This window comes from Gigantopelta aegis, chromosome 11 (assembly GCF_016097555.1).
Source record: "Gigantopelta aegis isolate Gae_Host chromosome 11, Gae_host_genome, whole genome shotgun sequence".
Classification (NCBI taxonomy): Eukaryota; Metazoa; Mollusca; class Gastropoda; order Neomphalida; family Peltospiridae; genus Gigantopelta; species Gigantopelta aegis.
In genome coordinates, this window is record NC_054709.1 from 27,178,369 (window position 1) to 27,292,749 (window position 114,381).

The 114,381-nt window shown below is 37.4% G+C and overlaps 4 protein-coding genes across 5 annotated transcripts; 1 reads left to right on the forward strand and 3 right to left on the reverse strand.

The window, feature by feature from the left end:
- Window positions 1-9,169: 9,169 nt before the first annotated feature.
- LOC121385588 (carboxypeptidase inhibitor SmCI-like) lies at window positions 9,170-22,480 on the reverse strand. Its single transcript, XM_041516327.1, has 5 exons — window positions 22,348-22,480; window positions 19,456-19,575; window positions 18,749-18,836; window positions 10,803-10,985; window positions 9,170-9,370 (listed from the first exon to the last, which is right to left on the reverse strand). The coding sequence occupies exons 1-5, from the start codon at window positions 22,420-22,422 to the stop codon at window positions 9,195-9,197; spliced, it is 642 nt and encodes a 213-aa protein (XP_041372261.1). The 5' UTR covers window positions 22,423-22,480; the 3' UTR covers window positions 9,170-9,194.
- A 16,429-nt stretch (window positions 22,481-38,909) lies between these two features.
- LOC121384988 (juxtaposed with another zinc finger protein 1-like) lies at window positions 38,910-58,662 on the reverse strand. Its single transcript, XM_041515500.1, has 6 exons — window positions 58,542-58,662; window positions 49,847-49,919; window positions 46,365-46,462; window positions 42,513-42,609; window positions 41,094-41,282; window positions 38,910-39,533 (listed from the first exon to the last, which is right to left on the reverse strand). The coding sequence occupies exons 1-6, from the start codon at window positions 58,639-58,641 to the stop codon at window positions 39,113-39,115; spliced, it is 978 nt and encodes a 325-aa protein (XP_041371434.1). The 5' UTR covers window positions 58,642-58,662; the 3' UTR covers window positions 38,910-39,112.
- A 166-nt stretch (window positions 58,663-58,828) lies between these two features.
- On the forward strand, window positions 58,829-68,822 carry LOC121385264 (ATP synthase lipid-binding protein, mitochondrial-like). The gene is made up of 6 exons (XM_041515870.1): window positions 58,829-58,869; window positions 59,066-59,139; window positions 63,791-63,850; window positions 66,327-66,419; window positions 67,690-67,786; window positions 68,395-68,822. The coding sequence occupies exons 2-6, from the start codon at window positions 59,095-59,097 to the stop codon at window positions 68,556-68,558; spliced, it is 459 nt and encodes a 152-aa protein (XP_041371804.1). The 5' UTR covers window positions 58,829-58,869; window positions 59,066-59,094; the 3' UTR covers window positions 68,559-68,822.
- Window positions 68,823-76,236: 7,414 nt separating this feature from the next.
- LOC121385296 (lymphocyte-specific helicase-like) lies at window positions 76,237-112,630 on the reverse strand. Of its 2 annotated transcripts, none has more exons than XM_041515917.1 (21): window positions 112,559-112,630; window positions 111,979-112,112; window positions 108,957-109,000; window positions 106,901-107,032; window positions 105,540-105,722; window positions 103,543-103,579; window positions 102,933-102,997; window positions 101,181-101,315; window positions 99,644-99,781; window positions 97,606-97,788; window positions 95,998-96,221; window positions 94,404-94,529; window positions 93,099-93,201; window positions 91,798-91,959; window positions 89,263-89,450; window positions 86,010-86,229; window positions 82,764-82,883; window positions 81,617-81,733; window positions 80,272-80,431; window positions 78,773-78,961; window positions 76,237-76,855 (listed from the first exon to the last, which is right to left on the reverse strand). In XM_041515917.1, the coding sequence occupies exons 2-21, from the start codon at window positions 112,109-112,111 to the stop codon at window positions 76,752-76,754; spliced, it is 2,763 nt and encodes a 920-aa protein (XP_041371851.1). In that variant the 5' UTR covers window position 112,112; window positions 112,559-112,630; the 3' UTR covers window positions 76,237-76,751. The 2 variants fall into 2 exon arrangements, with proteins under 2 accessions (XP_041371851.1, XP_041371850.1); XM_041515916.1 differs by having other exon boundaries at window positions 112,481-112,618.
- Between the last annotated feature and the right edge of the window lie 1,751 nt (window positions 112,631-114,381).

Below are 114,381 nucleotides of genomic sequence, written 5' to 3' on the forward strand. Positions count from 1 at the left end.
GGATTTTTTAATCCATATACCGACTCCAAACCCTGAGTGAATGCTACCAAAGGCTGAACGGGTAGGTGTAAACCACTTGCACCGATCAGTGATCCATAACTGGTTCAACAAAGGTCATGGTTTGTGCTATCTTGCCTGTGGGAAGCGCAAATAAGAGATCCCTTGCTGCTAATCAGAGGGAGTAGCCCATGAAGTGGCGACAGCGGGTTTCCTCTCAAAATATGTGTGGTCCTTAACCATGTCTGACGCCATATAACCGTAAATAAAATGTGTTGAGTACGTCGTTAAATAAAACATTTCTTTCTTTCTATGTTTACTTCGGCTCCGCAAATAGTGTTTTGTTTGTGTTTTTACATCTGCCCTTGGGCACTTTTGTGCATTAGCCAGCCTGGCATGGAAGAAGAGAGGGAAAAGATGGAAGAAAAGAAGGTAATTATTGTAAAATCTTTCAATAAAGAGTGTACCGTGGAGGTTACGTTGGAAAACGAAATGAAAGCAGGTGAATTGATTGACTATATTAATGGAGTTCACAGTGAAGGAGAAATTTTAGTGTGTGTCCCAAGGGGAAGAGAGATGTACGAGATTATGTTTGCGGACGTGAGACAGGCAAGAGTGTTTGCTGAAGAAGGAGAGATGGTATGTAATGGTTTTAATATGATAATATGAAACTCTGGTGTATTCAGATAGCGTGGTGGTATCATTTATTCATTTGCCGGCTTATGTCAGTGATTATGAAATCATTTCTAAACTGGAGAAAATTAATATTGAAATGTTATCACCTGTGAAAAGACTGATGCATGAAAAAAACTAACATTGCTGATGGGACCAGGTATGTGAGGGTTAGATTTCCACATAATGTGAACAGCTTACCCTACTCTATGGAATTTCAAACCGTTGAAGGAATGCAGTTCTTTCGAGTTCTACATAACAATCAATTAAAAGTTTGTTATCAGTGTTTGGAAGACAATCATGTCATTAAAAACTGCCCCTATACCATGTGTTACAAATGCAACAAATTTGGGCACATTGCTCGTGCGTGTACATTGTCATCGTTGTGTGAGAAATGTGGTGGTTCGGGCGTGGATTGTTCATGTGATGGTAATGAAGATTCGGAAGAAGAAGAAGAACTTTATTACACCCAGGCCGTTAGGCAACGGCATATGGGGAACCATGAATAATTACATAACAATAATTACATAATATAATATGTGACAAGACAGGACAGGGTTTACAGGAGAACATTAAATAGTAAATAATATAGTATATGAATAGTTAAATTATATAAATGCATTAATACTGAAATACAACGAGTGGATATAACAAAAATACATATATGCAATAAGCCAATAATATTCGGCATAGAGTAATTGAAGTTCATTATATAATTTGTTATACAATGCCATGTACTAGTATATTTCGATTTATTAAAATAGGGATATCTGTTATATAATAATAAAGCATATTTAACTCGAATGATGTGGTGTATGTTGATACAAATAGCTATGGTCTTTTAAATTTATCATTAATTTCTTTAATTAATTTGCTGACTTTTCTTAGGACACCTATTTTATTACTAGTCATTAACTCTAAATTTTAGGGTACTGAGGTTCACATAATAATATTGTTTTAGGAGTGTTTTTCGAGACTTAGTAAAGAAGGCACAAGTGAACAGATAATGATGTGAACGCGAGAGTGACCGAGAATGTGAAATGGATGAAACTGTCAAGGAGGACATTGAACAACCCAGGCCGAGCACTGACAACTGTGATCAGCCGTCCGTGACGAAGGGCAAGACATCGTCAAGCGTGGGTGATCAAGACAAGCGCGTATCTAAGCAACAGAAAGAAAGAAATGTTTTATTTAACGACGCACTCAACACATTTTATTTACGGTTATATGGTGTCAGACATATGGTTAAGGACCACACAGATTTTGAGAGGAAACCCGCTGTCGCCACTACGTGGGCTACTCTTTCCGATTAGCAGCAAGGGATCTTTTATTTGCGCTTCCCACAGGCAGGATAGAACAAATCATGGCCTTTATTGAACCAGTTATGGATCACTGGTCGGTGCAAGTGGTTTACACCTACCCATTGAGCCTTGCGGAGCACTCACTCAGGGTTTGGAGTCAGTATCTGGATTAAAAATCCCATGCCTCGACTGGGATCCGAACCCAGTACCTACCAGCCTGTAGACCGATGGCCTGCCACGACGCCACTGAGGCCGGTCCTAAGCAAGAGAGCCAAGCTGAAATAGATGGCGAGGTTTTATATACAGATGAGTATGATTCGTAGTGAATAACTGTAAAGACGGTGAAAATGAACTCGGTGAAACAAAGAGAGTGAGGCGGAGATCAAGACTTGTGAAAAGACCAGCTGATGAGACGGTGTGGAGCATTGTTGAGGGGAGAAAGGAAAAGCGAGAGAGGAGAGTGTCGGATGAAAGAAAGAAGAATGAGTGCATTGTGAATGACAGAAGGGTGAATGATGGAAAGAAGAATGAGGTGAAAAGTAAAAATAAAAAATAAAGATGGATATGTACTTTAAAATATGTTTCATCTTAATGCTGTTATTAGTATATTTAAATGTGAATGGACTGAGGGATATTGACAAAATGGATGCATTTTTTTGCAGCTATCAAACGTAAGCATAGTTATATTACTTTCCTACAAGAAACCTTTTTGGATGATAATTTTATTAAGAGTTATAAACATTTATGGGATGGTAAAATAATTTATAATATTTGTCACAATAATAATAGAAAGGGTGTGGCAATATTAATATCAAAAGATTGTCCATATACATTTACTTTTGATAGCTGTGATAATGAAGGTAGGGTTTTGAATATGAATGCTAATATTGAAGACGTTGATTACACTTTTATTAATGTGTATGCACCAAACAAAACGGATGAAAGAATTGTTTTCTTTGAACAATTGGCTACTGTTATAAATGGTGAAAATTATATTCTTGCGGGTGACGTTAATGAAATTTTGGATATGGGTGTACATAATTTAAAATGTTGTTTGAAATCTAGCAATGCTTTACATTCTGTTATCAACAATTATGATCTTGTTGATATTTGGCCTTACAGAAACCCAGGCAAGAGAGAATTTAGTCGTCAACAAATTGTAGAAAATATAATGAAACAGTCTAGAATTGATTTCTTTTTAATTTCTAGAAGCTTATTGCAGTTTGTAACAAATACATATATGTCTTACACTGCATTTAGCGATCATAATTTTATATGTTTTAAACTTGATTTTTCTCATATTGAAAGAGGTCAAGGCATTTTGATTTTTAATAATGATTTATTATATGATGAACGGTTTTGTGTAACAGTTCTTAATGTTATTAACGATGTATACCAGTGTCCGTTATTGCAATCTGAGCCATTAGTTTGGTGGGATAATTTAAAATATAAATGTAAAAGATGAGCTATATATTTTGCAATCAATAAACGTAAAGCTGAAAATGAAAAATACTGTTTTATTCAAAATGCATTAAAACGTGAATATGCTAGATTATCTGTCAATAAAGATTATGATATAACAAAATTAAAATTCTGGAAGAATTACAAAATATTGAAATATTAAGTGTAAAGGAGCTATTTTAAGATCAAAAGTACAATGGAATTTTGAATCAGACAGAAATACTTCTTTTTTCTTAATTTGGAGAAATCAAAATAAGAATCTAATGCAATTAAAGAAATTAAAACAGACAATGGGTTATCTAGAAAAACTGAATATATATTAAACTTTGTGCAACATTTTTATTCCAAAGTGTATACTCAAGAAAATGAAGATATAGAAAAAGAAGCTGAGTTATTAAATTTAATAAATAATAAATTAAATGATATACAAATTCAAAATTGTGATAAAGATATTTCGATAGAAAAACTGACTGACGCTTTAAAGGGAATTAATAAAAATAAATCTCCTGGGATGGATGGTCTTACAGTGGAATTTTATATTAAATTTTGGGACGTTTTAAAACCTTTATTTCATAAAGTTGTGATGTCAATTGAAAATGAAGAGTAGTTATTAAGAAGTATGAAAAAGGGAGTAATTAGTCCTTTTTATAAGAAAAAAGAAGATAAAACAGATTTTAAATTTTTTATACCAATAAGTCTTTTGAATGTTGATTATAAAATTATTTCAAGAGTCTTAGTTAATCGGCTTAAACAAGTTATGTCATCGATTATTTCCCCTGAACAAACTTGTTGTGTTCTAGGAAGGGATATTGCAGATAATATTATGTCAGTGCGGGATGTTATAGATTTAGTTGAGTTAAATAAGGATGTAGGTTTTATTGTTTAAAATGACCAAGAAAAAGCTTTTGATAGAGTTTCACACAGCTTTATATTAAACGTTTTAAAGCAATTCAAGTATGGAAATAAATTTATATCATGGATTAAAGTACTTTATAATGATATTAAAAGTTGTGTTAAAATTAATGGACATTTAGCACCTTTCTTTTCTATAACTAGAGGCGTTAGGCAAGGGTGTCCAATTTCTATGATGCTTTATGTTATTGTAGCAGAACCTTTAAATAATTTAATTAAGAATAGACATAGTAATGATGGAATTAGAATAACAAATGAATTTAATTCTTTATAATTTCAGTATGCTGATGATACTACTATTACAGTTAGGGATACTCAGTCTGTTGAGGCTATTTTTAACACTGTTAATATTTTTTGTCTTGCTACTGGTGCAAAGGTCAATAAGTCAGAAGTACTCTATATTAGCAAGAATAAATCTAATGATTTATCTTTTAATATTCCTGTGTCTATCAGTACAGATTGTGTTAAAATTCTTGGTTTATATTTAGGCCCAAATACGAAATTATGTGAAAGATTGAATTGGAAAATTTAAATAGATAAATTAAATGCTTTAATTAGTCTTTGGGGTAAAAGGAAGCTTACTTTAAATGGAAAAGCTAAGGTGTCGAATACTATTTTATCTTCTAGATTGAGGTATATGATAAGTACTATTCATGTTCCTAAATGGGTAGAAAAAGAAATTCAAATGTTTTGTAAATTCATGTGGGACGGTAAAATTCCATTAATAAAATATTCTACAATTATCGGGAATAAAATTTTAGGAGGATTAAGTATACAAAATGTTTCTTTTAAAAAGGTTGCTTTTCGTGTTAAGATGCTAAAGAAATATTTTGATCATGATTTTAAAGCTGTTTGGATTGGAAACATACAATGTCTGCATTTCTTGCAAAATATATGAATATGAATTTATCTTATAACATTTTCAATATAGTTTTTAATGAATATTCTCTAGTAGACATTAATCCTTTTTATGCTGAGGTGTTGTCAGCATGGGACTCCGTCACTAAAGGTAAACGTCATTTTGCCATGGATTTAGGTGAAATGTTATCTCAGCCACTTTTTGACCATCCTTATATTAAGTATAAAGATAAAATATTATTATTTAGTTCTTTTATTGAAAGTGGTATAGTCACTGTGGCTGATATTGTTTATGAAGTTATACCAGATTTTTTCCTGTTTCTGCTGTTGTAGAAATTATTCAGGAAAAATGTCCTGATGTAACTAAAGCAAATATTGCTTCTGCTTATAATGTTATTTTAAACTCGCTTCCATGTGAATGGAAAACAGTTATTATTAGTGAGAATAAAAATGTATCTTTAGTTAAAGATTTATTTTTGGTTTATAATAATGAAATAATAAATTCAAGTAAATTCACTGTTAAATTAATATATTCTTTTTTAATTGCTCAAAATTTCAAATTACGTACATGTTTAGAAAAATGGAAGGATTTAAGTTTTAATATGTATCATTAATGAATTCATTGATATGGATTTTAAAATAGCGCATAATATTATTTGTACATATTGTAAATTGTATAAATATGGTAAAGTTGTATCCAGTCAGTGTCTAGTTTGCATGAAAGATGATGAAGATTTGTGTCATTTTTTTTTTTATATTGTGATGAATTGCATGACTTAATATCAATCTTTCATGAAATTTGTATTGTAATGTTTCAAAAAACGGGGTTTTCTTTACAGTAGCTAAAATATTATTACTATTTGGTTGTTATGTTCGAATATAAAATTGTCCATATGATTTCTTAAACATTATATTGTCTATTTATAGAATATCAGTTTTTAAAAGACGTGTAATAACTGAATCAAGAGTGCCAAATATTAGTCGTGTTAGGTTTTTTAAGCACTACGTGCGTCAGTTCTTTGCATTACTTCTTTATCAATATTGTTTTCAAAATAAACTCTGTTTTTACTAATAAATATATATTAAGGATAATAGGTTCCTTGACTTGAATAATGATGTATTAATCTTTAAATATCCTCTTAATAATTTGTATTAGCAGTCAATATTTTTCAAGATTTTATAAGAAATGTATAAATTTTTAAATAATGATACAAGTTTGCTTGGTGTGAGTCAGTGAGTGGTTGTTTGTGTGTGTGTTTTTATTTATTTTTTTATATATATATATATATATATATATATATATATATATATATATATATATATATATATATATATATTGTATTTATTTATGTATTATGTTGATACTGTAAATAAAAAGATTAAAAAAACAAAAAACAGTTCTCGTCCGATCATCGAAGTTAAGCAACGTCGGGCCCGGTTAGTATTTGGATGGGTGACCGCTTGGGAATACCAGTTGATATAGATAATAATTAAGAATTGAACGTTATATTTTTGACATTCATGTGACGATAAACATCAAAACCGTTTTACACACTGTATGAATGGCGTAGCGCGTTAGCACACTATCAAGACATTGAACGTTTTAGGGGCGGAGCGTGGACTGGACCTGGGGGGGAACCAAGTAAGATCCCAGGGGCGGATCTAAGGGGGGCAGGGGCCCGCCCCCCCCTAAATTTTGCGACAGTTATAATTTTATTATATATTTATTTTCATTTTTTACAATCCCCTCATGTCATTGCCGCCCCCCCCCCCCCAATGGATTTTCTGGATCCGCCACTGGATCCTAGTGGACCATTTTGTCTACATTGACCCTGGACACGTAATATGAATAGCTTAATATTGTACCGGGGTTCCGTCCGTCCTGCACCCCCCCCCCCCCCCCCCCCAATCCGCCGATTATGCTAATTCTCAGTGGGTATCACTATTCTAGTGGTGAGTTAAATTTGTTCTGATATATATCATGTGTTTCCTTATTTCTTTCCATAAGATCTCACCGTGGTGCATGGGTGTAACATTCTCTTTGAGAATGGCCAATACAGCACAAATCCCCTTGTTTTCTTTGAGATACAAATGAAATTTTGCGTAAAAGTCAGTATCTATCTGTGATATTTGTATTTTTGCACAGTTCTTTACACTGTTTTTATTTAAATCTTGAATTTTTATATTGATGTTGATCATCACTTCCATTTGATGGAATTAGAATAACAAATTAATTTAAATAGCCGATGTATTTTTCGTGCTGGGGTGTCCTTAAACATTCATTAAAGGCATACTGTCACGAATTTAAGGACCTTATTTCTCTAAAAATGGATAATAAATAAAAATTACATTAATTGTTGGAAACCAAATCTAGCTATTGCATCACCTTAACTGTACCATGATGGAGTGAAATCCATGTCAACCCTTTTCGGCAATTTTAGTTTTTGAATTATGGACTATTGCCATAATTCAATTAGTTTTACAAAATATCATTAATAAATGGAGTATGGTGGTTATGAAGATGGTTGAATAAAGTACATTTAGGGACAAATCAAATTATTTTTGTTCAGGTAATACTTTGTTGACCATTAAATAGGTCAGTGGTCTGCCTTTCATTCATTCATTATTTCTTTCCATAAGTATATCTGTATGTCAAGATTTGTCTTATTATTATTTATTTATTTATTTATTTATTTATTTTACTGATCGATTGATTGATTGATTGATTGATTTATCGATGTTGGCTTTGTGGAAGCCAAATGACGTAAAAATTGCCTTAGCCTCACTGGGGTTAAGTCCTACCCCCAACCCCCCTCCCTCCTCCTCCATGCCGTTCGCTAAACTTTAAAGTTCCTGAAAACGTAAAATTATTTTACTCGGGGCATAAATTTAATAAAAACAGACCGGCTTCGGTGGTGTCGTGGTTTAGCCATGGGTTCGCAGCCCGGTACCGGCTCCCACCCAGAGCGAGTTTTAGCGACTCAATGGGTAGGTGTAAGGCCACTACACCGTCTCTTCTCTCAGTAACCACTAACAACCATTCACTAACTCTCTGTCCTGAACAGACAGCCCATATAGATGAGATGTGTGCGTGCCCGGGACAGCGTGCTTTAACATTAACTGGGTATAAGCACGAAAATAAGTTGAAATTGAAACGGATAATAAGTGGTAACTCTTTATAATCCTCTATTCAATACAAAACTCTAGTCATTAATACCTGTTCTGGGCAGATAGCTAGCTGGGGTGCTTGTCCTTTTAACTGGCAGGCGCGGATTTTGTGGGGGGCCCAAGGGGCCCGGCCCCCCCCCCCTATTTTTGGGGTCAAGTTATTTTTTTTTCTTAACTATAGCATACACTAGAGTGGAATTACTCAACACATTTTATTTACGTTTATATAGCGTCAGAAATATGGTTAAGGACCACAAAACAATGAGAAAGGAAACTCGCTGCCGCGACTCCAGGGGCTACTCTTTCAGATTAGCAGCAAGATATTACATACCATGGCTGTTGATACACATTGGCCCAGTTGTTCAAAGCAATGTATATTACTGAAACAACTGTTTCGATATTTCTTCCCATTTACTGGCAGCCGCAGTCAACGGAAAATCAGCCTAGCCTAATATGGGAAGGAGAGATGACCACTTTAACTTTTAAAAAAAAGGAAGAGACCAGAGTTTATGAAATTTGGAAGATAACAAAAACAGTATGACAATACCAAAAACATACGTTAATATAGCTATTTTGTTACTCAGATGCGAGGAAATCGCGTTTCAGGCCACATAAATTGCAAAATTTCGCGGGGGAACATGCCCCCGGAACCCTCTAGGGATGTCGGGCGCTTCGCGCCCTCGCCCCCCCCCCCCCTCCCCATTTAAAAATCCTGGATCCGCGCCTGACTGGATACAGTTACTAAAATCAAGTGAAAATAATAAATAGCAATGTTGTATAGATGAACTAGAAGGCGTTAGTTTGTGTGGAAAGTTTATTGTTTAATTATTTTGTTTTACAGACATCAATGCATTTAGCATAAGACTCAAAATTATTGGCGTTTCCACGACATCCGCCGTATGTGAACTCGCGACAATTTTCACTTGTGACGTCATAAAACCATTGCGTCATCGAAGCTTTGCATGGTCCAGTGTCTGCAGTCAGTCGACAGATCTTGTTACCTGGGAAATGAAGAAAAAACAACAATAACTAAATAAAAAGGACTAGCTGCTCAAACGCCTTCTTTTGGATTCCCTGCAAACATTTCAGTAGAATAACGCATCTACAGTTGAACCTAAACAGTAGACTATTTCTAACTTATTAATATACAAAGAATAGATAAGGTCTCACTACAAAGTTAAATTTTGTTTTATTTAACCACAGTATTAAAACACATTGATATTTGAATTATCGGCTGTGGATGTCAAACATTTGGTAATTTTTGACATATAGTCTTAGAGAAGAAACCCGCTACATTTTTTCCATCAGTAGCAAGGGATCTTTTATATGCACCATTCCACAGACAGGATAACATATACCACAGCCTTTGATGTACCAGTCGTGGTGCACTGGCTGGAACGAGAAATAGTCCATTGGGCCCACTGATGGGGATCGATCCTAAACCGACCGCTCATCACTTTCCCACTGGCCTACGTCCTGCCAGTCTCATTGTACACTGAAATCTATGTTACATTGCCCAACTTCAAATCGAGATTACTAGAACGGGTTATTGTTGCAATAACGACATATACCATCCCAGAGATATATTATATATTTCTTTATTTCTACTCCAGAATTGAGAACATTTAAGTCTGTTGGGGGGGGGGGGGTCTCCTCCCCCCCCCCCCTTTTTTTTGTTTTGTTTGTTTGGTGCTATATGACCCCATCTGCCTGTAGCAGCTATCTTAACAGGTAGTGTAGGAAGTGATTCATACCGACCACCTGTTCCGCTGTTCACCAATGTTCCAAACGAGCAATACATAATAGTACAAAATAACATAGAAACAATCCAGCCATCGGACTTGCCACTGAAAACATGCATATCGTTTTAACAACCACTCCATCCCTATTACTAGAAAACGTTATGTGAATCATAAATGTTGACACAATTGGGACCTAGTATTAATGAATTTCTTACGTGGAAATGCATTGCGTAGTGAGCTAGCAGGGGGGCAGTTGCCCCCCCCCCCCCCCCTCGAAAAAAATCCGGAAAGCATTATAGAAACTTAAAGAAAATTCTCTTCTTAACTGTTTAAGGAGTTTTAGACTATTAACTACTCGGTTGCCCCCCCCCCCCCCCCCCCCCCTCAAACAAAAAATCCTAGCTACGGCCCTGCTAAGCCTATATTTGATTGTATAAAATTATAAATAAAAACAAAACAAAAAACGTGTTTCCAATTTAGTTCTTCGTGGTTCGTAATCGTCATCGTTAATGTTAATTCCAGTGAATGATTCACTTTGATATTTATGTCACCACCATGGAACATCTGATTAAATTTCTTTAATTTTATATCCAACATATGTGGGGTATTGTCGTATGATACAAGAAATATCACATCTCGTTTTCATTAATGGATGTGCTAGAAAATGAATGCCGAAAGACGTTTTACTTACTTCGATGGCATACATCTTGACATAGACCTTCTGTTGAAAACATGTTGTCGTTGTCAGGACAACCGCTGTACACAAACTCTTCACAGAGCTGTGACGTAGAGTTGAAGAACCACATGACGTAACTGAACTGGCAGTGACCTCGTTCTGGCGGCTGTTTACACATATCTTCCTCCTCACGCAGGTCTAGGATAAAATAATGATTATAGGTAGTACTAAACCAAATAACTTCCGGCTGGGTCAAAGTTCGAGCTGCACCCAATATTTTGATAGAGCAGTTAATACCATATGTCCTGTCATTGATGATAAATGTGAGCGTGTTTGTTGTACAAAAACAAAATTAGTTTCATCAGGGCAATTGTATTTCATCTAACTAGTGCCACTGTGTCAAGTAGCCTTGTGCTTGAAACATGCATTTAAAAAGCACTGTGCGGTACCAAGGTAGTCATAGACGCTACGCGTTATCTGTGAAATGAGTAGCTTCACCGCCAATTTTTTTCTGATTCACTTTAAAGCCGCACACCCTAGTTCCATCCAGCGAAAATAAATTATAATTTGGTTACTCTACAAACCTGTAACACACTTAGATCATGTTTTTATAAAATGGAGTGAAAAAGCAGGTTTTATATCGATAAATACCATGGGAATCTCCATGTCCCAATTGCTTGAAATAATTTTGAAAGTTAGTATTAATGCCTACGTCACGACAAATTTCACAGAATTGGGGTGCGTTTCTTTCACCTCTCCTGGACATGTTCCAACTGTTCTGTCCTGGTTGTATCCCCTCTCCAGATATCGGAAGACTTAGCAAAATTATTGGTTTTAAGGGTTTGTAACGTTTTGTATTGAGACACTTACTTGTCTGAACTTTATTGTTACTGAAAATGTTCACGAACTGTGAAGAAAAATCTCACAAATGAACAACAACAAATCGGATTTTGATTGCGCGAACCGTGCACGAGAAAACAAACCGAACCAAAATGATAACGGTCACGTGATATGCCAACGTCTGTGACATTGAAATGGAAATATCCCCTCCAAAAATAGATTAGACCTTGTCTGCTCAACGTTTTTTTCTCAGACGTGCGTGCGATTTATGAAATACGAAAAATGCATTTTGTGGTATTACAAAAACCAGGATTACCAAAAAACACTTCAGGTGAATGGAAATATATATTCTAAATAATAAACGGTAAGTAAAGTGCAATTTTATTTGTGAAAAAAAATGGGTTTAATAGCGAAAAACAACGCCGTAATGGTTAACAACTAGCCGTAACTAGGGTGTGTCCCTTTAAGGGTGAGGGGTGATAGTATTTATATCCGTGGTGCATATGTCGATTGATACGCTGCAGGTATGGTTTGTAGCCACATATATTACAATTGTCGTCTATGGGGTTTGATTTGGTGGTACACACCCTTTAGGGCCGAAATCTCTAGTATAGTTTCATTTATATTTCAAAAACGTTTGTTTTACTTTTTTAGCGCGCAAAATACAGAAGTGAAAAAAGGGGGACTACTCCCAATGATTCGATAGCAAATAATATCATCTAGACATTACTCTCAACTAACAAAGCCCTAGTTGGACTTAATTAAATTGGATTATCTTATATACGATTTCAATAACCTGTATTATATCAACATTTACATAGATCATCCGCATTAACTGTAACATTCTCTGTGACTGTCACGGGGATTCTATAATTCCCGTAACTGAATAAAACACGATTATCAAAATATCTCCCCTAACTGTATATCTATTAGATCTCTCTGTAACAGGCTGTTAAACCCTAGTACGGCTCGTCTCTAGGTATGATCAGAGATACGATCTTATATAAAGTATATATACTCTTCAAAAGAAGAAACGCAAAACCACATTGTCGTAACATTTGGAGAATTGATTTAATTATTGAATGGTGAGTCCGATAATTACCAAATGTTGCAGGATTGTTCACAATTCACTCTAGTCCATTGTGAGTAAGTGATAGGACACACCACCAAGGTCAAGGTCATCTGGAGTCAATACCGGGTGTGGCCTCCGCGTGTGTTGACAACTGCCTGGCACCGCCTGCCCATTGAAGCAACCAGAGTACGGATGACGTCCCGGGGGATGGTGGCCCACTCGGCCTGCAAGGCTGCTGCCAGCTCGGGCAGGGTCTGGGGCTGTGGTTGTCGCTGTAGGAGGCGTCGGTCCAACTCGTCCCATAGATGCTCAAGTGGGTTCAAATCCGGTGATGTCGATGGCCAAGGAAGGACATTAATGTTGTTGTTCTGTAGGAAAGCCGTTGTGAGACGTGCTGTGTGAGGCCTGGCGTTGTCATGTTGGAACACTGCGTTGGCGTTGGCCATAACTGGAACGATGTGTGGCCGGAGGATCTGGTCAATGTAGCCCTGTGCATTCAGGTTGCCCTGCACGTGGACCAGGTCAGTTCTGCCAGTGTGTGAGATGGCTGCCCACACCATGACACTACCCCCGCCGAATCTGTCCACTTCCTGCACGCAGTTTGCCGCATAACGTTCACCACGACGCCTATACACGCGACATCTTCCATCATGACGTCGGAGCAGAAATCGGGACTCGTCACTGAACCACACCTGTCTCCATCGCAGTTGAGACCATTGTCGATGAATCTGGCACCACTGCAGTCGGAGTCGACGGTGTTGTGGTGTTAAGATGACACCTCGAACTGGACGTCTGGCACGAATTCCTACCTCACGTAGGCGGTTCCGTACGGTCTGGTCGGATATCCTGCGCAAACCTGGTATTGCTGCGGCTGTGGAGGTGGCAGTAGTCAATCGTTCCCGAAGGTGGCGTACCCGGATGTAGCGGTCCTGCCCGCGGGTAGTGACCCGTGGTCGACCGGATCTAGGGAGGTCACGTGTTGATCCATGTTGCTGGTAACGGTCCCACAGTCTGGAGATGGTGCTTGGGGACACATGGAATGCCCTGGCAACGGCCGTTCTGGATTCGCCTGCGTCTAGTCGGCCGATGGCATTGTTTCTCTGCGGTTCACTGAGACGTGGCATGTCCTGGATTGTCAACTGTCGGCCAGATACAGAGGCCAGGCAAGCGAACACCCTGCACTTTTATACTGTCGGTGTTCATGTTGCACGTGCAGACAACGCACGTGCAGTGGTGACATGGTTTGCACGTGGCTGCGTTTTTGCGAATATTCACATTTTGGAACTTTATTGTACAGTAGCTGCGTTTTATCGAATGTAACCGTGGGAATGTGTTTGGGACATGCAATGACCTTATATTCACAAAGCATGAACCGGTAGGAAACATAAAATCGGAGTTATAACCCATTTGTACCCTTTTGCGTTTCTTTTTTTGAAGAGTATATATTTATAGCACGTTTAGCTCACTAGAAACACAACAAAAACAAAATACACTTTGGAATCTGTATTAATCTACGCTGACAAATGTACAGCCGTAGTAGTAAATTAATAACAGCAATAATAACAACCCAGAACTGATCACTTAATTAGTTAATCTCTAGGTGTCTAGTTACACAATATGCGAATCACTTCACCGTTACACCACACCCACACGTGTGATAATTGAGAAACGCTTCCAGGAGAAGTTAATTAATAAAGGAATTACAACACCATTCCTAACTGGTTAATTTTTAATTAACCCTAACTACTCATTCAGTAACCTTGTGACACAGAATTAATATTGGTACCTATCACAATAAAGACAATAACCTACAGTGTACCTAGGTCCGCTAGGATGACTGGCTAAGCTTTATATTACCAAATACTCATATATTGTTAGAACAAAATGTCTACGATTTACTTCGTCAGATGACCGAAGACACTGTCTAAAGAATATTGGTATAATACAGTATCAAAATATTTAAAGTCACATCAATCACATCAAGGTTATACACAGAGCAGAAATAATATATTTACCAAAGTCCAAACGGACTAACGTTCCCTCGGGGCCTTCCTATTCGTTCCCCCCACGATATCTCTAAAACACTAGCTATTTATTATAAATCAGGATTTTGCCTGGGGGTACAAGGCGGTACCTCACGTATCATCTCATATTCTACATCTACTAGTATCGGTATATTTCTCTCTGATCGTCAGTCTGGCTGTCGCCAACCGCGAGCAATCTCCTGGCCATAAACAGCACTACCGGAGATATTACGTAACTACTCGCCACATGGCCTCCACAGCTGGACTAAGTGCATATTGGAATGCCCGATCGCGCGAAGTATTACGTAACAAGTTGCCCAGCTAGCTAAGTGCAATTAAACTGCACACGGCCCTCTAACACTATTAAAATCGCCACAGGCGAACAAATTTAAGCGTATGTACCGTCACAGTGACATATAGGGAATTAAATATGTCCTGCTAGAAATAACACGGCAAGGAGTGACGGGGGGTGGGGGGTGGGGGGGGGGGGGTGTATTTGGGATAGTTTGTAAAACAATTAAGACCTCCGAGATGTATTATAGAGCATTATGGCATATGACAGAATTTTTAGCTAACTGGCAGATTAGATAATTGTACTTACATCGGTCATCTAAACAATTACCTTTCATCTAATAGGTCACTATTTCGAGCCCTGCATGATATTAATTATGTAGTCTATATAACTATACTATTACAAGTCGCGTAATTATGTTGAGCCAATCATAATAAAGAACGTTATAGCCTATTAGACTATCTATATTTGCTGCCGGGTTACCAGGGCCGTAGCTAGGATTTTTTGTTGGGGGGGGGGGGGGGGGGGACTGAGTTGTTAATAGTCTAAAACTCCTTAAACGGTTAAGAAGATTAATTTTCGTTAAGTTTCATTTTTTTCGGATCCCCCATCCCCCGCTAGCTATGGCCCTGGTTACCAAATGTGTACTCAGACGTTTTGTTGTGTCCAATGCTCTACTTCTTGATTTTGAAAAGACCAAGACTAAGACCAGAGTGTTTAACGTGCACATTCAGAGCTAGCTGTTGTAGTGCACGCCTGTCCAGGACAGGAAAGATTGGGTGGGTTGGAGAAGGACCCACTTGCACTGGTGCACAGGTGCAAGGGGGGCACCAGCAGTCAGACCGTGGCCGGTAACAGGCGGAGGGTACAATGGTGCTATGGAATTTGGAATGTCCCTTAGGATTAAGCCAAAGAGAAGGGGTGCGCATTTTAATGAATGATTTGAAAAGTAACTTTCTGGACCTTTTGTACATAAGGCGAACCTGTCAGGTAACAGGGAAGTAAATTGACCTATCAGCGTTCCGTAAAACACGAATGTAGTACATTGTAAATACAGACAGTTTTAAAACAAATCAGTGGTTTGTAAGTAAGTATGAAATTTAATATTCGACAGGATGGCACTTGTGTATGTTGTCCACAGGTTTGTTAAATGATATATTATTTTTCATCACCTATTTCTGTGTACCGAGTATGAATACAAGCCTGGGGTGTAGTTACTTCCTGGCAGTCGTGAAAAGGCAAATTAGGAGTTGCCTTCAAAAGTGAAAAAAAAAATATTTAAGATTTAGGTTGATAACACCTAGTTCAGATACATTTGAAGCACAAAATAGTTTAACGACTCAGTGTGTAGGTGTAAGACCACTACACCGACTTGTCTCTCACTAACCACTAACCCAGAGCGAGTTTAACGACTCAGTGTGTAGGTGTAAGACCACTACACCGACTTGTCTCTCACTAACCACTAACTCAGAGCGAGTTTAACGATTCAGTGTATAGGATTACGGTCACTACACCGACTTGTCTCTCACTAACCACTAACTCAGAGTGAGTTTAACGACTCAGTGTGTAGGTGTAAGACCACTACACCGACTTGTCTCTCACTAACCACTAACTCAGAGCGAGTTTAACGACTCAGTGTGTAGGATTACGGTCACTACACCGACTTGTCTCTCTAACCACTAACTCAGAGGGAGTTTAACGACTCAGTGTGTAGGATTATGGTCACTACACCGACTTGTCTCTCACTAACCACTAACTCAGAGCGAGTTTAACGACTCAGTGTATAGGATTACGGTCACTACACCGACTTGTCTCTCACTAACCACTAACTCAGAGCGAGTTTAACGATTCAGTGTATAGGATTACGGTCACTACACCGACTTGTCTCTCACTAACCACTAACTCAGAGCGAGTTTAACGATTCAGTGTATAGGATTACGGTCACTACACCGACTTGTCTCTCACTAACCACTAACTCAGAGCGAGTTTAACGATTCAGTGTATAGGATTACGGTCACTACACCGACTTGTCTCTCACTAACCACTAACCCAGAGGGAGTTTAACGACTCAGTGTGTAGGTGTAAGACCACTACACCGACTTGTCTCTCACTAACCACTAACTCAGAGCGAGTTTAACGACTCAGTGTGTAGGATTAAGGTCACTACACCGACTTGTCTCTCACTAACCACTAACCCAGAGGGAGTTTAACGACTCAGTGTGTAGGATTATGACCACTACACCGACTTGTCTCTCACTAACCACTAACTCAGAGCGAGTTTAACGACTCAGTGTGTAGGATTACGGTCACTACACCGACTTGTCTCTCACTAACCACTAACTCAGAGCGAGTTTAACGACTCAGTGTGTAGGATTACGGTCACTACACCGACTTGTCTCTCACTAACCACTAACTCAGAGCGAGTTTAACGATTCAGTGTATAGGATTACGGTCACTACACCGACTTGTCTCTCACTAACCACTAACTCAGAGCGAGTTTAACGATTCAGTGTATAGGATTACGGTCACTACACCGTCTTGTCTTTCACTAACCACTAACTCAGAGCGAGTTTAATGACTCAGTTTGTAGGATTACGGTCACTACACCGACTTGTCTCTCACTAACCACTAAGTCAGAGCGAGTTTAACGACTCAGTTTGTAGGATTAAGGTCACTACACCGACTTGTCTCTCACTAACCACTAACCCAGAGGGAGTTTAACGACTCAGTGTGTAGGTGTAAGACCACTACACCGACTTGTCTCTCACTAACCACTAACTCAGAGCGAGTTTAACGACTCACTTTGTAGGTGTAAGACCACTACACCGACTTCTCTCTCACTAACCACTAACTCAGAGCGAGTTTAACGACTCAGTGTGTAGGATTACGGTCACTACACCGACTTCTCTCTCACTAACCACTAACTCAGAGGGAGTTTAACGACTCAGTATGTAGGATTACGGTCACTACACCGATTTCTCTCTCACTAACCACTAACTCAGAGCGAGTCCTGGACAGACGCCCTAGCTGAGTTGTGTGGGGAGGTATGTGTGTCTCTGTGCGCACGCGCAGGTCACTACTGGACCCTTAATTGGATGTAAGCAAAGTTCTTTTTCACTACACCACTAACCCTTGATTGGGAGTTTAACGACTTGTGTGTAGGTGATAAGTCACTACACCCGACTTGTCTAATGCTCACTATACCACTTTTCCACAGAAGAAAAGAGTTTACCACTTTGACCAGTGTGATCACTGGTTGTAAGACCAATCAGTTTACATCCCATTTCTCTCCTCACTAACCACTCAACTACCTCAACCGACTGAGCTAAATTAGTATACGAAAATAAGTATACATAATTTAATGAATGAAAGAAAGAAGGAACGAAATGTTTTATTTAACGACACACTCAACACATTTTATTTACGGTTATATAGCGTCGGACATATGGCTAAAGATCACACAGATATTGAGAGAGGAAACCCGCTGTCACCACTTCATGGGTTACTCTTTTCGATTAGCAGCAAGGGATCTTTTATATGCACCATCCCACAGATAGGATAACACATACTAAGGCCTTTCATATACCAGTCGTGGTGCACTGGCTGGAGCGAGAAATAGCCCAATGGGCCCAACGACGGGGATCGATCCCAGCCCGACTGCGCATCAAGCGAACGCTTAACCACTGGGCTACGCCCCGACCCTGAATGAATGTATGGAATAATAGCTACTTACTTTTGCAGATTGCAAACACTGGGCACTGGTTTTCTTGACACTGGCTTTCGGCGGTTTCACAACGGCTACCAGTTGGACAAATGACGAACTAAGGGAAAGAAATCGTAGGGACTATTCCAACAGTATGTTCACAAATAGAGGCTATACATTTTTTCACCATATAACAGCAAAATATATTTAAATGGAGAAAAAAAGAAAGAAATGTTTTATTTAATGCTCTCAGCTCATTCTAATTACAGTTATTTGGCGTTGGACAAACTGTTAGGCACGACACATGGCAGATAAGATTAGAGTAGAAACTCGCTGCCCCCACGTCATTGACGTCATGACTAGCAACAAAAATTTGTTTTTTGTTTTTTGTTTAACAACACCACTAGTGCACATTGATTAGTTAATCATCAGCTAATGGATGTCAAAAATTGGGTAATTCTTACACGTAGTCATCAGAGGAAACTCGTTACATTTTTCCTAATGCATCGAGGGATCTTTTATATGCACTTTCCCACAGACAGGAAAGCACGTACCACGGCTTTAGACCAGTTGTGGTGCACTGGTTGGAACGAGAAAAAAATAAGTTGAATGGATCCACCGAGGTGGTTTGATCCTGCGACGCAAGCACCTCAATCGATCCACCAAAGTGGTTTAAAACTGAAATAAAATAAGTTTTTTTAAAATCGTCAAAATGTTACAAGGCTTAGCATACCCACCTGGCAGACGTCACTGGCAGGTTGATCTTGTTGCATGGGATGAAGGTCTGGTGAATCTGCTGCTTCTGGCTGTGTTTTGACTGCGATTATCAGTTGATAATTCAGTGGTGCATGCTGTTTCTGTTTTAGAAAAAACCCCACAAATAACTGTTGAAAACGTAAAATCTCATTATTTGCTCAAAGAACAAACAACCATAAATAAAATAAAACATTAAATAATTTATCAAGAAAAGAAACATTTATTACCAGCATATTTAAATTAAGATTGTTTCGTGCAGCGCTAGGCAGGGCAGGGCTAGCATGGGCTGGGCTGGGTTGGGCTGGGCTAGCATGGGCTGGGCTGGGCTGGGCTGGGCTGGGCTAGCATGGGCTGGGCATGGGCTGGGCTGGGCTGGGCTGGGCTGGGCTAGCATGGGCTGGGCTGGGCTGGGCTGGGCTGGGCAGGGCAGGGCATGGCAGGGTTAGCATGGGCTGGGCTGGATTGAGTACAGCAGGGCAGGCTTGTGGTGAGCAGGATAGAGAAGGGAATGACAGGATTTATGCTAGCCTATTTGTAGAAAAGCATTTTGATTATTTAAATTAGGCTAGTCTCATAACGCTTAACGTACCATCCATAATATAATACGTATGGCTTTTTGTAACAGTTTCTGATCGTTCTGACCTCTTCCCCTCTTTTGATATGCACTTCCGACATCCTTCTTTGTACTTACCCGATGCCGCACTTTGCAGGTACCTTTCTGCGCTCAGATCCAGTCGACTACCATACACACACTGTGCTAAATATTGCTTACAAGGATTAATTCCATCAATGCACGCCGCCATCTATGTCACGGCGGTCGTGTATGTAGCCTCGACAAATGAGAGCTGACTAACTACATGGCGGGGGTATGTTTTGGGGGGAGCCCAATGTAAGACCACCACACCTCATTCTAAACGTTCATATGCGAAGCACGGGTTACATCTTGGCTGAGTTCAGCCAGACCAAGCAGATTAAATAGTTCGCGAACGTTATATTAGCTAAGTACCCGCCTCGGTGGTGTCGTGGTTAAGCCATCGGACATAAGGCTGGTAGGTACTGGGTTTGCAGCCCAATACCGGCTCCTACCCAGAGCGAGTTTTAACAACTCAATGGGTAGGTGTAAAACCACTACACCCTCTTCTCTCTCACTAACCACTAACAACTAATCCACTGTCGTCGGACATAAGGCTGGCAGGTACTGGGTTCGCAGCCCGGTATCGGCTCCCACCCAGAGCGAGTTTTAACGACTCAATGGGTAGGTGTAAGACCACTACACCCTCTTCTCTCTCACTAATCCACTGTCCAGGACAGACAGCCCAGATAGCTGAGGTGTGTGCCCAGGACAGCGTGTTTGAACCTTAATTGGATATAAGCACGAAAATAAGTTGAAATGAAATGAATATTAGCTAAACGTTTCCTGGCTGAACTTGGGGCTAGTAATATGTATAGTATCATATTGTATCTTACGTTATACAATATCAATATATATCGCGTCCGTTCAAAACGTTTGGAAAACAAATTTGAAATTAAGAAATATATTTATTTCAAAAACTGTAAGTATGAAAAGTTTAATAAAGAATGGGCACAATGGCTCAACCCTTTTATATAGTGAAAGAAAGAGGAAAAAAACCATTACACTTACATAACGATCTACTCAAAGGAAAAACTGTTTGTAATTGAATATTCATGTAACATTCTAACACAGGCCCGACTGCTGTGCCTGTTATTATCATCAGTTTAATTCTGCTTCGTTACTCACCATCAACTTTAGTTTTTTCTTCCTCAATCTAAATAAAATTAGCTCCACTATTACATGTGGATCTAACACCAGCCAGTTGGAGTTCATGTCCACCAATCAAAATCTTACTTGCAGAATCCTGCCAGTGATTTAAAAGTAATTTGAAAACATTCCGAATTATCCTGAGGGTATACGATATGTTTCATGTGAATTACGAATGCCTTATTTAGACCAGTAGAACTAATTTTAATCGGATTGCTAACAACACTGCGTAGTCCCCAATGTCCAGGTAACATTTCGTCTGTAAATAATAATTTAAATATTGACCAATCACACTTCGCCTTTTATAACGTTATTTGGGAGCATACAAATTCTAAAAATATCGGGCGAGTTTATTTTAGTGGCCGCAGTACAGCGAACCATACCAATACGTACGGGGTGGGTTATCAGTCTTCAATTTTACATTAAAAATTATTTATTTATTTATAAAAAAAACCCTAACTAAATCAGTCTTCAGTTTTACATTACAAATTATTTATTTTATAAAATAAAACATATTTTAAGGCATTCGTAATTCACACGAAACATGTCGTATACCCTCAGGATAATTCGGAATGTTTTCAAATTACTTTTAAATCACTGGCAGGATTCTGCAAGTAAGGTTTTGATTGGTGGACATGAGCTCCAACTGGCTGGTGTTAGATCCACATGTAATAGTGGAGATAATTTTAAATAGATTGTTTCTTCCTCTTCTTTTTTTTTTAATTCTTCTTGTTCTTCTTGTTTTCTTTCTTTTTCTTCTTCTTCTTCTCTCGTTGTTACCCTTTTTTCTTTTTCTTTTTTTAAAAGTCCTGGACCATAAGCGTGCATAAAAGGAAGAACTGTTTTATTTTGATTTGTACCTGCATATAACAGAATAGAATGTAATGTGCGTGCGTGTATGCGTATGTATGTGTGTATGTTTGTATATATGTATGTGTGTTTACACATGTATGAATATTAATTTTAAGATAAATTGTAAGGCGGTGTATCAGAGCTCCCCAACCCTGGCACTGTCTAATGGTCTGGGGACAATAAAAAAAAAAAAATAATAATAAAAATATATTAATATATGTGATGTCTTACTAATACGTACCTGTTGTATGATGGCCAATGAACCAGATGACATCAGAAGACACAGCGTCATCAACCAGTTCATTATGTCAGTCATATCAAAAAGGATTCTATACGATTCCAAAGTGACAGAAACAGTAAACGTCCGTCGCGTAGTGTAGACAATCGTCAATTAAAACACGTGACCGTTATAGTCTACATAATAAAGCTGTCACGAGTATCACACTGGGTAATTTTGTTTGATAATGTCACATATTAGTGTCATGCTGGTAGTTACATGGCGGATAGCTGGGGGAGGGGGAGCTGAAGTCGTGAAATTAGGATTTCTAAATAAAAAACAAGATAAAGTTAGTTTTATTTAACGACACCACTAGAGCACATTGATTTATTTAATTTATCATCGGCTATTGGATGTCAATTTTTTTTGTAATTCTGACATATAGTCTTAGAGAGGAAACATTTTTCCATTAGTAGCAAGGGATCTTTTATATGCATCATTCCACAGACAGGATAACGCATACCACGGCATTTGATGTACCCGTCGTGGCGCAGTGGCCGGAACGAGAAATAGCTCAAAGAGCCCACCGACGGGGATCGATCCTAGGCCGACCGCGCATCAAGCGAGTGGTTTACCACTGGGTGCAATCCCGCCCAGGTCTACTTCAATGACTTTTATTGCTAATAATTGTTTTAAAGCAAAGCAAAGAACAAAAAAGAAGAAAACATCGCCGAACAAGGGTTCGTTTGTACTTGTAAAGGGGTGGTACGTAGCCCTGTGGTAACTTGTGTTCTTTTTTATGGTTTTCTTTTTTGTTTTGGGTGACAGGACGTAGCCAAGTGATAAAGCGTTGGATTGATGCGCGGTCGGTCTAGAATCGATTCCCGTGGGTGGGCCCATTTGGGCTATTTCTCGTTCCAGCCAGTGAACCACGACTGGTATATCGAAGGCCGTGGTACTAATGGAAAAATGTAGCGGATTTCCTCTCTAAGACTATATGTAAAAATTAAACAATGTTTGACATTCAATAGCCAATGTGCTCTTGTGGTGTCGTTAAACAAAACAAACTTTAACTTTTTGTTTTGTTGTTGTTGTTGTAGTTATTGTTTTTGTTGTTGTTTCGTGTGGCGTTGGGGCTGTTTTATTTTGTTTGTTTGTTCGTTTTATGTTGGGGGGGGGGGGGGGTATTTAGTTTTTTGTGGTGTTTTGTCTTCGTTTTTATTGTTTTTGTGTTTGGGTTGTGTGTGGGTTGTTTGGTTTGTTTGGGGTGGGTTGGGGGGGGGGAGGTTTTGTTGCTGCTTGATGTTTGTTTGTTTATAGTTGTTGTTTTAAGACAAAACTTCGAACTTTCTGGTGACCTCCACACATCACCACACCACCCCCAACAAAACGTTTGCCACGGCCCTTGATATAGCATCTACCCATCACGGTATCCCGTTGCACTGTCTGTGACATGTCCTGTACTAATTGCAGGAAATACCCAGCGTTCAAACCAGAGATAAACTATGCTGCGAAGATAAACCGGCCTCGGTGGTGTCGTGGTTAAGCCATCGGACATAAGGCTGGTAGGTACAGGGTTCGCAGCCTGGTACTGGCTCCCACCCAGAGCGAGTTTTAACGTCTCAATGGGTAGGTGTAAGACCGCTACACCCTCTTCTCTCTCACTAACTACTAACAACTAACCCACTGTCCTGGACAGATAGCTGAGGTGTGTACACAGGACAGCGTGCTTGAACCTTAATGGGATATAAGCACGAAAATAAGTTGAAATGAAATAAACTATGCTGCTAAACCATCAGAAATAAATTTACAACTGATTTTATATGGTCGAAATACCTTAAGTGATCTCTATAATAATTTTTTATTTATTTGTGTTCAAAATTTTATTAAACAAACGCATCGATTTGATTAAAATAGTCTAATGGTTTGCAGGCACATGTACTTCTTTGCTTCTTTTCTAGTTTCTTTCAAAATCCTGTTGTACACAACACCCTCTTTTTCTCAGTTTGATTGTTATTAAAATACATTTGTATACAAATTTTATATGTATACATTACTATTATATTATAATTAAGTAATTGTCGCCGTGATATTTTATGTATATAGGAAATGGACCAGTAAGTTGGCAAACTTGTGTCCAACCATTTTGTAGTTTATGCAATAAAATATGTTTTCAATAAAAAAAACTTTGCTGCTGAGGTAAACCGGCCTCGGCGGTGTCGTGGTTAAGCCATCGGACATAAGGCTGGTAGGTACAGGGTTCGCAGCCCGGTACCGGCTCCCACCCAGAGCGAGTTTTAACGACTCAACGCGTAGGTGTAAGACCACTACACCCTCTTCTCTCTCACTAACAACTAAACACTACCTACTGTCATAAGGCTGGTAGGTGTACAGGGTTCGCAGCCCGGTACCGGCTCCCACACAGAGTGAGTTTTAACGACTCGGTGCGTAGGTGTAAGACCACTACACCCTCTTTTCTCTCACTAACTACTAACAACTAATCCTCTGTCCTAAGAATCGTTGGGTACTGGTTGGAACGAGAAAACAAACCCTAAGCTGAATATTGCCATTATTTTACAATGACGTCACACAATTGTTAGAAGCTTCGAAACGATGTTTCACTCCCATAACATAAACAACGATCTAAGAATGGTTGGGCACTGGTTGGTACGAGAGAAAAAAAAAACCTCTACTTCAAATCCTACACGACATTGCGCCCTACCCACTAAGCTAAATATCGCCATTATGTTACTCAGGGAAAAAAACTAAATGTTTCGAAATTGTGTTATAGGTTTACCAGCCACTAAAAATTGCATCTACATATATCTAGGATCACAGCCTTGGTGGACAACCTTGCCAACAAGCTACTGGAAAAGTGTAGGTCGCTGTTAAATACAGTAAGCTGAATATTGTCAATATATTACAATGATTAACGACGTCAGAAACTTAGAAGCGAACTTTCGCTACCACAGCATAAACATTGATTTAACAATCGTTGGCCACTGATTGGAACGAGAGAAAAAAAGTCTGTACATCATATCCTCGCGCCTTATCCCCTAAGGTGAATACTGCCATTATATTATGATGACAAATGACGTCACATAATTGTTAGACGCTTAGAAGTGAGGTTTGGTTGCAACGGCATAAATATTGATCTAAGAAACGTTGGGCTCTGGATGGAACGAGGAAAAAACCTACACTGCATATCCTACACGACATTGCGCTCTACACCCTAAATTAAATATTGTCATTATTTTTCAAAGACAAATGACGTCACACAATTGTTAGACTATTTGAAGCGAAGTTAGCCTTCCACTGCATAAACATTGATCTAACAATCGTTAAGCACGGGTTGGAACGAGAGAAAAAAAGACTATCTACATCATATCCTACACGACATTGCTCTCCACCTCCTAACCTGAATATTGCCATTATAGTACAATGACAAATGACGTCACACAATTGTTAGAATTTTGGAAGCAAAGTTTCGCTCCTACAGCATAAACGATCTATAACTCGTTGGAAACTGGTTAGGAGGCGATAAGAAAGATCTTCGACTACATATTCTGCACAAGATCGCTAGCTATCAAAACGCGCTCGCACGCACACACGCGCTTGGACGTATATACGCTTTAGTTATTGTAGCAAGTTTTGTGTTGTATAAATCAAACAGGGAAAGAAAAGGGGGTATTGGGGGGGTTTTGACGACACCTCACATTTTTAAAACATATGCGCACAGACGGACACACCCTTTCCTAGATTGTTTTTATTCTGGATGCCAAACTTCGTTTTAAAGTGTCCAACAATTGCGTGGAGTCCTAATGTATCCTAATGGCAATATTCATTGTTCAGCTTAGTGGGTAGAGTGCTCGCCTGGTGCGCGATATCTGTTTCCATACGAACTGAAGAGTTTTTGTGTTTCGGTCCCCACCATTGCACCACAAATCTTAGATATTGCATTTGTTGTGGACGCCAAACTTCGCTTTCAGGCGTCTTACAACTGGGTCACATCATTGGTCATTGGGGCGGGATGTGGACCAGTGGTAAAGCGAGGTCGGTGTGGGATCGATCCCCGTCGGTGAGTCCACTGCACTACGACTGGTATATCGGAGGCCATGGTATGTGCTATCCTGTCTATGGGCTAGTGCATATAAAGGATTTGTTGTTACTACTGAAAAAATATAGCAGGTTTTCTGTCTAAGACTATGTTAAAATTACCACAAACAGGACAGTGCATACCACAGCATTTGATATGCCAGTCGTGGTGCACCGGTTGGGACGGGAAAAACCCAGTAAAAGAAAGACAAAGTAAACCTTGATTTTGAGGGCAAAGTGCCTTTAAAACATAAGTCGTAATACTGTATGTATACGGTAGTTTTTATTCTCATAATACATAAAAATATGTCTTGCAGATTGCACAATACTGTCATTGTAATATAATACTTTTAACAACATGAACATGACCTTTGACACGATGTCAAGGACGAGTGAGCCAAATATAAAACATAGGAAATCAACGAGTATGAAAGAGGTATTATATAACAATACCAGAAGTTACTTGAAGAAAAATGGCACAGAACATTTTGGTGAACGGTTCAACACATCAAATTTTCATCCAACATGATTTCTGCGTCAACACGATCAAACCTGTATTAAGCAGCCACCATGGGGAGTGTCAAAAATGGCTTGTTAATGCAAGTGGCTGTTTAATACAGGTCAGCTTATACTACATTAGATGGTTTGGGAGAATAAAAATGTGACCTTTTATATTCGAGTGTAGTCTATGTGCCATTGTAACAGGGGACACAACCTCCCAATTAGTTTTCATGATTTGTCACTCTAGATGCAATAACAAATTTACACGATTTTTATATTGTTTTTGTACAAAAATACCAATGTTAATAAGTATAAACATGTAATAAAAATATACAACTTTACACCGATAAAACCGACCTGTACAAATGATCCGAATGCAAGGCAAACACCATACTTAGTAGCTCGAAGTATAAAAAAATGGAAATGACAATTATTTATTGAAAGGAAAATTGATGTTGAAACCGATGTGTCATCTATTGTTGCAAATATTCAACTCTGACACCTTTCTAACTAAAACATACACTGAACACCGAATGAAATGCTGTTTGGCTTTTTGGCAAATTAATAACGAAATATATTCACAAAATCGCCACGCCAAATTCACCTTGGATTCGCATTTGGCAGTTCACCAAACGACAGCTTATGTCCTGAATATAACACGACTAGAACAAAATAATATGTTAGTAGATGTGTGTATAACTCGAACAAAATAAATTCAAACTTCATAATCGGGTCGGAGTTTTCAAACACAAACTTTCAACAAAATGATAACGAACCAATCAAAAATAATAAACAACAAAATGATCTATAAAACTAAATGCATCGGCGTGTACAGTTTAAAGTCGTACACGCTAACTTCTTCGTCCTTTTGAGACGCGCACATCCAAACAGCCAATTACGTTTCAAGCGCATTTCTTGGGCTCACATCTCAACTGTGTGGCATGTTTGCTTTGGTACCTACCAGATTTTAAACATCGCTATTTTACGACTGTGTTGCCGTGTGTATTGTAATGTACAGTAGACTCTCTCTGAACTGGATTCGAGGACACTGACAAAATGTGCAGTTGGACCAGACGAGACACTTTTTCACCAGACCTGTTGTTTCTGAACACGACTCTGTGATCGAGTCTCTTTAAACAAAAATCTCGATTGTACATATGCCAGTTTGAACACTACACGGTCTATGAAAAATCCCCAGTCACAGCTTGTACAACTTCAAGAGAGAATTTCTACAGAAAATGGATTTCATTATTGACAACAATAAAAGAAGAAAAATAAATTAAATAGCACTATCTACAGGCACAAACGAACGTAAAACATGAAGATGAAAAATAAATAAATAATAAACAATAGTTGAGACAAATCATATATAATCTTTGCCATGTGATTGCAATCTGTATTAAAAGCGAATTTTTTTTTTTTTTTAAATGTGCCGGTACTGCCTCCAACCCAGAGCGAGTTTTAACGACTCAATGGGTAGTCGTAAGGCCACTACACCCTCTTCTCTCTCACTAATCACTAACTCACTGTCCTGGACAGACAGCCCATATAGCTGAAGTGTGTGTGTGTGTGCCTAGGACAGCATGCTTGAACCTTTATTAGATATAAGCACGAAAATAAGTTCAAATGAATGAATCATCCAGTTACTTTGGTTTCCATTTCCTGTTATATGTAATCCATCTAAATTACGTGCAACTGTGGTTTTCACCATATCAACACATTATGAAAAAAACTGCTGATTTTAAAAAGCAAAACTACTATACTCAACAAAATTAATTAAGAACAATTAATTTTTTTGCAGATTGTTGTTAACTTTCATGTAAGTCAATTGTGTCCTATCCTTTTCCCCTGTTGAATTCATGTTTTGTTTCAACTTTCACGATGGCTGACGAGTTTGGCAACAGGAAAACAAATACTCCAAAGACTGTTGCACAGTGGAATGATTTTTTTGGAGGAAAATATCTAATGGCCCTTAATACATTTTGTTGAGTATAAATTAGGCACTTAAGATCACTGTAGTGCTAAAGGTGTTTCATTCATGGAATGGCGATGGTGACATCATCATTTAACAAGGACTGTTCCAGAATTTGATTGGGGGGGGGGGGGTCTGCCAGAGGGTAAAACGGGTAACATGTCATCCCCCCAAAATATTATTTGGTTATGGTTCTATACCCAAAATGTTTCGCAGATTTTATTATTTTTATCAGGGCTTCTAGATTATGGTAGTCCCACTCCCATGGCTAGTGATATTCAATGTTGGGCTAGTAAATAACTACTATTGCCATGCCCGTCGGCTAGTGAATTTTTTTTGGTCAAATGTTGCAGTTAAGTCTATTTTGTAATTATGAATATCCTGCCCCCCAACCCACCCTATTGTTAGTGTTTTTAAGCTATATCTGTCTCTTTAGGTGACATATCCAATTATAACTATTATTTAATAAAATAAAAATTGAAGTAGGGCTAGTGAATTTTTAATTATGGCTAGTAAATTTTTTAAATCACTGATCCCCTAGCTAGTGGAATTTATAAAAATTCTAGTTCCAAGCCCTGTTTTTATTTTACCTTTTGACGAAATTGATTACTGTACGATTAATTTTGGCTTTAAATGATTATAAAACTACTATTTTCATATCTGCAGCAGGATGAGCCTTTAAGGAAAGAAAATACACAAAGCAAAGTAAACAGAGAGTATCTATATAAACACAGGGCTTCTGTAATTGTTTTTATATCCACTAGCCATAGGATCAGTGATTTAAAACATTTACTAGCCACGATTAAAAATTCACCAGCCCTACTTTACTTAAGTTAATACAATTTTACTAAATAATAGTAATAATTAGATATGTCACTTACAGAGGGAGATAGAGCTTTAAAACACTAGCATTGTGGGTTGGGGTGGAGGCAGGACATTCATATTTACAAAACAGACGTAACTGCAATATTTTACCCAAAAAACATTCACTAAATATCGGGCATGGCAATAGTAGTTATTTACTAGCCCAACATTGAATATCACTAGCCATGGGAGTGGTGCTACCATAATCTAGAAGCCCTTTCTGACATGACAATAGAAGTTATTTACTAGCCCAACATTAAATATCACTAGCCATGGGAGTGGGGCTACCATAATCTAGAAGTCCTGTCTGACATGACAATAGTAGTTATTTACTAGCCCAACATTGAATATCACTAGCCATGGGAGTGGGGCTACCATAAACAAGAAGCCCTGTCTGACATGACAATAGTAGTTATTTACTAGCCCAACATCGAATATCACTAGCCATGGGAGTGGGGCTACCATAATCTAGAAGTCCCGTCTGGCATGGTAATATTAGTTATTTACTAGCCCAACATTGAATATCACTAGCCATGGGAGTGGTGCTACCATAATCTAGAAGTCCTATCGGGCATGGCAATAGTAGTTATTTACTAGCCCAACACTGAATATCACTAGCCATGGGAGTGGGGCTACCATAATCTAGAAGCCCTGATAGATATATCACTATTTCATTGGATTCATCGTTTTGTTTTCCTGGCAGAAACCCTGGGAGGGATCAGGCACTACTGTTATTACTTTCAGTCCACTGGGTCTAAACATTGAATATCACTAGCCATGGGAATGGGGCTACCATAATCTAGAAGCCTTGATAGATATATCACTATTTCATTGGATTCATCGTTTTGTCTTCCTGGCAGAAACCCTGGGAGGGATCAGGCACTACTGTTATTACTTTCAGTCCACTGGGTCTAAACCCTGGGAGGGATCAGGCACTACTGTTATTACTTTCAGTCCACTGGGTCTAAACATTGAATATCACTAGCCATGGGAGTGGGGCTACCATAATCTAGAAGCCTTGATAGATATATCACTATTTCATTGGATTCATCGTTTTGTCTTCCTGGCAGAAACCCTGGGAGGGATCAGGCACTACTGTTATTACTTTCAGTCCACTGGGTCTAAACCCTGGGAGGGATCAGGCACTACTGTTATTACTTTCAGTCCATTGGGTCTAAACAATTAATCCTCTACAGTTTGTTTTTTGTTTAACGACACCACTAGAGCACATTGATTAATTAATCATCGGCTATTGGATGTTAAATATTTGGTAATTCTGATTCATAGTCATTACAGGAAACCTGCTAAATCTTTCCTAATGCAGGAAGGGATCTTTTAAATATGCACTTTCCCACAGACAGGATAGCACATACCACGGCCTTTGATATACCAGTCGTAGTGCACTGGCTGGAACAAGAAACAGTCCAATGGGTCCACTGACAGGGATCGATCCCACATCGACCGCACATCAAGCGAGCACTTTACCACCAGACCACATCCCACCCCATATCCTTTACACAGACAAATTTTAAATAAAATTTTACTTTGTGGATTGTGGATATACCAAGGGTCAACCCAAAGAGGTTTTTTTAGGGAGGGTCCAACAGTAAAAGGGCACATGACACAACTCCCTGATAACGAGCACTTAAATGAAAATCATAAATATATTTTACCGAAATGGGGAAATTAAATTTTTAGGGGGTTAGGGGCATTGGTTTGCCCATGTATGATAAATAAGTGTCTCCCTCACCAAACAATCAATTCTGGAATAGACCAGGGGACTAATTTACAAAGGTCTCTTAAGCTCTGCTAGACAACAAAGCATCCTCTTTGTAAGTCTTTTAGCATTGCAAAGTTGCAAGAATTTAGTGAATTAGGCCCCTGAACATTTCTACATCTTTGGAATCAGAATAGATAAATTCACATGCATTCTAAGACAAAAAAGTTTAGCAATTTGGTACGAAGTCCTGCACTGTACTTTAACCTCAAAGCTACATTCATTAATATGACAGTTACGCATTTCATTTTGCTTTGAAAATCTCCTGTTATTTATACTACCGAATGATGCATCGATTAAACCCAATGTTTGATTTCAATAATGTGACAGTTGCGCATTTTATTCTGTATTGAAAATCTCCCGTTATTTATACTGACGAATGATGCATCGATTAAATCCGATTTAATTTAAGGGTTTTCTTTTCTTCAAGCACTTTTACCAAATTGCTAAACTTTTTGTCTTAGACCCGCTTTCCATTAACGCAATTTTTGCATGCGATTTATCATGTGCGTTTCATCACATGAAAATGCAATTTTCCATAACCGCATTTTCACAAGCGGATTACAATACAAAATTTGACATCATTGTACTTTTAAGCCTCTTATAAATACTTCGCGTTGCAATATCACCACGCTGAAAAACATGCACACGGATAAAATCGTTCATTATCGACATTATTTTCTCAGCGTACTGATTCTTATATGCAGAATTGTTTTATGCTGTATATATGTACTGCATTGATGAACTTGTGCACGAAATTGTGTCAAAGTAAAGCGAGCCTTAGTATATAATACACAAACATGAATACAAAACACTGGGTTGTCATGCCACGACCAGAAGCAGTCAGGCCCTATGGGCAACCTAGGGAGACACCCCAGCATTAAATAGGTCTAATTAACGAGCTACTCTCGACTCACTAAAACCAAAACCTATGTTAGCTCTTGATCTTTCTTTTTTGACCGACCGCTAAAAACTGCGCCAAATTTCCTTAATCAAAATTGCACACCTTTTCTCTTTGGCATTTTTTTGCTCCTTCAAAATTCCATAGCACCACTACCCACTCCCCCGCCTGTTACCGACCACGGTCAGGCTGCTGGTGCTCCCTTGCACCTGCCAGTGCAGGTGGTCCCTCCTCCTTCCCATCCCCACCTTTCCTGTCCTGAACAGAAAAGCCGGCCAGGGTTGGCTCTTGTGCCCCTATGACCTGACCTGACCTGACCTGATCAGTAAACAACTGTACATTTATGATTTAAGTAAAAAGCGTTTTGGGCAACAAAGATCAATCAAAAGGCTACTCAATCAATAAATATCGCAATGGAACCATTGCTACGGTAACATTAAAATAAATGATATGTATATCACAAAGACATGGCAACCAAGGTCCCATACAAACTAAAAACGGACATGTTATTTTCATTACAAAATATACCTCAGTATTTTCAAGTACAACAAAAAATTGTTTCGTGATGAGAAGAACCGTGCACGTGATTTAAATTGGAAGGTCTGAAAAACAAAACTTTGTGCTACTGAAAAGTCTGTGGTAAAGAAACAATGAAGTATAATTAAAAGAATATATCAGCTTTTTAAAGAAATAAACGGTAACAAAATATCACAAAATGTTAACATTCATGAAAGTGAATGAAATACTTGGTATCAAATGAAAACACTATTTGATGGCTAAGGATATACATACATATAAATTTAAAATAGTTTTGTTTCTCAATGAACTTGGGTTTACCTATGTAAGTTGTTATATCATTATTATTTTCTTTTTAATCAATAATTTTTTTTTTTATTATTATTATTTACTTCCGTATTTATTTATTTCATTCTTTTCCTACTTTGATGTGATTTTTTTTTTTTTTTTTTTTTATATTAATTACAATAAAATAGATCAATAAATTACAAAGGAAAGAATTACATACACATGTGTGCGTGCACACACATGCACACGCACACAGATTTTTATTTCATTATTTTTGTTTTTAAAAATGCCAATGAGAAACAAACTATTTTTATGTGGCCTGATTACAGACATCAATGTTCTGTGTATGAATACACCTTCCATATCTTTCAAAACAATGACAACAAAAATATATATATATACCATGATAAACAAGGAAAAGACTAGATATCACAACCTTTGTGTTTCAGAATTCTATGAGCAATATGAATGATAAATAAATATACAAAAACCATAAACTTAAAACAATCTGCAACTTCCTGCTTGATCAGTCACTCTATACTTGATTTGTTGTCATGAAAACAGTAAATTAGAATGAAGTGATTGGATATGTAGTAGTATCACCTTGTAAAATGTAGGTAATTGGCACTAAATGTGTAATATGTGTAATGTAAGTAGCAACAGAGGAAAAACTTACAATGGTCCAAAATTAACATTCACCTAATGGGAAAAAATCAGTGATCGGCTAGACTGAGTGGAAAAATGTCCGCTAGACTGGTTTACACGCTTCTTGTTAAACCAAATGGCAACGTCGGGAACCAATCAAATAGTTCACGAACATTAGCAAAACGTTTGCTGGCTGAACATGGGGCTGACATCCTTTATAATTTTAAATTACGGTTGTGAATGAGTTATTTCCCTTATCAAAAAGAATTAAATGTACCATATAATGTATGAGGTTATGTTCATTTCAAATAGTTTTCTGTCCAATTTTATTCTATTTTACACCTCGTCTTTACAGTAATATAATTATGATACTAATATAATTCAAAAAATTACAGAAAGAAAAATTAAGAAACATTCTTTCGAAGAACTGTAAAAAAATATACCCTGACATTGCAATGTTTTCAAACATTAAAGCCATAACTCTTTAGTTAAACATACAATTCTAAACAACTACAAACACCAGACCCATGCTCATAAACATTTAGAATCTAGACTCATAAACTTTAACAACAGGGCTGCAGAAAGTACTCGCCCACTTGCCAAATGAGTAAAAATTCTGACAACTACCAGTCCAGCGGGCAATCTGTCTTTTTCTGATGGACTGGTTTTTGTGGGGTTTGGGGTTGTTGTTTTTTAAGGGGTTTTCTACAGAATGTGCGATTCTGCATCAGCCATGCCAGAATTCCAAACCATTCAAACAAATGGTTCAGAATGATGTTGAAATACACAATACATGTATCGCACTGACAATAGGTGACTTCAGAGTTCCAAATGCGACATTCTGGACAGAGCTAGTCAAAGGTCAATACTTCCAAGAAATGGCTTCTTTATGTTCAAATTATGTTGCCGGTGTGTTTTGATCAGATTGCTCTGTTAAATACTTACAGGATGTCACTTGAATTTTGTAATTTCATATAAAAAAAATCTGAAAAACGTTGTCATTACCAGAATATTTCAAAATTTATTGATTTCTCAATAAAGATCTGGCAGTAGACCAGTAGAAATTTTGGCGGGCTAGTAAATTTGAGTTGGTTCTGGTTGTGGTGGCTAGTGAAATATTTAGCATTTTTGCATCCCTATTTAACAACAATATCTTCAGACTTTTAATGTAAGGGCAACACTTACAAATTGTACGCACATGATATCTATCATTACTAATCTGAGTCTAGACCCTAAACTTTTATAAGCAAGGACCCAGGATTATCAGAAACTCATCGATTTGCAAGAAACGAAAATTTAAAAACCATTGCACTTAATGTGTAAAATAATGGCCCAAATACCCTGTAAAAGCCAACATATTTTACACAGTCTAATTACTAGCAATACTGGCTCCAACCACTTGTAAATGTATTAATTTTAATTTATCCTGCTACCACCGTTTCTGTTGACAGATGGTTGCAGGATAAAATGTATTAAAAATTATTTTTTGCAAGGCGATCTATTTGCCGATCTTGCCAAGTGTAGAGTGGAGCGTGAATAATCACCTGCCTTTCCTGGCGAAGACTGATACACCTCACTCAGGAATATGGTCTGCTTCGGTTAGAACTGTAAACTGTAAACCTAAGCTGAACAAAAAAACAAATCTAAAAATATAACAAGTGCAAGTAACGTAACACAAAAAGGTATTAAGTGGGAATAAACAGTAAACACAAATTAACACATTTTAATTCTATCATTCAAATGGAACAATGATCATCTGAGTATTATATCCTCACTGACTAAGTAACGCGTAGGAGCTGTTCCAGAACCATCACATGGTAGGGAGGGGGTGCATTGTAAATTAATATTTCATGCTAGATGGGCATGCTACAGATTCCAGCCAGTTATGAATTAATTCACTTTTTCGACTGGATGGGCTGATGTACAATAATATAAAAAATTGGGGGTTGGGGCCAAGTGACCACTCTACCCCTTGTGTTTGACACTTAAATATATATCTTTTTTTAATTTGTTGGGGTTATTTGAGGGAAAAATATAAAATAGTGAGTGTACAATAATTTTCAGAATTGGGGGTGGGAGCCAAGTGACCACTCTGCCCCTTTGCATTTGACACTTAAATTATTTATTTTTTAATTTGTTGGGGTTTTGTTTTGTTTTGTTGTTTTGGGTTTTCTTGGGGGGGGGGGGGGGGGGGGGGAGGGGGGAGGTTAAATTTAAAAAAAATACTGACTGGTAAATATAATTAAAATAATTCCTTTCCCAAATCCCTTTTTTTGTCCCTCTATCCTAATTCTTCATGAGTTTGTTTTTTTCATGAACTTTGACCTTAACTTTTTTCAGTGGTAGCCCACCTGGTTAGCAAGGTTGTAAAATCTGGTAGCCCTCCGTGAAAATTGGTAGCCCCACAATTTTAATAAATAAACAAAAACAAAAAGAGAGAAAAAAGCAAAAACATTTAGGTTTTTTTTTTTTAGGTGTTTAAGCATCTTATTGACTGCGGAGTAACTGGATGTGAAAAAAAATTCTAGTAGCCCAGTGGACTACTGGGTTTAGATATCTGGTAGCCCGAGCAACAAATGAGTAGCCAAAACACCTTGGGCTATACTGCTACGGTGAAGCCCTGCAAGTATACTTAAACTGTCTTGCTGGTGTATATTATGTGTAGACATAAAATATACATATATGTATGCACATATTTTTGTTTTTATATTTATTATTATATTTTAATGTAAATATTATCCCACTGTATCTAGACATCACATGGATATATAAATGATCTGTAAATGTCGCAATTCATCAAAAAGAAACATTTAATTAAAATATATATATTTAAATAAATAAAAATGAATAATAATAAACAATGCCTTCCAACCTTTCCACCCCGCCATGTGATCAGTTCCAGAACATCCCCCATGTTGTTTTCATAGGCACCAAAAGATTTAAGAGAACCTGACTGAGCTGTGACTTAACACAAGTATATATCAGCTGCACACATCACCATATATAACGAAATAAAATATAACAAATGGCTGATATCACTTCTAAAACAATAATACATGTTCGACCAATAATACAATAATAAAAAAATTAACAAATAATTTCACATGACATTGTATGAGAAGCATACTGACTTGTAATCTATGCCTGTTTGTTAACTCAGTAAAAAAATACTTCTTTTATCTTTAAGACAGATTATTCTATGATTGCTAATTAAAAAAAAAAAATTATCTTAGATGTGAGAAAGAAAAAAACTACTAAAAATTACCTAAATCTACTCTCCCCCTTTTACAATTCTTTGATCCGTCTTAAATTGTATTCACTTTAGCTGAAATTTGATATTCTGCTCATGATTTTATATAAAAAAAAATTATAATAATAAAAATAAACCTGTCATGATTAAATGCTATAATTCTTACAAAGTTTACACTTAAATATTTGATTTCATGCTCATTTTAAAATTAAACATTATTTTTAAACTTCATAATTCTTTGTTGACTTGTGGTATCACAATACCACAATCATCCAAACAATATACACAACTTTATGGAAGAAAATTAAATACATCAATTTATACACAATGTCAGAAAAATCACAAACTTAAATTCGATATACAATAATATTCATCTCAAATATAGAAATAAAAATTTGATATCTTGCTCATTTGGAAAAACGAACAAAAAACATCCAGGCATTATTACGATATATTCTTCTGTTTGTTGAAAGAGTATTATATATTTTTATCACCATGAGGAATTTTGATTTCTTGCGGCAAGATATCATCAAGGAATAACTAGTTTTGGCAAGTACACATAAAACTCTATTGCCCACCAATCTCAATCATGCATAAGATTAAAGGGACACACCCAGGTTTTTAAACACTACAGCATATTTTTCACTATTAGAGCCATTTACGATCACTGAAATCAAACATTACTTATATTTTATTGTTTAGATTATCCATTTACATACAACCGAAGTGTTGCTGGTCATCCTGGTGTTTCTAATACCACAAAATGCATTTTTCATATTATTTTTTTTAAACATGTGCGTCTAAAAAAATAACAGTTATCGAGTCGCGTTTAGTCTATTTTAAAGGGTATTTCAACGTCACCGACTCTTGTTTCACTCTGTTGGATGCAAATTTGTTACAGGTCTGTAAATTAACCAAACTTAGTGTCCAGTTTTACGGGTTGAAATTAAAGTCTAGGTGAAAAATATGCCTTAGTGTTTAAAAACTAGGGTCTGTCCCTTTAAAATATATCAAAAATCTGGAAACCCAAATAATTTGATTAACAAGAAAAATGTTTTTTAATTTTTAAAATTCAGGAACTAATCCAGAGATAGCTCACCATCCTGTCAAATACAGGAAGTCAATTCTGACAAAACTACTTTCCAAAAATATATCATACATTTTTAATTAAAATGGGAAGCACAACACCCCTCAGCTATCTATGGATCAGTCCAAGAAATTTAATATTTCATGACAAGCAAATGAGGCATCAGATCAGATCTTTATGAAAAAACATTTATCTGAGAAAATAATTTCAGTAATAAAACAATTAAAACAAAAAAATTCTCAAATTAGTATGTATAATCAACAGATTAGTGTTTTTTAAGTACTCTTTTAAACCTATCACCTCTAAATATTAAATGGACTACCCCACTGCAACCAAAATTGACAGCCCAGTTTAAAAATTAGAAGTGAAGTGTTTTATCATCTTAGAAATAATTGAAAAAAATCCAATGAAAAGAAAATAAATAAAAAAAACATTTCTCAAATATAAAGTCCATATAGTCAGTGAATCACTTCTAAATATTAAGATGGACTAGTCCATTACAACAAAAATAGACAGTCCAGATCAAAGATTAGAAATGAAATGTTTCATCACAAAGCCATGAGATTATCTCCCCTTACTTTAAATAAGGTCAACATCAACTGTTTCGTTTGCTCTTTCTTAGGAATGCACCAAGGAAAAAAAAAAAAAAAAAAAAAGAAAAAAAAGGCAAATGGCCTAACCTCACTCAGTTGTAAAACACAACATAAAATATTGCAATAAATAACCCATTCACCCGTTATCATAATTTAGACTTGCCCAGATAAACGGATTCGTCTACTACTGATGAATGAAAAGTATAGGTGGGAACAATCTTCCAACTCATTGTTGTAAACCTATGGAATACAAATGAGATCAAAACTCTTCATCGTCATCGTCGAAATCATCCCGACCACCTATTCGACTTTTACCGCATTCGTTGTCATGGCGACTGAAATGGCCGACCCAGCTTGACTGATGACCTGCACCGAGCCGGTCAGTTTGGCAGTCAGGGCCGTGCCATTCAGTTTGTCCGTCGTCACGGTAACCGTCTTCAAGCTGCCGTCTGCCGCCGAGTTGTGTTTCATCGATGCTGCGTTGATGCTGACGGCTGTGGCGGCAGTCGTTGTCAAGACGAATGCCTCCACCGTCGGCTTGTGTGCGACCGTCTTGATGGCCCCAGGGGGAAGAACTCCGGTGTGGAATTGGACGGGTTGCGCGGGGACCGTTATCTGATTGAGGGCCAGTTCTGTCGGGTGGTGGGCCGCGGTGTGATTGCGTAGCCCATTCAGCGTCTTGTAGCTTTTGTTACAGAAACATTTGTACGACTTTTTAGCTCTAGAAAAAAAAAATGTGTATCACATTGCTACCATGTTAATGCACTGTGCCACACTTATGGCACAAATGACACATTTCGAAACATAACTATAGGTATGCAAAATTTTATAACAACTATGCAATTAACACTGGTGGATTTGTGGAATTCAGTGTTTTGGTGACAAGACTTTAATAGTAACTATATTTGCATCTACATACTCGGATGGATTTGTAGAATACAATATTTTGGTGACAAGACTTTAATAATAACTATATTTGTATCTACATACTTGTGTGGATTTGTGGAATACAGTGTATTGGTGATGAGACTTTAATAATAACTATATTTGTATCTACATACTTGGGTGGATTTGTGGAATACAGTGTTTTGGTTACAAAGACTTTAATATTAATAATAACAACTATATTTGTATCTACATACTTGGGTGGATTTGTGGAGTACAGTGTTTTGTTGAGGAGACTTTAATAATAACTATATTTGTATCTACATACTTGGGTGGATTTGTGGAATACAGTGTTTTGGTGACGAGACTTTAATAATAACTACATTTGTATCTACATACTTGGGTGGATTTGTGGAATATAGTGTTTTGGTTACAAAGACTTTAATAATAACTATATTTGTATCTACATACTCGGGTGGATTTGTGGAGTAGTGTTCTGGTTACAAAGACTTTAATAATAACTATATTTGTATCTACATTCTCAAGTGGATTTGTGGAATACAGTGTTTTGGTTACAAAGACTTTAATAATAACTATATTTGTATCTACATACTTGGGTGGATTTGTGGAATACAGTGTTTTGGTGATGAGACTTTAATAATAACTATATTTGTATCTACATACTTGGGTGGATTTGTGGAATACAGTGTTTTGGTTACAAAGACTTTAATAACAACTATATTTGTATCTACATACTCGGGTGGATTTGTGGAGTACAGTGTTTTGTTGAGAAGACTTTAATAATAACTATATTTGTATCTACATACTTGGGTGGATTTGTGGAATACAGTGTTTTGGTTACAAAGACTTTAATAATGACTATATTTGTATCTACATTCTCAAGTGGATTTGTGGAATACAGTGCTTTGGTTACAAAGACTTTAATAATAACTATATTTGTATCTACATACTTGGGTGGATTTGTGGAATACAGTGTTTTGGTGACGAGACTTTAATAATATCTATATTTGTATCTACATACTTTGGTGGATTTGTGGAATACAGTGTTTTGGTTACAAAGACTTTAATAATAACTATATTTGTATCTACATACTTGGGTGGATTTGTGGAATAGTGTTTTGGTTACAGAGACTTTAATAATAACTATATTTGTATCTACATACTCGGGTGGATTTGTGGAGTAGTGTTCTGGTTACAAAGACTTTAATAATAATTATATTTGTATCTACATTCTCAAGTGGATTTGTGGAATACAGTGTTCTGGTGACAAAGACTTTAATAATAACTATATTTGTATCTACATACTTGGGTGGATTTGTGGAATAGTGTTTTGGTTACAAAGACTTTAATAAGACCTATATTTGTCTCTACATACTCAGGTGGATTTGTGGCGTACAGTGTTTTGGTGACGAGACTTGCATCGATGCGTCCCTTGTTGAGTCCACAGTGACCATGACGCGCGTGGTACTTGATTCCGTTGACATTCTTGTAGCGTTTTTTACAGCCTGGTACAGGACACAAGTACGGCTTGTCGCCATCACGGTCATGTTGATTACTCATCATACTGCAATGAACACAAAATTATCATCATCTTTAATTAAGTGCAATTCTACAGTGTTCTGGTGACAAGACTTTAATAATAACTATATTTGTATCTACATACTTCGGTGGATTTGTGGAATTCTACAACTGATCAAAATGGAAATGGTGGTAGGCCTTTTTTGTATTGTATATCCTCCCAACAAGAAAATACAAGAAATTTTCATGGAATTAAATGTCTTACCTACCATAAACTTATTCAATATTGTTTCCAGTTACATCCACAGATATTCACCGTAATGCATGTTAAAACAATTTTTAATTTTTTTTTAAATCCTTAAAATTTAAATCCAATTCAATACAAATATTAATTTAATTGACTTTTATATTTTTTCACATGCATCGTGATGAACATCCACAGGTGTAATTATAAATCAAATTTTAATTATGTACGACTAAATGCAAAACTTTATTGTTGAGCTAAATGCCTCCATCAGAAAAGTAAAACCTACATCGTCTTTTTACTTTGGACAGGTGAGACAAAATGTTATTCAAATCAAACATGCATAGAAAAAAAAGCATTCTCAGAGTACTGTTAAAGCAATATAAGTTCCCTACTGGGGCCCAAAACTAATCATATCTTCTAAGCAATGTAAGTTCCCTACTGGGACCCAAAACTATTCACATCTTCTAAGCAATGTAAGTTCCCTACTGGGACCCAAAACTATTCATATCTTCTAAACTCAAGGGCTAACTGTCAAAAACAAATAAATTCCATTTTTGACAGTTATGGCCTTTGAATAAATTCCCAAGAAAGTAAAACTTGCTATGGCCATACATTTTTCAAAAATGGGTAAACTCTAAAACTTTATGATTTGTCGGTCTGGGATCAATCCTCGTCGGTGGGCCCTATTTGGCTATTTCTCGATCCAGCCAGTGCACCATGACTGGTATATCAAAGGGCATGGTATGTGGGATGGTGCATATAAAAGATCCCTTACTACTAATGGAAAAAGGTAGCGGGTTTCCTCTCTAAGACCAGATGTCAAAGTGACCAAACGTTTGACATCCAATAGCCGATGATTAATAAATTAATGTTCTCTAGTGGTGTTATTAAACAAATCAAACATTAAACAAACTTTGATCTGTAACTCTAGCTATGGACAAAATTTCAGCTCCAAAAAAAACTCAATGTGGGACAGACAGAAAGATGGACAGACAGACAGAACAGAGTTTATGTGTTATCTGTGCAAACCTGAGAATAAATTCGGGTGAGATTTCGTCGCTCCCGGCCCATGAATCAACACTGTCCTCATCATCCGTTGGAATGTCTTCATCATCTACCTCACTCTCTGAAAATAAAACCAGAATGAATAGAGATTATTATATACAAACTTGTGTGTTGTACTGATTTTACGAAACAAGTGTCACGATTCCTGTATTGCTCGAGCGAGAGTGAGGGTAATACATAAATCCTGACACGAGTTTCGTAAACTCAGTATGATTTCATACGCAAGTGTAATAATTTCTGTTTAATCCATATTATCCATAATATTATGTTTTTATGAATTGCATAGGCGTGGGAATTGGTGAACTGTAAAAAAGAGGAAATCTAGAGAGGTCTGGGGTGGTAAACTGTATAAAAAGAGGAAATCTAGAGGGGTCCGGGGGCAAGGACTATTGAAATGCGAGGAACGCAGTGTTCCATGAGAGGAAAACCACGAATCTGAGGAGAATTCCCACCCCTGACTGCAAAGTCCATGTCAAAGTGTTTCAAATGTAAACAGAAGGAGACGACGATATGACGTCATTTTGGTAAACAATTACACAGAGCTAAGACTGGGGAAGCCACATTATGTTATGACGTTGCTTCTCAAAATTACATCATTCATCACGTGAAATCATTTTGCGTCAAACCGGCCTTGGTGGCGTCATGGTTAGGCCATCGGTCTACAGGCTGGTAGGTACTGGGTTCGGATCCCAGGCGAGGCATGGGATTTTTAATCCAGATACCGACTCCAAACCTTGAGTGAGTGCTCAGCAAGGCTCAATGGGTAGGTGTAAACCACTTGCACTGAACAGTGATCCATAACTGGTTCAACAAAGGCCATGGTTTGTGCTATCCTGCCTGTGGGAAGCGCAAATAAAAGATCCCTTGCTGCTAATCAGAAAGAGTAGCCCATGTAGTGGCAACAGCGGATTTCCTCTCAGAATCTGTGTGGTCTTTAACCATATGTCTGACGCCATATAACCGTAAAGAAAATGTGTTGAGTGCGTCGTTAAATAAAACATTTCTTTCTTTCATTTTGCGTCAAGATCATTGTATTGCCCGAGCGAGAGTAAGGATAATACATGAATCCTGACACAAGTTTTGTAAAATCAGTATGACTCACATTCATTATCCATATTATCCATAATATTATGCTTTTATGAAGGTCCATGTCAAAACGTTTGAAACGTAACTCAAAGAAGACGATGAAATGACGTCATTTTGGTAAGCGATTACAGACAGCCAAGACTGGAGAAGCCACATTATTTTATGACGTTGCTTCCCAAAATTATTTCATTCATTGTTCACATGAAACTGTTTTGACACGTGTGTTGTACTAGTTATATTTCTATGTATATCTTAAACTATGTGGATAATAAATTTTTACATATATTTATCATAAATAACTACAATTTTTAACATATATATATATTGATGTGATAAATAACCACAATGTTTAACATATATCTGTGATAAATAAAATTTTTTTACATATCTGTGATAAATAAATACAGCTTTTACTTATATTTGTGATAAATAAGTACAATATTACATATACAGTTGAATCCTGTTGGCTCGAACCCCGTCAGTGCTCGAGAAAGTGTTCAACCCATCGAGTAGTTTGACCGAACCATTCGGTCCACATCGGATATTTCCGTAACATCAGTTAAGACAGCTGAATTGGATACATATTATTTTGGTAACTGCAAACTTTAAAATTTCATCAAGGTATTATATATCAAAATATCAGAGTGAAAGGATTTATTACAAGTTACTCCGATTGTGTGATGCAGAAGCCCTTATCGGTATTAAGTAAATGTGTGGTTGCTGAAGTGATGACAGCTGAGTTACTCGCCTACTGTTTCATTTAAGACTTGTAGACGTGTTCAAAGTAACGCTTCACGCCGAGGTCATTTTGTGCACTAATTGTTTTATTGGTATCACGGTTCATCGAACAGGTACCGTAACACTAGCTGTACTTGAAAGATCATTACCGATAGCTGCTTAACACACATTTCATTTCATTTCAACTTATTATCGTGCTTATATCCAATTAAGGTTCAAACACATCTATCACTCAGCTATCTGGGTTGTCTGTCCAGGACAGTGGATTAGTTGTTAGTTGGTTAGTGGTTAGTGAGAGAGAAGAGGGTGTAGTGGCCTTACACCTACCCATTGAGCCCTTAAGAACTCGCTCTGGGTTGGAGCCGGTACCGGGCTGCGAACCCTGTACCTACCAGCCTGTAGTCCGATGGCTTAACCACTGCGCCACCGAGGCCGGTTAACACACAACATGACAGGTATGACAAAGAAAGGATTACATGGCTATTGTTGCAATTCTCTGATTCATCTATAGCCTGTACCGCCTAAATAATTTTAATCCGAAGGTTGTAGTAACAAACTGCGCAAGCGCGGCATTTGTTGGTCCTTTTCAGTGGTTTTCCATTTGATATTTGATGGATCACCAGTTCGAGGGAGCTATAGCTAATAATACAGACGGGGCCGATAATTTAGTTTGAGCGAAGGCTTATAGTCGACCCTGGACGTGTTCAACCCATCATCAGTTAATATACGGGTTTACTGAACAAAAAGACTCAGGACTTCATTTTTGGTTCGAACGTTGCGGTGTGGTCGACCCTTCCGAGGTCAAGCCAATGAGATTCTACTGTATATATATATAATATGATAAATACATGTAATTACAATCTGTAAAATAAAAAAATTTCATATCTGTTATATATTTCCAGTGCAATTAAAGTATGTAATATTTTTCAGATCACATACTTTAACTATTTGATAACTTTGCAAATTTTATATAAAGTAATCGAGGTCACGGCACTAAGTTTATTGACATTTAAGTAAATGTACTAGGGTGACACTCCATAAATGATGTATGCATTCATAGTCATCAAGCCAAATCATTTCAATAGCAACTTTACATTGAAAGCTACCCAGCGTTCAGAAAACAAAAAATGTTAAGCACCAATTTATTTTTATGTAAGGATATCCAAATGACGTCATTCAAGTTCGATGTCATTTCTCAGGGCTTCTAGATTATGGTAGCCCCACTTCCATGGGTAGTGATATTCAATGTTGGGCTAGTAAATAACTACTATTGCCATGCCCGATGGCTAGTGAAAAAACCCCAGTTCAAATGTTGCAGTTAAGTCTATTTTGTAAATATGAATATCATACTCCCACTCCAAATCCCAATGCTCTATCTCCCTCTTTATCCGACTATTACTATTATTCAGTAAAATTGTATTAACTTAAAGTAAAGTAGGGCTAGTGAAATTTAAATTGTGGCTAGTAAATTTTAAAAATCACTGATCCCATGGCTAGTGGATTTTATAAAAATTCCAGAAGCCCTGCATTTCCATTCAAAAAGATACGTCACATATTCTTACCTCATTTGAAAATCTAGTAATGGTGGACTGGAATTAAAGTTGCGTGTACAGTTTACAAAAACACGTTGTATTAATCTTGAGATAATATATGATAAAGAGATTATTACCCTCGTGTATTTCGGTATCGTCAATATCATATATTAGGAATAAAAATAATGTATTATGCTCGCCAGAAGCTCGCATAATGCAATTTTTATTCCTAATATATGATACTGACAATACTGAAAAACACTAACCTCTAACCTCTATTTATTTATCGAAAATATAAGTAAAAATAGTGAAATATAGCATTTGCAGCTCTGACAATGGACCTTTAAAATGAGGTTGAGACTGTCTGGTTTAAAGACTACCAACTCACCTGGTTTAAAGACTACCAACTCACCTGGTTTAAAGACTACCAACTCACCTGGTTTAAAGGCTACTAACTCACCTGTTGGAGTACTGCAAGGCAACGACAAGGCTGGGGATTGTGGCTCTATGTGCTTCTTAACCATGCCGCCATCTTTCTTTGCTGCTTCCGTGAAAAATCTGTAAAACACCATACAGTAAGAATTAACAACAAGGACGTTATTAATTACGAGATAGGCCTATGAAAATTGCGAGACTGATTGTTTTGTTTGTGCACTTTCGCGCAAATATAATTTTGCATAACCTATTTTTTGTTCGCACGAAATTTGGATCACCATTTACTTGGATATATAACAGGTTACACAAAAAAGAAATGGGTCACCTGGATTTATTTCTGCGTAACCGATAAATGGGTCACACAGTTTTTCAATTCCCAGAGGCCTGTGAGATAATTACATTAATTTATTTCAATTACAATTATGTTAATTAATTTTTTTCAATTTTATAATTGCACCCTTTTTGTATCTCTCCTTTGAATTTCTTCTTATTTTTTTTCAAATTTGGTAGATTACGATCAAGTAGATTTCAACTTCTTTTGCTATTCACCTACACATCCCAGTCCTTGTCTCTCCAACTGAAACAGGTGCTTGTCTCTTGTACCCACATGTCAAAACACTACCATATTCCATCAGCTTTAGCAGCAGACTTAGTCTCAATCTTTTTAACTTTTGAAATAATTTCCAGTACATCAAAGAGTACATTGGTTTATTAATCATCGGCTACTGGATGTTAAATATTTGGTAATTTTGACACATAATCTTAGAGAGGAAACCTGCTACATTTTTCCTTCAGTAGCAAGGGATCTTTTATATGCACCATCTCACAGACGGGATAGCACATACCATGGATTTTGATATACCAGTCGTGGTGCACTGGCTGGAACGAGAAGTAGCCCAATGGGCTGACAAATCAAGCGAACAGTTTACCGCTGGGCTACATCTCGCCATGTCCCACGTATAGTGACTGGCTGGAACGAGAAGTAGACCAATGGGTCCACTGACAGGGATCGATCCCAGACCGACACAATGACATGAGGCAGAAGGCCACAAACGTTCCCAAAGGGATTCCTGGGATTCTCTAACAGGGCCTCCACGAGTCCAGAATACTGGACTCGAGAACTCTAGGGTCAAAGTTGACCCGGACCCAAGTACCCGGCACTTACACGAAATAGCAGAAAGCATCTTCATTCCAGCGCTGACCCACAATGGCAAATTATGCCACTGTATTGCACTTAGGAAGCATCTTCATTCCAGCGCTGACCCACAATGGCAAATTATGCCACTGTCTTGCATTTAGGAAGCATCTTCATTCCAGCGCTGACCCACAATGGCAAATTATGCCACTGTCTTGCATTTAGGAAGCATCTTCATTCCAGCGCTGACCCACAATGCCAAATTATGCCACTGTCTTGCATTTAGGAAGCATCTTCATTCCAGCGCTGACCCACAATGCCAAATTATGCCACTGTATTGCATTTAGGAAGCATCTTCATTCCAGCGCTGACCCACAATGCCAAATTATGCCACTGTATTGCATTTAGGAAGCATCTTCATTCCAGCGCTGACCCCAATGCCAAATTATGCCACTGTATTGCATTTAGGAAGCATCTTCATTCCAGCGCTGACCCACAATGCCAAATTATGCCACTGTATTTTAGGAAGCATCTTCATTCCAGCTCTGACCCACAATGCCAAATTATGCCACTGTATTGCACTTAGGAAGCATCTTCATTCCAGCGCTGACCCACAATGCCAAATTATGCCACTGTATTGCACTTAGGAAGCATCTTCATTCCAGCGCTGACCCACAATGCCAAATTATGCCACTGTATTGCACTTAGGAAGCATCTTCATTCCAGCGCTGACCCACAATGCCAAATTATGCCACTGTATTGCACTTAGGAAGCATCTTCATTCCAGCGCTGACCCACAATGCCAAATTATGCCACTGTATTGCATTTAGGAAGCATCTTCATTCCAGCGCTGACCCACAATGCCAAATTATGCCACTGTATTGCATTTAGGAAGCATCTTCATTCCAGCGCTGACCCACAATGGCAAATTATGCCACTGTATTGCAGTTAGGAAGCATCTTCATTCCAGCTCTGCGCAAATTATGCCACCCTTAGGAACATCTTCATTCCAGCGCTGACCCACAATGCCAAATTATGCCACTGTATTGCATTTAGGAAGCATCTTCATTCCAGCGCTGACCCACATGGCATTATGCCACTGTATTGCACTTAGGAAGCATCTTCATTCCAGCGCTGCCACAATGCAAATTATGCCACTGTCTTGCTTAGGAAGCATCTTCATTCCAGCGCTGACCCACAATGCCAAATTATGCCACTGTCTTGCATTTAGGAAGCATCTTCATTCCAGCGCTGACCCACAATGCCAAATTATGCCACTGTATTGCACTTAGGAAGCATCTTCATTCCAGCGCTGACCCACAATGGCAAATTATGCCACTGTATTGCAGTTAGGAAGCATCTTCATTCCAGCGCTGACCCACAATGGCAAATTATGCCACTGTATTGCATTTAGGAAGCATCTTCATTCCAGCGCTGACCCACAATGCCAAATTATGCCACTGTATTGCATTTAGGAAGCATCTTCATTCCAGCGCTGACCCACAATGCCAAATTATGCCACTGTATTGCATTTAGGAAGCAGTTGATACGTTCAGTATTGTGACGTACGGCCAGATTAAGAGAGAAACTAGCACATGATCATATAGGTCTAATTACTGTGTAACTTGTACATGTATTGCTGATTAGTTACTGCTGAAGTTAATGTCCTACATTATCTCACTTGTACGGATACTCGAGTCATGTGAACGGACTCGAGTCTTGCTAGACTCGGATCGTGCCCAAGTACTCGTGGAAAATTTATTCTCCAATGTAAAAAATTATAAATAGAGAATAATACATGAGTTTCCATTTGATACCATTTATCTTACGAGTTGTTTAAAAACGTATCCAACAAGTTGTAAGATAAAACGGACACGAATGTAGTATTCTATTTCTTACATATCTCGAAATAATGAAAATGTAAACAATATAATGAACTAAATTATGTTGTTACAGAACATAGCCTAACTGGGTCATAGCATATGGATACTTGGCTTTAAGCATACATACCACGTCATAACCAAATCACTACTGTACTAACAGATCTGTTTTCCTTGAAAAATAGAGCACTCTATTTGCCAACCACTTGGAAAATGAAATTGATGAAAAGCAAAGCATTGTAATAATACAGCTTATTTTGAATTTGAATGACGTCAGTATTCCAATGACGTCACTTTACATATCCTTACAATAACACTAAACTGGGTCATGACCTCTCAGAAACGATCTCCAACATACGTTGTATACGATTTTGATACACTACATGGACAAGTGCAAGAAAATATAATAAAAATATAACTGTCGCAAAATTTAATGGGGGCCGATTCCCTGGCACCTCCTTAGATCCACCACTGAGTACAAATACTACTTACTTTAAGACATAGCTTAACGCAACTGCTGCAGGCTGCTGCACTTCCCGTTTCTCATTCAACCGTGGGTCACTGTCTGTCAAAGAAGAAAAAACACCCACTTTAGTAGACATTTCATTCTTCTTTCCATCATAACTTATATGTGTAAAACAATTTCTTCGTGATACTGACTTTTATTCTAAATTTTTATCTTACCTATCTGTGATATTTGTATATTTGTAACTTTGCACAGTTCTTTACTACAATGTGTTTTAATTTAACAGACTTGTGCATTTTTATACTGATGTTGATCATCACTTAATGTTTACATATCATAGTTTGACACCGAATAGCCAATACATATATATATTCTATTCTATTCTATATATCGTCGCGTGAGAGCTAAAAGGTCATAAGTGGCAGATACAACCTAAAACGTCTTTTTTGCATATTCGGAATCGCCATCCCCGATTACATATAGACACAAAAAATCATAGCTGTGTCCCTAATAGCATCACTTATACAGAAGGATTTAAATAGTCGTAAGTGAATCACAGATACCAATTTGCACGAAAATAGACGTAACCGACATATACGACTTTCCTCCGATTTGCTTGCTGTCCGTTATGTGAACACGACTGGTCGTATGTGGTAGATACACCCTTTTTAAATACAGTTCGTTATATAATTATGTCTAACATAGGTCGTATGTTCCAAATACGACCCATATGTATTCTTTGTTATCGGTCTGTGATAGAAATTACAAATGTGAAGTACAATAGAGCATACATTATATCAATATTTTTATCTGCTTGAATCCTAAAAATAATATGACTTTTGTCGCTGTGAGAGCCCGGTCTATTATGGCAAAAAAAACTGATACTGCATGCAACGAACCTGTTGGCAACAGACAAGAATTGTGTCTGTATATATAAATAGCAATTACAGTAACATTAATGTTTGTATGGTTTGCTATTTTATGTGCACCATAATTATAATAATAAACATGTTTTAGTGAATTTTCTTGAAAAACAAATATCTATTTTGGAGTGTTTTTAATCGAAGTAAAGTTTCCAACACGTAATTTGTATCTGTAGATACAATTTTAATTCATAATAATGTTGTATGTGGCATATACGACTAAAGTGCAAGCATAATTACACTGATTTTGGATGTATTTAATTATATTTTACGGTAATCAAGTTCCGTCTTTCAGCTGCCTTTGGAGATCTACAGGATTGCCCTAATGTAGGCATTATGGATTAACAATATTGCACATACAAACGTCATTGTAAGTTATCCAGGACAAAGTCCAGTAACAAAAAACAGTGTAATTAGACGTAAGGTTAAAAGGCGAATAAAGTGAATGTGGCCTCAACATAAACGATAGCAAGATCTATGAATTTTGATTAACTTTACAGTTAACGAATATTTGCAACATAATGTTGAACGTGAACATGACACAACACACACACCAAAACATTAGCACAACATAGCACGCACAACGTAAGCTGAACATGACATAGCACACACAACATAAGATGGTCATGACATAGCACACACAACATAAGATGGTCATGACATAGCACACACAACCGGACATGAACATGACATAGCTCACACAACAGGCCCTGAACATGATATATAGCATACACAACAGAACTTGGCACATCAATGACAACAAGACCTGAACATAACATAGCAAAAAGCTGAACATGAGAAAATAATCATCATAGAAAATGAATATGACATACACATAGCACTTGCGACAGTTTATTTGTTTGTTTTGTTTACCAACACCACTAGAGCACATTAATGAATTAATCATCGTCCATTGGATGTCAAACATTTGGTAATTATGACTCGTAGTCATCAGAGGAAACTGGCTACATTTTTCCTAATGCAGCAAGGGATCTTTTATATGCACTTCTCCACAGACAGGACAGCACATACCATGGCCTTTATCCAGTCACTTGCGACAGAACCTGAACATGACATAGCACTGACAACAGAACCTGAACATAATAGAGAACTCATAACATAACCTGAACATGATGTGGCACACATAACAGAACCTGAACATGACATAGTACACACAAGAAAACTTGAACATGACATAGCACTCACAAGAAAACCTGCATATGACGTGGCACACACAAAAGAACCTGAACGTGGCATAGTACACACAACAGAACCTGAAGAACATGACAGAACACACATATAACATACCATGATCATGACGTAGCACACACAAGAGAACTTGAACATGACATATCACTCACAACAGACACAGAAAATAATTTAGCACACACAACAGAAACCTGAGGATTGATCACTTAACACTCAATAAAACATGGAGAGAACACTGTACATAACATAGTCTGGAGATACAACTGAACACACATCATACATAACCTGGAGAGATCTCTGAACACAGTAGAAGCTGAAGAGATCACTGAACACACAACATAACCTGGAGAGATCACTGAACACACAACATAACCTGGAGAGATCACTGAACACACAACATAACCTGAAGAGATCATTGAACACACAACATAACCTGGAGAGATCACTGAACATACATCATAACCTGGAGATATCACTGGACGCACAACAGAACTTGGAGAGATCACTGGACACACAACGGAACCTGGAGCGATCACTGGACACACAATAGAACCTGGAGAGATCACTGGACACACAATAGAACCTGGAGAGATCACTGGACACACAACAGAACCTGGAGAGATCACTGGACACAATAGAACCTGGAGAGATCACTGGACACACAATAGAATTTGGAGAGATCACTGGACACAATAGAACCTGGAGAGATCACTGGACACACAATAGAACCTGGAGAGATCACTGGACACACAATAGAATTTGGAGAGATCACTGGACACACAAGAGAACCTGGAGAGATCACTGGACACACAAGAGAACCTGGAGAGATCACTGGACACACAAGAGAACCTGGAGAGATCACTGGACATACAACAGAACCTGGAGAGATCACTGGACACACAACAGAATTTGGAGAGATCACTGGACACACAACAGAACCTGGAGAGATCACTGAACACACAATACAACCTGGAGAGATCACAGGACACACAACAGAACCTGGAGAGATCACTGGACACACAATAGAACCTGGAGAGATCACTGGACACACAATAGAATTTGGAGAGATCACTGGACACACAATAGAACCTGTAGAGATCACTGGACACACAACAGAACCTAGAAAGATCACTGGACACACAACAGAACCTGGAGAGAACACTGGACACACAATAGAACCTGGAGAGATCATTGGACACACAACAGAACCTGGAGAGATCACTGGACACACATAGAACCTGGAGAGATCACTGGACACACAACAGAATTTGGAGAGATCACTGGACACACAATAGAACCTGCAGACATCACTGGACACACAACAGAACCTAGAAAGATCACTGGACACACAACAGAACCTGGAGAGAACACTGGACACACAATAGAACCTGGAGAGATCACTGGACACACAACAGAACCTAGAAATATCACTGGACACACATCATAACCTGGAGAGATCACTGGACACACACCAGAACCTAGAAAGATCACTGAACACACAATAGAACTTGGAGAGATCACCAGACACACAACAGAACCTGTAAAGATCACTGAACACACTATATAACCTGGAGAGATCACTGGACACAGAACAGAACCCGGAGGGTACACCTAACACACAACAGAACCTGGAAATATAACTGGACGCACAACAGATCCTGGAGAGATCACTGAACACATTATAACCTGGAAAGATCACTGGACACACAACAGAACCCAGAGAGATCACCAAATACACAACAAAACCAGGAGTGTGCACTGAATACACAACAGAACCCGGAGAGTACACCCAATGCACAGCAGAAGCTGTAGGGGTTACTGTTCACTCAATATAACCTGGAGAGAATCCTGCATACTCAACAGGTGGACATAGTATAGTGTTCGCTACTTCTGGATTTGATATTCAGTACACACCCTCATTGGAAATGTAAACCCTACATCCTTTGAATGAGCTTCACTTGAACCCGGTGTATCCCAAACCAATAAGCAGCTAAACATAGCTCCTTCATTAAAGGATACCAGTTTCAGTTTGCTTAAAGTCGCACACCCTAGTTTCAGCCCGCAAAAATTAATTCTAATTTTGGTTAATCTACAAAACTGTAACACACTTAGATCACGTTTTTATAAACTAGAGTAAAAAAGCAGGTTTTATATAATATCGATAAATACCATGGGAATCCCCGTGACCCAATTACTTGAAATAATTTTGAAAGTTAGTATTCTGATGTCACCGGTAGATGTCGCTCGAAGCACAGAAATGCCTATGTCACGACAAATTTCCCAGAGTGCACACAGACTTGGGGTGCGTTCCTTTCATCTCTCCTGGGCATGTTCCAACTGTTCTGTCCTGGACAGCAAAAGGAATGAGTTTGGAACAGGAAGTTACTTTACCAACATGGGTGCTTCTGTTGAGGAAGTGGCTGCTGCAGCAATCATGATACTTGAATCGGAATAAGATGACAATGATAGTCCGTCACTGACCATGTTGACTACACTACAGTGTTTGAAATAATAAATTTTATATATAAACTGCAATTAGCCTACATTTGCTATTCGGCACCGGGTATTAGTGGCTAACCTATTGTTATTAGCAATTAGACGCACCGTTTATTATTGTTGGTAGTAGTGGTAGTGGTAGTAGTTTTACAGTCTGTAGGAACCAGAGGTGGGGAGGCATTTCCCCTCCCCAGGACGAAAATGTAAGGGTTTTTTAAATTTAAATAAAGGTAATAATATAGCTTGTGCCCCCCACCCCCACCCCCCAAGGTTGTATCCCCTCTCCAGATATCGTAAGACTTAGCAAAATTATTGGTTTTAAGGGTTTGTAATGTTTTGTATTGAGATACTTGTCTGAACTTTATTGTTAATGAAAATGTTCATGAACTGTGAAGAAAAACCTCACAAATGAACGACAAGCAAACGACAACAAATCGGATGTTGATTGCACGAATCATGCACGAGAAAACAAACCAAACCAAAATGATAATGGTCACATGGTATACCAACGTCTGTGACGTTGAAACGGGAAGATCCCCTCTAAAAATAGATTAGACCTTGTCTGCTCAATGGTTTTTTCTCAGACGCGCATGCGTTCTTAAGAAATACGAAAAATGCATTTTGTGGTATTACAAACACCAGGATTACCAGGATTACCAAAAAACACTTCAGGTGAATGGAAATGTATATTTTAAATAATAAAATCTAAGTAAAGTGCAATTTTATTTGTGAGAAAATGGGTTTAATAGCAAAAAACAATGGCATAATGGTTAACAACTAGGGCATTTCCCTTTAACTATTCTGGTTTGTCTGTTGCATTAGCTGATAAACCAAGTAAAAAAAATGGGTTAAGTTTAGGGTTAGGATTAAGAAAATCATACAGTAATGATAAGAGTAATTAATTTTGTCAAAAAGTTAACTTAAAAAACAAATTTTGCTAAAATATTTGGGTATGGCACCATACCCATTTTAACCTCTGGCAGAAAGCCTGCACCAGATAAGGTCACACAAAATCAGAGGCGAGTAAAAAAAACCCAAGGATTTCACGAGTCAGAGTAGTTTTTTTCACATTATTATTTTCTTCAATGGGTAATTTTATTTATCATATTATTATTAACAAAAGTAAAATAACTTTTTTCACGTAATATTTTGTTTAAGCTGTGATTTTATTAATACGTACTTCTACTTGTATTCCTTTTTGAATGTTTGCTTCTAAATATTTTCTATTTACAAGTTTTCTCCTTTTTAAAACTAAATATGTGATTTGCAAAACTGAAATGTTTTAGAAGTGATGGTTCTTTCAGAATAAATATTCAAATTTACTTGATATACTGTTGGTCGTAAATGATGCATTTAATTTAATCATGAATAATTGTCATAACTACAACTATTTAAGCAAATAACTAAAACACCTAATATGCTATAAATACTGCAAATATACAAAGAAATCATAAATATGTTCAGCTTTCATTGTCATTAAAACAAATTCGACATCTTAAATACTGATCAAGAAAAACAGTTTTCCTTCATTATCTCGGCTTTTTAAAAATGAATTACATTGCATTATAAAGTGTAAATTTTGCTGTAATAACAGTTAAATATATAGTTTAACCTAAAAACATCTACCTACAGTAACAGTACTTGTTTTGTTTACATCAAAATATCTGTGTGAACATATTTATGTTAGTCTTGCATGACAAATCTGCCCCCAAATAATAGCCTACAAAACAAGCCCACACACCAGTATGTACATATGCACAACCAAAAACATAACCCAAACCTAACACGCACATTTGAAGAAAAAAAGTTTTATCTATGTACATATACCAGTGGCGTATGAAGGTGGCAAGGTGGGGGGATGTATACACAGAATTACTTACAGTAATAAAGTGATAATGTCCATTACAATTTGAGGGGCGTCCGCACGGCTATCAAACAATACCTGGTGATCTTAATAAAAGAGGCACGTCTTTTTAGTGTGTCTAAACACATTGTCTGGGGACAATCTAAATATACACCTGCCAATCAGAAACCACAGGTACAGGCCACGGAAAGAAAAAGACTAATTAACCAAGAACACACTCCAATTATTATTTCAGTACCGTATATCGCTGTGTATTAGCCGACTCCATGCATTAGCCGACCCCCTAGTTTCACCCTCCAAATCGGCTTTAAAATTATAGACCGTGTATATAAGCCGACCCCCCTATATAAAACTAACCAAGTCAGATGTCTGTGTGGTCTACAAAATGACGGTATGTGGGTTAATTTATGTACAAAACATAATACAGTTATTTCAACACTTTGACAATGGTGGCTTATTTTGTATTGAAAAATAATATATACTTGTTGCCGGCTTACTGGGATGGATATTATTACAGAACATTGTGATGCTTCCGTAAAAATCAGGTATGTTTTGTTTCTTCAGTTCGAAGACTAATTCCTGATGCAACACGTTAGGTATTACATAACCACCAGCTCAGTACTTGAAAAATATTAGCATGCACCGCGTGCACCCAGTTTTAAAAGTTACATGCACACACAAAAATCAGCATGCACTGGTGCATGTACTAATACTGTATTTCGAGCCCTGCAATTATACTTGTTGATATTAAACAATAATATGCATTAATATTGTTGAATATGCATATCAAGCCAAATGCCTTAATTGTCCCTTCCTTTAAACTATTGTTATATTTAATTAATAAAACGTTAATGATATGAATTGACTAAACAGTTGGGGCGAGTTGACCAATGGCTGGGGCGAGTTTGTTTAGGAGCGAGTTGACCAGCTCCCTCTCTGCCGTCATCAGAAAATACCTATATCTCTCACTTTTACTGCTAAAGACGAGACAAAAAATTGGCTTGTGACCATCTCCCCCACTTTAGATATTCTTCTTACAGACCTGAATATTACAGCAATGGGCAAAATATCCCTCCCCCTCCTTTCATTCATTCCATATATAAGGGTATCAGGTCGTTTCGTAACCATACCGTTTCGTAACCATACCGTTTCGTATCACACCGGTTTGTACCCAAAAGCATACCAGTTCGTACCCAAAGACATACCAGTTCATACCCAAAGGCATACCAAGTAACCAAACAAAGGCATAAATTAAAACAAAAAGTTGTATTATTCTATCAAAAATGTATTATATCGGACAATGTAGGCATTATTAGACCTAAAAAAAAGTCCACATTCCAAAAACATGGGATATCAGATCTTATTATATTTCTGTTATATGTGCGTGCGTGTACGCACGTAAGTACGTGTATGAATGTTTTTGTTTTGAGCATATATACGTACGAAGAGAGGATCGGTCTTGCTGCACTGTGGAATCGACACCAAATTACAAGACAAAAGAATTGCTCTTTGGCTACGAAAAGGTATGCTTTTTGGTTACAAAATGGCATGCTTCAGTGATGCACAGCACATAATTGCTCATTTAATGCTTATAAAAGATACTGAGTGATTATTACAACAAATGTTTTGTTAAATGTTACAATATGTTTGTAATATAACATTATAATTGTGTATTTAAAAAATATATTAATGTTAGGTGTAATGTATGACATTATTTAATTGGTTACGAACTGGTATGCTAGTGGTTACGAAACAGTATGGTACGAACGTGTTTGGGTACGAAAAGTCTAGAAACCATACATAAGTCCCATCAAAAAATCCCTCTTTACATTGATGAGGGGGGGGGGTGGTGGTCCGGGGGGATATATTTCCCAGCAATGGTTGGAAGCAGCAGATCAAGGGGTAAATGTCTGATTACCTTCACACACACACACCACACACCTTTCATGTTTAAATGATTTGCTTTTATATGTTTTAATAAATCCTAAGAACACATCATTAAAATAAAATACATAAATAAAACTTATTCTGTCAAATCAAATTACTACTTTTAGAATGACATGCATATATATTTTGTGTGGTAGTTTGACAGCTAGCACGTGCAACACCCACGTGCCACTGCCCATATATAGAACATGTAAACATCAAACTTTAAACAAAGATATTTTTCAATCGCATACGTCAATGCATTTTCTAGTTAGGTAGAATAAATCTAGAATCATTGTGTACCTATGTGCGTTTCTTCGATGTGTTGAATAAGATCTGCTAGTGATGTAAATGTCAATCCGCATCCTTGAAATGTACAATTATTTACCAAGAACACCGCCATTTGCAGCACCTGCAGCCTCGTTTTCAAAATAAATGTCAACTCCCGAATGAAGACATTTAAAATTGTTAAATAAGAAAAGAAATCTGTCTGTAAATCAGTAACAAATATAATGCCTGAATGTGCAGACCCAAGTAAAATCGAAAATGCATTTAAAAAAAAAAAAATGTCCATAACCGGCTACGTTTTTACACGCATGCGCATATCGCACTCTCCTTCAGTAACCTCTGGGTAAGAATTGTTGTTACTTTGTCGTTGTCGTTTAATCGCATTTGTAATTTGTTCTGTTTCACTCATCGGTAGACAGTTAATGACTTTATTATATATTAGGATCACAAATATTTCTTTCCAAGTTATATTTTGTTCAGAATTTGCTTTTTGTCACCAAATTGTGATTGCAAACTTTTAACCGGTACTTTTACTTCAGGTCCAACAAGTCGACCGTCTGTCAGAAAAATGTTTGCTTGTGCAAGATACATTCACCCAACGGCTAGATGCTTGGTAAGTATGTCTTTCTCTTATATTTGTCTAAATGGTGGCTTAAATGTTATCATCAATTATCTTGCGTTTTCTTGAAATGGACCTCGTAGTCATATATCCAGTTGACGTGATCACTGAAATCGACGAATGTTTCGTTACTTTTAATTTTTTTTATAGATTATTCTCGTAAAGTACGTTTCTAGGTGATTGACAAGTGATTACTTTTATTGCAGTTTATATATTTAATTGTTCTGCATGTGTCAGTTGTATTTCCAAGACATTTTAATCTCGTTTTTGGACGGTGTCCATTTGACCTTCGTACTTCACGAAGAGCAGTCTTGACTTGTTAAGAATACAAACTTGCACATACAGCCATAAGTTTATACTGGTTAATGAACTTAATCAGTACAACCACATTTCTTGACTTCAGCATGTTTCAAAATGTGGATTCAAGAACCATTTGACAGTTTGGTTGAGCCTGTGCTGTTGAGAAAAATTTCATTATTACTTTTAGCACAAATGTTTTATTACATAATTTTGTTTGCCCTCTTTCGTTTCCCCCCACAAACAAGCAGGTACAGATACTGTGCATGGTAAAAGCCTGCAATATTTTGGTTTTGTGCTCTGTATCTTAAAGGGACATTTCTGAGTTTGCTCATTGTAAGATGTTCCCGACTAATGAAATATTTCTACGATTAAACTTACATATTAAATATTTTCTTGTTCAGAATATCAGTGCCTGTATATTCAATGTGTTTCTGGTCGTCTTAAGCTTTGTAAGAAGCCCAAACTGGATTTTGTCTTCAAATAATTTCGTATACATACATGTACGAAAAAAAAATATGTTGGAAAATAAAATGAAATTTAACCCAGTACAATTATTAGAACGATCAAAAACACGTTTAATATACAGCCACTAATATTTTATGCAGAAAAATATATTTGATATGTAATTACAATCGTTAACGTCTGTTAGTCGATAACATCTTAAACATTGCAGCAAACTCAGGAATGTCCCTTTTAAGTCTTAAAACAATATTAACTATATCCAGTTAGGTAACATTTTGTTTAGTATCCATTCACTTTGCAAGTTTCAGAGATCACTACACAATTTTAAAAATAAAACAGTAGTTGCTAATCAATATTCAACTGACTTCAGCTATTACTAATCAGGATTTTGAAAATAATGTGGAAAAAGTTTGACCAGTACCCCTCTATATCAAGGCTGTAAAGACAACACTAAAACTAACCTTAACCATTGAAAGGGTGGTATGGGTCGAACTCGTGCCCTTTTGTGTTCAGTCGGTACAACGGTCCTATCAGTAATCTGGATGTGATAATGAAGTTTGCCATTTTTTGGAGGTCTTTGAGTTTGACAGGTTCCTAGAGGTTGGTGTTAAGGGGGCTCTTCCTTCAAACTTTCTATCAAATTTCTTATAGGTGTGGGCAAATAGATCTGTAGAATGTGCTCCAAGGTTACATCAAATGTAGTGCTAGGCTAATAGGCCCTATACAACTCTATTGCAGGAGATAGCACTACTCAAAATGCTTAACTCCCCAATTAAATTAAAAGGTTATGTTTTAACAAATAATAGCAGTAAATACGTGAAAATTATGTTTTGCAGCTGCTCTGGTGACTGGAGATGTCTCTACAGATTTTGGTCTTTCTTTGCATGGAACATTTTGTTAGAATCACAACAGACATAGATAGACATGAAAACAAATTTAGGGGATTGATCGATTGCTCTTCATACTTTTAAGATATTGCAATATTCATACCATACAAATTCATGAAGGGGAACTAAACATTACTTTCCTTGAACAATCTGATGTAAGTGATGGATGGGGAGGGCAGGACGTACCCAGTGGTAAAGTGTTCGCTTCATGTGCAGTCTTAAGATCAGTGGGCCCATTGGGCTATTTCTTTTTCCAGCCAGTGCACCACGACAGGTATATCAAAAGCAGTGATATAATGTGCTATCCTGTCTGTGTGTTGGTGCATATATAAAAATGATCCCTTTTCTGCTAATGGAAAAAATTTGGGTTTCCTAAGACTTGAAATTACCAAATGTTTGACCTCAAATAGCTCACTCACTGTGCTCTAGTGGTGTCGTTAAACAAAAACTTTTGATGGGGAGCAAGTCTGATGGCTCCCATTAAACAGTGAGGTGTATTGCGATGAGGTTCACTATAAATCTATGCAAGTATGTTGAGATCCAGGGATCCTAGAATTTTTATAGCCATTGCATCAGTGATTTAAAAAAAAATTAGTAGCCACGATTAAAAAAATCCCTAGCCCTGCTTTTCTTTAAGTTAATAAAAGTTTACTAAATAATAGTAATAATCAAATATCGTTGACGAAATGACAAAAGGTCGTAACTACACTTTTGGCGAGAAATCGCTTTTTCGAATTTCCAGAGTTAGAATGTTCATATTCTGCTTTTGTCAAAAGATCGTAACTATCAGCCTATTAGAAAGTGGTTGACTGTCACATGACAGATAGTCGTATTATAACTGGTCCAAGAAACAAAATGACAAAACATTGTATCTACAAAATGGGAAGCTAGAGAGTGGACATGACGCTCAGCATTGCATTATGTTCACACATTACATGGATTACGTGTAAATAAAACCAGTTAATTACACATGTATATGTATTTAATCCATGTATAGCTCTTGCCTCATTCCTTCAACCTGTGTTAAATTCTAGATCAAAATGTCATAACTGAGATTTTCAACGACATTTCAGGTGTAAAATGTAAGTACATGTGTAGACCTGACATATAGGGTAAAATGTCCTAATTTCGGACGTAGCCGTAACTATGGTACACCCACTATTAAGTAGTTATCACTATTAACTGTTAATATGTTCGCATAATGACTAACAAAATAACTTATTTTTCGAAAAATATTCAGTTTTTTTGCTCTCCTGTAAAATTTTGGAAAGTGTAGTTACGAGGTTTTGTCATTTCGCCGCCGATATGTCACCTAAAGAGGGAGATATAGCTTAAACGCACTAATATTGGGGTTGGCAGGGCTCGAAATGCAGTGTTAGTACATGCACTGGTGCATGCTGATTTTTGCGTGTGCATGTAACTTAAAACTGGGTGCACGCGGTGCATGCTAATATTTTTCAAGTACTGTGTATTGCGTATACTAGTATCCTGTTGTTTACCAGATTCAGACTCAAGTTGTTGAATTTTGCGTATGCATTTCGTAATCTGTTCGTCACATGAAAACAATAACTTTTATCTTGTGGGCGCATCCATTTTGTATCCCATAATCCTACTTACAACAATGGCGCCCTTTCGATCATTTCCGTGAAATATATTTGTAACAATTGCCGGCAATATCTCGGTTATATCCGTGAACGGTATTAGGGAAGGTAGTCGAGACCGACTTCGGGGTATCCACGCGCATAACAGTTGTTGTCGTCACTGACAAATTGAACTCCGCCAGATCTGTGATCAGTACAAAGTACCGTAACTGCCTTGAACATTTTCGACCTCAGATATGGGCACTTGATCAGATGATTGCGAACGTGCAGGTGTGTTACTCGCGTAGTTGACTCGAAGTCAGCCAGTGATTATTTCAATCTCAACTTCTCGTCGAATTCCGTAGGCTAATTTAAATGATAATCAACACTGTAATCAAGGTAATTAAAACAGTATTTTCCTCATTGTTAACAGGATTTACCTTATTTTTGGTGCATGCAGAATTTTAATGGTGCATGTAACTTTTTTTTCAGCATGCACCTGGTGCATATAGATTATTTTTTTCATTTCTAGCCCTGGGGTTGGGGCAGGATATTTAAAAATAAGACTTAACTGCAACATTTGACAAAAAAAAATCACTAGCTGTCGGGCATGGCAATAATAGTTATTTACTAGCCCAACATTGAATATCACTAGCCATGTTAGTGGGGCTACCATAATCTAGAAGCCCTGTGAGATCGCTATGAAATTAAATAGTTTTTATTTGATTAGCAAATGATTGCCAATCAGAATTTTGAAAACAAAATTTTAGCAGTTATGGACACATTACTATTATAATGCACCATGCCGAGACACAAACTGAACATCGGTCATAATTTGTCATGAACATTAAACACTTGCATTGCCATGGTGTTAGATTTAACATGGCGTGTCATCTGCGGCTAATAAGTTGTGCAGTATGCAAGTGTTCAGCGAACATTTTATTCAGTATCGTGTCACATTTTACTACACAATTTTAAAGCTTTAAACAGTAGTTGCTAATAATTTTCAATTGACTAGAACTATTGCTAATCAAGATTTTCAAAACAAAATGTTCCCTGGTGCTAAAATGTTTATTCCAGCAGTGTTATTCATTAATAGAAAAAACAAGCTTATTAAATGTGTGATCTGGTTGACCGATATATATTTTTAATGTCTGAACAATAGTGTTTTTGACGGTGGGGTAACAATAGTTTTTTTGGCGGAGGGGTGGAATTTTCTCGAACGCACGAAAAAAGAAAAGAAAAGATGTAATGAAGCACCAGCATAGTGTTTGATGAAATGTCTGTGGCTTGTGTGCCCATAATTGGCAGGAAACTGATTTCAGTGAGATTTTTCTTGATTTTGTTTTCAATAGCGTAACAGATTTGTATGTATCAATTAATAATCATTACTGAAACTTGTATATATTTTTTTAGGTTTCAAGCAGTCGAACAGCTTTGAGGCCATTAGCTAGCAGTTTGGTGAACAACAATGAAGTAGGTAGTTTGTAATTGTCTTGTTTTGTAACATTTTCTAATTGGTTTCCATTTGAATTTTATATACCTATAGCTATTTTAAGTTTTTACTTTAGGCGGAATGCTCACTTACTGCAATTTTAAACTAGTAACATTTGCAACAAATAAACAAAATCAAAAACTGAAAATGATTCCTTCAAACAACTGCAATAATTTGTGTCCAGCAGGGGAAACTTACCATTGGTAAAGTCCCTGATTGACCATTTCACTTAACTGCAACCATTGATGTTGGTGCCGTTAAGTTTGAGTCCTGTGTGATAGATCATTAAAGAAAACTGCCGGCCTACAGTGTCATGTATACTTTAAACAAAAAAAGATATCTATTTCAAACATTGTTTTGTACCTTATCCATTGTCGACATATACTACTCAAAAGAATTTAAAGGTCAAAAATTTATAACCAAATAAGTTTCAGAGTGTATTAGATTGATGATGTAAACTACACCAAAAATTTAATTTATTGTTCCATATTTACAAAAACCCCACAAATAAACGTAACTCTATACAAGAAAGTCACATGACATGCTGTCAAAGTTGAAGGTTGTCAAACATGGATTTTACACATTAGACCATTCGTTTAATAGTGTGTGAATCCACCCCTGGCGCCAATACACTCGACACATCGTTGCCTCATGCTCTTGGGGAATGGTCTGCCACTCTGCCATAAGAAGTTGACCCAGATCATGAAGGTTGGCCGGAGGGGCATGGTTATCCCGAACTCTCCTGCCTAATTCGTCCCAGGCGTTCTCTATTGGGGCCAAGTCAGGCGAATATGCTGGCCAATCCATCCTGGCGATACCTTGTTGTCTGAGAAAGTCCGTTACCACCCTGGCGTGGTGGAGTCTGGCATTGTCATCCTGCAGAACTGCCCTGCCGCCAATCTGCTGAAGGCCTGGGAGAACCAACGGCCGGATAATCTCATTCAGATAGCGGATTCCATTCAGATTGCCATCCACCACATAGAGGGGGGTCCTGTGGTGGATAGAGATGCCGCCCCACACCATGACGCTGCCACCACCGAACCGGTGACGTTGTCTAACGTTAAAGTCGGCGAAGCGCTCCCCTGACCGTCGTTGAACTGGAGACTAAACCTGGACTCGTCAGTGAACATCACTCGACCCCACTGAACACGTTGCCACCGCAGATGAAGCGTGCACCAGTGACGTCTGGCCGTTCTGTGACGTGGTAGGAGTGGTGGTCGAACAGCCTGGCGACGGCAGCGTAGATTACTGGCTCTCAGACGATTGGTATGTTTTGATCAGACGCTCAAGTTCCAGTCGCAGTCAGCAGATTGTCACGTAATCGGCGTGCAGTGGTTGTGCGTGACGTAGAGCCATATTGGTGATGTAGTGGTCCTCTCTATTTGTAGTGCTTCGGGGTCTTCCCGAACGTGGACGATTTGGAACAGAATTCGTTGCTTGGTACCGTTGCCACAGTCGGCCAACGACACTCTGACTGACACCAAGTCTCAGAGCAACATTTCTTTGCGTATTGCCATCCTGAAGTCAAGCAATAGCCCTTCCTTGATCTTTGATAGTCAGTTGACGTACCATTGTCGAATTTGGAGTGTGCATTGTACATGAACGCAAGCTCCAATTATACGGAAATTCAGCATTGGGAACATGGAATACACATGCAAAGTGTGCAAATGAAGCGCTTTGTGAAAAAGCAAGTTATGGGCACTTAGCAGACCTTTCGCTTTCGCCCTAATTTACGTGCAAATGTAAGCATGTTTTCACCATTAGAACTAGTCGACAGTGTCAATGACAGTGGATTTTAATTCATTTATGGGTTGCTTAGACCCACTTTCGTCAAAATGGAACAATACCATGCGTGACATTATGGTCTAGCTAATATAATTGACATTCAGAAAATAATGTCGAAAATATCGTCTGACCCTTAAATTCTTTTGAGTAGTATAGAAAAAAATAAACCGATAGACCTTTCTTTTTTTTACAATACGGCTCGAACTTAAGAATTTTGTCTCGCATCAATTTGTAAAAGAATTGCTGTGGATGAAACTGCACAACAGCAGCAATTTTGGTCCTGTGGCAATTTTTTAAAGTGACATTTGCATAAAATAAACATGACTGAAAGGTTGTCTTGCTGTATGTAATAGACCTATTTCAAATGTGAAAATGTTAAATATTGGCAGATATAATGTACACCAGGTACATACATTTTGCCATTGAGAAGCTTTACCGACGGCATTTTTGTGCTCTCTACCTACAGCAATTTATATCTCGGCAACTGTAATTGCTGTTAAGTTCAGGCCATGCCAGGTGTTTTTATTAGTACATCACGAGCGAAACCGAGTATCACAGACACAGGTTTTAATGTAGTTTAAAAGTTATAGAATTTAGTTGATAATTAATTATGAACTCTGATATTAACTATACCTGTAACAAATAATGAAGATTTAATTATTATTTTTTTAGATTTCACAATCCCCAGCCGTGAACCTTTCATCCTATTCAGGGGTCAGTGGTCTCACACCAGTTAACAATAATTTATCAACTCTAATTACTCAGGTAAGATCACTAGATGTGAATTACATTTATTTTAGCAGATATAAAAGGTGAAATTGGGGTTCGTACAATCCATATATTAGTCTATTGCTTAATTTTTGTTTACAATGTAGCTACATCGTTTAATATTTTGTTGATAAATTTATTTTTAATTGGCCACTTTTTAATGATTTTTCAAACCAGGATTTCTGCTGAATGGTATGGAGGGTAAAATTACATCCCCAAAAGTCTTGGAAATCATTGCTTTTTACAAAATTTGTCAAAGCACATGAAATGCAGTGTCAGTATGAGCCTGGTATGTATTCATCGAATTACATCAGGGCTAACTCTTGAGCCGAAAATTTGCCAAATTGTCTATAAAAGTTGGGCCTTGATATTGCTGCCTGAGAAAAACAGTCCATTTTTATACCTAGGACATTGAATAGAACTTGACCTGTTAAAATGAACTAAAGAAATGCAGGTCATCTGCTATTTAGCTCATAACTTAGATTTTACTTCCATTATGCTCTTAACAAGTTTTGGAGGAAGTTCTAATTTTTCACACTTTACCAATCCCTCATCTTGCACAGTCTTTTTATTATCAACAGGCCATATTTTGATTCCCTTTTCAAGCCCAGAAGTTGCTTTAAAAAGTAGAACCATACCATTATTTTTGGTCATCATGTGAGATTATTTAGCCAATTTCAAATAAAATTCATAATTGGAGTGTTTTGAAAGTTAAAGAGCTAGCCCTGTTATTTTATATAACACATGACTTGCCATGAAATCAATGTTTTTCAGTTTCACTGTCAATGTAAAAGCATTTGTGACAGCATAAATGAAATAAAAGTATTTTATGAACTACTGTGTACATTTCTCCTATCATCCGGTTTAGCAAAACCGCAGAACCAAACACGTTTGTGGTTTTTCAGCAACTATTATGAAGAAAGCCTCTCCCAATTGTATAATTTTATTTGTCAGAACGCCACTTGAAAACAGGTTCTAATATAGATTTTTACATTCAAATGTTTATAAATTGCAGGATTCTGAAATTACAACTATATTTGTTTAATTTCTGTGGCATTTTTGCAAGTTTAGTTTGGGTAACCAATTTGTCATTTCCACATGTAATTTAGGACCTCGTTTACATGATTATTTCAGGACAAGTTACACAAAAACAAAATAAGTTTCTGAATTTGTTTTGCATATCCCAAAATGGTCTACACCAATTTAAATTTCTCATATTCCTGAATTGTTTTATTTTGGTATACATGGATTTTTTTGTTCCTTTCAGCTGAGAACTTTCCAGACGAGTGCTATAAAACACGACATTGATCAGGCAGCGAAATACATTGGAGCCGGCGCAGCCACTGTAGGAGTAGCAGGATCAGGTAAATATGTTGTTGAGAATTCAGGGATAGTTCTGGGTGAGCAAAACAATTCGCCAAATTATCTTAAAATATGCAAAATCCATGGTTATTTAAAAAAAAAAAAAATTAACATCATTACATGAAATGTTTTCACCAAATCGAAATAAAATTTGCTAATTGTTCCTGAAATTAGCTATTGGCAAATTTGGCAAGTGGCAGAGCTAGCCCTGAGAATTTGATTTCCGTGGTTATATCCAAGCCTCTGAACATTGCGAGAACGGTGATTTCTACAACTAAATCACATTGAGCACATTGCTCAAGCAAATATAATTTTATGTAACCTATTTGGTTCAAGCAAAATTTCTAACACCATTTACATGGATTACTCAAAAACAAAATGGGTTACATGGATTTATTTCTGTGTAATCAATAAATGGGTCACGCAGGTTTTCAATTCTCTGAAGCTTGATATCCAAATCAGGTTCATACCAATTGTTATGGTTTGAAAATCGATGGTGAGCAACAAATTGCTTTTCTCAAATTATTAGGCGCTGGTATTGGCAGTGTGGTTTTAAGGACTGGGATGTGCTTCCATTAGGACATATAATATCTTCACCTTTGTTTTTCAGGGGCTGGTATTGGCAGTGTGTTCGGCAGTTTAGTTATCGGCTATGCGAGGAATCCCAGTTTGAAACAGCAGCTGTTCTCCTACGCCATTCTAGGATTTGCTTTGTCTGAAGCTATGGGTCTCTTCTGTCTTATGATGGCCTTCCTGCTTCTGTTCGCATTTTAACATCACTAGAGGACTATTTTATGTCGCAGGACGAGAAAGCACGTTTTGTTATCTTCATGGATCAGTTTAAGTAATTGTGAGGTGTGTTTGCAAGACTTAGGGACCCATCAAAATGAGGGGAGTTTACTCTTCCCCCATCAGAACAATGTAGGTACACAAAACAAATATGTAATATACACAGGAAATAATGTTTTTGATTGCTGTACAGACGATCGTCTTTTGTAGAAACAAGACAAAAGGCAAATTAAAATATATTGATGAGTGCTACAGTGTTTTTTAGTTTTATTTTTTAGTCTGTGGTGAATTCCATATCGATTAGTTTTCAGTCTGTAGTGGAGTGTTTTGAATAGTACCTTATCAATTAATTCCAGCATAAATGGTGGGTTTAATTTTTTGTAATAAAAAGACAAAATTCAATTTGTTGGTTTTGTTCATTTTCACCATTTTGATTTTGAAAACTTGTTCATTGAACAAATTGACTACATTTAAACTTTGATTAGCAAAGATTAATTTCCAGTCTTGAGCCAAGTTGTAATACTGGTCGCTTGTCAGCAGAAAACATTTGGTAATTTTGAGTCTGTTGTATGCAGAGCAATCGGGGCTTCAAGACCGATAAAAGAAGATGTCGATTGACAGTTAAAAGAAAAAACTACTGATTTGGTAATTAAATGTAAGTGCCTGAAAAAAAATGCTGGGGAAAGGCCTGTACTAGTAGTGGGTGCACTGGCTGGAATGAGAAATTCCTCCCAAACCTGTATTTTTTTATAGGATCCTATGAAACTCCTATATCGAGATTCATTTCCTATATTTGACTTAATTGCTTTGCCAAAATGTCTATTAATAAAATGTTATATTCACAGTGAAAGGCAGCCAGCCTGTCAGAAATTCACAAGATTCTTTGAATGTGGGAGATCTGTATCGGGTGCCAATCAAGAACCTGCTCACCTGAGGTGAGGAGGATGCATTACTGATGCAAGATTCACCAACTTTTCCCATAAAACTCCTATATTTGACCTTAAAATTCCTATATTTTGGTATGCAAATTGCTATATATTAATATGTACTGGTATGGAAATTCCTAATGGGTCACCGACACTGCATCAAGATGAGCACTGGGCAGAGAAAGCTAGTGCCTTGTATGTTCTAGTAATGTTGATAATTTCCACTAGCCAGGACAACCTTTTCAGTTCACGTCAGGAATGTTGTGAAAACTTTACAGCCCAGATATAATTTAGAAAAAAGCATAGAAAACTAGTTGATCATTAACATTTGAGGGTGCATGCAACCCAGTGGTAAAGCAGTTGCTTGATGCGCAGTTGGTCTGGAGGGCTCATTGGGCTATTAATCACTACAGCTAGTGCACCACGACTGGTACATCAAAGGCGGTGCATATAAACAATCCCTTGCTGCTAATTAAAAAAAGAGTAGCCCATGAAGTGGCGACAGTGGGGTTCCTCTCAATATCTGGTTCGATGCCATATATAACCGTAAATGTGCCGAGTGCGTCATTAAATAAAATATTCCTTCCATTAACATTTGAATCCATTCAAATGACGGCTGCCAGCTCCTTGTCAAATTTAAGCATTGCACACTATTTAGCAAGATATAGTGTGGCGGGACCAACCCAGTGATAGAGAGTGCGGTCGGTCTAGGATCAGTCCCAGTCGGACCCATTGGGCTGTTTTTCACTCCAGCCAGTGCTATCCATATGTTGGATGCCATATAACCGTAAATAAAATGTGTTGAGTGCATTGTTAAATAAAACATTTCCTATTGCTAGATATATTGGATTACTTTAAAAGATAATGGCATACAGCTTGTTCGAAGGTCTTTGGAAAGAGAAATGTAGGGGTGGTATTGTTTGGAACTGGACAGTCCATTGAGCCAAGTTTCGTTCAAGCTATTTTAATTGCAATTGAGTTCAGACTACCATACAGGCTACACTTGTAATAACTACATCAAATATGGTTCTCCAAAGTGAAACTACATTTTGTTTTGACATCACTAGAGCATTTTGATTTCTTAATGGGCTATTAGATGTTAAACATTGAGAATTTGGACAGTCTTTAAGAGGAAACCAGATCTTTTATATGCACCATCCCAGGCAGGATAGCACATACCATGGCCTTTGATGTACCAGTCGTCGTACACTAGCTGGAGCGAAGGAAGGAAATGTTTTATTTAACGATACACTCACCGGCGTCGGTGGTTAGGCCATCGGTTGGTAGGAACTGGGTTCGGATCCCAGTCCAGGCATGGGATACAGACTCCAAATCCTGAGTGAGTGCTCACAGAGGCTCGATGGGTAGGTGTAAACCCACTTGCACCAACCAGTGATCGATAACTGGTTCAACAAAGGCCATGGTTTGTGCAATCCTGCCTGTGGGAAGCGCAAATAAAAGATCCCTAGCTGCTGATGGAAAGAGTAGCCCATGTAGTGGCGATAGTAGGTTTCCTCTCCAAATCTGTGGTCCTTAACCATATGTCGTACGCCACGTAACCGCAAACAAAATGTGTTGAGTGTGTCGTACTATAAAATATTTCTTTCTTTCTTTTTAACGATACACTTGACACATTTTGTTTATGGTTATATGGCATCGGACATGGTTAAGGACCACACAGATATTGAAGGAGGAAACCCGCTGTCGCCACTTCATGAGCTACTCTTCAATTACTAGCAAAGGATCTTTTATATGCACCATCCCATAGACAGGATAGCACATACCATGGCCTTTGATATACCAATCGTGCACTAGCTGGAACAAGAAATGGGTCTACAGACCGAGATCAAGCGAGTACCTTACCACTGGGCTACACACACCCCTCCCAAAGCGGAATAGTGCATATTGATATACTGTTCCATCGTTGAGACAACAAACCATACGGGGGCTATAACACTGGCATTTGTCAAATAAGTATTGCGAAAAAAAAAAATCCAACAAATTTCTGACAGATCAGAACTGAAGTGCATTTGCCAATGTAGGGGCAGGAGTTAGCTCACGTCTCTGGAGTTCTTTGTGCTTGCGTCTCGGGATCAAATCACCTCGGTGGATCCATTCAACTGCTTGGGCTTTTTCCTGTTCCAACCAGTGCACCACAACAGTGGTATGTGCTTTCCTGTCTGTGAGAAAGTGCACTTTTGATGTGCCAATTGTGGCTTCAAATAACAGGTTTAAGGAATTAATATCTCAAATTTGTTTACAAATTAACAAAAACACTAATGGGAGAATTGGCATGTTTTAATGAGTCACGTTTTTTTATGCTGCAATAATTTGAACAATTCTGCTAACGGTAATTTGTGTGGTATATTTTATACCAATTACTATTACAATGTTATAACCATAAATTAATAAACTAAAAACAAAATGCATGCATTTGTAATCAAATTACTTCATGAAAAAAATATCTATTGTTTTCCCCCTTATTCAAAGATTTTTTTAATCTTTTGGTTTTAATAAAGGAAATAAAAAATAAATTAAAAAGCTAGAAAACAATGATTTTCATAAAACATTAACAGAAAAAAGTTATTTCCATTAAAACATTAAAGGAACATTCCGACTTTTATAGCCATTGTTTAATGTTTCTAGCCTAGGTTGTAATAAAATAAAACCTGGGTTGTGTTGTCATCTCCACTCGACCAGAGAATGCAAGCCTACTCCTGAAGTAAAAACCCGGCGTCATGGTTAGGCCATCGGTCTACAGGCTGGTAGGTACGGAGTTCGGATCCCAGTCAGATTCCAAACCCTGAGTGAGTGCTCAATGGGTAGGTGTAAACCACTTGCACCGACCAGTGATCCATAACTGGTTCAACGAAGGCCATGGTTTGTGCTATCCTGCCTGTGGGAAGCGCAAATAAAAGATCCCTTGCTGCTAATCGGAAAGAGTAGCCCATGTAGTGGCAACAGCGGGTTTCCTCTCAACATCTGTGTGGTCCATAACCATATGTCTGATGCCATATAACCGTAAATAAAATGTGTTGAGTGTATCGTTAAAAAGAAATATTTTATAGAACGACGCACTCGACACATTTTATTTACGGTTACATTTCTTTCTTTCTTTCCTGAATAAAACTACACAAACAATTTGGAAAGCTAGTTACAAGCGGAAAGATGTGGACATTTTATAAAAATGTAATTAATGTCAGTTAAATCACTGAAAAGGCTAAAAACATTATTAAAAGTAGGTTGCTATGACCTATTTATGGTACACAACACACCGCCATCCCAAATTGTACTTGCATGCAAGGTTTGATGAATCAGGGGTGGGAATTGGTGAACTGTAAAAAAAAAAAAAAAGGAAATCTATCGAGGTCCTGGAAATTCTTGAAATCCTATTTTAAAATCTCTGTTTTCTGACCAATTTTGGAGGAAAGGACGATTAAAATGCGAGGAAACGCAATGTTCCATGATAGGAAAACCGTTGATCCAAGGAGAATTCCCACCCCTGATGAACTGATAAGAAGATATGACCCGGACAAGGATTTCCATCAGTGTGCAGTAATTGATAAAAAGTAGATCGCTGTGACCTAGTTATGAGACACAGCAGCATAACAACTTTTATTTGCATGCAAGGTTTGATGATTGTATATAAAGTCATACTGAAAACTAATTTTTTTAAGACCGTCAATGCCATGTGACCAATGATAAAGGGATATAACAAAAATACCCATCTGCTATTGGGTACAGTTTTTACGAAACTATTTGAAAAGCTATGTCAACCTGACACATTGATTTAATCACTAAAAAGGTTAAAACATGTTACAATAGCAATGAAAGTCAGAAATATCCAATCTAATTAAAATTAGCTTCACTATTACATGTGGATCTAACAGCAGCCCGTTGGAGCTCATGTCCAGTTGACCTTTCATTCGACCAATCAAAACCTTACTTGCAAAATCATGCCAGTGATTTGAAACATTCGGGATTATGCCGAGGGTGAATAACGAAATATGCCGGAAAATAATTGTAATATAACATTTTACATAAAATTCGTTTCAAGACGGGGAAAAAAAACCTGTGATGGTATAGCCATAAAAACTGTTTACACTAGTATACAATTCATAGTTTATTACTACACTTTCCCCCCGTTTTTTCAATGTTGAAATACACCCAACAAGTTGGCTTATTGCATAGTCTCGCCCGATATTTTTAGAATTTGTATGCTCCCGAATAACACTATAAAAGGTGAAGTGTAATTGGTCAATATTTAAATTGTTATCTATAGATGAAATGTCACTTGGACATGGGAGTCCACGCAATGCTGTTAGATCTACTGGTAGACCCAGTAGAGCTAATTTCAATCAGATTGAGAAATGTCCTTTTAAAATAAAATTATTTGTGTACTAAAACATAAAAATCATTCAGTTGCAGATCGGCATACTAATTGCAGTAAATGAAATTACAATATTTGAACATTTACATAATGACATACACTAGTATTACAACCTCATCCCCAAAACATTCTTCGATGTACCAGAACTACAACACTCCAGAAGAAGCTGTATGGCACAAGAAGAGATCTACAGAGAACAGTATCGTTCATAATCACTGCTGGTCTCGACATGTAGTCATCAAGCGAATAAAAAGAAAAAGAAGAAATTAATCTGGCAAATTTGTTTACTATAAATTAACAAAAACACTAATGGGAGAAATGACACGTTTTAATGAGTCCCCTTTTTTTAGGCTGTGATAATTTGAACAATTCGGCAAACAATAATTTGTGTGGTATATTTTATACCAATTACTATTACAATGTTATTACCACAAATACCCCACTCCTCCCCCCCAAATTATGACATCACAAGCAATGTACTTGTATTTAAATATTTCATTTGTCTTAATTTTGTTGCGTACTAATTTGAGGTCTAAATGTGCACTACATCATGGGTCGAATTCACAAAGCCTGTTTATGTCTTACACACATAACTACTCCATACATTTACAATGCTTAAACACCTGTGTTTAGAAAAAACGTTTTTCGTAAATCTGGCGCATGTTTTAGTCGTATAATGTGAGCATTAGGTTATTGACTAGGTGAATAAATACACTCGGGGGTTTTCTTTTATCAATTAGTATGAATGACATAATCGGGGTTGCTCTGGATTGTTTTAAAAAAGCAAATCTGCAGTGTTTTTTTTTTTAAATATCAATCGTTACACAATTTTTGTTTGCCAGATTGAAATGAAATTTGCCAATTATTCTTAAAATTCGCAATTGGCGAATCTGGTGAATGGCAGAGCTAGCTCTGGTGATTTTAGTACAGAACTAGGAAGAGTATTTGAGTGACCTTGAGTAATAGGTCATTTGAGATCAATGTTCCAATATGTTGAGCTTATGATGTTTGTATGTAAAACTATTTGTAAAATATTTTTCATTTTTAATACATAGTTAAATTCCTCTAAACCGGACAACCTCAGGACCAAGTAAAACGTCCAGTTTTAAGAGGTATCCAGTTTAGAGAGGTTCTCTTCTGCACAGATATTTAAAAAGGGATCATGAAAAGTATCCTGTTTAAGAGAGGATTCAAGGTGTGTGTGTGTGTGTGTGTGTATGAATGTATGTATATATATATACATATTCATTCTTTTATTAAGCTTGACATTGTTGCTGTGTATTAAGTGTCCAGAAATAGAACAGAATGGGATATATGCATTTTTGGGAACACATGCAGAAATTTCTGGGTTTCTTTAAGTTTGTGACTTTTAACTTAAGAATGTAATGTAACCAATTGGCAGTTTACGTCAGTTTGAATAGTACTACAGTTCTCATGTGATATTGTGCCCTATATTGTTTACGGTGATACCACACAATACAAGTGCCTTGTAAAGAGAATAAGTATAAGAATAGACATTTGTGACAAGACAAACATTTAGATTTCATTGTTTCTATGTAATCGGCTTTCATGTACAACGCACCTGTATCACCTTTAAAGAGACTCTTCCAAGTCTGCTGCTAATAACATGTTTCTGGCTAAAAAGAGCCTCTTAACAACTAAAATTACCTATTAATTTTTTGTATTTGTTTTTTTAATATCAGTGTCGAAATATTCAAATTAAAAAAAAAAATATTGAATGTGTAAATTAATTGTGCTCAAGTGGTGGTGTTAAAAAAACAAAAAAACAACAACTTTGTTTTAATGACACAACTAGAGCAAACTGATTTATTAATCATCGGCTATTGGATGTCAAATGTTCAGTAACTGTAACAAGTATTTTTCAGATCAGTTACCACGACCAGCTACATTTTTTCACTGACGGCAAGGGATCTTTTTCTGCACTTTCCCATACAGGACAGCACATACCACTGCCTTTAATACACACGTGTGGACCACTGGTTGGGTTAGAAAAAACCCAATTAAAGAATGGGCCCACCAAGTGAATTTGAACTTGCTGTAACTAAACCATATCATTGATATTTTTAATGACAATTAAGTGCACTCAATAATACTCTTTTTTTAAGACCTTGTGATTCTTGTTATAACCGGGCAAGACATAGCCTAGTTGTAAAGCGCTCGTTTGATGCATGGTCAGTTTGGGATCAATCCCCGTCGGTGGGCCCATTGGGCTATTTCTCGCTCCAGCCAGTGCACCACAACTGGTACATCAAAGGTTGTGGTATGTGCTATCCTGTCCTTGGGATGGTGCATATAAAAGATCCATTGCTGCTAATTGAACAAGTAGAGACAGCGGGTTTCCTCCCTCAATATCTGTGCGGTCCTTAACCATATGTCCGGCGCCATATAACTGTGAATAAAATGTGTTGAGTGCCTTGTTAAATAAAACCATTTCCTTTCCTTTCTTGTTATAACCAGACCAAATCATCCATATTTTCAGTTTTATATTCCATCCATAGGGTTTAAGCTGGACGCCAATAATTACTAGCAATTTTGTGAATTTTATAAGAAAATATGCAGCCAAATTGAAGTAACAAATTATTTTTAAAACTGCTATACACATACAAACGACACACGGTTTTCGAATTCGTTTTGTAGCGAATTTGTAATTACACATCTGCCAAATTCAGCGTTAAAATCGCATTTGACTAACGACAGCTTAAATGCTGCGCCCATATGACTATTACCAGTCCTATATTTGTGTCCATATCAGCACTATCACTACATGCATCCATATCACTCTAACTAGGCCTTCCACTACTGATCAGAGTTCAAACAAGACAGTCTCTCGTTCAACACACATCAGCTGGGATCTTCGTTAACGTCGGTATCTATGACTTGGAAACACTTTCCTTTTTGCTGGGGAATGGCTTTCTTTTTGTTTCTTTTCAGCTTATGATCTTTTTCTGCAAAAAAAAACCAAGAGAGGGATAAAAAAAATTAGCGTATGTCTTAACCTTTAGACTACTGGATTAATTTTTAACAAAAACCACGTTGAGTGGGTACAAGTTTATAATTTTTACTCACATATATTCACTTAAATGTTTCATAAATACATGAAATAAAGTTCATATATGAATCGGTTAAGTATTATTTTCGTGTCTTTTTTTGTAATTTTTATTATTTTAGATCGGCTAATGGTGATTAAAATTAGGCAAAAAATCTAAAAAGTTGCGTTTACTTACGGGCATTTGTGGCCAGCTGTCCAGTATTTATGTCCATTATTCCCGATAACAGTGGTTTTTTGACCAGAATTTTCTTAAAAACCCCTACTACGATTCATATTGCAATATTTGGTAATTTTCGTTGTTGGTAAAACGATCAAATTTATTATCAAATTAGCTGTTACAATCAGCTATCGATCCCTGAAAATTACCGCGACGTGCCGTCATTGTTGTCAAGCGAAAATACTTGCCGAAAACCACTTTTTGAACTCAAAATTTCAAGGTATTTTCAATTGAAAAAATCAAAACAAAAACCACCATTTTGAAAAAAAATCTTTTTTCTTTAATTATATTTCCCTTTCCGGTGAGTGTCGTGTGCAAAAAGGCGGGAAATATGAATTGGGGAATGCACTGTATACAGTGTACAGTATATCGACTGACGTGACGTCGGGCGAGATATCTCGCCTGCAGTAGTATTTTTGACTATTATAGCCGTTTTTGATAACTGAAATCATACTTTATTAGATTTTATGGTTTAGGTGATCAATTTTCGTACATTCGGAGTGTTTTTGCTATCCTGGTGTTTTTTAATATCATAAAATGCATTTCTCATATTTTTAAAAACGCACATGCGTCCGAGAAGTAATAGTTATGGAGTCGAGTTTTAGTCCATTTTCAGAGGATATTTCACCGTCACAGACTCATGTTTCACTCAATTGTAACTTTATCCAAATGTGTTACAGGTTTGTAGATTAACTAAACTTAGTGTTAATTTTCACGGGTTGAAACTTGGGCATGTCCCTTTAAAGGTAAATTGTATTTTAACTAAATATAACATACTAAAGGTTGCATACCTCCAGTAACTAGGGCTGGCTCTGGGACCGCAAAAAAGATCGCCAAATTGTCTACTAAGCAGACTGCAGAAACCCAGTTATTTTAAAATAAAATTTGCCAATTGTTGTTGAAATTTGCAACCTGCACGAGTGTCAGAGTTAGCCCTGATTAACTTTAATTGTACTTAGATAAATGTTTAACAAATGGGAAATTTTAAAAATATTTACAAATATCTTCCGATATATTTGTAATTGTCAAAAAATTTTCAGTAGTAATTTTACATAAAGATTTCCATTGTCACATATGAGTTTATTATTACTGTAGTGATACGCAAAAAATGGCATCATTGGAATTCAAACCAGTTATTTGAGTTACAGGACCCAACATTTTAGATTACTTTCATCTCTATATAAAAATGCCAGATCAATACTGAGTATACGTTATTTCATATTGGTACAGGCCTAAGAAATGAAAATAAATTCAGTAACCACCTTCCTGTTTGCATTATTCATAATGGCCATGTAAATGATGTCCTTAATTTACTGTACAAAAGAAAAATAGGTTATGCAAAATGAGTCCGTCCCAATTGTAAGAGGCCTGCCAAGTTTTTTTTTTTTTATTTTTTTTTATAAATATAGACCAAATAATTTAGTTAAAGTTTAAAACGATGAATATTTAAAATTGAACCATCTGTGAAATATAACAAACACTTGTATATAAAGAAATTGTTGATCATTGTTTTATTTGAATAAAAAGCTAAAACAAAGTTGCCATAAAATTCTTAGTCATCTTACTAGAATTGTTTGTTTATTATTATAAACTTACCTCTTAATAGCTGTAGCTGTTCGAGATCTGAACGGTCAAGAAGAGATTTGAGTTCTGCGTCAGAAATCACTGTGTCGTCTTTGCCGATCACACCCTCGTGGTCTTTGGAATACAACAGGTCATTCAGTTCCTTCACACTGATTGGCTGCAAACTCGTGTTGAAATTCTTTATCCCACTTTTGAATTTACCTGCAAAAAAACCAACATGATTTACTAAAATGAGAAATGAAAAAAAAAAGAAAAAAAAGTCCCACAACAAATCTTAAGATTTTGAGCAATACTTTAAAGGGACATTCCCTAGTTTTAACCTGTGAATATTAACACTACGTTTAGTTAATCTACAAACCTGTAACACATTTGGATAAAGTTACAACTGAGTGAAACACGAGTCTGTGACTTTGAAATGGTGAAATACCCTCCAAAAAGTAGACTGAAGCTGTTACCTCTCTGACGCACATGCGTTTTAAAAAATATGAGAAATGCATTTTGTGATATTAAAAACACCAGGATGACCAAAAACACTTCGAATGTATGGAAATTGATAATCTAAACAATAAAATCTAAGTAAAGTATGATTTAAGTTATCAAAAACGGTTAAAATAGTAAAAAATATGTGTTAGTGTTTAAAAACTAGGGTATGTCACTTTAATTACAATAATTAACAATAATATTTTATTTACGGTTATATGGCATCAGACATATGCTTAAGGATCACACAGATAATGAGAGAGGAAACCCGCTGTCGCCACTTCACAGGCTACTCTTTTCAATTAGCAGCAAGGGATCTTTTATATGCACCATCCCACAGACAGGATAGCACATACTATGGCCTTTGATGTACCAGTCGTGGTGTACTGGCTGGAACGAGAAATAGCCCTATGGACCTACTGTTGGGGATCGATCAATCCCAAACCGACTGCGCATCAAGCGAGCGCTTTACCACTGTGCTATGTCTTGACCCCCAACAAGGGGGATCGATCCCAGACCAACCATGCATCAGGCGAGTCCATTACAATTGGGCTATGTCCAGGCCCGACAGAGAATTGATTCTACTACCTATCACACCCAAGCCAAGCGTTGTACCACTTATCACACCCGAGCCAAGCGTTGTACCGCCTATCACACCCGAGCCAAGCGTTGTACCGCCTATCACACCCGAGCCAAGCGTTGTACCGCCTATCACACCCGAGCCAAGCGTTGTACCGCCTATCACACCCGAGCCAAGCGTTGTACCACCTATCACACCCGAGCCAAGCGTTGTACCACCTATCACACCCGAGCCAAGCGTTGTACCACTTATTAGACTTGTCATTTTCATACACAATATTCTCGAGTTTTCTCTTTGAATTGATTATATCGCCTATCACACCCGAGCCAAGCGTTGTACCACTTACCAGACTTAGTCATTTTCATACACAATATTCTTGAGTTTTCTCTTTGAATTCATTCTACCACCTATAATACTCACACCAAGCGTTGTACCACTTGTTAAGACTTACTTCTGTGAATGATCATTTTCTCGAGTTTTCTCTTCGAAGCCGCTCGCTCCACAATGCGCTGGTCGATGGTGTTGGACGTGACAAACCTGTAAACAACGACTGGCTTCGTCTGGCCGATACGATGACATCGATCCTGGGCCTGAAGGTCACTTTGAGGATTCTGAAGAGAAAAAAGAAAAGGAATGATCGTTACCCTCAATACCATTTCCCCCCCCCCCCCCCAGTCAGTTTATTAACCCCAGAAACAAATACAAGTGATATCTCTCTAAGTTCAAGGGCCATAACTCTTGTCAAAAATGGGTAAATGTTTTATTTAACAACGCACTCAACACATTTTATTTACGGTTATTTGGCGTCAGACATAAGGTTAAGGACCATACTGATATTGAGAGAGGAAACCTGCTGTTGCTCTCCTTTCAATTAGTAGCAAGGGATCTTTTATATGCACCATCCCACAGACAAGATAGTACGTAACACGGCCTTTGTGGAGCACTAGCTTGAACGAGAAATATCCAAATGGGGACACCGATGGGGATCGATCCTAAACTGACCGCACATCAAGCGAGCGCTTTACCACTGGGCTACGTCCTGCCCCAAATCACCATGAAAGTCAAACTTGATCTGTAGCAGCACTTGATAAAGCTATACACATAATTTCAGCTCAATATTTTAAGGCATTGTGGGAAAAAAACATCTTGAAAACTATGTAGGACAGACAGTTTGATATAAAACCTACAGTGCCCTCCGGTTTGACCGGTAGGGGACTAATAAATCCCAACCCACACTCTTACATCGACTGCATCATAAAAACTGCATCATTTAAACTGGAGGGCCAATTACAATTAACATTTTCCACAACAATTGATTATGGAGTTTTATAACTGATCATCACATTGGTAGAACCTAATTCTGATCACAAATCATTGACATCTGCACCCACCTGGCATCCTCGTCCTCTGCCGCTAATAAAGCTGGTCTGACCCATGGCACTAACTAACATCTGCCGGTAGTAGGGGTGCATAGTAGGTGGATACAAGTGCCTCTTAGCAATGCCAGAAGTAACTACTGAACACTCCCCGAAGTGGTCAGACTAAGCCCACAGCTAAAAGCTGATGGGGAATGGCACAGATAGCCACAAGAGACAGGCACCTGTTGCGGTTGGAGAGACAAGGACTGGAATGTGGAGGTGGACGGCGAAAGAAGTTGAAAGATAGGAGTTGCCAGATTGTGAAGAAATGAGATGGAATTCAAAGCAGAAAAAGAGAAGGGGACAGTGGGGAGGGGAATAATAATAAATCATTGACATACCACTAGTTAACATGTAAAATATGTAAAATGGTTTTACCCAATCACTGTCGAAGATTATGACTGTGTCGGCAGCTGTGAGGTTTATTCCCAGGCCTCCAGCTCTTGTGCTTACGAGGAAGAGAAATATGTCGGGATCGTTGTTAAATAGCTGCATCTGAAACACATGTCAAAAAATATATATTAAATCAACACATAAAAATGTCAGTTGAATGAATGAATGAATGAAGTTTGTTTTGTTTACCACTAGAGCACATTGATTTATTAATCATCAGCTACTGGATGTCAAACATTTCCCAATTTTTACATAGTCTTAGAGAGGAAACCCACTAGATTTTTCCATTAGAAGCAAGGGATCTTTTATATGCACCATCCCACAGACAGGATAACACATATCACAGCCTTTGATATATACCAGTCGTGGTGCACTGGCTGGAACGAAAAATAGCCCAATGGGCCCACTGACGGGGATCAATCCCAAACCAACTGCGCATCGAGCAAGCGCTTTACCACTGGGCTACGTCTCACCCCAATGAATGAACGAACAAACATTTAATGACTCCTCTGGTTATGTCAACTGAATTCAAAATCAAATTTTATCTGAAACAGATATAGAAAAATCAGTTGTTGACAAACTAAAATTTCTTTTGCCACAGTATGTATTCATAACAGAAGGTAGGAACGAAAAAAATATATATTTGTGTTTATGTGGTTCCAGAAATATGGTTAAAGGGACATTCCTGAGTATGCTGCAATTTTTAAGATGTCATCGACTAACAGAAACTTTTTAACGATTGTAATTACATATCAAATATATTTTCCTGCATAACATATTAGTGGCTGTATATTAAACGTGTTTCTGATCGTTTTAATATTTGTACTAGCGTAAATTTAATTTTATTTCCTAAAATATATTTCTTCGTACATACGAAATTATTTGAAGACAAAATCCAGCTTGGGCTTCTTACAAATATTAAGACGACCAGAAACAAATTGAATATACAGACACTGATATTTTAAACAAGAAAATATATTTAATAGATAAGTTTAATCGCAGAAATATTTTATTAGTCCGAAACATCTTACAATGCAGCAAACTCAGGAATGTCCCTTTAAGGACCATAGAGATGAGAAAAAACCCACTGCCGCTACACCATAAACTATTCTTTACGATGTTCACTACACACCTGCTCGCTGCGGGTTTCCACAGAACAGCTTCCATCGAGTCGACAGTACTTGTGATCACGGAGCACACACATATCTTCTAGCAAGTCAAGCAGCTTCGTCATCTGACTGAAGATCAGCACCTGAAAAACAGAGGGGAGGAAAATTTTTAAATACATTTAGTTAGCTGCCTCATATGAAGTGATGGGGTTTGGGGTGTCAACCCCGTTTCAAGCAATTTTGTTTTTTTTAAATATATTTTCAGGGGCAGTGCGACTCGTTCTCAGACTCAGGACTCAAAACGGCCTGCGCCTGTTGCCAAATGCGACCAATGTTCTGTTTGGGTGACTTAAATATTTAAAAAATAATGGAGTTAGTCACCCAAATAATATTATCTTCTTTAGAACTATAACACATGAGTAGTCACTATTAATATTTATATTCCACATTAAAATCTTGCTAATGGTTCACTTACCATAATTTGCCAATATGCATTATTATATTTTGGGCCACCATATTTTGGGGCGAGTTTCGAACCCTGCAGACTAATGACATGATTTCCAGAGTCTAGACCCCACCCCGCACAATTTCCTACAAATATGTGTGGTTATAGGGTCATGTGAATCTCAATACGATTCTGTGGTTAACGTTACCCCAGAATTCAGCGATTGTAAACAACCAAAGTGTGCAATTTGATTATACACCCCCAACAATCACAAAAAAAGAGATTGTTTTGTTTAAGGACACCACTAGAGCACATTGATTAATGAATCATAAGCTTTTGTATGTTAAACATTTGGTAATATGACAGTCTCAAAGTTTGTTTTCTTTAACAACACCACTAGAGCACATTGATTTATTAATCATTGACTACTGGATGACAAACATTTGGTAATTTTAACATATAGTCTTAGAGGGAAAACCTGCAACATTTTTCCGTTAGTAGCAAAGGATCTTTTATATGCACCATCCCAAAGATAGGAGAACACATACCACAGCCTTTGATACACCAGTCGTGGTGCACCGGCTGGAACGAGAAATAACCCAATGGGCCCACCGACAGGGGATCGATCCCAAACCGAGCGCTCATCAAGCGAACGCTTTACCACTGGGCTACATCCTGCCCCCGATATAGTCTCAAAGGAAACCTGCTATATTTTCCCATTAGCAGCCAGTGATCTTTCATGTGCACTTTCCGACAAACAGGGCAGCACATACATCTTGGGGCTCTGGCTGAGATGGGTGGGGAAATAAAAAAAAAACCCAGAGAATAGGTCCACTGCAGGGGTTTGATCCTATGATCAAAAGCACCTGAGGCAAGTACACTACCGACCTAGCTAGATTCCACCCCAAGATCTAACATACCACAATGAAAAGTTAAAGATTGATTGGTTCAACGACGCCATCAGTACACATTTATCTTTTATATGCACAATCCTACAGATAGCGACAGGACAGCACATACCACAGCCTTTGTTATACCAGTCGTAGTGTACTGGCTGAAACAAAAAATAACACCAATGGGCCCAATCACACATCAGGCGAGAGCTTTGCCACTGGGCTACATCCTGCCACTACCACAAGGCCTCGGTGGCGTAGTGGTTAGGCCATCGGTCTACAGGCTGGTAGGTACTGGGTTCGGATCCCAGTCAAGGCATGGGATTTTTAATTCAGATACCGACTCCAAACCCTGAGTGAGTGCTCCGCAAGGCTCAATGGGTAGGTGTAAACCACTTGCACCGACCAGTGATCCATAACTGGTTCAACAAAGGCCATGGTTTGTGCTATCCTGCCTGTGGGAAGCGCAAATAAAAGATCTCTTGCTGCCTGTCGTAAAAGAGTAGCCTATGTGGTGACAGCGGGTTTCCTCTCCAAATCTGTGTGGTCCTTAACCATATGTCTGACGCCATATAACCATAAATAAAATGTGTTGAGTGCGTCGTTAAATAAAACATTTCTTTCTTTCGTTCCTTCTGTTTGAATAACATCCGATCAAGCAGCAGGAATTTCCAAGACAACTGAATGACACTTTCGTTCAAAAGGTCTAACATACCACGACAGTTACAAACCATATGGCCTTGTTCCTTCAGTTTTGGGTAGATCTAACATACGACGACAGCTACAAACCGTGTGCCCTTGTTCCTTCATTTTGAGTAGACCTAACATACGATGACAGCTACAAACCTTGTGCCCTTGTTCCTTTAGTTTGAGTAGATCTAACATACGATGACAGCTACAAACCTTGTGCCCTTGTTCCTTTAGTTTGAGTAGACCTAACATACGATGACAGCTACAAACCTTGTGCCCTTGTTCCTTCAGTTTGGGTAGACCTAACATACGATGACAGCTACAAACCGTGTGCCCTTGTTCCTTTAGTTTGAGTAGATCTAACATACGATGACAGCTACAAACCTTGTGCCCTTGTTCCTTCAGTTTGGGTAGATCTAACATACGATGACAGCTACAAACCGTGTGCCCTTGTTCCTTCATTTTGAGTAGACCTAACATACGATGACAGCTACAAACCGTGTGCCCTTGTTCCTTCATTTTGAGTAGACCTAACATACGATGACAGCTACAAACCTTGTGCCCTTGTTCCTTTAGTTTGGGTAGATCTAACATACGATGACAGCTACAAACCTTGTGCCCTTGTTCCTTCAGTTTGGGCAGACCTAACATACGATGACAGCTACAAACCTTGTGCCCTTGTTCCTTTAGTTTGGGTAGACCTAACATACGATGACAGCTACAAACCGTGTGCCCTTGTTCCTTCAGTTTGGGTAGACCTAACATACGATGACAGCTACAAACCTTGTGCCCTTGTTCCTTTAGTTTGAGTAGACCTAACATACGATGACAGCTACAAACCTTGTGCCCTTGTTCCTTCAGTTTGGGTAGACCTAACATACGATGACAGCTACAAACCTTGTGACCTTGTTCCTTTAGTTTGAGTAGACCTAACATACGATGACAGCTACAAACCTTGTGCCCTTGTTCCTTCAGTTTGAGTAGATCTAACATACGATGACAGCTACAAACCTTGTGAACTTGTTCCTTTAGTTTGAGCAGACCTAACAGACGATGACAGCTACAAACCTTGTGACCTTGTTCCTTCAGTTTGGGCAGATCTAACATACGATGACAGCTACAAACCTTGTGCCCTTGCACCTTTAGTTTGGGTAGACCTAACATACGATGACAGCTACAAACCTTGTGCCACCTTGTTCCTTTAGTTTGGGTAGACCTAACATACGATGACAGCTACAAACCTTGTGTCCTTGTTCCTTCAGCTTGGGCAACATGCGATCGAGCAGCAGGAACTTGCCCGACGACTGGATGATGCTCTCGTCGAGTACGAGGTCGCCTGTCACGGCGTCTATCGGGTGTTCCAGCAGGTACGGGTGGTTACAGCACTTGCGCAGCTGCATCATCGTGTTCTGCATCTTTATGTTCACCTGAGACTTCTTTGGCACGGACTTTCCATCAGATCTGAAAAAAAAACATTTTAAGGGTTTTTTTTATTATTCTACATCCAATAGTCGATGGCGCTCACCTGATGTGCGGTCAGTCAAGGGTCGATCTAAGTTGGTGGGCGGGATGTAGCCCAGTGGTACAGCGCTCGCTTGATGCGCGGTCGGTCTTGGATCGATCTAAGTTGGTGGGCCCATTGAGCTATTTGTCGTTCCAGTCAGTGCACCACGACTGGTATATCAAAGGCGATGGTATGTGTTATCCTGTTTGTGGGATGGTGACTGGTCGTTTTTTGGATAGATCCCAATCAGTGGGCTATTTTTCATTCCAGCCAGCGCACGACTGGTATATCAAAGGCTGTGGTATGCAATATCCTGTATGTGGGATTGTGCATATAAAAGATCGCTTGCTATTAATGGAAAAATGTAGCAGGTTTCCTATCCAAGACTACATTTCACCTTCAACTACAAACAGTGCCTGCTATTCGCCTTCAACTATAAACAGTGCCTGCTATTCTCCATAACTACAAACAGTGCCTGCTATTCACCTTCAACTACAAACAGTGCCTGCTATTCTCCATAACTACAAACAGTGCCTGCTATTCTCCATAACTACAAACAGTGCCTGCTATTCTCCATAACTACAAACAGTGCCTGCTATTCGCCATAACTACAAACAGTGCCTGCTATTCGCCATAACTACAAACAGTGCCTGCTATTCGCCATAACTACAAACAGTGCCTGCTATTCGCCATATCTACAAACAGTGCCTGCTATTCTCCATAACTACAAACAGTGCCTGCTATTCTCCATAACTACAAACAGTGCCTGCTATTCGCCATAACTACAAACAGTGCCTGCTATTCTCCATAACTACAAACAGTGCCTGCTATTCGCCATAACTACAAACAGTGCCTGCTATTCGCCATAACTACAAACAGTGCCTGCTATTCGCCATAACTACAAACAGTGCCTGCTATTCGCCATAACTACAAACAGTGCCTGCTATTCACATTTAACTACAAACAGTGCCTGCTATTCGCCATAACTACAAACAGTGCTTGCTATTCGCCATAACTACAAACAGTGCCTGCTATTCGCCTTCAACTACAAACAGTGCCTGCTATTCTCCTTAACTACAAACAGTGCCTGCTATTCTCCATAACTACAAACAGTGCCTGCTATTCACCTTCAACTACAAACAGTGCCTGCTATTCTCCATAACTACAAACAGTGCCTGCTATTCTCCATAACTACAAACAGTGCCTGCTATTCGCCATAACTACAAACAGTGCCTGCTATTCGCCATAACTACAAACAGTGCCTGCTATTCGCCATAACTACAAACAGTGCCTGCTATTCGCCATAACTACAAACAGTGCCTGCTATTCGCCATAACTACAAACAGTGCCTGCTATTCGCCATAACTACAAACAGTGCCTGCTATTCGCCATAACTACAAACAGTGCCTGCTATTCGCCATAACTACAAACAGTGCCTGCTATTCGCCTTCAACTACAGACAGTGCTTGCTATTCTCCATAACTACAAACAGTGCCTGCTATTCGCCTTCAACTACAAACAGTGCTTGCTATTCGCCATAACTACAAACAGTGTCTGCTATTCGCCTTCAACTATAAACAGTGCCTGCTATTCGCCATAACTACAAACAGTGCCTGCTATTCACCTTCAACTATAAACAGTGCTTGCTATTCGCCATAACTACAAACAGTGCCTGCTATTCGCCTTCAACTACAAACAGTGCCTGCTATTCTGCATTCACCTTCAACTACAAACAGTGCCTGCTATTCTATTCGCCTTCAACTACAAACAGTGCCTGCTATTCACATTTACCTACAAACAGTGCCTGCTATTCACATTTACCTACAAACAGTGCCTGCTATTCACATTTAACTACAAACAGTGCCTGCTATTCGCCATAACTACAAACAGTGCCTGCTATTCGCCATAACTACAAACAGTGCCTGCTATTCACATTGAACTACAAACAGCCTGCTATTCGCCTTCAACTACAAACAGTGCCTGCTATTCGCCATAACTATAAACAGTGCCTGCTATTCGCCATAACTATAAACAGTGCCTGCTATTCGCCTTCAACTACAAAACAGTAACTATAAACAGTGCCTGCTATTCGCCATAACTATAAACAGTGCCTGCTATTCGCCATAACTATAAACAGTGCCTGCTATTCGCCATAACTATAAACAGTGCCTGCTATTCGCCATAACTATAAACAGTGCCTGCTATTCGCCTTCAACTACAAACAGTGCCTGCTATTCGCCATAACTATAAACAGTGCCTGCTATTCGCCATAACTATAAACAGTGCCTGCTATTCGCCTTCAACTACAAACAGTGCTTGCTATTCTCCATAACTACAAACAGTGCCTGCTATTCGCCTTCAACTACAAACAGTGCCTGCTATTCTCCATAACTACAAACAGTGCCTGCTATTCGCCATAACTATAAACAGTGCCTGCTATTCTCCATAACTACAAACAGTGCCTGCTATTCTCCATAACTACAAACAGTGCCTGCTATTCTCCATAACTACAAACAGTGCCTGCTATTCGCCATAACTACAAACAGTGCCTGCTATTCACATTTAACTACAAACAGTGCCTGCTATTCGCCATAACTATAAACAGTGCCTGCTATTCGCCATAACTATAAACAGTGCCTGCTATTCGCCATAACTATAAACAGTGCCTGCTATTCGCCATAACTACAAACAGTGCCTGCTATTCGCCTTCAACTACAAACAGTGCCTGCTATTCGCCTTCAACTACAAACAGTGCCTGCTATTCGCCTTCAACTACAAACAGTGCCTGCTATTCGCCTTCAACTACAAACAGTGCCTGCTATTCACATTTAACTACAAACAGTGCTTGCTATTCGCCATAACTACAAACAGTGCCTGCTATTCGCCTTCAACTACAAACAGTGCCTGTTATTCGCCTTCAACTACAAACAGTGCCTGCTATTCACATTTAACTACAAACAGTGCCTGCTATTCATTTGTGTTGCACTCACTTCTTGGAACTGTGCAGGTCGATGATGTCATTAATCCACTGGTCCAGCTCCTCTTCATCTTTCTTCTTGTTTTTCGACGGTGTCAGGTCCGATTCTTTCTCCATCATCAGTTTGTAATCCACCTTCTTTTTAGCTGCCTTGCGCAGTGGTCTCCCCTTTTCATCCAGTTCCACTTTTGGTTTGCCTTCCTACAAGAAAAATACTGAAATTATATTTGTGACAAGTGTTAATTATGTAGTCAGAAGTTAAAGATTCTTTAAAAACAATCTAGTTAAGATTTAGCAGTTTAAGGGAAGACCTCGCCATAAATATAATATAGTGGGGAGTGATTAATTGCTCCCTAACTTAAGATTTTGGGGAGCTATTTAAGATATTATCATATTGATACCAGATAAATTTACATGCTAAGGTGAGCTAAAAATTACTCCTTTAACTAGTCTCAGGGGAGAGAGAGGGAGCGAGTGATGGCTCCCCTTAAAACAGTGAAGTCTGGTGTTAAGTATGTTTTAAAATAGACGGATTATTGTCCATGCTAGGTAAGTAAACAAGTGTTTTGCTACTCAAGCACGATATAAATTAGAAGACAATCCTTTGGTCAAAAATTACATTTGTGGGCATCAGACGATAACAACTGCAAAGCTAAAACCTCCATGTGGTTATGTCCATTGTAAACTGAAGCCAGTGCTTCTAGATTATGGTAGCCCCACTCCCATGGCTAGTGATATTCAGTGTTGGGCTAGTAAATAACTACTATGACTAGCCTGACGGTTAGTGGAAAAAAACCTTGTCAAATGCTGCATTTATATATTTTGTAAATATGAATATCCTGCACTGTCTTGCCACCCCCAAACTAAGGATTTTTAAGCTCTATCTCTCTCTTTAGGTGACATATTTGATTACTACGTTTAGTAAAATTGTATTTATTTAAAGTTAGGTCAGTGAATTTATAATCATGGGTAGTACATTTTTAAAATCACTGATCCAATGGCTAGTGGATTTTTATAGAATTCTAGAATCCCTGCTGAAGCGTTTTTCAAATGTCTCATATTTCTTGAAAGAAATATCCGACTACAAGTCTAATCGTAGACATTTGAACAGTTAACTTCATCTGTCCCATTTTCTAATAATGTCACTTTATTTACACTCTAGCAATTTCGTTTTTAAATAGCGCTATAAAAATATTAAATATCAATGCTTAACATCTTTGATCAATCCTTATATACAAATTAAACTTTTGTAACTACAAATAAATTAACGTTATATATTCTGAATTGATCCATTCCTGTGATATCACATTATTGTATTAACTATAAAGCTTGCAGTGAAAAAAAGAATTAGGCGAGTGATTAATTGCTCCCGTACTTTTAGACTATGCAGGGGTCTAGCTTGGTATTTTCAAGTGATGCGCAGACTTTTTCGGCTATGGAATAAAACGCATACACGCATTTACATCATATATTTTAATTTTAACCTTCTGAGTACTGCAGGCGAGATATCTCACACTCGACACTCACCGGAAAAGCAAATACAATAAAAGAAAATTATTTTTTTTCAAAATGGTGGCTTTTGTTTTGATTTTTTTCAATTGAAAATACCTTGAAATTGGCAAGTATTTTCGCTTGACAACAATGGCAGCACCTCACAGTCATTTTCAGGGATCGATAGCTGATTGTGACAGCTAATATGATAAATTTGATCGTTTTTCGATTTCTTGCCTAATTTTAATCACCATTAGTTGATCTAAAAATAATAAAATTACAAAAAACCCACGAAATTAATACTTACCAATTCATATATGAACTTTATTTCATGTATTTATAAAACATTTAAGTGAATATATGTGAGTAAAAATTATAAACTTGTACCCACTCAACGTGGTTTTTGTTAAAAATTAATCCAGTAGTCTAAAGGTTAAAAAATATATTTGTAATAGCTGCGTATATGGAAGCTAGGCCCCTGTTATGGAGTACCATTTAACATATTACCACATTTTAATTTGTAACTTGAGAATGTCGTTGGCGGCAGCACCTGGGTACATGCTTATAAAACTTTGAGAGTCTAGTCTTAAATCTCTAATGACATCACATGCAAACAATCTCTATGGCATTAAAAGCCTAGACTGAAAGGTTTTTAAACACTAGGCCTGGAGAGTTAAAAAGAACTCTGCATGTATGACTCAGGGCTTGTAGAATTTTATAAAAATCCACTAGCCATGGGATCAGTGATTTTAAAAATGTACTAGCCATGATTAAAAATTCACTGACCCTACTTTAAATTAATACAATTTTACTAATAGTAATAATCAGATATGTCACCTAAAGAGGGAGACAGAGCGTAAAATTCTTAATTTAGGGGCGGAAAGGGAGGCAGGATATTCATATTTACAAAATATGTAAATGCAGCATTTGACAAGGGTTTTTTTCCACTAGTCATTGGGCTAGTCATAGTAGTTATTTACTAGCCCAACACTGAATATCACTAGCCATGGAAGTGGGGCTACCATAATCTAGAAGTCCTGTATGACTCAATTCCTACATTTTTCTCCCGAATCTTCTGAAATATCGTTCTGTCGACGGTCGCGGAGTAGAACTCCTTCTGTAAGCGAGTGAGCGGTGCCAGCACCATCAGTTCCTTCTTCGGTGGAATAACCAACTCTACATCGGCCTTCAGTCGACGCAACATGAACGGGGTGAGGATCTGTGAAAATAGTTCTCTGAGAATTAAAGATCTGTGTGACGCATTTATCGGGTACACAGAAATAAATCCAGGTAACCCATTTTCTTTTTATGTAACTTATTATATATCGAAGTAAATTAGGCTCCAAATTCTGTGCAAACAAAAAATAAGTTACTTAAAATTAAGATTTGTGCATGCAACTGTGCGAACGAAATGATAGTTCTCACAATTTTCTGAGGCCAATGTAATGTGAAGGAAAGAACAAAATTCCACAGAACTCAGGGTTGGGAATTGGTGAACTGTGCAAGAGGAAATCTAGAGGGGTCCCGGAAATTCTTGAAATCCTAGGTTAAAATCTGTGCCATTTGACACATTTTGGAGGAAAGGATGATTAAAATGCGAGGAAACACAATTTTCCAGGAGAGGAAAACAGCTGATCCGAGGAGTTCCCACCCCTGGTACTATGTCGAGATTCACTGAGACAAGTTTCAGACATTACTACACATTTTTAAAACATTACACAGTAATTGTTAATAAATTTTGTATTATCTAGAAATATCACTAATAAAGATTTTAAGAACAAAATGTTCCCTGTAATGATAAAAAAGAAAGAAGTGTTTTATTTAACGACGCACTCAACACATTTTATTTACGGTTATATGGCGTCAGACATATGGTTAAGGACCACACAGATTTGGAGAGGAAACCCGCTGTCGCCACTACATGGGCTACTCTTCCGATTGGCAGCAAGGGATCTTTTATTTGCGCTTCCCACAGGCAGGATAGCACAAACCATAGCCTTTGTTGAACCAGTTATGGATCACTGGTCGGTGCAAGTGGTTTACACCTACCCACTGAGCCTTGCGGAGCACTCACTCAGGGTTTGGAGTCGGTATCTGGATTAAAAATCCCATGCCTCGACTGGAATCCGAACCCAGTACCTACCAGCCTGTAGACCGATGGCCTGCCACGACGCCACCGAGGCCAGTCTGTAATGATAAAAATGCCACTGCAGATCTATTTGGCAACAGCTTTTTGTGGCATCAGTTTATTACAATCAAGAATTTGGAGGTTTGCTTACTTATGTGTGTATGTGTGTGTGTGCGTGCGTGCGTGCATGCATGCGATGTTTGTGATAATGTGCATAGATAATACCCCACCTGATGCAACATAGACAGAATATTGTTCTTTTGCTCTTCGGCAATCAACTTTTCATTAGCTTCATCATCATTGATGTGTTCTATATCGAACCATGCCTCAAAACTGAAAGAAGAAGAAAAAAAAAAAATTGGAAAGGTGTTAGATGATAAAATTAATTTGGAGTGGGGGAGGGGTTATTTTCTTATAAAATGTTTATTCAACTCTCAATCTATACAAACATTTAGATAAATAAGTATATTTTTTATACCTAGATATGTATTAACAGAAAACAAACTTTGGTCATAAAAATATAAATTAATAAATAATTGATGAACAAAGTACCTACAAAATATACTAAAGCCCGCAAACTTAAAGATGGCACAGACACAATTGCCATAGCTGCAACATAACTTGCTATAGGTTGACGGTTTGACTGATGGCAATTTTTTGCCACTGGATACAAATTATTGCCATCGGTTAACGAGATAATTTTACCATTTAAGCTATGTTTATTTGTTACAAATTGGGGCGAGACATAGCCCAGTGGTAAAGCGCTCGCTCAATGCGCGGTCGGTTTGGGATCGATCCACGTCGGTGGGCCCATTGGGCCATTTCTTGTTCCAGCCAGTGCACCACGACTGGTATATCAAAGGCCATTGTATGTACTACCACGTCTGTGGGATGGTGCATATAAAAGATCCCTTGCTGCTAATCGAAAAGAGTAGCCCATGAAGTGGCGACAGCGGGTTTCCTCTCTCAATATCTGTGTGGTCCTTAACCATATGTCTGACGCCATATAACCTTTTTTTTCTTTCTTCGTTACAAATTTTACTTATTTAAAATTGCCGTAACAAAGACTTAAATTCAAGCTCTAATGCTATAATCTCATGCATATCTTTATTTCTAACAGCAGCCCTCAAAGTTAACTCTTCCATCTAGGAGCCAGATTGTGCCTACTCAACCCCTGCAATTAAGAAAATGTCCACGGCAAAAAAAACATGCCACTGAAAAAAACCCTGAATATAGTTCAAGGCAAAAAAGTTCTGTGGAGAATCAAAAACTCCACGGCATTGCTGACTGTCATGGGCAATTGCAACGGTTGCCTACTTGTATATTTATATAGATATAATGAAATGTATTAGTCGCTAAGTGAAAATATTTGTCGAGGGCTGAACAGGTCATCTACATTATGTTTCTTTCGTCATGATACGACTTCTTTATTACACAGCTTTGTTAAGTCATCTTCAGATTAAACAAATGTGTTACAAAAGAAAAGAAACTGAGTAAAAATCAGAAGATGACAATGGTATTTTAAATTAATTTACCTTCCCAAATCATCGAAGATTTCTGGTAACAGAAAGTTAAGCAAGGACCATAACTCTGCCAGGTTGTTCTGAAGAGGTGTTCCAGTCAACAGCAGTCTGTGTGTGGTTTTGTACATTCGTAGATCTCTGAATTAATAGAAGGATGGATGAATGGATGAATGGATGAATGATATAATGGATGGATGGATGAATGAATGAATGAATGAATGAATGAATGAATGAATGAATGAATGAATGAATGAATGAATGAATGAATGAATGACAATGAACGGACGGACGGACGGACGAACAAACGAACGGACGAACGAACGAACACATTTTTACCAGTCCATTTGGCAAATGAGAGTGAAAAAATATAAGTTAAAAAAATATAAACACAGATCTCGAAGTTAAGCATTTAAAACAAGTGTATATAATTTGTGGAGAATCAAAAACAATATTTTTTATATACCCACTACCCACAATTTTTTTTATTTATACCTAGTAAACATAGAGAAAATAAACTACAGTAGCCCCATCAGATCTATATAAAATAATAATTACAGTGCCTACCACCTCCACCTTGTGATAAATTTTGGAAAGAAATTTGATTCAATGACAAACACAACACCTTTTAACTCTGGTTATCTGCCACAAACATAAACAGACCTTGCTTTTTAAGGTGCATGGGTAAGATTGCGCTCAAACAGCAAACGTGATTTCAATATGACGAGTGTGAAAAACAGTGCATGTTACACTCAACAAAAGGCACACTTAAAATAAGATGGGTATATTTATTTCCCTTGTTTACAAAAATCAACAGTTTCCATAGCTCATTTAGCTAATAGGAAGGTCTTTTTAATAAAACAATAAAAATTAAAAACATGGCAGTGGCTTCCATGCAGTCGTTAAACTGGTATTTCTCTTTGTTGAACAAATCAGGAAATACTGGTTTAACAGACAATTTTGTAGACGTACCAGTCAAAATCCACTTGGAGCTTCACTGCCTATTTTATTTATTTTGGAAAATGATTTTTCACTCGCCTTAGCATATTGAGGTGTGCGATTTTCCACTCGCCTATAATTTTCAAAAACCAAGTACTGCATAAACATGATTTAATATAGATATTTTGGGATTCAATCCGATAATTTTACAATTGTTACAGAAAATTGGGGATTCGCAGAAGCAATGAATCATGTTAAAATTCACAGCTTGGTTATATGAAATGTGTTTAAAGATCATACAGATAAGTAGAGAAAATCTGCTATCGCAAGTCCATAAGCTACTCTTTTCAATTAGCAGCAAGGGATCTTTTACCTGTATCATCCCACACACAGGATAGCACATACCACAGTCTTTGGTAGACCAAGAAGGAGAAGAATTTTAGGCCATCCCATTGGCTGTTGGGATGTTCGGACCAGACCACTTGTGTGTGTGTGTGTGTGTGTGTGGGGGGGGGGGGGGGGGGGGAGGAGCACTTGTTGAGGACAGGTAATGTTGAAAAGAAAATAGTTCCCCCGACGGGGATCAATCCTAGAACGACCATGCATCAGGTGAGCGTTTTACCCCTGAACTGTGTGTGTCCCATCCCTTAAATTGTGGAACTGCCCTTACTTGACGAGCCTGCATTGCGAGTTTTTGATGCGATGGCCCTCGTCAACAATGAGGTATTTCCACTCGTTGTTCTGCAGGAAGCGTTTGTCCATCATGGCGATCTCGTACGAGGTTATCACGACAGGCTGCACGCTCACACTGCCCTCGACTTTGTGCTCGCGGTGAATCTTGCTGCGGAGTAGCTCCCGTTTGTCCTTCGAGCCGTGATACATCAGGACTGGAACCTGTGGATTAAAAAATTCACATACCGTAAATCAGTGGATGACAAATGTCTGATTGGAGAAGTTTGTTTTGTTTAATGACAACACTGGAGCACATTGATTATTTAATCACGGGTGGGAATTGGTGAACTGTAAAAAAAGAGGAAATCTAGAGGGGTCCCGGAAATTCTTGAAATCCTAGGTTAAAATCTGTGTCATCTGACACATTTTGGAGGAAAGGAAAACAGCCGATCAGAGGAGAATTCCCACCCCTGATTAATTAATCATCGGCTATTGGATGTCAAACATTTGGTAATTCTGACTCGTAGTCATCAGAGGAAACCCGCTACATTTTTCCTAATGCAGCAAAGGATCTTTCATATGCACTTTTCCACAGACAGGAAAGCACATACCACGCCCTTTGTCCAGTCATGGAGCACTGATTGGAACGAGAAAAAAAGGTCTGATAGAGTTACCAACCTAAACAGTTAAAGTTAAAGTTTGTTTGTTTAATGACAAGAGCACATTGATTTATTAGTCATCGGTAATAATTTGGTAATTCTGACACATAGTCTTAAGAGAGGAAACCAGATCCATTTTTTTTATTAAAAGCAAGGTATCTTTTCATATGCACCATGCCAAAGACAGGATTGCACATACCATGGTCTTTGGCCTGCGATTTTTGGGGTAGTTTTAGCAGGTGAATTTTTAGGTTTAACAAATGAACTGCTTTTTGCAGGCCACTAAATAGGAATGTTATCAGTGATGGCTCATGAGCAAATTTTTCAACATTTTGGTGGTCAAGTCCAAGGTCGTACCCAATCAGCAAACATCGAGGCTGTTCAGAAGACAGATTGCTAGACTGGTTTATTTTATATTGCCATGCTTGCTATTCGGAATCCATAAGTTTAAAGAACAAGGCAGGAAACCACTCTACGATTGTCGATGGTGAAGAGGAAAAAAGTTCCATTCTCCGGTATTAACAACATTTGTGCCTTCCAAAATATGATCCGACACCAAATGCGCAAAATTCTGATTTTCTATCTAAAAATCTGAATTTCGAACAAGACAATCGTAATCTATGCGTTAAATTCGTAATGATTCCGCCAAATTCGTAATGGTTCGCATCTCTGTACCATGGCCTTTGTTACACCAGTTGTGGAGCACTAGTTGAAACGAGAAATTGCCAAATGGGCCTAACAACAGGGATCGATCCCAGTAGCCCAAGAGAAGCTTTGCCCCATGTATTATAGTAATACAATTGATAATTTCCACCAGCCGAGACCAAAAAGCCACCGAGGGCTAGTGGATTTGTCGAACCCTCGGTCTTAAACAGTACTCGGGTTAACAACAGATCTGAAAAAATTATATCTAGATTTTTATCTTGGGGCAATTGTAAATATTTTACCTTGGGAGCGAATCTCTTGAATTCTGAGTACCAGTTTGGAAGTGTAGAAAGTGGGGCACACACCAGGAAGGGCCCGCTGACTCCCATCCTTGTCAGGTGAGCAAGCATCGCAACACACTGCACCGTCTTCCCAAGGCCCATCTCGTCCGCTAGTATCCCGTTCACACCGTTCTCATATAACGTCTGGGGGATAAAACAAAAAATAACATTTTATTTAAGGATTGTATGTTATTTCTTTTAAGTACATCGAGGTATGGGGAAAAAAAATCATCCGCAAAATCTGAAAATTGGTAAAGCCGTTCTCCTATAAGTCTGCGGATGATTTGTTTCTATCCATACATTTTGAGAGATAAAACAACAAAAAATAACATTTTATTTAAGGATTGTTGTCATTTCTTTTACGTACATAGAGGTACTAAAAAAACAATTGTCCGCAAATGTGCAAATCGGTGAATGAATGAATGAATGAATGAATGAATGAATGAATGTTTAACGACACCCCAGCACGAAAAATACATCGGCTATTGGACATCAAACTATAGTAATGCAAACAAATAAAGTGATGATCAACATCAATATACAAATTCAAGACAAATAAAAACAGTGTAAAGAACTGTGTAAAAATACAAATATCACAGATAGATACTAACTTTTACTCAAAATTTCAATTTGTGCTGTATTGGCCATTCTCAAAGAGAATGTCACACCCCTGCACCACGGTGAGGTTACAGCACGCGCAGGGGCAAATCGGTGAAGCCGTTCTCCCTTAAGTTTGCAGATGATTTGTTTTTGTCCATACGTTTTGAGAGATAAAACACAACAAAAAATAACATTTTATTTAAGGATTGTATGTTATTTCTTTTACGTTCATCAGGGCATGAAAAAAAACATTTATCTGCAAACTAGGTGAATCGGCGAAGCCATTCTCACACAAGTTTGCGGAAGATTTTTTTTGTCCATACCTAGATGAACATAAAAGAAATAACAGGCAATTCTTATAATTAAATTTAAAACATACTTATTACTAATAACGTTAAAAGGTCATTTTATTTTTAATTATTATTTTAGTTCTAAACAATAAAACTCAACAAGACAAAGTATCAATATAAAATGACATCATCATATATGACGTTCCCTGACAACATAATTTTTATGTTCATCAAGAAATGAACAAACTCCCATTGCTACGGCTGGACTAATGGGATGACATTATATTGTAATTTAAAAATTTTACAACAAAAACAGATAGCCCTAAACTTGAACTCTTTAAACTATGTGACGTCATTCAGAGCTGGGCGGTATACTGTATATACTTTTCAGTATCGGTATATCAATACAGATTTACTGTACCAAGCAAATTTCAAAATAACAAAATTTCGGTATTGAAAAATGTTATCCGCCATTTAGTAAAGCACTAACAATATATTTGTGTATGGAATTTAATTTTATTTGGATGAAATTAGAGGGAGATTTAACTTGGGCATGCATTTCAAGTAGAGTATACTGAAAATACCACTCAATATCGGTATTGTATCAATATCGAATACCGTACCCGTACCGAGGTAAATCACAAAAAAATACCAATACCGAAATTTTAATACCACCCAGCTCTAACATCATTTTGTGTTTGCTAAATAGTGATGACATTTAGTAGACAATGTCATTGGTTTGTAAGGGTCAAATTTACCAATAGTATTTTACGTTATGCTAATGCAGAATATTTCTCACTGGGAAAATATGAAAAATATTTCCCCCGCTATGAGTGACCATAACAAGAAAGGTCCAATGGGTCCACTGACGGGGATCGATCCAAGACCGACACCACATCAAGCGAGATCTTTACTATTAGAGTACGCCCAGCCCTAAATCACCTTTAAAGTCAAACTTTATTTGTAACAGCACTTTATAAAATTTAAAAAGCCATATAAAAAATTTCAGTTTAAAATATCAAAGCAATGTGACAAAAATGTCCCAAAATCTATACATGGGACAGGAGATGAAACCTCTGTTTGGACTATAATATTTGCAACACACCTACCCTGAGCCATATGTATCCGTCTATCTGGTACTGGCGCAGGACTCCCCCGGTGAATAACAGTGGTTGTTCCTCATGCACCTCCTGGCCGTCTATAATTCGTACAGGGGCGTCTTCTGCATCTTCATGGTCGATTTCATTCTGTGAAAAAAACATAAATCAAAAATATTCTAGGCTCGAAACTGACAGAACAGGCATAATATACTGCTCGCAATGAACAATATGCTTCCTGATATTGAGTTTCACAAGCAGTTTTTGTTTTCCACCTTATTTTAGACAGTATTTCAGATATATTGAGAATTCGTTATTTTCTAGAGTGATAATATAAATCTTATTGTTTTATCCTTATTTGTCTCATCATTCACATCTGGTGTTAAAATCTTTAACCCAGATGTCAATTTTTATAGAATAATGTCTTGAACTTTCTCACTTTTTAGCATTTACTACCAGCTTAAAATATAAAAAGCAAAATTGCTTCCTACTTCACAAAATGAATTTTCAAGGCTTTGATGTGCATTTAGTCTTTATAAGAAACAACCAATAACCGATATGCATTTTTGGGCTGGGGTGTAGTTAAAAGTTCATTCGTTCATTACAAGGAGTCTGTTTAAGTAGGTATTATTAACCTTTGAAGGTAGTCAGCTATATTTATTGAGCATACTGAGGTCCATAATTATAAGCATTAACATAGCCACCTATTGCCTGCTACTGAACACTGTTAATGCAAAAATATCGAGTCGGGTAAGAAAACCTTCACAAAATTTACTTTATACATGTAATCAAGCAGGGCCTGCTTTGGGACTCTCCAAATTCGCCAATTGCAACCATTTCATAAACAACTGGCAAATTTATCACCTGACCCAGAAGTAGCCCCGAATCAAGTGGGACTATTTCACTGTTAAAAGTATCCTTCTTATACATGTGTAACCAATAAAATAAAATTTACGATCATATAAACACTGCTATGCATCATTAAACTGGCAGCTATAAATAGCATTCTTAAATCACAGTATTGTCCCAAAATTTATTAGTCTCGACAGAAAACTAATTTTAGAATACTTACGGTTTATTGTAGACTAGAATGTTTTATCATTATTATATAAATATGAACTTAAAGGCATACTGTTACAGATTTAAGGACCTTATTTCTCTAAAAATGGATAATAACTAAAATTTTCATTAAGTGTTGGAAACCAAATCTAGCTATTGCATCACCATAACTGAACCATGATGGAGTGAAATCCATGTCAACCCTCTCGGCAATTTTAGTTTTTGAATTATGGACCATTGCCATAATTCAATTATTTTTACAAAATATCATTAATAAATGGAGTATGGTGGTTATGAAGATGGTTGAATAAAGTACATTTAGGGACAAATCAAATTATTTTTGTTCAGGTAATACTTTGTTAGACCATTAAATCGGTCAGTGGTCTGTGAGAATATGCCTTTAAATGCTGCTTTTTAAATCTAGTGTCCATGCTTGCAGTAAAGGGTTCACATCAAAACATTTAAAGTAACATTACAAACAATAACATACATTGTTTACTTCTTTCTCTTCAGTGGCATTTGTGGTCGTATTTGCTGTTTCTATGGAAACATTTTCTTCTTTCACAGGAGACGGAAGATTTTCATTTTTTGCAGTTTCAGTGATCTTTGGTTTCTTGGTACTTGGCTTTGGTAAAAAGAAAAAAAGAATATTTATGAAAAAATGTTATGCAAAGAATACCATGAGTGGCAGCATGATATTTATGTTTACGACTTTTTTTCGAAACGAATAAAAGTGAGCAAAATAAGTTGTAAAATTGTATCTAACCTAGCCTAGCACCATCTTGCCTTAATCAGTGCCATGTAGCCTTGAGATTAAACAAGCCTTTTTCAGTAATTAATTATAAAATTGCCTTTATAAAACAAAAAAGGTATTATTAATTAATAAAATATGCCTTTTATATCTTTTGCCATTCATTTATTAAAGCAAGCGCATAAATTACATTAATGTTTATTTCAATTAATTTTTGTGTATTTTAATGAAATACAAGTGCTCTGAAAATGGTGAAAATGCCCCAAAAGTGTTTGGTCTACCATGCCTTGCCTAATTTCTAGGGAAATCACTAATATCCTAAAAAAACACAAAAAACCCCAGTTTATATAAAATTTAATGGTTTTCTTTTCCCCCAGCTAAAACTTACTGACTACACTTGTGCTTGCAGTTAAACTTTAATTTACAGAACAATCAATTTCAGTCATGCTTATTTCACTGGATGGTATGGCTTTGTCTTTCTGGGCATCACTGTTGAGCAGCCAATCAGATATCTAAAAATTGGTATCACAGATAGGTTGGATATCACTTTATAATACCAAAACACTGACACAGAGTTCTCTCCAACAGGTGTGTAAAAAAAAGAATTTGTGTTAACCATCAGGCTTCTGAGAAATGAAAATATGCGTCATCATCTGATGGGTGACATAAAACCATTTCATTTCAACTTATTTCTGTGCCTATATCCAATTAAGGTTCAAGCACTCTGTGCTGGGCACAAACTTCAGCTATCTGGGCTGTCTGTCCAGGACAGTGGGTTAGTTGTTAGTTGGTTAGTGAGAGAGAAGAGGGTGTAGTGGTCTTACACCTACCCACTGAGTTGTTAAAACTCGCTCTGGGTGGGAGCCGGTACCGGGCTACAAACCCTGTACCTACCAGCCTGATGTCCGATGGCTTAACCACGACACCACTAAGGCCGGTACATAAAAACAAATGGAGGCAACCGACAGCTTGGAACAGGTGGAGTCAAAAACAATTTAATTTTGTTTTAGGAATGCAAAAACCAAATTCGTATTTTAGTGTTAGACTTGCCAAAACCACCGTTAAGATTAAATAAAACAAATTATCATTAAGGATATCTCGGCAGACTGCAAGTGTCAAGCACGTGACAAGTGTGACAACTGGTTCAGTGTGTTAGTGAGTTATCTCTCTTTGTTTTAGTGTCATGCATGCACTATCGATCCATCCTTCTCTCAATTTACCAACTCACCCACATCACCAAAATAATATACGTTATCAGGGATGTCAACAGAAAAAAAGTTGGGGGGTTTTCCAAGTGTTAAGTCAAGCAAATAAAAAAATATATATATGAGCAAAAATCAGTCTGCAGAATGCAGGAAGCCACAAAAGCACATGTGCAATGGAAATTCCCTCGGACCACAAAAAATTAAGAAATTTGCATGCAATTGCATCTCTGATATCTATATCAATATATCTCTATACACTTACACATATATATACACACACACACACCTTTGGTTTTGCTTCCTCTGTTACTTCTGGGGTTTTCCTTTTTCGCGATGATCTCGTTTCACTGGCTGGGAAAAAAAATAAAATAACGTCAGAACAAATATTACAGCAGATACCAAGAGTTGAAGACAAAAAGACTCCATCGAATATTTTAGTGGGAACCCATAAAGCTATCAGCGTATAATATTTGGCAGCCCTTAATAAAACCTGCTTTTCAAGTTCTTTAATCTATTATTTAATCTAGTGGTTTTGATACGAAAAGTTTTGCGATCAGCTTTTTTTTAAAACTTAATTTGGCTAAGCTTATTTTACGCACATCATTTAACATCTAAATTTTGTTGCGAGCTAATATTGAAGTTTGTTTTGTTGAACAACACTACTAGAGCACATTGATTTATTAATCATCGGCTATTGGATGTCAAACATTTGGTCATTGTGATATATAGTCTTATAGGAAACTTGCTTCATTTTCCATTAACAGCAACAGATCTTTCACATGGACTTTCCCACAGACAACACAGCATATATCACAGACTTTGATATACCAGTTGTGGGGCACTGGTTGGGATAGTGGTGCAATCTAAAGCCCTGACTAAACATTCAAACAACATACCCACACTTGACTGGCTGCTTTGACTAGATTCAAGTTCCTAAAAACAAAAAGAAAGAAATTCAAATAAAATCACAATAAAACAGTGGATCACTATGAGTAAATTCTGAGTTAAAATAAACAATAATGCATCAATATTCTCTAAGTCTATCACTTTTCCCCCAGTATATTTTATTCACTTCTAAGTATAACTCTTTTTTTTTTATCAACAGACTATATACATTTCACATTGTCAAAATCTGTGTGGTCCTTAACCATATGTCTGACACCATATAACCGTAAATAAAATGTGTTGAGTGCGTTGTTAAATAAAACATTTCTTTCTTTCTTTCTTTCTTTTCTTCTTGTTTCAACTTAATTTTGTGACCTCAGCTATCTGGGCTGTCTGTCCAGGACAGTGGGTTGTTAGTGATTAGTGAGAGAGAACAAAGTGTAGTGGTCTTACACCTACCCATGGAGTTGTTAAAACTCGATCTGAGTGGGAACCAGTACCGGGCTGCGAACCCTGTACCTACCAGCCGTATGTCCAATGGCGTAACAACGACACCACCGAGGCCGGTTGTTCTAATATTATTTCTGGCTGGTGCCATATGCAACCATAGATGTTCATCACAATTCATGTTTAAAACAAATAAATTATGAATAACATTTTTAAACCATATATCCATAACAACAACTATAAACCTGGACTAGCTCTGGGTGTATAGAAATTTTTGTCAAATTATCTAATGAACACCAAAAACTGCAGAAACCCAATATTATTTTCCACAAATTATCAATTATTACATGAAATTCTTTCGTCAAAATTAAAATAAAATTTGCCAGTTGGGTTTAAAATTCGCAAATGTTTGCAGGAAATAACAGTTAAAAGTTGAATCTTCACATTAATTTAAATGCAAAAATTAACGATGTATCCATCTCCGGAAAAGTATTACCTAAATCCCTCTCTTTTTACTTTTATAAACACGAGATAAAAATTGTATCAGCAGCACACAAAATATGCAATTTGAACATCTTTGAACTGTCATTTTTCTATGGTTAGCATAGCTAGCAAAACGAGTTTCAAAAGCAAGATAAAACTAGTCACCCTTACAGTTACAGCCATATATAATTACAAGCACTCATTATATTACCAATTAAGCTTGGTATTGAATCATATCACACAAAAGTCTTTAAAAACAGTTATAGCATATACATATGTGGTATTTTTAGAACATCCTATAAAAGCAAAAATGGCAACTACATCAAAACATGCAACACAAGTAAATATATCCAACATCTACTTAAAACATACTAATCAACATGGTGCTGTGCTAAATTAAATGTGAAATTGAAAACTAAGCACAACGGTTTCAAAAAGCACTGTAACTAAGAAAGGATTACTTTCAAGTACATTCACGTCAGTAACACAGAATCCTATCCCAGTCACATCACAGATAGTAATACCAAAGGGGTATAAATAAATAAAGGATACTACCCAAGTGTCCTGTGATATCATAGTTTATCAGCATGTGTTGATAAAAAGTATGAAACCGAGGCTTGCCAAGGATTTTTATACTTTTATCAATGAGTCCTGATAAATTATGATATCACAAGACTCGATAGAGGGAATTCTTTTTATCATCCATTATCATTATTTTCATTTCTGATTATGTCAGTAATGTGGGTTGAATGTCACTATATTTGGGTGTACAAAATGTTTCACCAAATTATCTAAAAAAATTGCTGAAACCTACCTTTATTTGAAAGAAACTGTCAATCATTATATAAAATTATTTTACCAAATTAAAATTAAATTTGCCAGTTGTGCTTAAAATTCGCAATTGGCGAATGGCGGAGCTAGCCCTGACGACGACAGTGGCGTGACGTCACTAATGATAGATTTAGTGCTGAAACAAAGAAAAGTGATATCACCTAGGATAATATCGCAGGAGAGGAGATATCGCAAATTACAGTGTCGTCGATATCTCCTACAAAAGCCTTTAATGGATGATAACAACCTTTTCTTTCTTCTCCTTGTTGGCGCGTCTCTTGAGCTGCATGTTGCGTTTCTTCTCCATCACCTCCTGCTGTTTCTCCATCCGCTGGATGAGGTATTGAGTGTACATGTTGCTCTTACTCAACAGGAACTGCAGTCTCTTGTAACGCTGCTCACGGTCCTCCTCACTCATTTGTAACCATAGCTACAACCATACAGCAGCACATTTGTAATCATAGTTATAACATACAACAACACATTTGTAACCGTAGATACAACATACAGCAACACCTTTGTTAACCATAGCTACAACATACAGTAAAGTTTGTTTTATTTAACGACTAGAGCACATAGATTTTTTATCTTATCATCGGTTTATTATTCTGACACTGGTTTTTAGAGGAAACCCACTGTCGTCACATAGGCAACTCTTTTACGACAGGCAGCAAGGGTCTTTTATTTGCGCTTCCCACAGGCAGGATAGCACAAACCATGGCCTTTGTTGAACTAGTTATGGATCACTGGTCGGTGCAAGTGGTTTACACCTACCCATTGAGTCTTGCGGAGCACTCACTCAGGGTTTGGAGTTGGTATCTGAATTAAAAATCCCATGCCTCGTCTGGGATCCAAACCCAGTACCTACCTGCCTGTAGACTGATAGCCTAACCACGACGCCACCGAGGCCGGTACAACATACAGCAACACATTTGTAACCATAGCTACAACATAATGCAACACATCTGTAACCGTAGCTACAACATACAGCAACACATTTGTAACCATAGCTACAACATACAGCAACACATTTGTAACTATAGCTACAACAAACTTGTAACAATAGCTACAACATACAGCAACACATTTGTAACCATAGCTACAACATACAGCAACACATTTGTAACTATAGCTACAACACATTTGTAACCATAGCTACAACATACAGAAACACATTTGTAACTATAGCTACAACACACTTGTAACAATAGCTACAACATACAGCAACACATTTGTAACCATAGCTACAACATACAGCAACACATTTGTAACTATAGCTACAACACACAGCAACACATTTGTAACCATAGCTACAACACACAGCAACACATTTGTAACCATAGATACAACATAATGCAACATATCTGTAACCGTAGCTACAACATACATCAACACCTTTGTTAACCATAACTACAACATACAGTAAGTTAGCCGCGAGTAGAAGATCCCCAACCACAGTTACACATTAGTAACCATAGCTACAACACAGTAAAACATTTGTAACCATAGCTACACAACAGTCAGATATTTGAACCCATAGCTACAACTTACACCAAGTCACGACACATTTTTATGCTTAATTATTTAAAATATTCCAAACAGTGTTACTTTTTCTTGGTCTTCTTTAAGCTTCTGTTCCTTCTTCAAGTTCTCTTGTTCTAACTTCTTTTCCTCTTCCATCATGTCGGTTATCGCCAGACTGTTCGACAAGGAATCCGAAGCATTGCTACTTTCATCATACTATACATAAATAGAAAAAATACATTACTGAAGGCTTCAACATGATATTGCTTGACATCGCCGATCGTAGTTTCAACTCGTAAATGTGGACACAAAGTTTAGTTAAATCTACAAACTGGATAAAGTCACAACAGAGTGAAACAAAGAGTCTGTGATGATGACACAGTGAAATAGCCTTAAAATAAGACTAGAACTCCACTCCACAACTGTTACCTGTCAGATGCACATGCGTTTTTAAAAATATGGAAAATAAATGCATTTTGTGATATTAAAAACACCAGGAAGACCAGAAACACTTCAGATGTTAGGAAAACGATAATCTAAACAATAACATCTAATGTTAGGAAAAGGATAATCTAAACAATAAAATCTAATGTTAGAAAAAGGATAATCTAAACAATAAAATCTAATGTTAGGAAAAGGATAATCTAAACAATAAAATCTAATGTTAGGAAAAGGATAATCTAAACAATAAAATCTAATGTTAGGAAAAGGATAATCTAAACAATAAAATCTAATGTTAGGAAAAGGATAATCTAAACAATAAAATCCAAGTAATGTCTGATTTCAACTATCAAAAATGGCTCTTATAGTGTAAAATATACCTTAGTGTTTAAAAACAAGTGTGTCACTTTAAAGGTAAACATTCATTTATTCCACAGGGTAGGGGTCAAATTATAATCTTTCGGAAGCATGCAAGTCTTGCCTTCGGTTTTAATAACAAAAATTATGGCACAAAGGCAAGTTGGGAGAGGCAACAAGGAACAACTGGTTGCAAGTGTATGGTTACTTAAAATGAAGATACAACATTTCCACAAATTGCTTTGTCAAATCGTCAATTTTTTTTGCAATTTAAAAAACAAGTTAACAAGGACACATAAATTGGACGTAAAAGAAGGGCATGATGGCAAACCAAGTAGAGCACCAAGGCATTTTTCTTGTCATCGACAATATCGGGGAACAATGACAAGCTAGGCATGGCACTAGCCATCGTAAACTTTTAACCTTCACGAGGCACGATATTCCATGTGAACTGCTGTGCTAACCACATGTAGGTTATACGACCTTAAATCAATGTATATATATATATATAAATAAAAACAATTAAATTTCTGCTACATTCAATACAAAATAATTACCAGCTTTCCGCTTTTATACGACTTCCCCCATTCTGATTGGACGACGTCAAGAAAAACTGAATGTTATCCTTCGATAAACTTCAGAAAATGACGTCATTACGCCAGCTGGGACGTCATTACATAAAACAGGCCATGGAAAGGATGCTAGAAGCTGATTTATGTGTATTTTAATTAAATATAGTGTGAACAGGTGCTTGTGCATACATTATAGAAGAGGGTGAGGGGCTAAACAGTGGCTAACAAAATTTATAAGTGGTTAAGACATGCTTCCCCAGAAAAGTATTGAAAAAAAAAGAGGAGAAAATTTGCTTGACCAAGGAGAGGGTTCGACTGCTATAACCCACCCTCTTTACAAGCTCTTGTATTTGTAATTATATAAAAACTGTTTGTCATTTTGGGGGGGGGGGGGGGGGGGGGGGGGGGGGGGGGGGGGGGGGCTCTGACGGATCGGGTACAAACTATATCAGATTTTGGTTACAATGGCAAACATTAATATGATAAAAAAAATTAATTTAAAAAAAGGATCACAAGTGGGGGGGGGGGTGCACGTGCCCCCCCCCCCCCCCTCCCTGCCCCGATTCCTACGGGCCTGCAACTGTCACAAACTGCATAAAATTGCATAGCATGGTAAAGGATTTTAAACTAAATGCCTAAGAAAATGACGACATTATGTCAAATGGGATGCCATTACATAAAGCAGATCATGGGAAGAACGTTAGAAACTAGTTTATGAATTATGTGTAGTTTTAGGTAAGACAAAAAAAAAACCTCACTAATTTACATACCTCTAGACATTTGCTTTCCAGAAGACTGGGCGGCGAGATTTCATCTGCAAGTAAAATAATTATGTCAAAATTTGTTCATGTCTGCCTGTAATCAAACATGAGAATAAAAAAAGCTGCATTTATATAAAGAAAAGAAGAAAATGTTTTATTTAACGATGCACTCAACACATTTTATTTTCAGTTATATGGTTGTCAGACATATAGTTAAGGACCACACAGATATTGAGAGAGGAAACCCACTGTCGCCACTTCATGGCCTACTCTTTTTGATTAGCAGCAAGGGATCTTTTATATGCACAATCACATAGACAGGATAGCACATATCACGACCTTTGATGTACCAGTCGTGATTCACTGGCTGGAGCGAGAAATAGTCCAATGGGTCCACCGACGGGGATCGATCGTAGACCGACCGCGCATCAAGCGAACGCTCTACCACTGGGCTATGTCCCACCCCTCTGCATTTATATGACCCATTTAATGAACTATTTGGTAATAAACAAGTCAGCAGCCTCATGTTTAGGTATAGAACAATTCTGTTCTTAGGTCAGGTCAGAGTGTTTAACGTGCACATTCAGAACAGGCTGTTGTAGCGCACACCTGTCCTGGGCAGGAAAGGGGTGGGGTGAGTTGGAGAGGGCACCGCCTGCACTGGCAGGTGCATGGGAGCACCAGTTGTCCAACCGCGGCTGGTAACATGGAATTTGGAAAGTCTCGTAGGATTAAGCTAAAGAGAATGGGTGCTCATTTTTGTGAAGGAAATTAGGCGCAATTTTGAAGTCCACCAAAAATTAAACATAACGAGCTACGTAGTTTTGGAAGATCAGTATGCCGAGGGTAGCTCATTAAGTGGACCTAGATAGTGTTGCGTTGTCTCCCTAGGTTGCCCATAGGGGCCTGATCTGTTCAGATCGTGGCATGTCAACCCAGGGGAGACTCGTAGCAATTGCAAATTTTAAACACAACTTTTGAAATTTACTTTAGTTTGACGAAATAATTTCAGTAATGATTGATATTTTGTTAAAAATAATGTTGCTTTTCTACAATTTTTGGAGTTCATTAGATAATTTACTGAAATTTTCTACACACACAGAGCTAGCCCTGAAATATGTTGTGATTGGGAGTTGGTTTTCCCCCCCCCCGTGTACAAAGGGCTTGAATTTAATGGCAGCCACATGGCTAATTGCCCTGGGTAGTGATATGCTGCGATGCCATGAAAATTAAACAATCTCACGTCCAAACTAGCTGTACCTTATTTTGCATGTTAGCATTTGGTCATCATACACAAATGCGACTCCTGAAATTTGTTTATTACAAAAACATGAAACTATTGACACTTATTTATTTTGAATGGGCAGGATTTTATTTCTAAAATTTGACTTGACATCCATAGCTTTGACTTTGGAAATTTTAGCATTGTTTACAATATTTTGGGAATGTTCAATTTCATTTAAAAAATAGCTTAGACTTAGTAAGCTTCGTCAGAATCGAAAAGACTAATACTGTATATATACTTTTATATATGCCTTTATACAATAATTAAAAAATGAGAATTATTTACACTGATAGGTGATAAAACTCTGATGGGTGAAGTGTGGTTGAAGGTTGCCTGTTGACTGTAATTCCATCAAAAAAATTTCCAACAGTCGAGGCACATAGAGTAAATTTCTAGCGAAAACACTGGTTGCGACAAATTTATCAAGTTTTCCTTTACATTCACCATTATTACACACACAAAATCCACTTGTACTCGGTTCTTCAATCTTATCACTTCTAACGATATTAACATCGATACTTGGATATGCATCTTATATTTGAATACACACCAATCAGGGCTAGCTCTGGCACTCGTCAGCCAAATTCGTTAATTTTATTTTAATTTGGCGAAAAAAACGTCAAGTAATAATTCATGTTTTGTTGGAAAATAACTGGGTTTTGCCTGGGGTTTTTTTTTTTGGGGGGGGGGGGGGGTTTAAATAATTTGGCAAAATGTTTTGCTCACCCAGAGCTAGCCCAATCTAATTAAAATTAGCTCCACTATTACATGTGGATCTAACAGCAGGACCACACAGATGTTGAGGAATGAAACCTGCTGTCGCCACTTCATGGGCTACTCTTTTAGATTAGCAACAAGGGATCTTTTAACTGCACCATAGCATAGACAGGACAGCATATACCACAGCCTTTGATGTACCAGTTGTGGTGCACTGGCTGGAGCAAGAAATAGCGTAATGGGCCCACTAACAGGGATTGATGCCAAACTGACCGCGCACGCATCAACTGGGCTACATTTCAGCACCATGATTGTTTAGAGAATGATGTGCCATTCTCCAATTGTTTGACATCTGCCAACATCCTGGTAATCTGAATCACTCTTCTCGACTTATTTTGATGCCTGTCGAGTCATTTTTTGCCAAAACAGCCATTCTGCTGGGTAGATTAGCACTTGTTTTAACTTTTTCGCAAACGCAGGCAATAGGATTTCAAATTTCATGGGAAACACTTTTTCGGTTCCCTGCCTTGTGAACACGGGAACCCATCGGAAACTGTTTTTAGGTTCTACTGAATAGTCGTACTCACAGTGTTCTGGGGATACCAGAATTTAATTTTGGATACCAGACTTCAAGAACCCAGTATCCCACCGGGGTACCATATAATACTAAATTCTCAGGTGGGATACCAGATTTTAAAATGTTATTATCCAACTGGGATACTGCCCAAAATGTTTTACACTGACTCTATATAATAACCAGTGGAAAATTTTTTTTTTTTTTTTTGGTTCCGTGATTTTATCGACAACTATCATTTTCATGAAATCTAAGGCCTGAAACGTGTGCTTAAACAGACGTATAATTATACCATTTATTATTATAAACAGAATACTTTGAATGAGTTCAACCCATACCCCACGTTCAATGGTTAAAGGGTTAGTTTTAGAGTTAGTCTTTAGAGCCTTTGATATTGAGGGGTACGGGTCAAACTCTTTTCGAAAACTTTTTAAGATACAAAAGGACAGGAGAACCTTCATCTGAGAGTGCTGAAAATGGTGATACAGATCTGACTTCATGTGCCATTTCCTTCGGTTTCACTGCGGAATCTTCAGGTTTTACAGGTGAAACACTTCGTCCATCTGTGCAAAGTGTGGTCTTCGACATTCTGAAATAACAAGTGTGCACATGTATATTATAACATAATGCGATCAATCAACCTGACAAGCTCTTAAATGATTTACTTCTGGTGAAATTTATTTTAAAAATATATTGGTAGCAATTAAATAATGGGAAATGGGGAAAAAATGGAAAACCAAAAACTATAATCATTTATTCACGATTATACCAAAATATAATTATATCAATTTGAACCTCCACAAATTAAAAAATTTACATATATGAATAAAAACTAAATATACTAAATTACTTATTAAAAATGACCGTGGGCACTGTGACTGTGACTTTAAAACTTTAAATTAAATTTAACATTTAATAAATCATTAAAAACATTATTAATATAGGTGCATTACTTACGTAATAATGTAAAGTTAATTTTGTGTATCAGTATTTATCAAAGTGCAATTCTAAGTAAAGAAGCATATGCATAGATACATTTATATCAAGTAACGCTGATCAAATCATTCTTCGCAAATCATGCCAAATGACCACCATTGCGCATCATCTTTTCCCGCCAGTTGCAGGTGGCGCTGTTAATCGTAACATTTCGACAAAATGGTTACAGTCATTGGAATTCATCGCATCTTTTCGGAAGCATTAACGAAAATGGCCGATGAGTTAAATTTACATAATTTGTATCAAAAGGCAACGAGCCTCGAAGGTGAATAATATTATTATACATATATAATCTACTGAGTAATGCCAAACCTCGTAAAAAAAAAACATTTTATTAAGTTTACCCATCTTTAGACAATATGTCATGTAAATAAAATAAAACAGGTTTTTTTAAAAAAACAAATTACCATCAAATTGCAATGATTAATTTAACTTTTAAAGGGACATACCCTAGTTTTCAAACACTGATGCATATTTTTTTTACTATTAGAGCCGTTTTTGATAACTGAAATCATACTTTACTCGGATTTTGTGGTTTAAAGGCATATTGTCACAGACCATTGACCTATTTCATGGGCGTACATGGGGGGGGTCGATGGGTTCGACCGAACCCCCCCCCCCCCCCCTGAAATATATCTGACATTATTATATTTACTCAACATAGAAATATATGCCCAATATCTCTGCAATCTATTTTGGAACCCCCCCTTTTCAAAATCCTATGTACGCCCATGTATTTAATGGTCTAACAAATTTGTATTACCTGAACAAAAATAATTTGATTTGTCCCTAATTGTACCTTATTCAACCATCTTCATAACCACCATACTCCATTTATTACTGACATTTTGTAAAAATAATTGAATTATGGCAATGGTCCATAATTCAAAAATTAAAATATCCGAGAGGGATGACATGGATTTTACTCCATCATGGTTCAGTTACGGTGATGCGATAGCTAGATTTAGTTTCCAACAATTAATGTAATTTTTATTTATTGTCCATTTTTAGAGAAATTGGGTCCTTAAATCCGTGACAGTATGCCTTTAAATTATCAGTTTCCATACATTCAGTGTTTTTGGTCATCCTGGTGTTTTTAATATCACAAAATGCATTTCTCATATTTTTAGAAACGCACGTGCGTCTGAGAAGTAACAGTTATGGAGTCGTGTTTTAATCTATTTTTAGAGGGTATTTCATCATTTCAAAGTCACAGACTCATGTTTCACTCAATTGTAACTTTATCCAAATGTGTTACAGGTTTGTAGATTAACTAAACTTAGTGTTAATTTTCACGGGTTGAAACTAGGGTCTGTCCCTTTAATACTGGGGAGGGGGCAGTCGGTTCAGTCGGTTGAGCACTCGCCTGAGGTGCTTGCGTCGCAGGATCGAACTACCTCAGTGAATCCGTTCAGTTGATTGGATTTTTCTCGTTCCAACCAGTGTATCACAACTGGTCAAAGGCCGTGGTATGTGCTTTCCTGTCTGTGGGAAAGTGCATATAAAAGATCCATTGCAGTATTAGGAAAATGTAGCAGGCTTCCTCTGTTGACTACGAGTCAGAATTACCAAGTCTTTGATTAAATAGGCTAATTGGAATACAGACATCATAATGTGCCTGCATGCATATATATATAGTGTGTGCTTTCAGTGTAATAGCAAATCTTATGAACCGGCGAAACCACAAAATATGACAACAGTAACATGTCGCTGAAGGCCACAAATGTTCCCGAATGGATTCCTAGGATTAACCAACGTAAAATAAGGGGGGGGGGGGGGGGGGGGCGTACATCTTATTGTAAAAAACATTTTTTTAAGAAAAAAAAGCTTCTAAAATAGTTTGGGACTCATGTAGCCTACGC

Coding starts and splice junctions, on each gene's coding strand:
- LOC121385264 (XM_041515870.1), top strand. CDS start 59,095: ATGTTTGCTTGTGCAAGATACATTCACCCAACGGCTAGATGCTTG. Junction 59,140..63,790: donor ACCCAACGGCTAGATGCTTG/GTAAGTATGTCT, acceptor ATATTTTTTTAG/GTTTCAAGCAGTCGAACAGC. Junction 67,787..68,394: donor TGTAGGAGTAGCAGGATCAG/GTAAATATGTTG, acceptor TTTGTTTTTCAG/GGGCTGGTATTGGCAGTGTG.
- LOC121385296 (XM_041515917.1), bottom strand. CDS start 112,111: ATGTCGAAGACCACACTTTGCACAGATGGACGAAGTGTTTCACCTGTA. Junction 109,001..111,978: donor TTCAGCACTCTCAGATGAAG/GTTCTCCTGTCC, acceptor TTTTACTTGCAG/ATGAAATCTCGCCGCCCAGT. Junction 93,202..94,403: donor ATCTTCGATGATTTGGGAAG/GTAAATTAATTT, acceptor TTCTTCTTTCAG/TTTTGAGGCATGGTTCGATA.
- LOC121385588 (XM_041516327.1), bottom strand. CDS start 22,422: ATGACTGACATAATGAACTGGTTGATGACGCTGTGTCTTCTGATGTCA. Junction 19,576..22,347: donor CATTGGCCATCATACAACAG/GTACGTATTAGT, acceptor TTTCTAAAACAG/AAACAGCATGCACCACTGAA. Junction 9,371..10,802: donor TCAAGATGTATGCCATCGAA/GTAAGTAAAACG, acceptor TTCATTTCCCAG/GTAACAAGATCTGTCGACTG.
- LOC121384988 (XM_041515500.1), bottom strand. CDS start 58,641: ATGGCGGTGTTCTTGGTAAATAATTGTACATTTCAAGGATGCGGATTG. Junction 46,463..49,846: donor GCGTTAAGCTATGTCTTAAA/GTAAGTAGTATT, acceptor GGTGTTTTACAG/ATTTTTCACGGAAGCAGCAA. Junction 42,610..46,364: donor GCCTTGCAGTACTCCAACAG/GTGAGTTAGTAG, acceptor TTTTATTTTCAG/AGAGTGAGGTAGATGATGAA.